The 115893-nt window shown below is 42.6% G+C and overlaps 3 protein-coding genes and 1 long non-coding RNA gene across 5 annotated transcripts; 2 read left to right on the top strand and 2 right to left on the bottom strand.

Moving 5' to 3' along the window:
* Positions 1-17551: 17551 nt before the first annotated feature.
* On the bottom strand, positions 17552-20226 carry RPL37 (ribosomal protein L37). Its single transcript, XM_082074707.1, has 4 exons — positions 20108-20226; positions 19277-19412; positions 18943-19027; positions 17552-17663 (listed from the first exon to the last, which is right to left on the bottom strand). Exons 1-4 carry the CDS (start codon positions 20108-20110, stop codon positions 17594-17596), a joined length of 294 nt encoding a protein of 97 aa, XP_081930833.1. The 5' UTR covers positions 20111-20226; the 3' UTR covers positions 17552-17593.
* A 105-nt stretch (positions 20227-20331) lies between these two features.
* Positions 20332-25046, top strand: LOC309451178. Of its 2 annotated transcripts, XR_014186197.1 has the most exons (5): positions 20332-20420; positions 22327-22669; positions 22782-22921; positions 23091-23293; positions 24840-25046. It is a non-coding gene; the product is annotated as an uncharacterized lncRNA (long non-coding RNA). The 2 variants fall into 2 exon arrangements; XR_014186198.1 differs by having other exon boundaries at positions 22327-22921.
* Positions 25047-34513: 9467 nt separating this feature from the next.
* C7 (complement C7) lies at positions 34514-57517 on the top strand. The gene is made up of 18 exons (XM_082074974.1): positions 34514-34663; positions 34957-35012; positions 35748-35823; positions 36753-36894; positions 37706-37847; positions 38663-38801; positions 39458-39592; positions 40936-41179; positions 41856-41969; positions 42396-42562; positions 42827-43055; positions 43595-43766; positions 44127-44214; positions 46515-46647; positions 47516-47707; positions 50059-50155; positions 54720-54904; positions 56900-57517. Exons 1-18 carry the CDS (start codon positions 34658-34660, stop codon positions 57085-57087), a joined length of 2505 nt encoding a protein of 834 aa, XP_081931100.1. The 5' UTR covers positions 34514-34657; the 3' UTR covers positions 57088-57517.
* A 13758-nt stretch (positions 57518-71275) lies between these two features.
* On the bottom strand, positions 71276-94210 carry C6 (complement C6; the record flags this gene model as incomplete). The annotated part of the gene is made up of 17 exons (XM_082074840.1): positions 71276-71928; positions 73855-74096; positions 75900-75987; positions 76506-76697; positions 77704-77836; positions 78243-78354; positions 79449-79620; positions 80780-81005; positions 81931-82097; positions 83068-83190; positions 83906-84146; positions 86024-86224; positions 88306-88444; positions 89893-90034; positions 90669-90813; positions 93119-93275; positions 94053-94210. The coding sequence occupies 17 exons, from the start codon at positions 94208-94210 to the stop codon at positions 71747-71749; spliced, it is 2820 nt and encodes a 939-aa protein (XP_081930966.1). The 3' UTR covers positions 71276-71746.
* Between the last annotated feature and the right edge of the window lie 21683 nt (positions 94211-115893).

The raw sequence follows: 115893 nt of genomic DNA, 5'->3' as shown, positions 1-115893 counted from the left end.
TCAGACTTTCAGCAGATTAACAGTAAGGTGAGAAGATCACTTGCCCAAAGCCTTATTTGCAGTGCACTGGCTTTCAGAAAGAAGTTCCAGCCTACATATGCCACTAATGTTAGGAAAATCTGAGCACTTGGGACATAATTTTCTACTTTCTGTTTATATGGTTGTTCCTTAAAAGCAGCTACACATCTAGGCACCGAAACACCTGGACGTTCTCAGCTTCTCTTTCACTGCCAGTTGTTTCCAAAATCATAGATGAAGGACCTCAATAAACCTTAGGCTGGGCACTCTTAATTCAGTGCTACCAACCATAGATGCTGCATGCTGTTGGTTCTTTGTAAGACTCTGCATTGCTTTAACGTAGACAGGGAATTTGAGAGAAGAGGCAAATTTGTTGATCTTGTGGAATTGAGAGAATTGGTACTCATGTGTGAAAGCAAACAAAATATTGGGAGGTTTCATATTGGGATGTGGCCAAAACTCATCAAGCATCCATTTAGCTTTACAACAATAGGTGGTAGTGGAATGTTGATGTGTTTTAAGTGACCATTTTTTTGATAATACCATAACCTCCTTTCAAACAGATGTGAGCTCTGCATCTGTTCTTGATTTTGCAAGAGCCTCAGCAAGCTGCAATCAGCCTGAGTTCAATGTTGCTGGGTACCCAGTGCCTAAGAGAGCATTATGCTCAGTGTGACTTTCAAAGGAGCTGAATGGTGTTTGCCCCAGAAGCTGCTGAAGCACTCTTTGACAGGCTCTGGAACTAAGCAGCACAGTGCCACAGAGATGTGGGTGCCCACATCATAACATCATGCTGCTTTGAGCCTGTAAGTCTTACCACCTGACTTGCTCTCAGTTTTCTGTCATGTCCATTCACTAATAAAGGGGGGTTCCAGGCCAAGCAGCTCTGTTGTGTACAAAGTGCTTGTATTTGCATATGTTTCACTCCCAAGGAACTGTTGTGGCTCTTTAACAAACTAATGAAAACAAAGATTGTCCTCATAAGGATCCTTTGGGCAAGAGGGACAACGGTGTCCCCCTTGAGCTTTTGTCTCAATTCTGGCTGTTTGGCTCTTGACACAGCCAACTATATCCAAAAGTGGATGCATTTGATGAAACAAGTGTTATTAATACTTTGTTACAGGGTAGTCCTCTTTAATACTTCATTTGTAAGATCTGTTGTACTGTCAGAAAGTTGTTGTGTCAGGAATAGAAGCTTTAGAGTTTCTAGTCCTAAGAAACAGAAGAATACCAAAATGACTGTTTCTGGGTTGTGTAGACATGTCTTAAAGCTCTCATGCCTGCAGATGATTGAAAGCAAGTCAACAAAATGACACATGGTCTAAATTGCTCTGAGGAATAAACATGCGTTAGCAGCAACCCCGCAAGGTGCGAGCGTGTGGTGCATTGACTCTGTGCTGACCTGCAGTAGATGCTGATTAAGTTCTGTCTGCCCAGCACTCTGTAAACTGAAGCACCTGACATCCACATGAGAACAGCTGGTGTTTCATTCTGAGCGGCTCCTCTGAGATGTTGTCACATCTTCTTGTTTCTCCCTGGCTTGTTGAGCTATTTGGTATCTAGGGTATTCCTACCCAGGTTCCTTATACTGTGACCTTGCAAGGTGATGCTTTTCAAACTAGACTTCTGATGTGTAAGGGGAGGAATATTTAATCAACTCTTGCAAGCAAAATTCAGGATGGAGCCCTGTGACAAATGCACTCGACCCCACCCCCGCAGCCAAACCAGCAGCAGTTTGGTTCCGGCTCCAAAGAAGCTCAAGGCCCGAGCTGCAGCCTTTCCTTCTAGGAAACCTTCAAGGAAGCAGAACGACACACCGAACACCAAGAAGTTGTGGGTGCAAGAAGTCTTGTGCAGACCTTGCCCTCTGCATGTGGTTTGACAATGAGCCGACCACTTTATTCCATAAATACGATGCCTGGGTGAGCCTGCTTTGAGCTCCCTCTGCTAAACAAGGTGGCTGTATGGCAATGGTCTTTTGCTACTCATAGGTCACTGGATGAGCTCAGTTTAAGTTTTATACTAGTCATTTGAGTATTTTGCTATGAATATAGATAAGTCACTTGAATTTGCTGTGCATCTATTATTTTCACTGCCAAATTTTGGACAAGTTATTTTTAGATTTATACAGTGTTTTGAGATCTCCACCTGAAGTGCAATTTATTGTTGTGAAACACCAAATTAATTTGAGCTGCATATGCACCTCCACAGAGAGAACAGGTTATTTGTGCCTTTACATGGAGGGGAATGGAGGCTAAAAGGCAGCCTAGTGCACACTTAAGTATAGAAGCATGCAAATACTGAATTTTACAGATGGATTTGGGTTTTTTTTGTGTATTATCATTGTGTTCTTGTTGAACTATATTGCCTTTCCTGTCAGGGTTATGACATGAGTGACAGTGTTAGGCTAACGTTTGAAATTTATGATCTTGAGGGTCTCTTCCAACCAAAATGATTCTATGATTCTATGATCATCACTATGGCAATGAGTTCCTTCATTTGGTCCCCATTGCTGCATACCTATTTGAAGACGGTGAACTGGAAACATGCCAATTGCTTGCTTTCTTTTAGCTGCTCTCTCCCACTTCTCTCCCCTGGAGAGCGACGAGAAGAGAAGCTGTTCTACTGACATCTGTTCTCTACATAAAGTGCAAAAATGGTCTTTCATTTACTTTGAGGGTTCTCACACAGTTTTAAGTACCTAGAATAGACCTGCGAGGAGCAGGGAGTTAGACTTAATGATCCTTATGGATCCCTTCCAACTTGAGGTGTGCTTTGAGTTTACACTATGATTTATCTTAAGAAAATGTATTTTAAATTCAATTAATCACTTAGAATGTGTCAGGTGATTTTTAATATACTGTCTGCTTCACTTTACTTAGTAGCTAAATTTGCCAAATCTTAAAACTGTGTGTTGTAAAGTTTGTTCACATTCACCAAACTTGTATCTACTTAATGAAAACCAAGTAGCTACAGGCCATCCTGTACACCTGCAAGATGAGGCCCATTTTGGACTTTGCTGAGCAGAAGACGTTTAGTTCAGCCAGAATAATGCTGTCACAGCCGCAGTAAGCAAGAAGCAGGAAGCAGGAGGAACCTACAGACATAAGAATATGTGCCGTGAAAACAAGTAAAGGCCTGACGGGAATGAATCCTGGTGGGAGGGGTGGGTGAGGGTGTAAAACCCCAGGGGCTCCTGTGCTTGGCTGGGACCCCTGCGAAGGCACACAACTCGAGCCAACCCGTCCCACCAGGTGGGATTAGAGATGAATTAACTCTGAACGCAACACACACCCCGTCTCACCAGGTAAGATAAGGTGTGAATCAAGTTAATTCTTGGTATTTCTGTGCGGTAATGCAAAGTGAATGACAGACAATCACTCCAGCGGTCAAATTCAATTATGAATTTACTAAAAGCACTTGGTAGAATACAAATTACAGCCAATAGTGACTTGGCAAAAGTATGTTATAATATCACAAAACTTATCAGTACATTGACAGCAAATGCCCTTCAAAAAACAGTGGATTGGCAACAACTAGTAACTACAATGCAAAACTTAACAAGACTTCAGCAGCAGAACTTAAAATGATGTTACTTATATATGTTCAAGAAAAAGGAAAAGAGAGAGAAAAAAGGAAAGCTAAGATATCAGAGAGGGAGAGAGAGAAAGATCACTGCTCCACATGTCGATCAGTCCCATGATGTCCTCTGGAAGATGGTGGAGGCATTGAAGATTTTGGTACATGCCACCACCTCATGTCACACACAAGGCTGTTTTATAACCCAGTTCACTTCCATGCGAGACAGGAGAGAGCGGTTTGTCTCTTCCCTATGTTCACTTTTGATGCTAATTAGGAAGACTCTTCTGGAAATGGGTCTGGGGTCTTCAAACTATGGGAAAGTTCACAGTACCAACCAGAAGTGAGTTGTTTTGCCCATCAGGGGTAGCTGTTGGTTCGTGATTTCTTCTGGTAATTGGTTGTCCAACAGATGGCTCATCTCTGTCATCCCAATTAGGCCATGAGGCCTTCACAGTAACACTGCTAATTGCCTCTGTCTTACAAGCTACAGCCACAGCCATCTATCTTTCCCTCCCAAAGTATCAAAAACTAAATGTTTAAGGCATAACATCATTCTTTGTTTTAATTGAGATGGGGGATTCCTTCAAGGTTGTCACACTAACCCTGCTGCTGTACGTCTCCATTAAATTATTTATTTCTACAGACTTTGTTGCCTGAGGGTTTGCTTTGAGCCAGCCAGCCAGCCACAGTCCAGGAGGTTCCTCCAGTGCATTGACGATAACTTCCTCATGCAGATGGTGGAGGAGCCGACTAGGAGAGGTGCACTGCTGGATCTCATCCTCACTAACAAGGAGGGTCTGGTTGAAGCAGTAAAGGTTGAGGGCTGCCTGGGTTGCAGTGACCACGAGATGGTGGAGTCCAGCAAGTAGAATTGCAACCCTGGAGTTTAGCAGGGCCTATTCAAGCAATTGCTGGGGGAAATCCCATGGGCAAGACAGCTTGAAGGAAAAGGGGCCCAAGATAGCTGGATTGCATTCAGAGATTGATTCTTCCACGCTCATGATCAGAGCATCCCCACACGTACGAAGTCAAGGAAGGGAGCCAGGAGGCCTGTGTGGTTGAATAGGGATCTGTTGGGTATGCTCAAGCAGAAGAGGAGAGTTTACAGGTCATGGAAGCAGGGGCTGGCCACTTGGGAGGAATATAAGGCTGCTGTTAGAGGATGTAGGAAGGCAGCTAGGATAGCCAAGGCCTCCTTAGAATTACAGCTGGTGAGAGGGGTCAAGGACAGCAAAAAGAACTTTTTCAAATACATAGCAGATAAAACTAATACCAGAGGCAATGTAGACCCACTGATAAATGGGGTGGGTGCCCTGGTGGCAGAAGATACAGAGAAGGCAGAATTACTGAATGCCTTCTTTGTCTCTGTCTACTCTGCCGGAGGCTGTCCTGGGGAGCCCTGTACCCTGAGACCCCGGATGAAGCCAGGTCAATGGAGGAGTTTGCTTTAGTCGATGAGGACTGGGTTAGGGAGCAATTAAATAGTCTGGACATCCATAAATCCATGGGTCCAGATGGGATGCATCCGCGGGTGCTGAGGGAGCTGGCTGAAGTCATTGCTAGACCGCTTTCCATCATCTTTGCCTGTTGCCTCTCAGTAGGCAGTGACGACCTGGTTCAGGAATAGCACGGCGACCACACCCCAGGTCGCTCGGTCCATCAGCACACAGACACCAATGTGGTGGACGGCAAATGGCGTTTATTAACAGATATCACAGCGTTATATACCTTAGGTTTACAACGCCACGTCCGTCTGCTTGCCTCACGTACTCCTACCTACCTAGGGAGGGGCTACTATCTTTCCGTATAGCGTGAGATCTTCCAGCCGCCAGACCCTAACTACCTACATTTCCCCCCTCCCTATGCAAAACTAAATTAGCCAAGAAATGTAACAGTCTTTAAAAATTTGTGCTTCTACCTTAGTGCAATATTTTTGTGAGTAAAGTGACTACAGTGAACGGTAAGGCACTATAAATTCGTTAGAACTAGGAGGTAAGAGTGTACAATACTGTGTAAGTAATCTTTAGAGGTAGACTAAATAATGCTAGCAGCAAGACACCATAGACTGGTGAAAACTAGAGAGTGACGGTTAGTAATGGATTGTAACTAGCGATAGCTAGGGATAACTGGGGATAACCCTAGGTAAATGCCTCCTTTTAAAGGAGTTGTTGGCGTTAAATTATCATGATGTTAAATCGCTCAAGTCGGCTTCTAACAAACGCTACAAGCTTATTTAGTATACAGGGTCCGAAGATTAGTGCTACTAGACCTACAATGACTGGCCCTGCTAAAGTAGATATAAGGGCTGTTAGCCATGGTGACTGGCCAAGCCATGACTCAAACCATCCCCATAGGGCTTCTCTATCTCTTTTCCTCTTTTCTAGACCCTCTCTAAGTTTGTAGCAACAAACCCCAGAATCAAGATCACACAGAAGTGTCGCAGCTTCCCTCCTTGGAAGCCGCTTCGCTGCTGTCTGGATTCTATCAGTGTGGAACTCTCGGGCCCAGATGGGATGCTCGCCGGCCTGTTGACTTCTCTGGTCACCGGGGTACACGGGCCACGAGGGCGTCCGATGATCCGGTCCTGAAGACAGAAACTCACAGTTTTCACTAGTTTTAGCCTGAAGATCCGGTTTAATGGACTTAAGTGGACACCAGGTTCGGGAGCGCCGCGCTCCACTTGGGGTTGGCATAATTGGGCCACCTCATATCCCAAGTGGGAGAGGGCTGTGCACGGCCCGACTGCCCTCTCCCCCTCCCGTTTCCCTGGGTCTTGGATCTGCATTCCCTGGCGAAATGTCCTTTCTTTCCGCAGGCCCAGCATGGCCCTCTAGATCGGTTTTGGTGTTGGGGGGGCGCTATTGATGAGTCCCCTAACTGAGGGCAATGTGCTGTGACGTGGCCCGACTGGCCACATTTAAAGCACACCATCATGTTGGTTACAAACAGCTGCCTGAGTTGGGGCTAGGTGTTCTTCTCTCATGACATGTTTGATCACGTCTGCGATACTGGACCCTGCTGGCAGTGATCGCAAAATACCTTTGGTTACCAAATTGCACTGCTGGCGTAGGCATTCTGCTGCGACTGGGCCTTTTGCCTCCGAGGGCAGCGTCGAGGAGTCGATCGCTGCCTGGAGGCGATCTACAAATTGCATGAAGCTCTTGCTTTCACTTTGTTTTATTGTTGACCATGGAGATGGCTTGGCAATAACTCTAGAGGCTGTGCGAATGGCCTCTCTGGCTGCACGTGTAGTTGCCATAACTTCTTCAGCCCGCAAACCCTGGGCCTGTAACTGGGGGGTCATCATTGCTGGATCCGAACCCATCAGCCGCCGCAGGTTAGAACCATGTAGCGGGTGGTCCGCCCCAGCTACCTGGGCCAGTTGCCTCGCACAGTTGTCCTCCCATTCTTGTTTAAAAACGATCATCCCTGCCCCTTCAAAGATCAGCCTACAGGTTTGTTTAATGTCATACGGGAGCATGTCGTCTCCCCCAAAAACGCCGTCTATGAGCGTAGAAACCAGGGCAGAATTAAGCCCTTTATTCGCGATGGCTTTAACTATCGCTTGTATATCCTTAGGGTTAATCGGTGTGTGAACCCTTTGTCCTCCGTCCGCCACCCGGACCGGGAACGCCAGTGCGGCCGATGGAGCCCAATCGGCACACGCCATCTTAATCTTTCTCCAATCCGTGAGAGGAATTTTTTCCTTTCGCGGTTCCGCTTCGTATCGGAAGGAGATATTTTTGCTTTTAATTCTGTTTATTCCCATTTCCTCCTCCGAATATGAATCGGTATCTGGACCGCAGTCGGAACTCGACTGAGCAGTCACTTCCATATCTGATCCGGAACCGGAACTAAACTGATCGGTTACTTCCGAGTTCCGGCCCCGCCCACTACCCTTATGGGCGGGCCGCTCTCTGCTCCGACCCCGCCCACTACGGGCGGGCCGTTCCCTCCCTCTGGGCTCGCCCCGCCTCCTGCTCGGGGAGGTGTCCGCCCCCCGATGGCGCCTCTCCAAGTAGACACCCCGATCGGCTCTCCGCCCCTTGTTCACGCCTCCACCCCCAAGGCTCAATGCTCTATTGTTCAGTTCCACGCGGTCGCTCGCACTTGCAGGGTCATTCTGCACATTCTCTGCCAGCACTATCTCCCCGTGCCCCCCAAGGACACCATTCCACCCAAGAATGCCATTCCCCCCAAGAAGTTCTTCATCCCTCTCCTCCCCCGTGCGCTGGGCGCCATCTTGGGGCGCATATGGCGGGGGTCTCGTCCCAACTCCCTCAGACTCTGTTTTCTCAGCAGCACGCCTGGCTTCCTCGACTAAACCACCCCAAAAAGATTTAACTCGCTCCTGCGTCTCATTTTCGCCTTCTCGCTGATCTTTGAGCTCAGCTGGATCGTCATTACCCGGAGAGTGCGAAGTCTGCATGGTTGCCCCGGGGGGGGTCACCCTCTCACAGACCTTTAGGTTTAGCAGGATCGTCACTATCTGGGGAGTGCGGGGTCTGCGTAGCCAAGGGGTGGCCAACAAACAAGCCTGTGCTGCCTTCCAGGTTTCCTGCGCTTGTCTAGCCTTCTGCAGAGCTTTTACAACTTTCCCCCACGACTTAAGATTTTTCCCACTACCCGAGGACATCATTTCGTCGGCAAGCGCTTTACACAGAATCACAGAATCACAGAATCACAGAATCACAGAATCACAGAATCGACTGGGTTGGAAAAGACCTCAGAGATCATCGAGTCCAACCCTTGGTCCAACTCTAGTCCATTTATTAGATCATGGCACTAAGTGCCATGTCCAATCTCAGTTTAAAAACCTCCAGGGACAGCGAGTCCACCACCTCCCTGGGCAGGCCATTCCAATGCCTGACCACTCTCTCTGTAAAGAATTTCTTTCTAATATCCAGCCTAAATTTCCCCTGGCAGAGTTTAAGCCCATGCCCCCTTGTCCTATTGCTGACTGCCTGGGAGAAGAGACCAACCCCCATCTGGCTATAACTTCCCTTCAGGTAGTTATAGAGAGTGATGAGGTCACCTCTAAGCCTCCTCTTCTCTAGACTAAACAACCCCAGCTCCCTCAGCCTCTCTCCATAGGTCTTATGCTCAAGACCCTTCACCAGTCTTGTTGCTCTTCTCTGGACTCGCTCCAGCACTTCGATGTCTTTCCTGAACTGAGGGGCCCAGAACTGAACACAATACTCCAGGTGTGGCCTCACCAATGCAGAGTACAGGGGAAGGATCACTTCCCTTGTCCTGCTGACCACGCTATTTTTGATACAGGACAGGATACCATTGGCCTTTTTGGCCACCTGGGCACGCTGACTTGTCCCACACCTCCGGGTGGAGAATTTCCACCGGCTGTTCGATAACCCCGATTTGCAAGAGCCTTGCAACTGTGAGAGTAAAATCTTTAGAAGGAGGACCTGGGTAACTATAGACCGGTCAGCCTCACCTCTGTCCCTGGGAAAGTAATGGAACAGCTTATCCTTGGTGCCATCTCCAGGCATATCAAGGATAAGAGGGTTATTAGGGGCAGTCAGCATGGCTTTACCAAGGTAAGTCATGCTTGACCAACCTCATAGCCTTTTATGAGAATGTAACAAGGTGGATGGATGATGGCAGAGCAGTGGATGTGGTCTATCTTGACTTCAGTAAAGCCTTTGACACAGTCTCCCACAGCATCCTCACAGCTAAGCTGAGGACGTGTGGTCTAGACAATAGAGTAGTGAGGTGGGTTGCAAACTGGCTTAAGGAGAGAAGCCAGAGAGTGGTAGTCTATGGTGCGGAGTCTAGTTGGAGGCCAGTATCTAGTGGAGTGCCTCAGGGGTCAGTACTGGGGCCAATACTGGGGCCAATATTATTCAATATTTTCATTAACGATTTGGACGAGGGAATAGAGTGTACTATCAGCAAGTTTGCTGATGACACCAAGCTGGGAGGAGTGGCTGACACGCCAGAAGGCTGTGCTGCCATCCAGCGGGACCTGGACAGGCTGGAGAGTTGGGCAGGGAATAACCTCATGAAATTTAACAAGGGAAAGTGTAGAGTATTGCACCTGGGTCGGAACAACCGCAGGTTCCAGTATAGGTTGGGAAATTACATATTAGAGAGCAGTGTAGGGGAAAGGGACCTGGGGTCCTGGTGGACAACAGGATGACCATGAGCCAGCACTGTGCCCTTGTGGCCAGGAAGGCCAACGGCATCCTGGGGTGTATTAGAAGGGGGGTGGTTAGTAGGTCGAGAGAGGTCCTCCTTCCCCTCTACTCCGCCCTGGTGAGACCACATCTGGAATATTGTGTCCAGTTCTGGGCCCCTCAGTTCAAGAAGGACTGGGAACTGCTGGAGAGGGTCCAGCGTAGGGCAACCAAGATGATTAAGGGAGTGGAGCACCTCCCTTATGAAGAAAGGCTGAGGGAGCTGGGTCTCTTTAGTTTGAAGAAGAGGAGACTGAGGGGTGAGCTTGTTAATGTTTATAAATATATAAAGGGTGAGTGCCACGAGGATGGAGCCAGGCTCTTCTCGGTGGCAAACGATAGGACAAGGGGTAATGGGATCAAGCTGGAACACAAGAGGTTCCACTTAAATTTGAGAAAAAACTTCTTCCCAGTGAGGGTGACAGACACTGGAACAGGCTGCCCAGGGAGGTTGTGGAGTCTCCTTCTCTGGAGACATTCAAAACCCGCCTGGACATGTTCCTGTGCGACCTCACCTAGGCGTTCCTGCTCCAGCAGGGGGATTGGACTAGATGATCTTTTGAGGTCCCTTCCAATCCCAAACATACTGTGATACTGTGAGAGACCTGGGATCCAGACTTGGAAGCAACCTGACACCAGACCCATAGAGGGGACGTAAGCAGGTTGAGATGCAGAATGATGAAACTTTGCAATCCTAGCCAAGTGACATGAAAAATTGGTGTGTACATATAATCCTTTGCTCACTGTCACTCCTGCCAACATAGTGTGAAGAGGTGTCTTAGATTCACCAAATTCCCGTGGCTGGATTTAAGGTAAGATAGCACTCAATATACACAAACAGACAGAAGCAGAAAATCTCATGACATGTGGGGCTTCTGCCTTGTGTTACTCAGGAGAGACAAGGAAGAGGTGTGGAGGGAGAGAAAGTGAGAGAGAGAGAGAGATCACCCGTGTGGGTTGCTGAGATGATGCAGCCACAGTTGACAGATGCATCCATAGTTCTTCTTCTTTCTTTTCTTCCCTCTTCTTTTGGGTCATTTATACTCTTTTTTTTTTTTTTTTTTTTTTTAGTGACCCTGTGTCAACATCTAATTGCAAGGCAACAATGAACTCTCCCTTCTCCCCTTTGCTCAGCCCCCCCTTCCCACTAAGGAAAGGCAATAGGAGTGCAAAGAGAAGCAAAGAGGGAGAGGACTTGCAAGTTGGAAAAAGTTAAAAATGTTTTACTAATGCTACTAATAAAATAGAGGAAATAATACAATATACAAAATGAATCTTGAATTCCCCAGCACAGCTCAGCACTTCTCCAGCAGCTGCAGGGCAGGCACTCAGAAGTCCTGGGTTGGATTCTGCAGCAGACTGGAACTGGATTCAGGGATGCAGGGTCTGTCACTAGGCTTCAGATCACAGGGGCGGCAGGCAGGGTCCTCCCAAGATGCCGGCCATCGTCGAAGAGAACAAGACCCTTGTGATCTGACACCTTTATATGATGTATGATGTTGGTGGGATGGAATACTTAGTTGGTCAGTTTTAGTCACCTGTTTACTTCACTTCTCCTTGCAAATATGCAACATGCATTCTTATCAGCAACCTTGCATTCCATTGCTATGTCTACCAAAACATGTAGCCAAATTCAGAAAAGTGCAGTTACCAAGAAGGACTTAGCTGAAAGGAAAAATCACTAAAAGAGAAACTGGTCTTGTTTTTAACAAAACCAGGACACCTGGCCCCTAGAATTACATATATGTATGTTTTAGGTGGGGCAAGTGTGAATTTCCACTGGTTTGTTGTGGATATGTACACACCAACTGGCATTCCAATGTACATTGTATTCATGTTCAAAATAACCACCTTCAGAGGGGGAATCCCACCACAGTACTGTAGTATGAGGAACTGGAACAGAGGTGACATTGTAGGACTTGAATTGTAGCTTTTGAATATTCAATCCACGTCCCACCACTTTTCTACAGCAGTCCCTCTTTCTATTCAAAAGAAGGGGATTCGGTTATTCCACACATGGTGTTCCCCCCTGTGCGACTGAGGTTTTCCAACTTGTTTTCTAATATTTTTGTAAGATTCAAACCAATCATTGTAAATTTAAATCCTTCTGCCACTGAGCTGGGGAGGGTAACACATATCCCCTGGTCCTTATGGTTGCAAATATGCTTGAACCCTCACATCAGTTCCCAGGTTAAGTTCAATACCTTCAATACACACTGGCAAAAAGTGTTAGTCCTATATAGCATATGAATATATATTTGTCCCACACCATTATTCTCTTGCAAGACAGAAGAGAGTTAATATACAAAAAAAATCACAAAACAGACTGAAATAACCATACTACTAAAAGTCAATATAAACTTATATTTTTTTTTATTTTAAACAAAGGGACTGGGTGCTGACCACTGGGTGCTGATCTGGTACTCTTTCCTGTGGGTATCGGTAGCTTTCCGTGCATAAATGTTCACTGGTGTCTTTAAAACATGGGCTACAGTGCCAGTGGTTAGTAGTTCTACAAGAACAGGTTGTCTGGCATAGTGGAGTGAGGCCACAGAGTCCTCATTCTCCTTCCTCCTTGGGAGAACAGAAGGGTCTTGGAGACAGTAAGCAGTAAACTGGGGACCACCACTGACCCAGGATCAACTGTTAACATGTTAGACTGCATCCCATAATCATGACACCCACCCTGGCTCATAAGGTTTAAGCATTTTTTTCAGGAGTCCAGTTATTCACTCAACAATCCCGTTAGCTTGGGGATACTAGGGAGTATGGAAAACCCATTGAACCCCGTCATTTTTGGCCCAGTCTTGAACCACCTGGGCAGTGCAATGGCTTCCGTTGTCTGACTGCAGTTTTAGAGTGGCCATGGGGGAAAGTAATCCATGTGTCCTCCTTATCATTTTCCATGAACCTTCTTAATTTGACCCATTGTCCATCCCCCAGCTCACTTACTGGAGAAAACACATCCAGTTTCCCGTCACAAGATCAATCAAGTGCTTTCCTTTTTCTTTTTCAGGCTTGAATGGGTTTTTCTATGGCTATAGTAAGCATACTGTGCATTAAATTCACCTGATTATATAACTTCAAATAATTTTCCCTTGCTCAATTTTCATCAGTTGTATTCAATTTCTAATTGTTTTCCTATTTTTTGTACACACATGTAAACTACATTTTTCCAGTGCTTTAACTGAACAATATATATTAGTCCCCCTATTTCAGAAATCCCAAGTAATGTTGCTCTTGTGATGGTAACCAATAAATAGCTATTAACAAGGAATTTGTACTTTTAAGAAGTAGATAAATATCTGACAGCTATTCCCTTGAGAAGTACAGAGCAGTTCACTGTTGTACTTCTTGACTTAAATGGGGTCAGATTTGTCACGAAATACAAGAGAATCACAAGAAATAATTTCACCCATTTGTCTTTAATAACATTCAAATGTTTGACTGTGGTTTTCCTACTTGAATACCTAAATAAGCACTTTAATTAAATATCTCAATTCATGTTTGTATTGCCTAATTGGCTCTTCTGGATAAAGCAGACAAATCCCAACACTTAAATTACTGGGTGCTAACAACAGTAAAATTACACAAATTTTTGAAGCCCAGTGATAAAAATTATTCAGCCTAATGTTAGGTCTTTGGTTATAAAAATCTTGTACATCCAGGCATAAATAATGTGATTTTCCTTTTGCATTACTTTTACTACACACTACAAAAGTCTTAACATCAAGTCTTTCAGATAATGAAATCAGTGGAGAGATCTGTCTCACACTGACCTGTTTCTCCCAGTGACCAACACGACTATCTCCAGCTTCCTGGAACCAGACGCTGACTAAATACTACGAGGAGGCGCTAGACTTCTCTAGAGCTCTTCCAGCTGGAACTTTTGCTAAGATGCTTCGTATTAGTGCTTCATTTTTCTGAGTTCATAAAAAATTTTGTCAAACTCCACCACTCTGGGTTCCAGATATTTTTTAAATCACTTAGTGACTGTTCTGTTGTCTGCAATGAGTATGGCTATAGTAATAATGCATAAAAACATGCTTCATCCTGCATAAGATGAATGATGGCTGTCTCTTTGGGATCAGCTCTTTGGGACTAGGGTGCTCCTCAGTTGTGGACAGTTTGTGAAGAATTGCCTTGAGTATCTTTTATTTCTATTATGTATATATTTACTAGTAGTGTATTAGTATTTTGTTATTTATTAAACGGTGTTTATCTCAATCAAAGTTTCTCCCTTTCCTTTCAGTTCTCTCCCCTATTGGGGGAGAAGTGGGGAAGGAGGTGTGGAGGAGTGAGGGGCTATTGTGGTTGCATTGCTAGTTTGGGTTAAACAATGACAGAGGCATGCTGCTGGGCGACAAATGCGGTAGGGCTTGTGCCTGTCCTGAGACCCCCAGAGGGAAATGCCTGCCCAGGACCAGAAAGCACACGGAGAGGCAGGATGCTTCCTGCATGGCATGTGGCCATCTTCTTCCTTGTCCCAAAATGACACAGGCAGCAGTTCTCACCCATGAGTCCCCAGACCAAGCTGAGGTTTGAGTCAGAAGAGGCTCCAGCTTATTCCCAAAGCTGCTTCAATGGCTCATGGCAGGCACATGGCAGACACTGGGGTGTTTTGTGCTGTGTCCCCAATCACCCTGCAAACTCCAGACCAGCTCAGCCCAAGGGGCATCCGGAACCGAACACAAAGACCCTTCTGGAGAAGGGAGTGTGTCCTGCGATGTCTCCCCAGGGCGTGTGTGGTGCAGCCGCCCTCAGCAAATGGACACCCAGGGCTCGGGGCTGGAGGCAGCCATGGGGTTTGATCCTCCCTGGGTAGAACAGGATCCCTGAGAGTCAGCCAGGTGCTGCCTGTGACCCTCTGTGGGGGGAAGAAGGGGAGCGCAGAGGGATGGCCAGCAGTGCTGGGGTGCAGGGAGAGCCCGTGGGACTTTGTGCTGCAGCCTCCCAGGGAGGCAGGAGGCGTTGTTGAGTGAACCCTCTGGTCGCATGTGCTTGGAGACGTCAGCCATGGCCGTAGTGACCCGATGGGACCCCGGGGAGACATGGGCGAGGGGTCGGTGACCGGAGTGAAACACGGTTGCTGAGCTGAAGGCAAGAGATGGCGCATGGAATGAACAGTGGCCTTGCAGTGACACCACGTATGCATTTGAGCACTGTGGGAGGTGATGGCCCATGGTGATTTGGCCAAGAGAAGGACGGTGATGTCCCTGAGCGATGGATGGTGACATCACCAAGAGATGGATTGTGACCACGCATCCCTCGCTGCTTGTATCCGGGTGCCGAGCATGACCCCGTCGGTTTTTGCCCGCACGCCAGCTGAGCGAGGTCGCGAGGTTGGAGTGTTCTGCGAGGCGGTTCCTGGTGCTGAGGTCGAGTTCGGGGAGTTCTTCAGTGCAACTCTCAGTGCGCGACCCCAGAGCCATCAGAGGTTTTTGCCCGGCCCTGGCTCGTGCAGGCAGCCGGGACACCCAGGCGGAGCGTTTGCAGCAGCAGAGGTGAGCTGAGAGGGGAAAGCTCACCCTGGGGAGCCAGGAGGCTCTCCTTCTTGAGGGCCCTGGGCGTTGCTTCCAGCCCTGCCCGGACCAGCGATGGACTGTGGCCTCTCTTCCTTTCCTAGCGTGACACCCGCTGCTGCAGCGCCAGCGAGAGGGAGCAGCGTGACATCCCCAGCTCCCCACAGCCCACCGCCGCACGTGGAGAGCATGGCCGCGGAGCTGGACACCCGCTGTCCAATCTGCCTGGACAGCTGGGAGGAGGCCAGCTACGTCCTGCCGTGCCTGCACCAGTTCTGCTACCCGTGCATCGTGCGGTGGGCTGAGACCAAGCCCGAGTGCCCCCTCTGCAAGAGGAGGGTGACCTCCATCTTGCACTCGGTGCGGGCGGACGACGACTATGAGGAGCGGGTCATCCCACCACGTGTACGATCGGTCGTCGTCCCATTGACCGGAGGGGCTCCCGGACAGCCAGCCGCCCACGGCCTCCACCAGCCTGCAGCAGCCCGGCCACCGGCTGTGGGGCCGCTGCCCAGGGCTCCCGTGGGCGTCTTCCACGCCTCCACCTGGGCGGCCATCTTCCGCGTCCACCCTGCTGTCCTCCAGCCCCTGCTGCCCTGGCTGCGCCAGGAGCTGGGGCAGCTCTTGGATGCCCAGGAGGCAGCAGCAGCAGAGAGACTCATCATGTCCAGCCTGCGCCGCTTCGGCCTCATCGAAGACTCTCTGGTGCGGGTGCTGCAGGCCTCCCTGGGCGGGCGCACGAGGAGCTTTGTCCAGCAGCTCGTCGACACCACCGTGCGCCTGTGCAGCGGGGAGGTCCGACGTCAGATGGGCCTGGAGGACACCCCTGCTGCTGGGGAGCAGGAGAGCAGCCCTGATCCTGCTCCGGGCCCTGCTGCCTCCCACGGGGAGTCTCCTGCCCCCAGCCCAGCTCTTCAGAGGAGAACTGACAGCCCCCGCAATGCTCCCTGTTCCACCCATGGGGAGCGAGAAGAGCTGCAGGAGGACCGCGAGGAGGCTGTGCCCGGGCCCTCCACTTCCAGCCAGGGCAGCCAACGCTCCCGTGGGAGGCCCCGGCGAGCCCCGAAGAGGAGGGTCGGCAGCTCTGAGGAGCCCTCCCAGCCCTGCAAAAAGCCGCCCCACCATCAGTGATACTGGGAGGGTGGCTCAGGGGCTGCCAAATCATGGCCAGACTGCAGCTGGGTCTTCAGGCGGGTCCCCATGAGACCCCAGCCCCCTGGACCTCTTTATTACACAATAAAATAGCCAGAAACCTGCAGAAAAGGTCTCAGGATAACTAACAATGCAGGTGGTGTTACTGTCCCCACCCGTGTTGCTTTCTCTCCCTTTTTCTGATGCATGATTCTTCTGCAGACACCAGATCCTGTGTCCACGTCCCTTTGCTGCCCCCACAAGCATTTTTCGCCCAGCTCCAGGCCTGTGACTGTGCTGCTGTTTCTAGCTTTGGGGTTGAGAACACTGCAAAAATTATAGGATCAGAGTCATAGGATTTGGGTTGCAAGGAACTTTCAAAGTCATCTAGTCCAGCCCTGCCGCAATCAGAAGTGACGTCTTGAACTACACCACTTTGCTCAGAGCCCTGTCCATGCTTCACATGTACTCCAAGTGACTTCTGTATCACACTACCTACCATTTAACACCCAGCATAGTTTACTCATTTTTTTTTGTGCATCAGCTTTCTGTATTGACATTCCCAGAACACTTGGGCAACTTCTCTCCCAGCTACAGCACACCTCCGGTCTGTCTGGCAGCGTGTGGGCTCCAGACTTGGCAGTTTGTGCCCAAGAAGCAATGACACAATGAATAAGACATACTTTCACAGGCCTTTCAGAGCAGTGAAAAATGGCAAAGACAGAACAACCCTCTTTAACTGTTCCCTCCCACAACAGCATGTAGAGCCATTCTTCATGTTATTATCTTTAAGATAATTTCTAACTCGCTATGCTAAGGCACAATGAAAACTCAGAGGCAAGGAGGGCAAGTTCATAGTGCCACTATTCCATTTCTCTTGCAGGCCAGTTATTTTGCTTAACACATACAAGCCTCTTTTTAAGTTTAGCGCAGATACAATGGTCCTTTTTCAAGGCAGAGGTGCTACCAATTGAAACGTCAGCTAAAGGATTGTTTTTAATTAATTGCTTCAATGCATACCATGAGGAAACCGTGTGTGTAAATATATGTATTTTCAGGAATCTTGAATTTCACTGGAGTAAAACACTTACGAAAGGTTACAGATTTTCTGGATAAGACCATTTATTTTAACAAATGGATGAGTCTTTACGATGAACTGGAGGCTGCAACAGCTGCTCTCTTGGGCTTTGGTGTTGTTCCCTCACGGAATCCATTCCTACAAGTAGAAATACAATTACCACTTATTGAAAGGACAATTCCTGCTCCATGTTATTTTCTGACGAGTAATGTTTAAGATCAAGTGCACCAGCTCCTTTGGGCTTATCTCAGTAATATAGTAAAATCACTACAGAGTTCTTGTGTTCATACATTTTCAGTAAGAAACATCAAGAAGTGTTTGGAGTAAGCAGTATGGCTTTCACTCTCTCTTGCTGAAGTAAATTTGACTTCTTCCAGCAGGAAGGTTTCAGTAACTGAGTGAAAACTGCCAGACTGCCTCAGATACAGCACACCTGCTGAAGGCACACCTTTATGCTCCTGCTAAGCAACTCAGTGTAAGTCAACTTCTTACAGAAATCCTCTATGCCTCCAACCAGAGATTAAGACAGGCATGACAAGAGAAGACTCAGCGACAAGCTCACATTTTGATGCCAGTAAAACCCAGGGGAAAGCAGGCTACAAATGCACACTACAGGGTGTTTTGTGGCCAGTGCTGGGAAAGACTGTTCACCAAAACAAACAGCTGAATGGATCCCTCAACTAGACTCAGGTCTGGGACTTAAAAGACTCCCACTTTTCACTATTAAATCAAATCTATGTTTTTACAAGATTCTTCAATTCCTTGGTATTTTCATCGAGCTTTCTTGTATATTAGGCCAGAAGCTGCAGAACTCAATTTTAGAACATGAAGGCCATACAAAAGAAATTCTTAATAAGTTTAATAGTAAAATACCCCTGCTATTATCTCTTAAGTACAACTCAAAGCTTTGTGGTAAGTTTTAAAAACCTGTAACTCAGAATATGTTATAGCTACTTACTGCTAACTGAGCTCCTAATAAAAGAATGACTACTGAAGCTATTCCATTTCTGATGTGGTTTTTTTGTGGGCAGAAAAGGATTGGAATGCATTTCAACACTTTTCTCTTACAAAAACTCAAACTTCAGTGCAAATGGCAATTTAATTGACTCACCAAGAAAAAAAAAGCAAGGAGTAATATAGAAAGTATTATTACAACAACCTGTGTTCTATACTAGCTATGTTTAATAGAAACGTCAGAGCTTGGTTTACAGCCTGTATATTAACAGCCAGTTATCCTCAAAGAAATACACAGCTGATTATATAAGGCATCATTTATTTCCTAATATATTTAGGAATAAAGATCATACCACATTAACTGTACTAAATAAATAAAAATATGAACTTTGAATGATTAATTTTGCAATTACATGATATCTATGCAGGATTTCACACAACACTAATTTGCAGTACATTATACCTGAATCGACGGTAGACCTTTTTCAGGTGCCTCATGCGACCAGTACCAGTGGTGTTGCGTCTCTTAGCCTTTGCACTCCAGTTATCTACAACATACAAATTATTGTTACTCATCTACACTAAATAACTAGGTTGCACATGAGTTTAGCACAATTATTCAATCTGACAGAAATAAAGTCTCAAATTAAGTGAATTATTACGCAGTAATACCGCATGTTAGCCAAATATAGTTAAATCAGCATTCATTCGAGACGCTCCAAAGAGCGCAAGATGACACAGTTGCAGAAAGAAACAGAAATTTTTAAACTCAGGTCAGTTAAAAGTTTGTTACTTACACTTTCTCTTGCGCTTAGCAGGGTAACCACATTTCCCACAGGTAGATTTCTGCAGGTGGTACGCCTTGGACCCACATCGACGACACAAGGTGTGCGTCTTGTTTCGTCGCTTACCAAATGACGATGTACCCTTCGTCTAGAAAGCATTTTAAGGCATGCCATGTTACAATTGCCAAAGAAGAGTAAGCTGCTCTAAAAACCATGCACAAACCTAAAAATTCCAATAAACATGCCAGAAGCAAACTAAACTCTGAAACACCAACTCAGTTTCGCCTATAGGTAACCCCCATTTTCAGAAATCGTGTGCTTGGCATCTCCCGTCGCCATTTCTCATCCTCCCACCGCCTTGTGCTGCGATAAAGCCACTGAGTGGTTCTCTCCAGCCTCTTTCCCATCTCACCCACACTCACCACTGACAAAGTACAAACGACTCTCTCGCGAAGAAAGGTTATCTCCTTCAGGCAGGCCTGCTGCACGCTCACAACAGGCTCTGGCCACCGAAGCCCCTCTTGTTACGTTACCCGCCTGGCCACCTCGGCCTCGGCGCCCACCAGGCACAGAGACCCCCAAGGAAACCCCTGAGGCGCCCGAGCGGCAGCGCGGCCCTGCGCCCCACTGCGGCCCCCCCGCCCCGGCACAGCAGCAGCGCCCGCCGCCAGGCCCTCAGGCCCCGGCCCCGCAGTGGCCGCCCCGCAGTGCCGTGCCGCCGCCAGGCCCGGCCGCAGCAGGTCAGGGGGCCGCCCGGCTCCTCAGACGCAGCTCGCGGCCCCACAGGGCCCGGCCTGGCGGCGGATGGCGGCGGATACTCCGCGCCCGCGCGCCAACACTCACCATCTTGCCAGGCCGCCAGCACCAAAGAGGCCGAGCCCCGCCCCGCTTCCGCTATGGTCCGGCCAGCACTTCCGGGGGTGCCACGGCAGCGTCCGGCCCCGCCCCGCCCCCTCCCCCCCTTTCGCCCGTCTCGGCTGTGGCGCGCCGCGGTCGCTCCGTCCCGGCCGGAGACCCGCGCCCTGGCTGAGACCCGCGGGTACCTGGGCTCTGGAAGCTCGGTTGTCCCCGGTGACACCTCCCCACAGCTGGTGTGTGCTGCTGTGTCTTGGCCTGCGGTGCGGCTGGCTCTGGAAATGGCGGCTGGGGGGTGTCTGTAGGTGTCTCTGGTAAAGATGATGGCTAATGCGCTGAGGCGGCCACGCTGGCACGTCGTGTTTGGCGCTGCTGCTCTGCAGAGCTGCCCACAGCTGCAGCGCGGGCTGCGGGGGCGAGTCCGGGCCCTGCTAGGCCCTCAGTGAGAATTATTTAAATGAATGAAATGGAGGGACAGGGTGCTCGTGGCTGTAACACGTACTTTAAACGTGAGCTGCTGTGAAAAACAGGCAGCTCCTCTTGTGCTTTCTGCTGCTCTGTGTCCTCCTCCTCCCCGCCCCCACACGCCACGGGGCAGCCCGAAGTGTCGCCATAGACGTTAACACAAAATAGTGTTTTTATCCAGAGGCAGCATTTAAATTCTTACATGCCAGCCTACCACGTGTTTTCGGTAGATTCTACACGCAATTTTATCTTAGAAGAGTGGATTTGGGTAAAATAACATGTACAGGGAGAAACTGAAGAAATTTGTCTTTATCTTATTTGGGAATATAATGGAACGTTGTCAAAGAGAGGAATTGTAAATACACTCAAGCAACTGCAGGTGTGTAGAAAAACACATTTATCACACTGTTTTTTGGCCTTGTGTGCTTGACAAGTAGAAGCTCTGTTTAGATAATACAGGCCAGTGAGAAACTCAAAACCACCTTATTGAATATGCTCGAGATTCTCACTTTTCAATGAGAGAAGTCAAAGCACAGTGGAAAACTGTGCCTGCTTGAATCCTTGAAATACAGGTGAAACCAGGAGCTTGTTAATCTAGCGAGGACTGAGGTCTGCAGTGCCTGCATTCTGGCTTCTGTGCCTCTGCCTGAGTGCTTGAGTGCATTTTCAGAGATCCCTGGTTAGTGAGTTAACAAAAATAAATTTACTCTTTGCATTTCATCTGCGGTTTGTGGGTGCTCCTGCGACCTGCCTGTGCTGGCTCACATGTCACGAGTTCAACACCCCGTCATCTTGAAGTCAGAAACTGATGATAAAGCCAGTTTATTTATCCTTGATTGTAGAAGTATATAACCTTGTCTAACAGCTTTTGATAAATGTATTTATCTGGCAGGCTAGATCTCACTCCTTACACTTCTGGTTTACTGACTAAAAATGCAGTTATTCCATAACACAGACAAATGTCTGGCCCTGCCACCAGCCAGCAAATGGTGAGGAGCCCTCCCACAATGGACAGTTGAACCCCTGTGACATAGAGCTTGCTGTCCAGAAGAACGCGTCATCCCATGGCACAACGTCCAAAGCAGTGAAACTGTGTCAAACTCTGGCATTTTCACTCCTGGACAAACCAGCCCTGTGCAGTTGTCTCAGTGTTAATTTATCCTCGCTTGTTTCCTGAATGTGGCCTCTCGCTGAATTCCTTTGGCACTTATTTATGTGCTGGGAGGCTGTTGACCTCTGCGAAGGTTGAGGGATGGGGCAAAAAGCCATTTTGCCTTTAGCTGCATTGTTTCCAGGCACATGAAGGTGTGACCCAGGATGTTCACTCAGATCTTTCTTTTTTGATTGTCAGTTTCTATCACCAGAATAACACTTAAGTGTTCACTTATATTCACTTTATCTCAGCTGAAAATCCATGCATGGAGTCCATCCATAGTCCCACTGTCATTAAAGGAGAGAGATAAATTGTTCCAAAGGCTAATTCATCCCATCTTACGTTAAGTGTCTAAAGTTTTGCCCTAACTGATTTAGTGAAACTATTTTTATAGCAATTCTGTCTTCCTTGCCAAAAATGAAAAGAGAAAACTCAGTGTCCTGTGGATGAAAAGCCATTCAGAAAAAAAATCCCAATTAACTCAAACAGTATGAATACATCCTATAGGCTAGACTAGGTAACATTTCTCCCAGCAACCTTGCTGTGTGTCTTTTAACTAGTGACTCCTTCCCTCCTCTTTTCTTGTTAGATCTCAATAATCTAGAAGATGCTGTGAAGACATTGGACAGATGCCATGGCAACAGCTTCTGAAGGAAGTATGTTGGTCTGGCTCCCTGCAAAGATAAGCCGCCAGAGGAATCATTCTTGTCCTTTGTGGGGTAAAAATAATCTTGTTCATTTACATGTCTTCAAACCTGTTGGGAAAGAAAGATTTTTGTCATGCAGTTGACTTTAGTATTGGGGAGACTTTTAGGGTAGGGGACGGACAGAACTGTGGCTGACCCAGGACCATCCCAGGAGCTCTTAACCTGTGTGCAGTTTGTGGATGAGGACAGAGTTCACCGCCAGCCTGCTTAAAACCACTGACTCTGGTACTGACCACAGCTGAGTGTCACCAGCCTAAATTCAACACTGAGTAGTTCGCTTTTCTTTGGTGCATTAAAGTAGCCCAGCTATCTAGAAGGCAACACCTCTGGATTTCAGGGTTTTCTTTTAGGTGTAGGAAAACAGAAGCCTGTGACTGCAGCTGGTGTACCATCACAGCTCCTGCACAGCACTTTTGGTCCAGCTGGGTCCAGTGACAGCAGATACTCTTTGTCATAACAGCAAACACTGCGATCCTGGTAAGTATCTAGATCAGGGTTTATTGAATACTATGGAGGTGAGTTCTTTTCTCTATCCCCTAGCATCATGTTCTGCAGCCCTTCCAGTCTGGTTGGGGTTGAAAAACTGAAGCAAAATGCAACACTGGACATACTTATTCATTTTTATTTCAAACCCTCTGGTGTACAGGCCCCTCTCCCTCAAGCTGATCCCACCCAAGGCCCATAGACCTACATGACCACCACACTCTGCCCTGGTAGCTTGCTGGAGAAGAGGAGAATCACCCACTTTCATCCAGTCTCTCCCACAACTAGAGCAGAGCAGCTTTATGGATTAATCCAGCTCAAGGACAGGGAGAACAAAACAAGGCTGGCTAGTCACTTGAGGGGAAGGTGAGTATGCGCACCAGATAACCTCAGTGGCACTTGTTTTGCATAGGCTTGGTGTCATACTGCTACTTAGCACCATCACCAGGGTCATCTGTGCAGCCATACGGTCCTTGATAGTGGGGTTTGCTCCAAAATAGAGTAGTTGTATTGGCTATATGAAAGTTGAACACTGCTGAAAACTTCTGTGTGGCATGTGCAGGACTGGTATCTGAGCAATTTCTGTCTCAGGAAGGCTGCAGGAGAACGGATGAATTCAAGGGCAACATTTTCATGAGGGTCAGTTTGGATGTCATTTGTTTCTGGGGCTGCAGGGGTGGACACCTCAGTTGGAATTATGGAGAAGAAACCACACTGAATATCTGTTACCAAGCAGCCACAAGAAACATAACTTTATTTGTATGGTATCCAGGTTCTTCAGTTTGAAAACAAAACTTTCATGTGTGAATTTGAACCAGAAACATTGGTCACCACGTGATGGCAGTATAATTCAACTAAAAGTTTTATTCTGGACAACTCAGTGAAAACGCTCTAAACAGCAACAGTAAATCAGGTTAATAAATTGAAAACAATATGATCTGTACAGTTCTTAAATCTCTATGACAATAACAGAAAATATCGGCAAACAGCAATGCTTATGAAAAAGGCTGTTGCATCCTTCTACAAGAGGCTTTCTACTTGTTTGAAATGGAAATAGAAGAAAATCAAACAGCTGCCACTAACTTATGAAATTGCTTGTTAAAATATAGTGTAAATGATTAAAAAAAAATCAAACCTCTTTGTATAACAAAGATTATGCAATGTGTATGAAATACATTTGATACTGTTGCTTCCTATAGCCAGTCCTGAATGGGAAGGAAAGAGTCCCTTTGTCACAACTCCATACTCTTTCCATGCATTGAGACATTCTCATAAAAAACAGCACAAAATATGACCTAGGATGTAGCACACTGAAATCAATGCCAGAGCTTAATAATAAAAATAAATTCTTCCAACACACACTAAAGAAAGTCTTGGAGTGTTTTTCTCAATACTGAGGTTCTTGTAGACAGTTGTCCTTTCTATTTATGATGGCATCAATAGGTTCATACTGATGATCACATAACCTCTCTTCTGCAATGCTCAGTGCTCATATGGTTAAGTTACATTAGAAAAGCAATACGTTTTTACCACCACTCATTAGCGCTGGACAGAGAGATCAGATAGTGTTCTCCAGACCACTGACAAGTGCTTAGAGGATGGCACTAATATTTGGTAGATCATGATTAAAGCATGACTACCGTCACAAATATAGCAGAAGCAAGAGCTCCCACTCACTTCTTCAGCTGTATTTAAACTCTACCTTAGGATGCCTGCAGGAATCCCAGGACCTTCTCCACCAGAAACCCCACTAAAATCTTTCTTCGTTGTTCCATGTAGCCAGGGGAACTGGGGCAGATATCTCTGTATGGCAGAGGTAGCTACCAGCCTGGAAAAAAACTGTGACACAGTGCAACAGCATAATTCAAAATTTAAGAATTTCCTTACATTTTGTTTTTATGCTTTTACTTAGACTACAGGGTGGTAGTGCATTGTTGCACCAAAGCAGTACATCTCAGGGGGTTTTGCTGGCTAGCCTGAACCTTGCAGAGGTGGCTGCCTGTCAGCTTGGACAGAAGACCAGAAGAGGTGCATAGGAGAGAGCCACAAGTTCCCTTACAATGTGACAGCCATTTTCTTCTCAGCTGTATAACAACTAAATATTCTTGTCTTGTTAGTATTGTTTTGATAACAAATAAGTTGTTTGATACTGTTGTCTTAAACCTTTGTTGCAATATTCATGCACAAATATATGCACACACAAGCCTAGAACAAAATTTTCACTGGAGATGCACAAAAAAGGATTCGAGCCACCAAAGTCCAGAATTGTAGTCTGCATTGCATTCTGGGGGAAAAGGCCCAGCTTCTAACCACTTTCCCCTTGCACTGCAGCAGAAGATATTTTACTTGGTCATGAGGAGAATTTTCGTACCAGTATAGGCTGCAAAGCAAATTTCCTTCAGATCATTCTGGAGTTTTGGGGAAGAGACTGGGTAAATGTTCGACTGAAATGGCTTAGGGGTAGCAGATCTTGAAGTGGTGAGGCAAGTAGGCTGGATGATCTTCTGAGGTTCCTCCCAGACGTACTTCTGTGATGCTGTGTGTTATTGTAAGAGGCTTCTTTCTAAGTATAAAGACATAACTGTATCTCTCATCTCCCTGGCTGTCATGTTCTAAGACAAATGCATTTCACCAATTTTATGCTTGGGAAAAAAGGTCCAATCTTCACGAGTTCTGCCTTCGAATTTTGTCTGATTTTCCCGTTATGGCAGTTGGCCAAATAAATGCTATGGCCTCTGCCTTACAAGCTTGCCTCGTGCTGATGAGTCTGCATTTTAAACATCCATCCTTCCCAAGGGTAATGTAGGTCTCTGACTTGTATTTTTTAGAATTATACTAAATCACAGTAAGCCCAAAAGATTGATTATCGACCAAAGTAAAATGAATGTCACCCAGTAATATGTGTATGTATGTGTGTATCTCTCTGTTCAGGTGCATTCAAATGAACTGTACACACTTAGCAGTACCAGCAATGCTTCCTTCCCTCCTTTTTTTATTTTATTTATTTTTTTAATATATATATATATTTTTTACTAAAAAAAATATCAAAAGCTTGTCTGATTCATAGCTAGACACAGCCTATATCTAAGCCCAGACATTATGGCTGAAATTTGCTAACTTGGAAGGTGACTGTCTAAACAGAACTAACAATGTCAATTCTTTTATACTTCCAAATGTTCTGGTATGAATGATACATGGGCGTACTCTTTGGAAAAGAAATAGAATTTCAACTGAATATGAAAAAAAAAAACCAACTTGCCTGCAGAAATGTTGAAGTCAATGTCTTTGCCAGAAGCTCAGGAAAGAAAGGCATCTTAAATTTAAAGTTAGATTCAAGCAGTTGGCTATCTTACCTTCTCAGTTTTCTCACTTTTTATGTGGAATTACACGCTAGCCTAGATATGTCTCCGCCGTCGCATTCCCTTCATATGTTACTCAGCTATGCTTCAAGTGCATATGTGAATGATTTTATCTTTAGTAAAATTATGTGAATGATTTTACTTCTCACCAACCATTCCTTAGAATGTGACTTGATGTTGTTCTTCTCCCGGAATACCTTTGGGTAGCTGGAGAAACGCACACGCATGCCTTATGGTGCCTGCTGTCTCCAAAGGTAAGCAATTAAATCAGTTTTTACCTGATCTATCCAGGTTTGCTACCTGTAAGTGTTAAAAGTGCTGGTGCAGAGTGTAGATGGTACAGTACATTTTCAAATTTTTAATGGATGTTGCAATTAGAGGCATCCAAGTGTGTGATTAAATACAAAGCTGTGCACAAAATGTGCATTAGGTTAATATAACTTGTCTGATTTTCTTTCAGAAATATGTATTTACTTGTCACAGATGTTTACTGTTTATACATTTCAAGTTTTATTTTAGATATAACATTCAGGGGAAAAATATGTATGTTTGCAGTAAAGTAGGTCAGAGAAGAAAACATTGGAGAAAACTGAGGCACTCATGTTTAATCTGAAAACCGATAAAATAAGCCTAATATATTATTTGTTATTTATTTACTTTATCTCACATTGCACTTCAGGCATCCTAAAGAATTTACATTTATCTTGCTCTGGGATTACCGCAAATGACTGCTTTCTCTGGTCACTCTGTCACTTCTCTAGAAATAAACACATAAGCTGACTTCAAAGTAGAAAAACCCATCACTTGTACAGCACTCTTCACCCTGTATGGAATTGCAAGATTTGCCTTTAATATTTGGATGTGAGACACGAACTGTAAGAAAAAAAGGCTTTGCAGTGAAACGAAGTGGACAAATGCAAGTTCTGTATTTATTGAAGATAAAGCCCATTTCCCCAGGTAAAATAAGTTTTCTTTCCTTCATCAAAATCAGTGTTGCAGTTTATTATTTTTGCCAGCTGATAACCTTCCCTAAGTACAAATGCTTTGCTAACAAAGGTCAGCTCAACTCTGCAGTTACAAATGTTATTTTATGTTTATTCTGAAATATATTTTCCCTGTATCAGGCACTTTCAGCTTTCCATTTACTGGAACTGAGGCATACTGTCTCCATCAGGGAATTCCCCTAACCTCCATGCACAATTTCCCTTTTACGCTATTTCACTTCAATAAAAATAGAGGACAAAACAGTGCCTGGCCTTGTTAGTGTGTGCAAAGAGGACACAGAAAATAAATCGAGTTGTTGAACTTTTTCTTATCTGATCACAACGTGGAGGTCACGATCCTGTGGCCACAAGGCCTGGATTAGACCAGCACATGCAGCACAGCCAGTCTTCTGGAGGGGGGCTGTGCACCATTCAGCAAGGCACAGGGAGATGCTGGTCCTGGTCTGCCTGCTGGGGCAGCAAATACGCAGAAAGATTTTCCAGAATGTCCAGCTAAGTAGCTCCCGTTGTTGTACTTGGAGCCTCTACACCGTAGCACCTTTCCGTCTCTGCCTTTGGATGGAGCAGGGCAGGCTGAGCTTTGCCAGCACTTGTGCTGACGGTGGAGAACATGCCAGAACTTATGATTTTAGGTTTGAGTTATCATGTTAAGTAGTAGTTGTTAACTAATTGCTGTAGATTAAAAATGTTTTTCAGTTGTGCTTGAACATATGTTAGGGAGAGATGTAGCCTAAAAAGTGACTGCTTGAGAAGGGAAAAATGCCAGAGGGAATCTAGTGCTATGAAAAGGTCACAGAACAAGTCTAAGTCTAAGTGACAAGTCTAAGCCTACTTATTCTGTCTTACTGTATTTTAACAGCAGAATAAAATGTGGTAACCCTTGAAGCATCAATATTGGTAATTAACTTTCTGTTGAGTCTCTCAACCATTTTACAAGTTTGTTATCGATTTCAGTCAAAACTGACCATCAGCCTTTCTTAAGGTACCTTTCTCATAGCTGATGTGTTTTTTATCTGGCAGTATTTCCCTGCTCTGGCTTCATTACTGCCTCCGAAGACACAATGTATAGTTGCCAATAAATGGGCAGAGATGCATGCCTCTCTTGTCATGAGCCCACACAAAGGAGCTAACAGGAAGCTTCCTCATTTGTTGCTATCACAAACCTTACATTTTACATTCTTTCCTTGGAATAATCAGTGTCATCTCTTTTTTTGATCATTCATAAAAATGTCAAAGCCATTTGCTAGCTTTAAAAAGTCTGGACATGGCTGTTTGCTGAATACCATTTCCTAGCTATTACTTGTTCTATAGAACCTCTGCCCCATATTAGAAGTACCACACCTTCATTTATTCTCTTTTATTCTCATGATTTCAACCAAATAAGCACAGAATGTGTTTACAGGCTAATTAAGAACAAGTGCCATCTCCAGAGATGCATACTGTTTCTGAGATACTTAGTGATATGGTCTCCATTACCAGATAAAAACATTTCCAGTTTAGGCAACTCCAAATCATTTTTTTCTATACTAATCAAAACTGATACATGCCAGTAATTGCATGGCTTGATAGGCAGAACTTGTCTAAGAGTTTTATATCTGCAAATAACAAAGCACATCATTAATACAGGCACAGAACGAGAGATGTATTCACCTACACACACACAAAAAAATAGATATGTATATAAAGGGAGTACTTTGACTATGTGTCAGTGCTGCTCCTTTGAACTGAACTCTAAGTACAGAGGGAGGCCAGAGTAACTCAAAAAGGACATCACAGAAATTATAAGGGCCTACAAGCTTGTTGTAGAAGAATAGCAAAAGTTGAACACAATTAAATTTCTCTGGAGCTCACGTGAATCTCTGCAACTATATCAGCTCTTTTTTGTTACTGGTATGTGTTTTCATTTATTTCCGTGTGATGGTTGTTGAATGCATAGCCAGCCCAGAATCAGGGAGGGCAGAAGTCAACACTATGTCATTTCTGTTTCTACACAATGTTGTCCATCTCCATTGTCTCTGTGAAAATTAGCAAAAGATTACTGTGTTTGTTGAGCTTTGGTTCCAGCAGAAATATATCTATCAAAGCTCCTTTTAGAAAGTTTCACAGTAGCAGTTAGGGTTAATTACTGACTTCTTGAGTAAGCTGACAAAATTTTAATGAATTTCAGATGGCCCTAAAAACATTGTAGTTCAAAAAGACATCCTAATCTGTTTCTTTGAAGTCCTGCCTTCATTTTCTTCACCTCTCCTTTATAAGAGAGGAATCTTTGTTCCAGTTCTTGAAAAGCATATTTAGGTTTTAATTTCAAAGTACTTGGAAATTTTCAGAGGATGGGTTTTTCAGGTGGATTTTGATGAAAGATTTTTGTTCAAAGTTTGCTGCTGGAAGCATCCAATGAGTTACAATAATAATTCTAAAATATATAATACACATACACCACTGATTCAGAAAGAAACAGAAATATGAAAGCATGGACAGGGTTGCTAATGGCTCATATTTGATGTTCTGTTCACTCTACAAAGAACAATCAGAAAGAAATGATATTTTGAAAAGCACCAAGACATCAGGCTAGAAGAGATCTTCTGGATCATCAGCTTGAGATACTGCTGTCTTGGGCAGTCATATAAGGCTGCTTATGAATTTATTAAACTGTAAGAATTAAATTAATAGTCAAACAATGTAGAAGAATGCAAGAAAAAAAACCAATAAAAATGTAAATCATCAGATATTTGTGAAAAATTGACCTTGCCTGTCTCTGAAGATCAATTGCCTGGAACATGCTCTGCAATCTCTATGTTATTTAACCTCTGATACACCCCTTCAAATACTATGTGTGGTTTTGTGTCACTATTAAAACAAATGCAATAATACTTCCACTTTAGCCTATTTCATGTGACTCTTCCGCTGTTAGCTTATTAGAAGTGCTAAAATCATGAGACGAGCTCTCTGGTTCGTGAAATTCACCTATTTTACATATAAATGTACCTCTCTGCTGCTGGGCAGGCATGTGGGAGCGTGTAGATCTGTTGTAGACACAGACCCTTTGCTTCTGCACACAGCTGGCAGGTGATCTCTCAGAAGAGCCCTGACTCCTGTGAGCAATGTGGGCTTGATTTTCAGTTGAGAAGGACTCAGAGTGCGGCCAAGCCTGCTCCCAGCCCTCAGTTATGAAGGCCGTTGAAAATCTCACTCAAATTTACTATCCATAGTTTGGTTGTGGTCATCTCCAAAGACAGATGGTCTGAACCTGACCAGTTTTTACAATGAGGATGGTGAAACACTGGAACAGGTTGCCCAGAGAGGTGGTAGATGCCTCATCCCTGAAAACATTCCAGGCCAGGCTGGATGGGGCTCTGAGCAACCTGATCTAGTTGAAGATGTCTCTGCCTATTGCAGGAGGGTCGGACTAGACCTTTGAAGGTCCCTTCAAACCCAAACAGTTCTACAATTCTACAGTTTTTCAGCCTGAAAGTGACATGTCTCAGGGAGGCAAATATCAGTAATGGTAGAAATGAAAAAGAAATATTCAGCTTCAGTGAATACCTAAATCAGGACTGTCTGGGAAATCAGTTAGTAGATAGGATGGTGAATTTGGATGCCACCATCCTGTCCAGGAACATTCTGTGAAGCAGTGAGCGGTGGGGTGGTCTGTATCTGCTAGCCTAGGATAAACAGCAACCAGAAGAGTTTGTGCAAGGTGGCGGTTCACTGACGCTTGAGCAGATGCAGTGGCTGTCTGCATATGCAAGCAGAAGGCTTTCCTGCTCCCCTCCCTCCTCTCACACTTCCCACCTATTTTCTCACCTCTCTCTTCTCCATGGCTGTATGTTTTTACCTTCTCCCTGGGTCTGTTGCCTACCAGACCTTCCTGGGAGAAGATCTAACTCACTAAACCAGCACAAAACCATCCAGATTTTTTTTTGTTGGATTTATTTTCTGTCATTGTAATAAATTTAACTGGCTCACACAGGGGACTGAAGTGTGTCCAAACCAGCACCAGATGTGCAGAAAGAACACACGATGGAAATTGGAGGTGAAAGCAGAGAAAGATGTGGATAAAACAGAATAGTAACTCACCATTTGGGGCAGTTTCAAGGTGCTAAATTTGTTCACCGTGTCTTGTGTCCTAAGATCAGAACCTAACTCTAAAGTAATAATTTGTTTGCCCAGTGTATGCACACAGGCTGAAATGTCTACGCTTTAGACAAGTCTGATTTATTACCTATATACTCCTAAAGCTCTCTGAATTTTGAATTATTCTAATGTGAGTTCTTTTCCTCCAACCCAGTTCACACAGATCAGAACTCTAACAGCCCTTGTTTGTTTGGCGTAGTTTCTGCAGCGTTAGGATTGCAGTATCTGAGGCAATATCCTTGTACAAGGTCCACTGAGAGAGAATCATTTGCATTACATTTAGCCCAGCATTAATGCTGTTTGACATACTTCATAGATGAACATCCCTAGGCATTGTCATTATTCCATGAAATGTGACAAATACATTAAAAAAACCTGGGCAATTTAAATTTTGTGATTTTTTTTTTTTGTCGTGTTTTGTTTTGTTTTGTTTTGTTTTTGAGACAGCGTTAACAAACAAAAACATTTCCAAAAACTCTCCAAGTCAATTTCACAACTTAAAACCATAATGACAAGATGTTCTTTCTCCACTCAGTTGTCGCTGGATCCTTGGCATTTGCAGCAGCCACAGAGCACAGACTGTTTTTAGGGCTGTAATACATAATGAACTTGGACAATGAAGACACAGGACTATTTAAAGCTTGGTAAACTATTGAGTAAACTTAGCATCAATCCTATAAAAAGCTGGAAGTCTACAGGGAAATGTCACTGATATAATTATATTCTGGCTGACCTTAGTGTGAAGTAGAATACAGACAATACCATTTCATGTTGTCTCCAGACCAGACAGGATATCATTTGCCCAGCAAGTGAAGCACTGCATTAATCATTCTTGTGCTGGAATTATCATTTGGCGCAAGACAAGAAATGCCTTTTTTTATGGCTAACCCGTTGTGTCTCTCAAACTACCCCTCTTTTATTCCTCTAAACCATTGTTTTTAAGCCTAAAGACAGTTTGTGTCTGAATAAAAAGTAGAAATGTTGAGCAATGACTTAAAGTTGCTATGATAAAACACATTTTTAACTCCAAAATGGTTAGTAAATTGTTGCCACTTTCACTAACAGGGAAAACCAGCCCCATCTTCTCTTTAAGTTACACTCTGTCCCTCAATACCATGCAGGCAGGAGAGGTAATTTGGGACCTCCCTCGATCAGGCCTTTTATTACAATTTATGTAATTGTAGAAGTGCCTGTCAGTCAGACTAGGACTGTGCTAGGTGCTGTGTAGTCCCTTATCACAAAATTGCAGTGTAGATTATGATGCACCTGCATATAGCCTTAAGTATAAATAACACAGAAAAACAGGAAACTATCTAAATGGTCCAGAGCCTATAGAAAAAAGTTACTATAAGTACCCTGTTAAATGAAACAAGAATCAACCATTCACAGTCCCACTGTTGTAGGGGAAACTGAACACCCATCCACTGCAAACCAGTAAAGTGCCACAGGACCTGTGCACTTGCAGTCCAGGAACAACCCAAGTCCAACCCTAAGCTCCGTCTCTTTTGCATCTTGTCAGTTCAGTCTTTTTGCTCTTGCTACTACTGAAGTCAGGATCAATAAAAAAGCAAGGTCCTATTTCCAAATGAAAGAACACAAAGTCTTTAGGCTGAGGTACCTGGAAATGTGTGCTAAAAGGACTATTATACAGCATCCACCAAAGCAACATTTTTGTCTTGCTGAAATGCTTCTTGCAATAAGATATTCCATCAATATAAACTCACAGACTTTCTTTGCTAGGAGTATTTGTCCTCTTTTATGTTTATTTGCATGTTTTGTTTGTGAGCAAATTAAGGTGTATCTTTACCTTGAGGATTATTATAGCTAATGATGTACTTACAGAAAGTGAATTGCTATCTAAGCCATTAAAACAGCTAACTACAACATCAAGATGTACGTCTGTAGAGATAAAACATTCTTCAGAGTTCCTGTATTCTGTGCCGGCTATTAAAGGGCTTAACTCTGTTTTAATAATTTCATTCATAGGCACATGACCACTGACAATGTTGCACAAATTGGTCATAAAACTTAATAGGAGTAGGAGGATTTCGATCAAAAGCAATAAAATATGTACAGAAGTGATGAAAGCATATGAATTACATTACCACAGAGATTCATAGTTACTAAACCTGAAAAGTCTCAGAGACAGGCTCTGTCTTAGCTCTGGGTTTGCTTACTTCAGAGTACATAGGCATCCCTCACATGGATGGGGTAATGTGATCCAAGATCTAGGCATCTTGCTTAAGGAAAGCAAACCATGCCAACAGAGTGCAGGGTTTGAAAGTCACTATGTAGTGATGCTGTGACATGAAGCATTTAATTTTCTGAGGACTGTGTCAGACTGTCTAAAATAGATTTAGTATCTGAGATGGGGTTATAAGATAGAGATGCTGCTTTTCCATGAGGGCTTCATGCAAGCTCCACTAGGATAAATTCAAGTGAATTTCCCCAGAAGTGGCATTTTATTGCTGTTACTGGAATGGATAAGCCCTGGAAAGTGAAAAAAGACAAAAGAAAAATTAAGAAGGCATGACAGGGTGAGGAAAAACTGAAGTGCTCTTACTTCTGCAAGAGCATCCCTATGAAAACCCAGCTATTGTGTCAGTGAAACTAAGGGCTGTGGTGATCTCGGGAAGCCTTTCACAGGCAGGACTATACCAAAATTGGCTAAAACTGGCATTTAGATCCGTAAACTGATTTCCAGTGCGACACCTGATACACAAAAACCAGAATAACTACAGAAGTGAAGACTGAAGATTGATTATAAAATTTAAACCTTAGCAACATCACCCTAATTCTGGAGTGGCTTTTCCTATTGAAGCTGGTGACTCAACTCTGGTCCAGTGTATATGACACCAAGACTGTCCTGGGACCTCTCAAAAGTCTTGTCCAGAGGAGAGAAGCTGTGGGAGAGAAGATACGGAAAAGATAAACATTTTTCCAGTAAGCGCTCCTCACAGCTTTGTGCCAGCGCTAGTCAGCACAGCCAAGCCTTGATTTATGTGTCTTAAAAACACTGAGCAGGTCCTAAAGCAGTCTGTGTCCCTGGAGAGGACTAGATGGGCTAATATAAAAATTCCTTGGCAATATTCAGCCTGTCTGGGGAAAGAAAAGCTGAATAGCAAGGCAGAGAGAGAAGAGATGTACAGTAGCAGACAGACTGACTGACTCCTTTGGCTGCTGAATTGAGTGGAAGTGCATTTTCTGCTGGATATCTGAGTATTTCATCTAACATGAAGGTAAGACAATTGCTTACTTAATTTTTACTGATGAAGTGAATATGGTGAGTGAAATGAAATATTAATTTATATGGAGAAATACTTAGCCGAAAATGTAATTGGGCAGTATTGCAAGAAAGGAAAAAGTAAAGAACAAGAGCTTGCACAACAAAGCTGAAGAAAGTCAGTATGATGCTGTCCTTTATTTCTTAAGCTGTCTAATGTAAAGATTGCAGAAAGTTGGAAAAGCTACATGAGCTAATGGAAAAAGCAGAAAAGCAGAGTAAGTTTGCTTTTGCTTCTGTTTTTTTCAGGTGCTGGGGATTTTTCTGTTGCTGGAAGTTTCAGGCTTCTTTCCCATTTTTTCCAGGTGAATATTTCTTTAGTAAGTTACTTGCTAAAAGCTAGGCATATATAATCTAATAGACAGCTTCTGGTGCATGGGACAGGGCTTGAAGGGGTTTTTGGATGTATTTGGTGGGAGAGAAGACACTGTTCAGTGTCAGCACTGCTGTCAGTGGTGACAGGAGTGAGGATATCGCGGCGTCCCTTACCTCTGCCTGGAGGAGTCAGATTTTGGGAGGAAAGCACAGGGCAGTGGTGTGAGACACAGCAGCTCACATCTGCCAAATGGGGCAGCTGACTCCAAGCCAGCCCTGATCCCAGGGGCAAGCTGCACTCCCTGTGCCTCGCAGGGGCACTCGGGCTGCTTGGGAGCTCTGCCCCACGCCATGGCACACACAGCCCTGGCAGCCCGCTGCCCACCTCTCAGCATGGTCTGGCCTCTCCCGCTTCACCGCTGAAGCTGGGCTTCAAAGCTGGTACAGGGTTGCACAAAGTCCTTGCTGGTCTTCAGACTAGGTCGATGTCTCATTTCTTCTGTTGTTCCATGACCAGAAAGCCCAAGCAGGAACTGCTTTCATTCCTACACATGACAAGCAAATCTCAATGGATTTAGAGGGGGCCTGATCACAGACCTTATTTTTATTGGAGGCCTATTTTGCTGTCTAGGAAAGTTTTGCACTAATACTCATGGATGGTGTTCCCTGATTACTATTATTATTATTATTATTTTTTTTAATGCAAAAAAATACTACCGATGCAGCCCATCCCGTCCAGTCCATTGCCGCTGGAATTCTTTTGGCCCTTGGTCCGAGTGCGATGGCTGTACTCAAAAACAGGTATAGATGGACATGCTTTTTCTACTCATGACTTCAAAAGAGTATGCTTTTTTTCCCTGTAGTTGAGGAGCCACTATATCTTTAAAATCACAAAGCAAGTGTCAGACAAAAGCCTCAGAAGAACAAGAAGGAGGAACAATAAAGAATTCAGAACGGAAATCCTCCAGTCTCCTTTTTGTTCCCTTTCAAAACTATGAAATTCATGTTATAAAATAATTTGAGCACTTTTCATTTTGGTGATAGTTCCAAAAAGCTCAACTGAACTGTTTGGTAAACTGAGACATTCCTCTGTTGATGCTGGTTTGTACCAATTCCATTGATTTTCCATTAGAGGAGTCAAGTCTCAAGGGAAGAAAACTTGGTTGCAAAATAGTATCTTAAATAAAAACAAACTGGTAATTTTTAAAGTGCAACTCTCTTGATGTGCAAGACACTTACTTCTTACCTGTGATTTTCTTTCTCATTTACTTTGATGTTGCATTGATTAGGAGAGAATAGTCAAAATTAAAGATGCACCATGAGACTGTCCTTATTCTTTTTAGAAGCACAAAGTAGCCCACTTAATGTTAGATTTTACCATCTTCCTTAAAAGCATCATTGACTTTGAATTTCATATTAAAAATATAAAATAAAACTGAAATTTGTCATCAGCTTTCTTTTGGTTTTAGTTATATATCTGAGATTTTTGAACAAACCAGCCAGGCTTATGGTTCTGTCTAAAGGCCTTATAGACAAAATAGTTGTCTTTCCATTAACTTGAGAGTGTTTTAACATATTGTGGTAATACCAAGTGGTGTTGTTCTCAGAAAAAATGGTGAATGTCTCATTTCCTTATAGCAGTAGGGTGGTAGCATGTATTGTCTTGACACCAGTAAACTAGTCCTGCTTTGCATTTGGATTTTATAAGGTCTCCCTTGATTTTTGTTCAGATTCGGAGACGGACGGTAGCAGTTTATGGCCAGTATGGGGGAAACCCCTGCTCTGGGGCTGCCTTTGAAACCAGACCGTGCACTCCCACAAGGGGCTGCCCAATAGAGGATGGCTGTGGTGATCGGTTCAGGTGTTTCTCAGGTACCATCCAAGATCTTTTTCCACTGTTTTCTGGTCATAAAGTTAAGAAGCTGACCTTGTTATCTTTGAAGTTCAGTAAATGGGTAATGGCTTTGCAAGACCCCTGACCTACACAGAAATTTGATTTAGCTGTATTTTTGCTTTTTTCAGCCTACTACAGGTTTTAATTTCATCTGAAGTGTTGCAAAGCTTTGCAGATAATACTCTGTAGCCCTGGTAGCCTTTCTAAGTTGTTCTGGTTTACTAATTTGCCCTAGAGTACAGTTTTTTCATTATGAGAAGGTAATGAAGGAGGCAACCTTAGATGCCATTGTTCAAACTCTTTTAGGCTATATCCAAACATCTTGGAAATCGCTCGGATCATGGAAACTGATGCTCCCTAAAACAGTGGTAGTATCCATCTGCTTCCATTACCGTCACAAAAAAAAGCACATTACCTCAGTAGGTAGACATTTTTCACAGAGGAATATGATAAACATGTTTTGGTGCTACCAGTGCGATAATCACAGTTAATCACAAATGGTAGGGTCAAAGCATGAAAGCTCAGAAAATAAATCCAGAAGTCAACTGTTTCATTAATATATCACAAACCTTGAATGGCTCTGATTCCCTCAAGTATGCTAAGCACTTTTTCTTTCTGTCTACATTTACTGTTGTTTCATAAGCCCTCCTGTGTGCAGACTCTTCATCATGTGAGTGGACAAGCTAATTAACGTAGTACATAAGTGGGACTTTTTATTTGGATTTAGATTGTTTATTTTCAAATGAACAAACTCTGCTCCTTTCTCCATGCACTTTTGTTCTGATTTAGGTCAGTGTATTAGCAGATCTCTTGTGTGCAACGGAGATCAGGATTGTGAGGAAGATGGTACAGATGAAGATCAATGTGAAGAGAAGACAACCGTATGCGATACTGATAAAACACCACCAAATTCAGAACTTACAGGAACAGGGTAATGTTCTGTGCTGGGCTCAGTAATACTGGTGCCAAACGCATTTACATTTTTGTTGTATTTACAAGCTCTGGCTCTACAAACAGACTCACTGGGCCTATGGGGAAACATGCCATGTTCAAAAGTGTTCAGCAGAACAGCCTGCACCATGTCAGTGGCTCAGTGCAGCCAGGATGCACGGGCCCCTTAATCTGAAGCACAGAATAAAGCTTTTTATCTTTCATTCCTGCCATTTAAAAACATATTTTAAGACGTGAAATGAAATGTCAACCAAAAAACCATAATCATCAGCATGGAAAAATGAGCCAAAATGCTCGTTCTTTTCGTTCATTGCTATTGCATTTAGTACAGTCGATCCATATGGATTTCTGTTTATATACCCTATCTGCAACCTAGCAAAATAACTATCCTAAGTTTCTTTAGCATAGTTGTATCACTTGGTGTGTGATATAATTCACATATAATACAAAAACATTTTGGAATGGATGCCCTGTTGTTTCAGTGTTGCATTAACTGCTGCAACATTAAAACACAATAAAATCAGTTATGATAGATATGAATGTCTTAATGTTAAGAGATATTGATATGTGTTCATTTTTGTTGACAAAGCAAGAGCAACATTTTCCTTTCTATATTTTAAAATGCCGTGTACAACAAAGTCTATGAATTGATATCCCCTTTTCTTGGGTAAATAAATTTATGATCTTAATCTGCAAATACAGCATTCAGTTATAATGGCTCTGTAATTTTCAGCTCCTGTAAAATAATTTGCTACCTCTCTGTCTTAATGATCTTCCATGTTTTTCTTCTCATAGCTTTGATGCCATTACTGGTGAGACTAGGGGAAGAGTCATTCATACAAAAAGCTTTGGAGGACAATGCAGAAGGGTCTTTAGCGGTGATGGGAGAGAATACTACAGGCTGAGTGAAAGCGTTCTTGCTTATACTTTCCAAGTACGTTTCCATTAAGCACAGCTTTATATTTAGAGTCATGATTCAGACTGGGAGAATAATGCACAGCTTGTAGGGCCTCTTGGCAGGTAGGTTTCCCTAAATGCAGCTGAGGAACACCTGTTCCCTTCATGAAGTCTCTTATTATTTTGAAATACAAACAGGTGTATATCTTGCTAAAATGGAAGGAAGAAAAATGTAATTCCTTGGATGTGATTTCTAATTCTCGCACAGTTAGACTGAATGTAAAGCCGTCTCTTTAGCATAAGTAGTGGCCTGATTCACCCTAAGAAATTTTACTTGCACAAGGCTTTGAGGTTCTTTGTGGTGCTTTGTGGCAATCTTCCAGAGATATGTTTTGTTTGAAGTCATTGCCTCAAAGATTTGGGTTGTCTCACACTTATAAAAAGCATAGCAAGCAGTCTTTAATGTAATTTACTTCATAAGTACTTAATATACCGCTGTATAAACTATATATACGTATATATGTGAGGATTTTCCAGTAGAGTGTGGTACTTTTTATGAAGTCTGAAATGGATTCAGCCTGAAAAACACATTGGATTTTTTGCTTCAGGAAGGACTTGCTCTACGCTATAAGTTACCATTTTTAACATCTTTCATGAGGCTCTTTATACAGAATTCTATCTTTCATTTTCTAGGTTAAAATTCAGAATGATTTCAGCTATGAGTTTTTCAACAGCAGCTGGTCTTATATTAAACACACAGAGAGGTATGAAAAATCAAACAGTGGACACCATTATTCACAGAATAAAAATCTGCAATACAGTCAAAAGGTGTGTATAAGTTGTCACTGTGGCTTAGTATTTTACATAAATATTTTCATCATTTTTCTTCCTGTGCTTTTATAGTGAGATGAAACTATTTATATTATCAAGATGTTTTTGGCACACAGCATAAAACATTAACAAAGAGATCACTGGTTCCATTATCAATTAATAAGCATTGGCTGCTGTTTTTTACTTTCTCAATTTTACCTCTTTATTAGTAATTTATTTATTTACTAGCTGTTTTCCTCCTTATTCGAGGAAGATAACCATTCACTTCTTCTCATAATTTATTGTCAGGCATTGGAACAGTCTGCCCAGGGAACTGGTGGAGTCATCATCCCTGAAGGGGTTCAAAAGATGTGGAGATGAGATTCTTAGGGTCATGGTTTAGTGGTGGACTTGGCAGTGTTGGGTTAATTATTGGACTTGATGATCTTAAAGGTCTTTTCCAACTAAAATGATTCTATGATTCTATTAATTTCTTCCAGTGATTTACTGCACTTTTTTTTTTTTTCTTATCACCTCTGTCAGCATCTTAGAGTGAAAAAAAATGAAATAGTTCTGTGGTTAAAGCTACTTTATTTTATAATGCAATTTCCACTACTAGAACTCCATTAAGATAAAGATCTGGTGTCTTAAACAGCCAGGAGGTCACAGTGCTTATGCCTTTGGCTTGTTTAAAAGGGAGCATTAGATAAATAATCTGATATAACTCTCAATTATGAAGCATTAATTCTATCTTATAGCAAATAAAATCAAGTCATGAATGTATACATTTTATGGCCCCCAAGCTGACAGAGAACAAACTCATTTTACCACACTAACAAGGAAGAATTTTGATCATAACAAAGTTCAAAAGCAACTTTGAGAGGGTGAGATGACCATTATTGTATAGGCATATAGGATTTTATAACTTAGCAGCAGCCTCAAAATCCCTGGAGCCCGTTACAAAGAAAGGCTTCTCTAGACAAAAAAGGGTAAAAAGGAGTCCTCTCTAGAGCCCCTGATTTGCTTTCAGACAAGGCTTGTTAACCTGCTGCTGTAAGGCTTTCAGTGTTGGAAACAACCAGTAGCTTTGAAGAGTGATATTTTTTTTTTTCTTATTTTCCTTACACTAGCTTTCAGGTACACAGGAGGAAAATAAATCACACAGCAATTGTAAGTGAAGGTCTAAAAGATGTTTCCTAACTTCAGGATGTTCTTTTGGCATTCACCAAGTTCTTTAGATGTGTCTGACAACTCTAGAAGAGCTGTTGTTTAGTAGATAATATAATGTGCATGTCATCTGGCTAGTGGAAACCACCCTGACAGTGACACGAAGCATGACTGACATATTTTCCTTCCTCCAGAGCAGGCAGCTGATGGTTGTTGAGAATAGTGTGGAAGTTGCTCAGTTTATTAACAACCGCCCAGACTTTCTCACTCTCGCAGAGCCCTTCTGGAAGGAACTGGCCAACCTTCCAACCGTCTATGAGTACAACGTCTACCGAAGACTTATTGAACATTTTGGGACTCATTTCTTACACTCAGGATCTCTAGGAGGACATTACAAAGTTATCTTTTATATGGATACTGACAAGATGAAAGCAGAAGGTAGAGTACTAGAGTATCTGTTAGAAGAAACAAAGTGAGTAAACAAATACAAACATTTCTTTGCCTGTTCTCCCTGCTGATATTTAAAATCAAATAAGAGGCTTTACTAGTCACCACATTCTCTTCATAGAGAAAATTTAAAAGGTTAGAAAAAGAGACCAAACCACAACATTTAGTTCGAGATCCACATCTGTGACCTGCAGTGCTCTGTGTGGCAAAAATTTGATGGTTGATTCAGGAGCTCATCAGGCTAAACTTGAATTCTACTGCCAATCTAAATCTCAAGTAGTGTTAAAGCTTAAAAGTTATTTGAAGATGTAGGTTGGGTAAAACTGTGTAAAGCAGAAAAAAATTACAAACAGAGCAAACACCAGAGTGACATGTATGATGGTACTCAGTGGGGAGCAGTGCTGTAGGACTAGCAATTGCTGAAAAAAGAGATGAAAGAAACAATAAGCTTTTTCCAGATACACATCCCACCTTTCAGCCTCCATCCACAGGCTTTAGCAGTGTATGGACCTTCCCACAGAACATGCTAGTTAGTTGCCTTCTAATTTAGGGATAATACTTCCTGCTTCTTTTCTTCCTAAAACACGTCTCAAGACAATGAGAAACTTGGAAATTAATCCAACGCACTTTCTGTGTACAGTATTTTTAATGGATTGATTATCTGCAGGTTTGAGCATAACAGACATGTATGAGTGCACCACATCAGGCTGGAATGCATTCATTGTGAAAAAGAAAAAAGTAAAGTGCTCCAAACTGGATGAACTGCTACAGACTTCTTCAGGTAAATGTTCAACAGTGACTTGTACAGTTGTCATGTCTCCATCTTTCCATCATCTCCTCCTAAATATCTGTCAAATTGAGGAGCAGGTGTTAATAGCTCTGTTGAACTTGATCTTAACATTCTGAACCCAGACACCAGGTGTCTAGTTTAAAAGGCCATCTAACCACCCATCAGTTATTACAAATGCTTTCCCAGTAACTAGTACCTTTCTGGACATCCTAAGTCATGGCTGCTAAGATACCTGCAAAAACAGATGCTTCCTATATATTATCCATATAGGAAATCTTGACCCAGGCACAGATGTTGATCTGCACCAAAGAGCCCTTTCACTGCTTGCTAGTATCGTTTTTGCATGTATTGTTTCTATTTCCGTTTGTAAATATAGCAACAATCGTGTTTTCTGTATCTCCCATCCTTAATCTACAGGAAGCAGTGGTAATAAGATTAAAGGAGACCCCTACATAGAAGGAGGAAGCCCAGGTGCTGTTGCAGGCCTTAGTTATCTAGAGCTGAATAATCCTGCTGGGAACAGTCAGAGATACTCCTTTTGGGCCAGATCAGTGACAGACTATCCCAGAGTAATTAAACAAAAGGTAAGGCTATTTTCCTGAAGCAGAGATGAGCAGATGGGATCACCTAAATGGGAGAAATGATTGAGCTACAGCTGGTGAATAATCAGGCTGTAGTCTGCAATTGCTTTGTTTTCAGATCACTTTATAAAAAAAGAAAATAAAAATTCACAGGAAGATTCCATGAAGCTAAAATGATCAGCTACATTTTACATGACAAAATGTGCTCATAAACTCTTATATCCCAATTATAACTATTTAATATAAATGTTTCTCTACTGTGTGTAGCTAACACCATTGTATGAGCTGGTAAAGGAAGTGCCCTGCTCCTCCGTCAAAAAGCATTACCTAAAACAAGCCATTGAAGAATATATGGCTGAAAATGATCCCTGCAAATGTCAGCCTTGCCAGAATGGTGGTGAGGCAGCTGTGGAAGGAACTCAGTGTGTGTGTTACTGCAAGCCTTACACCTTTGGAGCAGCTTGTGAGCTGGGAACTCTTGTGCAAGATCAGCCAGGTCAGCACAGTTTAAACTTGTGAGAGTTTGGAAGTGGCAGAGTGTGCTCTCCTGCTTCCAGAGTGTGTCTGTCCCAGTGCATAACCCGAGTTGGCTGCTTGGGTCAGATATCACTGCAGATATGCAGCATGCGGAGGGTTATCCTAAGCCTGAGTCTTTGCTTAACATGTCTGAGCAGCACTCAACCAAAACCTGGTTTTAATATTGTTAAAGGCAATTCACAATGCTAACCACTAAAAATGTGGCTTTCTAGAAATCAATATATGTAGTAAATGAATAGGTATCAATAACTTCATCAATTTTTACTCTTTAATTTTTCTGATAATTGATATTTGGTGAGTCTAAGAGAATACAAAAATAGCTAACTTACAGACTCCATGGAATTATACTTAAGTAAAAGATGAGTTTGAGTAAGATTAGATTGTTGCAACCTGGAATTCTTATTAAGGTCACAGTTTGGACCATCACTAGATTTTTTTCTCAGACAACAAAAAACCTGCTAAGAAGTTTAATGTGAAATATTCCCAAATTTTGCATAGGTGTTGTTGATGGACACTGGAGCTGCTGGTCTTCCTGGAGTCCTTGTTCAGGGGGAAGGAAATCAAGGACTCGAACCTGCAACAACCCCTCCCCGCGTGGGGGAGGGAAGGCCTGCATAGGTGAGCAGCATGAAAGCAGAACATGCGAAGATGAAGAGTTGCAGCATTTGCGGTAAGAAGAAACAGAAACCAAAACAGTTGGAGAACAACTGTAGGAAGGTTTAAAACATTTCTTTCAGAAGGGTGCCTAAGCTATTGAATTCAGGGAGACTATCACTTACTGAGCTTTCGTATTTAAGTTGAAACAAAATGAAATTCTGAAGCTGTGAATCTGATACAAGGTAAGAGTAGAAAATGGCGTAAAAGCCAGTAAACTTGACAGCATTCTATTTAGCATTCTCTCAGATAGCCTGGCACTGTGTAATAGTGATGTAAATGAGGCGCATAATAATCTTGAAAACTGAGAACAGTAGAATTTTTAAAGGAAGGGAGACTAAATTCAAACTAAATCGTACTTTTGTTTGCTTCATAGGTTGATTGAACCACACTGTTTTGATTTATCCATAAGTCCTACAGAATTCTGTTCACCTCCTCCTCTGTTGGAAAATGGATTTGTTCAAGTAAGTTATTTCTTGTACTCTCTTATAAGCAAGTTATTTCTAGTACTGTATTATCTGTCCTTTCTGTACCTGCAGTGTCTCTGTTACAGTTAATACAGATATTCACTTGCAAATACGTATTTACCGTGGTAAGCTTAGTATCAGAGTTACTGTATAGCAGGTCTCCCAGAATTTTTCCCCAGCTGAAGTTTACATGACATTAGCCAAGACTTCTTGCTAAAAATAAAATTTTAAAAAGTCTGAACCCTCAAACTGGAACAAAATATTTGCTTTTCTGGACCATGGTACCTACAGAGAAAAGTAATCTACTTGTCTTTTACCCTATACACATATTAAATATTTTGTCTGCCACATGAATTACATATTAAAGCACAAGAAACTAGAGAAAAAACAGCACAGAAAGTGAACTGTGGAAGAACCCCCAGCAAGTCTACAGCAAAAGTATAAACAGATTTTAGGAACCTTCACTCTACACTCTGTAACTTACCATCGCACTTTCTTGTTCCCTGGTGAAGCTATGATCTGGCAAAGTATTTGACTGACTGTAACTTGGGCCTATTAACAAGGGAGACTAAATCCCTCACTTGGAGGAATGAATTATGCCTTGTCTATGTTATGAGGCCATCTAGAGCATTTTTGCTCAACAAAGAGATAAAAGGATTAGTTCAAAATCCATTAATTGTCTGCACAACTGCAACCTGAGGCAAGGTCCAAAATTTTGTGGTCCCTCTTTTGCCAGTGATTTTTTTTTTTTTTTGGTAGTCAATTGTTGCCTCCCACATTGATATTTTTGGTTCACAAACTAAAGTTAAAACCCTGCAATTTGTGTAGTGCTCTCAAGTTTCATAAGACCGCTTGTTAGAACAGATTGGGATGTAAAACGAGAAAAAAAAAAACCAACATGTCCTCAAGCTCAGCCCTTCTGAGTGACCAAATCACACAGCGGATAACATGCCCTCTTAAACATGTGCAAAGCCATATACTCCCCACCAGTCCGCTTGGAAGGCTGTTCAGGAGCTAATGTTCCCCTCTTAATGCTTGATGGCAGACATATTTGAAGTCAGTTTGTCACTTGCAGGAGAGCACTGCTCCATCACTGATGTACCACTGCCAGACCCCTGTCAGAAGATACCTTCAGCAATAACCCTCACAGAATCACAGAATGTTAGGGATTGGAAGGAACCTCAAAAGATCATCTAGTCCAATCCCCCTGCTGGAGCAGGAACACCTAGATGAGGTTACAGAGGAAGGCATCCAGGCAGGTCTTGAATGCCTCCAGAGTAGGAGACACCACAACCTCCCTGGGCAGCCTGTTCCAGTGCTCTGTTACCCTCACTGAGAAGAAGTTTCTTCTCAGATTTAAGTGGAACCTTTTGTGTTCCAGTTTGTACCCATTACCCCTTGTCCTATCATTGGTTGTCACCAAGAAGAGCCTGGCTCCATCCTCGTGACACTCACCCTTTATATATCTGTAAACATTAATGAGGTCACCCCTCAGTCTCCTCTTCTCCAGGCTAAAGAGACCCAGCTCCCTCAGCCTTTCCTCATAAGGGAGATGCTCCACTCCCTTAATTATCTTTGTTGCTCTGTGCTGGACCCTCTCCAGCAGTTCCCTGTCCTTCTTGAACTGAGGGGCCCAGAACTAGACACAATATTCCAGGTGTGGTCTCATCAGGGCAGAGTAGATGGAAGGAGAACCTCTCTCAGCCTACTGACCACCCCTCTTCTAATACACCCCAGGATGCCATTGGCCTTCCTGGCCACAAGGACACCGTGCTGGCTCATGGTCACCCCGCTGTCCACCAGGACCCCCAGGTCCCTTTCCCCTACGCTGCTCTCTAATAGGTCATTCCCCAACTTATACTGGAACCTGGGGTTGTTCCTACCCAGGTGCAATACTCTACACTTGCCCTTGTTATATTTCATTAAATTTTTCCCTGCCCAACTCTCCAGCCCGTCCAGGTCTCTGGATGGCAGCACAGCCTTCTGGCGTGTCAGCCACTTCTCCCAGCTTGGTGTCATCAGCAAACTTCCTGATAGTACACTCTATTCCCTCATCCAAATCATTCAGATAGCCTGCATGTTCTGCATTCTACCAACTTAGTTACATCGTCTCCATTTTGATGACATTTATTGACTGCTGATAATCAGAGTTGCCCCAGTATTCCAGACACTCTCATCAATGACATTACCACTTCTCACTGTCCTCAGCTACTGCATGCCAGAATTAAAGGGAGTTCAATGCTGCTGGTGGTTCTTAGATTGTATATCCAAAATTTCAGCTGTTCCTTTTCTTTCAGAATGCTGAAAACTCATATCCTGTTGGGAAAAGCATTGTTTATGCTTGCAGACATGGATATTCCCTTGTTGGTGATCCTTTTGCTAAGTGTGGCAGTAATTTACAGTGGCAAATTGGAGACAGATATTGCAAGGGTATGTCTAAGTGATTCTTGTTTTAAAATGCAACTCCATTCCTGAATTACAGTGAAACATCTCTGAATGTCTGCTTTCCAGCTACAAAGGTGGACAAATACACACCTGTATTTTCCAGTTGCTAGACATAATTAGGTCTAAATTGACTTTTATTTTCAATGCAGATGCTGTAATATTGGAATAGAAATGTGTCCATGAAGTCTGGTTTTATGGAAGGCTAGAAGTGAGGGAGACTAAACTCCAGTCCAAGAATTACTTCTTGTGGAAACAAACTTGGCTGCTTAATTCAGTCCTGTGGCTATGTCCAAGAACCAGAAGGATGAGTCTATGGATAAAGCAAACTGAGGAAAAGGTCCAGTGGGCAACACTGGGAAAAAATAAAGTTCTCAAATAACCACCTTATGATAAGAACACTACTCCAGGGATCACTTTACATATTGGATGATCACCCCATTTAACTTTTTTCCCCTAATCCAGTCAGTAACCATTAGGGCGTTTGTTTATTTGTTTTGTTTGTTTTCCCCTGCCCCTTTTATTTGTGAGTCAACTTTGAGTGAGATAAGGGAATTTTCAGACCTGTAGTTTAACGCCATCCTTTCCTCCTTCCTAAGAACACAGAAGCCCTCTTCAAGCTAGGGCTGGACCTGCAGGCAGTAGGAGAACATATTGGCACCATGTCCTTGGTGTTGCATGTTTGGCTGGTGTGATGAGTTAATATCCTGTGCTAACATGATTGATATGATTCTACAGGAAAATCAGCTAAACTTACCATTCAATTTGTTAAGGAATGTAAGAGAAGTTAAAACATGTGACTGCTTTCTGCAATACACTGATTCGCTGTGGCTGTCTTGAATGCTTCAATTCTTAGAAACCGCTTGTCTCCTGCCTGTCCTGGAATGGAGTTTGCAAGTAGAGCCATGGAAACCTGTGTATGAGATTGGTGAGAGAATAACTCTGTCCTGTCCTCATGGCATGCACTTGGAAGGAGCACGCTCTATTTTGTGTGAGCCCAGCCTCAAGTGGTCTCCTGACATGAAGACTATCCAGTGCAAGATACCAGGTAAGACATTGCAGTCCTCCAGATGCAATGCAGGAGTTTCTTTCTTGGACAGACTAGATAGATATATTGCTGTAGATATGTTGTAGATAAGATATAGGCAACGCTTATATCTGATACAGTAATAGAGAGAAGCCATACTTACATCACCAGCAGGAAGCGCAGAAAACATGAGCATATGTTTTCTGTGGGCTGTTCAAAAAAGATGCCATAAGACATTTCTGCTGAGGTTTCCTTATGTCTTTTTGCTTACCACTCACCTATTTCTATCAAATATTGTCACTAAAAATACTTTGAGAGCTCACCTGGGATGTACACTGCTTATTCCGTCACCCAAGTATACTTCACTTTTCACCCATGTTGTGTAACACCATCACCATGTGAGCTGCACCTTAGAGATGTGGCTTTTCTATCTGGAAGCTGTTCAGTGCACCATGACCTCACATGGCAGAGAAGGACAAGGCTGGATTACTCCTTTTGTCATATGACTGTCACACAGCTAATATGGGCTACTGGCAAGAGCTGGCAGAGGGAGTTACAGGCTATAGCAGACAGCAGCTCTAAGTCACCTCTTCCAGCTGTAGAAGCCAGACAACACTTTCTTCTGTGCACTCCTGTGTTGCTGGTCAGTGACATACAGACATCCAAGCAGCTTGCTGCTTCAGGCCAGTCACATCCTCACTCGAGGTCCCAGACGTTCTCGTATCCCTGGGGAGACCCTTGCTTGGGGACAACAGTCACTACTGTAGAAGACCAGGCGTGTCTCCTACATTTCATGCCTGTCCTCTCTTTGTTGGCCAGCTGCTGCCTGAGGTTGCCTGACCTGAGAGAAGAGGCAGGTGACAGTCAGGCTTAGACCTCAAAAGGCAGCTGTCCTGTGAGATTCCCAGTGCAAAAGTTGTCTGCTGCTGTGTCATACCCATGTACTCTGGAACCATAAGGATTTCAGAAGGAGTAACATAGCTGTACCTGAACAGTTCACTGCTGATGAAGTGCTAAAGTGCCAGTGCTGAAGTACTGTTGCCAATTACTCCTTAGGCTGAGTGACCAATTTTCTTTTTTTTTTTTTGTTTGATCATGTTTTCAAATTCCAGTAATAATTAGAACCAATTTCAAATACTTCCATCTTTAGAAAAAGTTTGTACCTGGTTGTATGGGAGCATTACATCAGTACAAAAGTTTAAAGAAAGGCAAAACCAAAACCAAAACCAACTACAAAAAGGGACAACAATTACATTAGAATAATGATTATTAATAGAACAACAATGTAAAAAAGAGGCAAGGAATATGAAATAAGAGGCATAAAAATTAAGAAGATACGTATATCCAAGGTACAGCAGCAAACATACATTTGGATTTAGTCAGCAGTAGTGTCAGTGACAAACAACAATGCAACCAACAGCCCCAGTGGTGGAGATAATGCAGAGATTTTTGGTCGAAATTTCCCCCCTGCAAGGAGACTGGGTTATGCCTGTTATGCCTGCCGTCTGTATTGCAATACACTGCAACTCTTTTTTTTTTTTTTTTTTTTGTTCTCTGGCAATTTCTGTTGGTCTCTATAGGGAGATTTTTTAAACTTTTTATTCAAAGGCAATGATGTTCACAAATATTAAAGTTTCATGTTAAAGTAGGAAGTTACAGATACCTAATCTAAAACACAAATCAGGATAAAGCTCTCTCAGAAATTGTGTCTGTACAGATTTAGCAAAGTCTTGTCATTACTTGATCCAGAAATCTCCAGAGGAATGTTTAGCAAAGGCCTATTTCATTTTCAAGCTTGGAATACGACTCGGCACTCGAAGAACATTACATGTACAACCATAAAAATTCACCAAGAATCACTATTGCTTTTACTTTTAAAGTTAGTGCAGGTTGAGAGCTAAGGATGGAACTTGTAGTTTTCATTATCATAAGTGTATAAAGATATTCAGGTTCACATTTCTACATAGGAATTTGAAACCTTAGGTTCAAGAGTGAAGCCAGTAACTCTGAAACCTAATGATAAAGCTGTTGCTAGCTATGATTCAACACTGCTAAGTTTAGTAGAAACAAATGGCTACTGCAGAAATAAGATGAATGCTTAAGCTTGAACATCATACCTGTCTCCTTCCATCTGACACATGACCAGCGGATAAATTACTGACCAGTATCTTTGCAAAGTGTATCATATCTTTCTAATAGTATTGATTCCTTCCCTGCAGTAGATACTTTTACTGAACATGCAGGATGTGAATTTATGTCATGGTGTATGGTTCAGTGCCTTTTAAGATTAACTGATAAGATACTTTCAGAGACCTTTAACAGCCCTTGTACTTCTGACCCTTAATAGCACTGTCTGTGTTCTTTTACTTCAGTGCCCAGTGTGAAACCAGAAGTGACAGAGCCTAAATGTCAGCCCTGGGAAAAAGTGCATCAGTCGCAATGTGTGTGCAAAATGCCCTATGAGTGTGGGTAAGTTCGCGCTGAATTTGCAATGACTTTCTCACTTTATTCAAGACCAATTAAATTTTGTACATCTTCGGTCCATGACAGGTGAGAAAGCTTTACTCATGTGAGAAGGAGGCATTGTACTTTGTTTGCTTTACAGCTCAATCAATGTCCTGTTCATCACTCACCTGCCTTGTCAGAGCTGTCAGTGGGTTTTAGCGGTGACGAAATTTGGTTGGATGACAGAAGGTGAAGGGATAATTTCAGCTTCACTTGAGCTGTGAAATAGATGGAAAAAAATGAAATTATATTTTGAAGATTTAGAAGATTGAGGAAAAGTTAGAACTGAGGCCCCTGGGACATAAACCATCGAAGCAGTAAGCTAGTGAAATAAAGCAGAATTATTTTTCCTACTGAGAGACTGGAGAGTTATGAAAGGCACAAAAATCTAATGTCCCATTTACACAGCAGTTTGCACAGACCAGTCACATCACCTTTCCTGGCCTCATAATTTGCAGACCAGAATTTATTGTTTCCTGTTTGATCTAAGTCTATATTCTGCATTAAGCAATGCAAGAGAAATGTAAAGATATTAGTAACTCTCTCAGTTCTTTGCTAAACATGGAGGTAACAGAACCAAAACAGAGGCATAACAGGAAGATACCTGAGACCACCTGGCACTGATGGCCAGGTGTGCCAAAGAGCTCAGCACTCCGGCATCTGGGCTGGTTTTCATAGACTGGATGAAGTCTGCTGTAAAGCCATCACAATGAGTGTGAGCTCTGGATATGAAATCTAGCCAGGTTTATGTCACAGCAGGAGCTGAGCAGTTCGGAAATTGTAGGGTAACAGATCACGTTTGCCTTTTTCTCCTGTAGCAGGCAGAAGAAACTTTTAAGTCATCTCAAGTTATATCAAGGTAGCAGAACTTCTCAGTGGACTAAGTATGCTTTCCATCAGCCACATAGCTCAAGGGTGCCCTGCACAGTGACTCTGGTTCTAAGGCAAAATTAGCACACTTTGAACATCTCAAAATTAGATTTGCTGAGCTTAATTCAGATTTTGTACACCCCCGGGGCAGTTGCCTAGGATTTGAGGCCATTGTCTTGCATATGAAAATAAGTGCCAGGTTTGTAACAGCTCTGCTAAGACTCTATTCCTATCCTTAAACACCTGGTCCTACCATTTTTTTCCCAATACTCATTAAAGCAAGGCACAAACCCTCGTGTTGTTCATGGATGTATTGAGCTTAGTTGTATAGAAGACAAGGCAAGTCCACAATGCTAGGAAAGACCATCAGCAGAGTCACAATAACCTTGGAAGTTAAATGAATTACACTTAGTTAGGCGTTCAGGCATTCGTTATAATTAATCTACTACTTGCTTGTTTCTATTTTTAAAAATTATGTTCAAAATGGCAGGAAGATAGATAACAGTCATTTCTGTTCCCTGATGCCATCTTTTCACTCTGTCTGTTGAAATAACACATCTAATAATAGAAGGATAAATCATGAGCTGTCACAGCAGACTGATCTGCCAGCCTGTTAAGGCTGTAGGAGAAAGGCATGTAAGCACATCTTGGTCTTTCCTCAGAGATCAGAAGTAACCTGGCTTGCTTTGGCAGTGGCTTTCAGCAGCAGCCTCTGCTCAGAAGAGAGCTGTGAACAGCTCATGTGGGAATTCAGGAACACCATTGTTTCAAACCCATCCTACCTCCTTTCGGTTTCCAAGAGGCCAACAACAGAGACTTCCCAGGACAGCACAAGAACCCCACAAAGGCTCATGAAGGGTAATTTGTCCCTCATGATGTGGTGCCTTGGGCTGCATCTGTCCACACCTGTCAGAGCAAGGGAACGATCTTGGGCACCAGAGCTGCTGAACTGCTAAAGCAGCTTTGGCAGAGGCCAACTCCTGGATGATTCCTAGGCACAACACAGGAGTTACCAGGATCAGGGACCATTCCAATCTTTTGGGGACAAGTAGTTTAACAGCATGGACACTACCTCTTTCATATGAACTGGCCTTAGTGCAAGGAAGAGGTTGGAGTACAGTTAGTGTATTAATAGAGGTCAAACCTCAGCCTCCAGTAACTGAATACTATCTCCACAGTGAGACATGAGATTTTGTATTTTTTAAGTACTGTAACCTCTTTTTCTCCTCCACATTTATTTGCGTAGCATTTATGTGTCTCCTAAGAGTTGACCTGTGTTATATTAAAACTTGAATATAATTTTAAGGAGTTAAAATGATTTGCAGCATGCTGAATTTTTCACTTTTTACTTTCACTGGAAGTTGCCTGCCTCTTGTTGTGGGAGAAAGGGAGAGAAGTTGTTTGCTGACCTACACCTGCTATTTAATTTCTCACAATATGTGCTTTAGTAAAAGCTTGTTCTTACCCAAGCCTTCTCTTTCAGGTAAAAGGTATTGAATTCCTCACACTCACTTTACACAAGGACTCTTCCTTTCCTCTAATAATTTTTATTGCACTGCTGTGGTGCTTCTAGCCCTGTCTCAACCTTTCTCAGCAATGACTGCAAATTATTAATTTCTCTATGAGTACAGATTCTCCACGCTTTTTCTTATGTATCTGAACGTGTTGATTTCCACTGGCTTTCTTCCAGCTATAGCAAATACGTGAAGCACTCTCAGGACAGTTTGAGAGATTATACTATAGCTAGAGATTGGCAACATGGACCATGAGCTCCCTGGGTTGAACCTTCAGCAGCTGGTTAAATCAGCCTCCATCCCCGCCTTTGGGTGTTGTGAAAGTGGTGCAAAGCAGACAGAGCAGTGCGCTTGTGTCTGAACTTAATCTTTTCAGCTTCTTCAAACTGCCTTGTATACAAGTTTTTTGCCTTAAGACTCAGATATTGAGATTCATCACTCAGGCAAATAAAGAAGGCCTCTGAACAATTTTAGACATAATAAACAACTTAATTACAGATTAAAGGCTTCCCCTGGGTCACACTTTGTTCTTCCAAATTTAAGATAATATTTAAAGATAAAGTTTTCTTATACCTCTGTCTGTAAAAATAACTTTCAAATTATAAATCAGTGCACCACTAACTCACAGGCTGTGCAGCCAGACAAACAAACAATAGAATGCGGACAAATACACGGGCTTCCCTTGTCAACTGCTTGGTCTCGCGTATCCATTGGTGTGCTCACTTGTTGTGCCTTAGAATAAGCAAGTTAACTTCATTTTCTATGTTAACAAAAGAACATTCAGGAAAACTCAGGCAACAAACTTTGCTAAGGATTTAGTGGCTGGTATTTTGACCGAGCACACTAGTGAGGGAACCACTGCGGTTGAGGATGCTAACTTAAGCAGGAGAGGTAATACAGTTACTATTATTTGAAGACATTTTGGCTGCAAGTAGATGCAGTGAAGTTTTCAGGCTCAGCTGGTGAACTCTGTGCCAAATTTTAAATATCTTAAAGGTGCACTGTGTTACAGGTAGTTTAAACTTCTGTAAACCCAGCTCTTTTAAGAGGCTTCCACAACATCTCTCAAAGAATCAGTCTCAAAGCTTGGAGCAGGCACTTTTCCTCAGTGCTTTACTTATAGGTCTACCAAAACCCACTTCCTAGTTCCAAGGAAAAAAAAGGAAAAATTACTATAACACTTGGCCATCAAGCAAGATTTGAGCCAAGAATTTCTTACCACACCTTCCTTCTTCCAAATTCCTTTTCCCCACTCTGACAAACCACTTTCGCAGGGAGTTACCCTCCCCTTCAGGCAGCCTTGTGAAGCTCATTAGGGCCATTTGCCCATTCCTTGTTGGCCTCTCTTCCCCACAAAACAACTGTTTACCTGAGACTCACCGTCAGAACTGATCCATTAGACACTGAAAGTCTCTGTGGGAGGGTTTGTGAGCTCAAAATGAGGAACTGTGCTGAAAATGAGCCTTTGGTGCCATATTTCAAAGGCCTCCATCCCCTGGGAGCACATCTATGCTCTCTCATTCCCTGCACAGCACCTTACCTGTGGCTGTAACCAAGGGAGCACAGGCGTGCAGCAAACACTGTTTAAGGTTATCCAAGAATTGTTATTACCACTTCTACAAGCTAGTTTTTGTGAGTGCATATATCATTATATGTATACGAAATGTTTTCTGTGTATGTACTTAGGTACATGTGTAGCGTATTAGAGAATAATTCAGGTCTGGAGTATTTTTAACGGAAGTCTCGCTCTCACTGCTGCGCTCTGGCACCCTCAAAGTAAATAAGTTTTTCTTTATGTTCAAATGGAACCTCCTGTGCTTCAGCCTGTGCCTGTTGCCACTCATCCCATCTTTGGGAACCACTGAAAAGAGTCTGGCCCATCTTCTTGACACCCTCGAGATATTTATAAGCATTGAGAGGGGACAGATCCTGGCCCTGCTGAGGTACAGCAACCTGTAGACAAGAAAGGAGTCTGAATTATTCACATGTCTGTGTTTTGACTTCCCTTGCTGCACTCTTAGAATGCGTTTCAATTAATGGGAAAATTTGAACTGGACCCTGAATGTTTTCCAGTCCTTCAGCTCCTTTAAGAGATACCAAGATAAAGCATATTTAAATAGCATGATCTCTGCTTTCATTTTCAGTCCTTCCCTGGACACCTGTGCTACAGATCAAAGAACCAAGAGAAACATACCTTTAACTGTTTGCAAGATGCATGCTTTGGAGTGCATGGGCAGAAAATACTCTCTTACTAATGCAGAAAACTGCAAAATACCTCAGGGAGCTGATATATCATGTGGATCATGCCGTGCATGGGAAAAATGTGATGGTAAGAGATTCTTCACAATTGTAAGCAAAATTGTTTGTATGACCAAAATGAAATCTTTATCCCCATTTACTCATTAAGCATAGTCCTGGTATGGTGTCTGCAGACTCTCACAGGAGCACCAGGCACTGCTAAGCTCTTCAAACCATCAGCCCAGTGCTTCATGTCCAAAACCAGCAGGAAGCTCATGGGAAAAAAAAAAACAAACCCAGAGGATATCACAACAAAATGCACTATCTCCAGGAAAAACTTATTCCTAGTCCTTGTTAAGGGGTTTACCTGTTGGTTCCCTCAAAGTTTTGGGTTAAACCCTTTCCCTACTCTTTTTTCACAGTATCCACTTATTTTAAATTTCTGCACACAGTAACTGTGGCAGTCCTTACTGATGACAGGAATAGCTAATCCTTTTCTGAAATTTGTGGAGCAGTCTCCTCAGCAGTATCATGTGGCAAGGAATTGAATGTCTTATTCTATACTATCTAGGAAAGTCGCTTACTTTTGTTTGTACTTCACTGCATATTCCATTTTCTCATATTATGATGAAAGGTGAATGTCTCTTCCCTCAGAGGAAATAGTCCCAGTCTTTTGCAATCTGTCTGCAGTGCAAGTTTTCAAGTGCCCAGATATAACTTCCCTGAGTGTCCTACACTACATTGCATTTAATGGAGGGATGACAGAAATGGGAAGATAAAGAAGTAAATTAGATTTTTAGAAGTGCCCCAGATAGAGGCACAGTTATTGTTGTATTTTGAAAACAAAAAAAGATTACTTGATAGGAGTTAATCTGTTTTGTCTAACAGGGTTGAACAGACAGAAATAATAACAACAAAAAAAGATAATCAACACGGGCTGGAGCTTCAGCAGAGACAAACACAGGCCAAAAAAAACCCAAACAAACATACAATACCAAAACAAAGACAAAGTTATGAAAAATAGATTGCAGATGAGATCTACTTCTTATCTATTTAGCTGCTGTCACTGAAACAACTACACCTGTTTATTTGTAGGAGTAGATGCTTTAATCTTGGTGAAACAACCCATATGTAATTAAAGATGCTGGCTGTGTCTGCGTGATCAGTTTGTTGCTGTTCAAGAACAGATCTCTCATCTTACATGTTATGTTGACTCTGGAGCAGTAGATGCATGAACTGGTTCAAGCAGTAATATCAGAGAAATCTTTGAGAGCAATATCTCAAGCACCTTGAGCAAGCTTTACCCACAAGCACAATAACCTCTGATCAGAGGAAGCCTAATCAGAGCACCACTCGTTTCCACTTCTAGCTTTTCCACTGAACCTGAGTATCAGCTACTGTTACTTCTGGATAGGAAAAAAAATCATAGAATCACAGAATAGTTTGGATTGGAAGGGACCTTCAAAGCTCGTCTAGTCCAGCCTCCCTCCAATGAGCAGGGACATCTTTTACCTGATGAAGTTGCTCAGAGCCCCCTCCAGCCTGGCCTTGAAGGTCTCCAGGGATGGGGCATCTACAACCTCTCTGGGCAATGGTTCCAATGTTTCACTACTGTCATTATAAAACATCTTTTCCTTTTATCTAGCCTGAATCTTCCCACTTTAAAAACATTACCCCTTGTCCTATCGCAACAGGCCCTGCTAGAAAGACTAGATTATGGCTGGACTCGATGATCCTGAGGGTCTCTTCCAAATGAAATCATCCTATGAAAAAGTCTGTCCATATCTTTCTTACAGGCCCCTTTCAAATATTGAAAGGCCACAATAAGGTCTCCCCAGAGCCTTCTCTTCTCCAGGCTGAACAACCCCAGCTCTCTCAGCCTGTCCTCACAGGAGAGCTGTTCCAGCCCTCTGATCATTTTTGTGGTCCTCTCTGGACCCCCTCTAACAGGTGCATGTCTTTTGTTGTACTGAGCAGCCTGCAGAGAAATTGCCGTCAATCCTACAGTTTTGCTGGAAACATTTTAGTCTGCTTTTTGCTGAGTTGGATGCCATCCTGAGTGTTTTTCCTCTGTGTTTCTGCATAGCGCAATCCAACAGCTGTGTTTGTGATGAAGATGGGTCGTGTGATGAGGGAGGCATTCAGGTCTGTGCTGAAGTGAGCGGCTCTGCTGCCCGTCGGACCATGACCGAGTGCGACGCTGGGCGGCTCAGATGCCAGGGGGAGAGTCTCACCCTTGTCAGCATAAGGCCCTGCGATATACAGAGCAAATAATATATGTTACGGTTCATTTTGCCTGTTGCCATGGGATATGTCTAAATGTGTCAACTCTGGGGCAGGACACACTTCGAACCTTACTCTATCAAATGCAAGCTCTGCTGTCAAGTCCACTGCAGCTGATGAGGCTGTGTGCATCAGCTCTGGTCAGCTCTGAATCAGGGCCCAAGGCTCTTCCTCAGGCAGAGCTGCACTCACCACTACTGCCCACGACAGGGCTCCTTGCTGAGGCCCTGGATATAGCACTGCAAGTTTACTTCACATTTCCATCAGAATAAAAGAACGTTTCTGAGATGCAATTGCCAAAGTAGCATTTATAGTGATGGATCTCAGTGTCTCTGACATTGTAAACATGTTTTTCTTAAGGCCACACAAGTGTACTCATGCACTGAGTAGATTTAGATTAAAAAAAGAAAAAAAAAAAAAAGAATAGGCTCTGCAGAGTAAGAGGTATGATTCTTCTTTTTTAATAAAGTATCCTCTTCCTCCTGTGCTTGTTCAGTTGAGCAAACAATACATGCACCATTGAGCCTGTCATTGAGCCTGAAGCTCTTAAAGGTCAAAACAATGTGCATTAATAGTAAAGCCGGCTTAAAGTAATGAGAAGCCTTCTATGCTTCTTGTACACAGAACCACATAATGAAAAATCACCATTTTACATAGTCATAACTATCATCATGAGCTACATTTGTAACCACAGGTAATTCAGTTGTAATTGTCACATGCTTTTAAGTTTGTACCAAGACCAGTTTTCTTACAGACCATTGCACACGGTGGCCTTCCGCCACAGCAAAACTTTCTTGAAGGCAGCTATTAGGGAATGTATATCTTCACAGAAATGGAGACACTCTGCATGCAATCCTCTTGGAGATACCTTTGGACAATCTCCTAAGACTTCCTGAATAAAAGAGGTCTCTTTCACTCTTTCTTTACACAGCTAAGCATACTGTCTAGTGTAGTCAGGCAGGAACTTCTTTGCTGGCATATGATATACCTTGCAAGTCCATTCAGGTACCCGCTCTTGCAGTTCAGTCCCGTCTGACCATTCTCAGATGCAAATAGGACAAAAGATTGGAGAGCAGGTGGATGGTCAGCCAAGTGGAGCATTATCAGTAGGATGCCTGTATTCCTTCTATGTGACAGATTTTATTTCTTACTATCAATAAATACCTAACAGATAAAACGCCTCTGTTGGTTTTAATGTTTCTGCCTGTAGCATCCTCACATAAACCCTACCCTTAGCTGGAGAAGCTTTGCTTTCTGTGGTGCTGGCAATGAAGCTTAACCCAGAACAGGAGCAGCATGCTTTCCCTTGGAGACTCCTTGTCCTAGGTGCAGCTATGTTGGAGGGCAAGGTTGCCACTGCACTGACCGAAAGGCCCTCTTGACCTTTATATTCTCTGCTACTTAATGACACTTTTTTGGTTTTCAGTAATTTATAATATTTTTGCAGACAGCTTATATGTGAAAGCAGGTAGCATAAAAGCCAAATTAATTTCATCAGTTATTTGCTCTGAATGATTTGCTCAGGAGTAGCATGTTTGGAGAGCAGCTGAATGTTTACCCCTTGGTTACTGCCAGCTCTCTTGTCCCTAATTACTAGACTTTTTCTTGTGGCAGCTGGCACAACATGTGATTTGACCATTAACTCACTGTGTAGCAAAAGCTTCTGTAACTGCTAGAAGCAGAAGAAAATAATCTGGAAATTTCCTGATAGATAGCACAGAAATAATAGTGACTTGGTGATTCATGTCTTCAGACACAGGGAAATGTAGAAAACCAGAACAGGGCCTCAAGAAATGTTGAGAATTCCTGCTTAAGAAACAGTTCAAAAAATCAATAGTCTTGCTTGATAATCACATCAATATATCAGCAGGAACAGATCTCCACGGCCATAGAATAAATTAGTCTGCGATAAGAAAGAAAAAAATATTAATGAAGGCTACATTTCAAATGCTTCATCCAGTCCCTTATGTTTCACTGTTTACCTGACCCGTCTAATCTTTGCAGGGATCCTCTTTCTCTGCTTTTTCTTTGTGATTACCCACTCCATCTTTTCCCTTCTTACTTCTCAGCTCAGCCATCTCCTTCTTTGTAGATCGCTCAAAGACCCTTTTCTTCCCAGCCAACTGCCCATGGGAGTCTGGTGAGGCTCTGAGTCCCTTCCTGCTGTGACATCGCAGTGCTTTCCCTGCCTGACTTCTGCCACATGCTGTTTTCAGTCTCGCATTTGCCCAGGTCAGAAAGTACTTCTGTTCCATCATCCCTCCTGAAAACTTGAGGATATCTTACACATTTTAGAAGAGACATGATGCTTTTCTTTAAACAAACGAACAAACAAACCAGCTGACTGTCTAATGCTGCTTGGGAGGTGTCGAGGGTTTTGATTGTAGGGTGGCAATAAAACCATGGCAGATGTATTGTTAACACCCTCACCCACCACTTCCCCCTTTAGCCCCTCCCTCTCCCCCCTTCCCACTAAGGACAGGCGATTGGGAGGGAAAGAAAGAGAGAAGAGAGTTGGAAAAATTAAAAATAAGAAGAATAATAAGAATAGGGAAAATAATACAAAATATACAAAACCAATCTTGAAAGTCCCAGCAACTGCAGAGCCAGCACCTGAAATCCTGGATTGGACTCTGCAGCCAACCAGAGCTGGATTCAGTTTCTCACTAGACCTCAGTTCGCAGGGACAACTAGCAAGGTCCTCTCCTCGTGTTGGCCATAAGCAAAAGGAAAAGAAGGAAAGGGAGGAGATCCTTGTGATCTCCCACTTTTATATGAAGTATTCATGTGAATGGGATGTTATACTCAGTTGATCAGTTCCTTGGTCACCTGTTTCTCGTTGCCCCTCTCACGAGATATGAATCTCTCCTTATCAATAAGTTCGCATTCCATTGCTATGTTTACCAAAACACATATCTGGTTTTCCAGGAAAATGCAGCTAATATGAAGGCTTTAGCTGACAGGCAAATTCACTAAAAGAGAAACTTGTGTTTTAACAAAACCAGGATAAGAGGAAAGAAGAGGATGAGTAGGTAGACTTTTGTTCAAAGCAATGGGACTATGTATTGAAGGAAAAACGTGTTCATGGAGAACCAGTGGCTGGGAGGACAGATTGCTGTCCAATCATTCATTCATCCCAGTGGTGTGCACATCTGCTGGCCACACTTTGTCCCTATCAGTACAAAAAAATACCCAGTTACTGTGGTTCACCCCTTTACCATACTGTTGTTAAACTAACAAGCAACAGCAGGACATTTTCTCCTGGTAAGAATGCAAAGTCTAATGAATTAGCATCAGATGACAAGAACAGAGAGGGAACCATGGTTTCATGGAGTCAATCAGTTTAGCAAAATTAGCTGGCAGAGAGTGGTAAATCCTTTCATTCTACCTGAGCATTGGACAAATATTTGCCTCATCACCATGTATCAGAATACTTGGGAGCAATTTGAAATTAGATGATCTGTGTCTTGGGCAGCTGAACCATGAAGAGCAGAAATAGAGAGCTGCAAGACACTTCCATGGCAGAAACCAGGCTTTTACAAGAACTGGGCTCTTTTAAGCTACTGAGAGCCTCACTCTGCCTTGCTTCTGCATTTCCCAGTCTATGATGCTAGATCTAACGAGATCTGCAATGCATACATTTCCTAAGGGGGAGCACCTTAATGCTAATATTCATGCAGTATGGTACATTTCTGCCCCTGTTATCGATGAGATGAAGCTGTCCCAGAGATGTGTAAAAGGATCAACAGTTTCATATGTTGTATGAAAAAAAAAGGAGAAAATTGACAGAAAGCTGGTAAATTTTTGCAAGTGACATTCAACTAAGAAAACCCTGTAAGAAGCTTCTGAGAGAAAGAAAGGGAAATTGAGTGATGCTGTGGCAAATTAAATTTAACTCTTAGATAAGCTAAACTTCTTAACTATACTGATGAACCAGACTCATGGGGTCATTTGAGGCCAGTGACTTGGAAAACATGGTCAGAAACTGCTCAGTAAAAATGTTTGCGTGATGCAGAGCAGCAGTTACAAGGACAGAGTGGAGGGACCTTTCTAAAACAACTATGCTGAAAAAATTCCTCCTAGCTAACACTATTTAGTAAACAGTACCAGCCTTGGCTGCTTCCTGGCAATAAACTGGGCCCCTGAGCAGCACCACTGTCAAGACTAGTTTTTCTAGGAATTTATTTTTTATGTGTAGATTCTCTGATGAATAAGTCTGCACCGCATCCTGTCCCTTGGGGAAGATACAGGAGAGAACTTTCTCTACCTAGCTGCCTATAAAGGTAGTAAAGCTGCCTTGAAAGGTAGTAAAGAATCAATATCTTTGGCATGACTAACCTTCAGTTACGTGTTGTAAAAAATAGACAGCGGGTTCAAATACTATTGAAGAGACAACTCCTGCTCAAATGGCCCTGTGACAGGCTCCCTTTCTGAAAAAATGGCAAGCTGGAAAAGGAAGAACGAAATGAACCAGAAGCAAAGGTGGGAAGTATCCAGCGGGACTGGCACAGAGAAGTAGTGGTCCCACACTAAGCATAAGGCATGGAATATTTCCAAGCATAAGAGATGAGTATTAGCAGAAACTTAGGAAATAATAAAATTCTTCTGATGTACTTTTTCCTAATCTGGGAGAAACAAATCAACACCTGAAGAGTGACAAACATTTCATCTTCCTATACAGTAACGTGGTAGAAGCTTCCCAGCTTCCTCCCAGGTGCTAGCCTGTCTGCATTGAAAAGATTTGGGAACCATGTGCATCTGGAGACTAACTGAAGGAGAGCAAGTAATGTCCACCAACCTGTTGCTGTTAATAATGGTAATTGTCTAAGCTACCATTTGTAAATCCCTTTTTCACTGGAGATTATATATCTGGAGAGTGCTTCTCAGGGCTTTTTGAGTTCACCCTCTGGCACCCATGGGTATCCTCCACCTCTCAGGGTGGGAGACACCTACAGTGGAAGGCTGTGGTTCCCAAAGCACTCCCTGACCTGCTGCCCTGCACAGGAATCTCCCAGGTGACAGTGGATCAGCAGTTTAGCACACTGCCAAAAGCATACCTGCACACACACCCAAGCACGCCCATCAAGCCAGCAAGGAATGCAACCACTTCTTCATGGCGGGGCTCTGCATATTGTGTCAACCAAGAAAAACACATCACTAACCAAAATAGAAATATTTTGAAGAAGAAGAAAACTTGAAACATTAAAAAGCCAGTGTAAATAACATTTGCAAGTTATCTTATTCCCTGCCATTGAGAAATTTATTTTCTCTCACATTCTGTTAATGTCTTCTTTAGACAGCATTTGTCAAGTACACTTTTCCAATTCCACCTCTCTTCTCATAGGGCTTAACTTGCTGTTGTCTCTCACTTGCCAGTTCATAATCTGATGAAACATGCTCTCAGATTCATAACATCATTACAGATCAGCTCGATTTCCACCACACTGTGACTCTGCCACATTGCTCACTGTGACAAGCCACCATGGTAAGTAACAGCAGAGCCATTACTGTGTGTGACAGGAGGTGCAAGAATATAAACTGCTATTGGTTTCTTTCTCTCTCTATGGCAAAAGATAGGAATGTTGTCTCTGACCATCAGAAGGATGGTGCTGACACCCTGGATCTTCTGGTCAAACTCTGGAGACATATTAACTGCTCGGGGCTCAGCCATCAGGTCCTGCATGTGTTCCTCAGGCAGCTATTTTCATTTCTTGGGGTCAGGGGCCAATGGGCACAGTCCTGCCCCACAACAGGCAAGAGAAAACTATCAACTCACTTCAACATTTCTGCAAATGGATTTTTATTATACTCAGGCCTCTAGGAATGGTATTAAACGTGAATATACAAAATAATATTTAGGTAGATGGAAGCAGTGACAAACAGCTGCAAATGGTGCTTTTGAGCAAAGTGATAGTTTAATAGCTTCTGATAAAGCAAAGTCTGCTGCAAATCCTCTCCAAATAGGAAAATATGCCAAGGCTGGAATTTCTTGAGTGAGACTGAATTTATTTGGATCATCTCCCAGGACATATACATGCTGATATCCCCCTGAAAGCAGGATTGCTGTCTTTGTTTCAGTGCATACCATTGCTCCCAGCACACAAATACTGGATATTGTCTTTCTGCATGAAGATAGCACCAAAATGCAATTAGACCGCTTCTAATCCTTGGAACACTGGCTGAAGCGAGACCAAGAGATATTGTGACTCTCAGTGAGAAAATTTGGGGGCGTTATCTACAGAATAGCTAGAGTTTTATTATTTTCTTCTGTCTATATTGTTTCCTCAATCAGATTTTATGGAAGCTTATCAACAAAATGGCTTTCCAAGAAGGCCAAATCCTTGTAAGTCCCATGTGTGGCCTTAGGCTACACATATCTACTCTCCTAGCTCTTTAAACCATCTGGACACAAGTTAGCCTGATCTGGGGACCATGTAGCTGTGCTAGGGTAATACAGTGAGCTAATAAGCCCTAGGGAGATCAGGATGGATTAACTTGAGCACAGGACAGTGCTTTGAAACTTGATACAGCTTTTAGGCTGAGAAGAGGTGGAATAAATAGAGAGCCGAGGCCAGCAGTGCTAGCCACAACTGTGTCCAGCAAGGACTGACTGCTCGTGCTGTGCTGCTGCTGCACTCAAGATGCTTCTCAGTATTTACAAGTCTTGTTGACTTTAGACAGAGAGGATACATGTAATAAGGCTAAAAAGTAAGCTAAAAAGTCCTGACAATGAGTTTGCACAGAGGCAAGAAAAACTAAGTTTTTGTTAATGTCTCTCAGTTTTGCACACTCACATATGCAAGCTATTATGGCTGCAGCCTAAACGAGGACTGCAGTATCCATGGCTATGTCAGTGATGGGAGCATGTTATGGTGTTGGCCAGTGCTGAAGCATGTTCTGTCCCTTCAGTAAATGCATGTTTTTGCACATGTGTGCAGACACATACCCACACACACACCCAAGCACGCCCATCGAGCCAGCAAAGAATGCAACCATTACCCAGCTTTTTCTTGGCAGTGCTCTGCATATTGTGTCAACCAAGAAAAATTTCACATTTACAGGAAAACTTCGTTGCTGTTCTCACCCTGTTACACAGTAAATAAAAGCATTGCACAACAAATGTTGACACTGTAACTCTCAGAGGAATTTCACAGGCAAAACAACCATGTACTCACAGATGCTAGCAAAATAGCATGGGATTTCACATGTACTTATTCAAAAAATTATTCCCTAGTGACCTAAACCAAGGATATGAGATGATTACCACATATCATTTGATACATCAGGTATTGTACTGTGCAGAGAGCTTGTATTGTACTTAAGAGAGCTTGAAGGGGTATTGCTTGAGGTTTCAGCCAATACTGAAAAAAGAACTTAGTTTCTTAAAATTTCCCAGCCTCATTTAGAGATTCCAGATGACAGAAACACTACTGTCAAAGTTTAATTTATACTTCAAACACTGAAACATTTCTCTGGCTCTGAACAGTGACCCTTTGGACTATTGTCTTTCCCTAGTGCATACTAGAGAGTTTCAAAACAGATACAGGCATGTGAATAAAGTAAATCAAGTCTAGGAACTCTTAGGAAAGAGCAAACAACTAGTGCTTGTACCAGTAAATAAAACTGGACAGGACTCTTTTACAGTCCCAGAGGCAAAGGGGTATAGGTCAGCTCACATCCAGCCAGCTAACCCCCAGCCTCAGAAACAGTTATCTTGCTGGAAACAGTCCTTGGCCCTTTGAGTGGTTGAACTGGGCCCAAATGCTCTTCCTGGGAGGACTAGCTATCACAGAGCAAAACCATGTTAAATAATTCCACAGACAGGATAATCAGGTCGCCTTTCCTGAAGCCCATGGCCTAGTTATCTCTCATTTAGGCAGCACAGACACAACCAGGCTGCTCAACAGAGGACAGAAACAGCTGCAGTGTTATGGTGACTCCACTCTGCTGCTTCTGAGGACACAGGACTGAAAACGCTCCTCTCCAAAAATATCCTGAGTTTACAGGACCAACGAAATCTTAAGTGCAACTGCTTTATTAAGTGAATTCTGAAATAAATTCAGAAAATTAACCCATTTCTAAGGTCCAGCGCTAAAGCTCTATTTATTTTCTATATAATTTTTTATTACTAAGATGATTGCTGTTAATAACAGTAGCTCCCAAAATCATTTTATAAGAGAAATACTTACTTGTCAGACTCATCTCTGCCTTGCAAACCACTGCAAATCAAATCAGCAAGTCATTATATGCAGTAGAAAGCTTTGTAACCAGCAGCCACAAAACTTTTGTGATTCCAAGGACTGACCATCAAATTTTGAAAGCTTTGAAACTTTGAACTTTGAAAATGTGAGACCTAAATCAAGGCATTTGAAAGTTATACCTAATGCATTTCTCAGTGGTAGCAGGTGTCATACCTGCAGCGCTGTTTCCTTCCAGACCTCACTGATGACTTCAACTTTTCACTAGCCCAATTCATGTCAGTGCCGTGATTACAGGGGATCAGGACACAGAAAAGGGTGTTAATAGTCATCCAGACATTTTCAACCAAATACTGGCAGTGTGGCTTTATTCTCTTCTATTTTGTAACCTTGATGAGGACACACGTCTCCAGAGCTGTCACTATCAAAAGAGAAAAACTTAAAATGAGGCAGAAAAAATCCATAGTCCCTAAAATTTATAAAAGGCCAGTTCACTTATGCCTCCTGAAATTTAAAGCATTGAATCTGTCAACTTGACTGGTGTTTATCATGGTTTGTTGTCCCCGCTCCTGTTGCAGTCCTTGAATACATTTTTTTTGCATAAATAATTTTCTTGCCGCATGGCCCTGGTGAACCAAGATGACTATTTTTCTGTGAGGCAATCTAGCACTACCTGGTACATGTTCAGATTTGAAATCACATCACCCTGGCTGTACATATGGTTCACTTTTAATTGGCTATTTTAGAACAGCAGTTTCAGGACTTTTGGCTGATTTTAGCTTGTGCAGTAATGACTTCAGGGAATGGAAACACTAAACTTCCCCACATGCTCTTAACCATAGTCTTCCGGTGTAGTCACACAGATGCGTTGGGATCCAACCCACCTTGTCCAAAATTACAATTATCCCTCAAGCTCCCCTGAAAGGCAGCAGGAGATGGCAGCCAGCAAATGTTGCAGCTCCTGGGGAGAGCATCAATAGGCTCCAATGCAGTCAAGGCCTTCTTCAGTCTTGCACCCCCCCAGAGTGGCTGGTGGCATATCCAGTGACTCATTTCTGGAGAGAGACTGTGGCAATGGCACCTATGCCACCTGCTTGCTATAACCTGCATCACCCCGATTTGCATATGCATCATGAACACTAATTGTAGAAATTAGGAAAAAAAAAAAATCAAGTGTTTTCAACCAGTTATGGTTTATTCTGCTCCAAGTGTCAATTAACTCTAGCTGAGCTGATTTCCAGGAACAGATCTTCTAATTTCTGCTCTGCTGTTAGCTGCAGCCCTCTCTCTGGACTGGTAATCTCAAGCCACACATCAGCTGCTTTGCAGTGCTGCGTCAGAAAGCCTTCCTGAGATACAAGTAAACAGCAGATAATCAGCTTTATTTTCTCCTTGAGTGGTTTTTAACACACAGGTCACATTGACCAGGGCCTCAAGTTTCTGAGACAGCATTTGACAAGACCTGCTTGTTCATCAGGGCCCTGAAATTCCCAGTTGGTGCCCAGTTACTGCAGTCCCTTGTGTGTGATACATTTTGTGGTTGACTTATCTGAAAAGTAAGATATCACCATGGGAAAACTAAGGCTCTCCTCTCAGCCACACTATTTACACTATGCTCACAGGAGGATTTAATAAAACAGAAAGACACTTTTTATTATTTTAGAAAGATCTCAGCAGCAGAGAGCAGCAGAGGGAGAAACCCTCTGGTAACTGGGTTTTATGCCCAATAAAGAAAATATCATTAGAAGTTTGCACTTGCTGATGCAATTATGAGTCCCAGCTATATGCGCATTTCTTTGCCTTCCTGTCAGGGTGCCACAGCCTGCCCTCAGGGAGCCAGGCAGCCCCAGCCCTGGGCACCTCCCTGGGGACGGGGACAGGCCAGGGCCCAGCCATCACACTGGCCCGTGGGCAGGAATCTCAATCAAGGAGGTCCTTGGCCAGGCAGGGCAGTGTCTGCTGGCCTCGAGGGGCTGAAATGGAGTCTCAGGCCATGGACAGGGTCTGGGAGGCCTGCAGGAGGCTGGTCTGGGCCATAAGTGTGGCTGGTGGCCTCAGGCCCTGACTCTGGAGATAGATCTAAATGATTTTGTCACCTAAGGATGATGCTGGATGAAAGGCTGTGCTACTCTGCAGGCTATAGGAGCAACATCTTCCAAAGGCCTGTTTGTGTCAGGCTGAAGACCCCTGACTCTTGACTCATGGTGTAACAGGGCTCTAGGGAGAGGAGGTAAAAAAATATAAAGGGCAGCCAGGCTTCATCTAAAAAGCAACATTTTATGATCAAGTCCTTTCTGCTCTGGATATGGTTATTGCAAGAACTGAGGCCTGGAAGAACTGGGCCTCAGACTTCATTGGGTAATGAACAAGGTGCAAAGCACTAATCATCCCATGCCCAGTTTGCTGGTGGCTGGCTGTGTCTCATACAGACAAGCTCGTCTCTTCCACCCACATGTGAACAGCACTTGAAGGTTTCTAGCTCACAGAGCATACAACGGGAAGGTAGCACAGGCTCCTCCATTGGTGCTCAGCACTGTCTTGGGAGCCAGTCCCCAGTCTTGAGTTATCACAGTGCCGAGCCCCACAATGGCTGTGGTCCTTTGTGGATGGAGCCACTCATTCCTGAAAAGCAGCAATATGCTGATCTGGAAGGCTCTGATCTGGAAGACAAATAATTCAGTGCTGAAAATTGCAGCAGATCTGCCTCCAGGCAGATTTAGGTCATGACTCATCCAGCCTGGTTTTAGATGTCGAGCTAAGAAGACAGAAATCGTGTTCTCTAAGGTACTGTTTCTCTCCTCCACTTACTAAAAGGACAGCCAAAGATGATTAGCTTGGATACAGACATACACCTTGAGAGGCATCTCATTCCGAGTAACAAATGAAGGAAGATCAGCCTACCCCTCTGTGTTAGAAATCTTCACCCCTGCTCACATACGAACACAAAGAGGCTTTGGGGCCAGTTGAGAGACTCCTTATAGTAAAATTGCCACGTTTGAGCAGAGTGTTTGTTAAATCTAGTTAAGTTTTAGCTTATAACAATGTTATTTGTAGCATTTTTATCCCATAACACTGCACCAGCAGACCTGAGTCAGTTCTGTTACAATTAAATCTGAAACGTCCCTTTTGTGAGACAACTAGCCAAAGCATGCTGCTCGAGGATCTCTGGGTGAGCAGAAATATGACGGACCTCTTCCTTTAAATACATAAACCAAATACATTGAGCTGGATCTATCATGAATGCCACAAATTATGCTGCTGCTGGACATGCATCCCTTTTCTTCCTGGAGTTCAGTCCCATGAGTGAGTTGAACAACAGTGAACTCTGCAGGAACCCAGTGGGAAAAAACTAGCCAGGATGGCCTCTGGTTTATCACTCACTGGGAAAGTGGCACTAGCAAAAGCTCTGGTACCTATCTTCCACTGTGCTCGCTGCTTCTAGCAACTTTGCATTTGATAGTCACAGTCATATTTTGCACCCAATTCTTAAATTAAGAGCTGTTTACCTCTCACATAGCAGCTGAAATAAAGACATCAGGGCTCAGACATTTAATACCAGATGTTTTCTCTCATAGCTGTAACAGGAAACAGTAATTGTTATAACTAAGCAGTGGTTCATTGCCAAAAGTTTAGCAGTTAGTATTTAAACTTATATATCCACTGTATCTTTAAAACCTTGAAGCAATCTCTAGATTACAATTTTCTGAAGCTGCGTAAGGATAAACATCATAACAGTCACTATATATATATATGTATATATATATATATATTCAGTACTCTTCTATATTGGGTCACATTCTGCTTTCTACAAGTGCAATAACTAATTATACAGAAGCCCACAACAACAGCTGCTAATTGTCCAGCCATCGAATCATGCCTCGGCTGTCTCACTGCGGTAAGTGTATTCTATATACACTTCACATACTCTTGTGCTAGTGAGAAATTAGATATGCTGCGATGCTGCTTGGAACTTTACGTCAATGGAACGGCTCATTATATTCATTTTCAGTGAATATAATGTTCCTAATGTCCTCTCTGACGTTAGGAACAAATAGATGGGGTATTTTCTGTATGGTAGAGAAGCTGCATTACTGAGAAGGCTGTCCTTTGAGGACTGGTACAGCCTCTGTGACCCTGGTTACCCTGACAGATTCAGTTTGGGTTTTCTTCATCTTCCGCAGTTATAATTTATGACCCAAGGCAATGATCCATCAAGCCAGATAACATTTCTTGGAGCTTACAATGGCAAGACAGGGACAGCATTTCCTGCCACCAGTGAACAAGAAAACTCTATCATCACCTAATATAAGTTATCACAGTAGAAGCAGAGAGCTTATCCAAGAAAAATCGAGATGCTGCAGGAAACATTGGGGAGCTGCAGACTTTAATGTAAGGGTTGGGGTCCCCTGTGACAGAGCATAGTGGCAAACCCAAAGTCCTTGTGACTGCAGTCCTGACTCTACTGAAGCCAATAGCAAAACTCCCACTAGTTTCAGTGAGCTGAAGATTTGCCCTGGCTTCCGTTTATGGCTGAATCACAACTTTATTAGTCACTGAAAGACAATGTTCCACTCAGGAAAAAAAAAAAAAAAGTCCTCCTGTCAGAAACATTGGTAGACAGTCACACTAGAATCTGAGTCTTGTAATGAAAAGCTAGGATGAAATTTAGAGGGTCAGGAGAAAGAAGTCTTCGTTCTTGTTGAGGGTGCAGAAGGCATACACAGCCATTCTAAATGATTGTTCCTTCACAGAATGCCACCAGAAAGAAGAAATAATGGCACTAAAAAACAAACTGGGGACAACAAAATTTGCAACCTTCTCCTAGACCATCACCAGCATATTAGTATGGACAAAAGACCTATAGAACTACAAAGGCAAATGTATCTTGGATTTTTTTATAATTTTTACTACACATTTTAAGGAAGAAAATGTAATGCTTTATTGAATTTAGCAGCAGGATTAATTGCTTCTTTTCTTTGAGCTCCATCCAGTTGTGACTAGCTGCTGATTTATGGACCTTTGGCAATATCCCAGACATATGGGTCTGATACCTCCTTGGAGGGAAAATAACTGTTTCACATCCAGCTGGCTCCCAGCTCTCAGGTGACTCTGTCCAGCCCCTGGTAAGATGTAATGCAGGTTATTCACCAACCACCAGTGGACGCTTCTCATTTGTGGTTTTCTGTTTTTCCCCCCTGATTTTAAGTGTTCTGCTTAGTGCTGGTGAAATAAAGTGACTTTCAGCTTTCCCATTCTTGGAAGGCAGGTTTCTGATCCTCAGTTTTGTGAAAGTATAGTGCTGAAAGGAAAATTCTAATCGTAACTGCTCAGCAGCGACAATTTGCGACAAAGAAATGATGTGACAAGGAGAGCAAGAAGGTCCAAATACAAGAAGGGGCTAAACTGGCTGGAAACAGAAATACCAGAGGAATAGTGGCTCCTTGCAAGGGAGCAAATTTTCCTTTGGCAATGAGGTAAGAAACAGCCTTAGCACTGTCTTGTAGCTATCCTGGAAGGGGAACACTCAAAGCCCCAAGCTCAGTGGCACTCTTTGGGCAGTAGAGCTGGACTGGTGGATGGGCCCACTGTCTGAGGTGCCCTGTGCAACTTTTCTCAGGATTGGTGCTGGTGCAAGTGTATTTAGGGAACCTGCTTGTGGTGCAACTTTGCAAAGTCCTTGTAGAATCATGTAGTATTACAGTAGGACTCTGCCCAGTGCACTGCTCATTAACATTTTCTTTTATATTTAAGCACAATGTGTTTAATTCACCTCAAGGGGAACCATAACAATTCCCCAACAGTGTCTAAGGCACAAAACCAGCAAACCAACCCAGAAAGCAAACATTTATTCCCTTTAATTACTGTGATTTAAAATCTCATGGTTTTGAAGACTTCATTCAATCATCATATATTTATGGGTTTCAGCATTTTGTATTTCTTCCTGAATTTATACTGTGAGTACCCAGATAGGTAGCCTTCTTCATGACTCCATTAGGTGTCAAAGGGAATGTGCAATGATGCTGAAGTCTGCCTGCCTGGATGACACAGCCGTTACTCGGCCAGAGAGACGAGCAGGGTGCACAGCAGTCACAAGTGCAGGAACAGATCAACAAACAGCTGAGGAAAGGTAAAGTCTCATACAGCAGCAGGGGAGATCAGAGGCAGTGTTCCTCTTTCTCTGTTCCCATCTGCTCCCTTCCCTCCCTCTCCACACCCACGGTTAACAGCAGTGAGAGCAGCCCCTATACCCCACATCCCAGGTAATTTTCAGGCAAAAAAAAAAAAGCCCATTACCACCTTTCTCCCCAAAATATGCTAAGTGAGGTCCATTTTTGTTTTTCATCCTTTGTTTTTGATCTACTTGTCCTTTCATAACCAGCCAAGTTTTGCCCAGGGTGGCTCAGCCTGCGCAAGGTGGGATGATGGTTGTGGCTGCAGGGAGACCTGACAGGTTACATCAGGCAGCTCCCCTGTTCCAGCACCTCCAGTTTGATGCCAGCACACTTCATGGCTGCCAGTGCGCAAAGACTGACTGTCCTCCTCCTCCCTGTTGACTCCATACGGATGCAGTGAAGGTGGCCCTCTTCTTTGGAGCACTGGTAAGGCATCAGGCAGGAGCACTGGGTCTGTGTCTCTGGGAATGAATGTGTTGGAGTTTTATATGCAAATGGCATGACTAAAACCATATTTTATAGTTTGACAACATTTCAGAGTCCAACAGGGAAAAACACTATTGGAGGTTCATGAAACATTAATTACAGGAAGCCTATAGCACATATACTAGATGGCAAAATGTTAGGAAAAGAGACAAAAGCAGCTCTAAATATCTGTTTTTGCAGCAGTGATCCACACAGAAGTAGAAATTAAGCATCTAAATATTTTTATCCACTAGCTTTCCCTGACCTTTCTTCTAAACAAAAAGAAATTAAGTTGACTTTCTGTTCCCAATTATCCTTGCACACAATGTTGCCATGAAATGGAGTCTTAAGGTCCATATTGTGTCAGATCCTATTTCATTAAAGCTTCCTTTATGAATAAGCTACCTGCTGCTAGCCTGTGGTAAAGCTCGGTCCTGCCAGTTATTTCATTACCCATTTCTGATCTAATCAGATTCTGACTCTTTATATTCTTTCCCAGAAATTCCCTAGGCAGGAGACTAAGTTTCCGCCTTTCCTTTCTTAAAACATATGAAAAATATGTGTTTTCCTCTGTTTAGCTGATTTTACATGGTACTGCAGTATCTTCTGCCTCTATGTTCATACCAGCTACTCATTCCCAGGAAAATCAAAACTTCTATTTCCTAAATATTTGTGCATACTCATGAGAAAGAGGACCGTTGTGGAGATGGTGAGGAGGAAAGTCCAATTCAAATCTCTTTAGCACCACAATGAAAACTTATTTAATGTCTTTTTTCTCCCCTCTCTATCACTTTCCGTCAGTGAACAGGGCTCCTCTGTAGGCTTTTGAGAGAATAACTCTGAGGTTCTGGCACAGGATCCAGGTTTAAGCCACTTCCACAGTGGGAGCAGATTTAGCCTTCTTAGGGGCTCTGGAATAAATAAGCCCAATATTTTTTTAAATTATAGCAACCTTCCCAGGAACCCAAGGTGCCCAGATGGTCCATCACAGCATGTCACTCAAGGGGCACACCTGGTCATTCCTTCTGCTTCAGCCCCACAAGGAACAATATCTCGTGTGGTAATTTTGCAGCCACCTCTCTGAAATCCTGTGCTGCAGAAATCTTGCATCTTCAAAACAGGGTTTTAGGACTGCTGCACACTGTTGTTGCTCTATTTATCAAAAGTAGACAAGCTATGATAAAGATCATATTTGTCTCTGGAAGCAAGTGAAGCAATGAGCATGGCTGTCACTCAGACTTTTTTTGGCAAACGCTTGATGTGCACGGAGCCAGCCAGACATTTACAGGAAAACTCACTGCTCTTATCGCCAAGTTACACACCAAATAGCCAGGTTGCACAATAGTGTATTTAAAATAATCCTCTTAGAGATTTCACCAGCTTAGCTACTTCATTAAAACTCTTAATAAACACTGTTTCCGTATACAGGTATTTGCAAATTTTACCATTAAAATCCTATTAAGCCTGATAGCCCAGTCTTGCTTTTTAAGTAGTATCATGATTTAATTTAATAATTTAATTATACGCTATGGAAACTGTGGCCCAAATTAACTCCTGAAGTACAAACTAGTGGTTATAGTAGCCTCAGTGGGAATCGGCAATGACATTGCTAACCACATTTTTGTGACTGAAGATTCAAATGTTAATTTCCCTGAAAAGGTTCCCTTAATCTCCAAGTTCCTTTTGTGCCTTACTAAAGGGAAACAGCTACACAACCTTTGCTTAAGGGAAAAGGCACTTATCTAAGTGTAACACTTGCTAGGAGGACATGGGAATGACTACAATTCCACACACTTCTCATTGTAAATTGCTCAGGTGGACCACAATGCCTGTAAATCCTGTTCGTGGAGCAGTGAAAGAGTCAGCACATTTTATTTTTACATCAAAAGGTCTGGATAAATTGCCCTGTTCAGAAGTCATACCTGGACACTCCTCCCAGTCATAGCAGGTGTCATAGCCACAGGGCACTCTCTTCAAGCTATTTGTAGAGAGCTTTGCCCTTTCAATAGCCCAGGCTAGGTTGGAATCACCATGGCAAGGACCAGCATGCAGGAAATGAAATGACTGCTTTCCAAGACACATTTCAGCTGAATACTGACAACTAGGCTTTGTCACATTCTGTTCAGAAACGGCATCTAGCACACAGATGTCTTCTGAGTAGTGGCTGCCCAGAAGGAAAAAGAAAAATTATTTTAGTAGGCTGTGGAGCAAGTCCATGCTTCTAAACTCTCCACCAACATTGGATGAAACACATCGAAGCCATGGCCAGGCTGGATATATGACTAAAGACCTAAGGCTGTCCCAGCTGCTGCAGGACCTGGACCTGATACAGTCCAGGGCTATGAGATGTGGAAGGTTTGGTCCTGTCCAATAGACAGGAGGTGAAGAACATGTGCCTGCATGAGAAAACAGGTGGGGCTGTTATTCCACAAGGTGTGTGAAATTTCCACAGGCTCAGGGGTGGTTTGTCTGGGTTGATGCTGTCCTGCAGCTGTGTGTGTAAGTCTGCCTCTGGGGCACTGTTAGTTTGGGACCAATGGCAGGCAAACCCAACCATGCTGCTTGTAGTTTCTTTTTGTATTGCTCTTGGTTCCTGTGTGGGTTCTTTCTCAGCAAGTGCAAGAGTTTCCAAGCAGTGTCATTTTGTGGAGCTTAGTCATTTCCCAAAGAGGGGGAGCAATGCAGTTCACTTTGTGTTCTGGAGTTAAGCTTATAACTTTAGTCAATAAAACCTCTCTAGTTGTCAGAGGATTTAGCCTATGTGCTTTAGACAATGTCTATCCCCCTCTGGACATTCTCTGTCCAAGGAGAAAGAATATACCTGGTTATTTGGGTGTTAACATGAATGAGATGTATTCCATGCCAAGGGACTTGCCTGTGGTCACACAGGAGCCCTGTGGTGGAATGTGTGTTGATCTCAGCCCTATGACTGCCCAGCCCATATTCAATCTATGCTCTTCTTTCCTATTTCCAGCCCCACGCCACACCTCCACCCTAGCCAGTCATTTACTAAAAATTATCTAGGATAACCTGATACCTGTATTTCTAATTATTAGACTGTATTTTAAGGAATAATAGAACTCATAGTTCAGGAGAATATTAAGGTAGCAACCTTTAAAGATTAACCAACCTCGTAACCATAGAATCTTTATACTTAGTAGTCACACCCTATTCTTAAAATTGACATAGATTTATGACATATTATTTTAAAACAGGTGAATGAGAAGTAACTGAAAAACATGCAAAAGTTACTTAACATTGCTTGAACAGATGTCTTGTGTTAGAATAGGTGTGGAATATGTTAATGGTTGTCAAGAATTGCAATGAATATGTAATTTTCCTGTCAATATGGAAGCCATGTATGACCAACTTGTCAGCGGCAGACCTATGGAGTGACACCCCCAGTCCAGCCCCAGCACCGAATAAAGAAATACTACTTCTAAAACTCTAAAACATGGTTTTAAGGGTCCGTAACTTTGTCGATTTTATGGTATCAGACCCTCTATTCCCTTGAAGGCTTAATGGTCTCTGCAGGTCATCTTGTGTCATATTTTTATGTGACCTGGAGAATGAAACATAATGTGTATTTCACGGTGTGTTCATCTGAAAAAGGTGAATCTCAAACACAAGGACCATGACGCACTATAGCAAGGGGATGATAGTGAAAATACAGAAATTGGAGGAATAAAGAGTAGAAAAGGAGGACTTGGGATCTCCAGTGGCAGATGATAATGTAGGTTAGAAGGGAGCATCATGGCATGCCATGTAGTTAATGTCATTGTTCATTTATTTCATAGGCTATAAGTAGGGTTGTAATTTGGATATAGAGGCATAGCTGGCTAGTAGGTGAACAGAGGGCAGCCCTCCACTGCGGTTGTCTCTTATCACTCTTTCTGTTTTGTGTCACAATGATCTATCAGTGGAGAAACTTCAACTTTTCTTTTTCTAATTAAAGTACTTGACTTACCCACAATCTTCTGGAGACATACAAACACACTGAGATCCAACCTGCTTTTGTCCTGGATTGCAAACACCTCTAAGTTTAGTTTGCACATCTAAAACATAAGAGTGAGAGTTATTCTAAATAGTAACAAAGTCAACAGAAATATCTTATATTAGGGTCATAAAATCTGAAATAGATTTATTTCTGTTAATCTCATATTTCTCTATTCAAAAGCTGCCATGGTTGGGATTCCGCAAGTCCATATCAGTCTTTGCAGAAATCACTGGAAAATCATGAAGAGAAGCTGAAGTTTCAACAGCATGCATTCTCCTACTTTACTTTCATAAAGCCTTGTTAATACAGCTGGTGTTTGTTTTGTTTTTAATAAAACAGTTTCAGTAGCTAGGTCTCATAATTAACGTTTACAGTACATTGCACCCAAAAATTCCGAACTTAATGTACAAGCTTGGGGCTGAAACTATACAGCACTGTGGTAAGCACAAAGTAAAACCAAAACTGATGAACAGTTGCTGTATGTCTTAAAACCAGTCATCTGCCTCCTAGTTCTAGCTAGCTAAAATAAACTACCAGCAGCATAGAAACAGTAAAGTTATCTGCAGGCATACTGACCTTTTTCACATGTAATAGATCTCAAAATAGGAGGTGTCCAGGACAGGTCTTTCCCACAGGTATACTGTGTTTGACCAGTGACTATAAACCCAGCTCTGCAGCTCAGCTTCACAGTTTCACCAATGTTGTACTGTTGCTTAAATGGAGAAACTGTGACACTGTCAAATGTTGGTGGCCTGAGGCATACTGAGGCTGTAATAAACAAGAAAAAATAATCATTCTTGTTGTTTTTATGGTGTGTGGATATTTACAGCATGTCACAATGCTTCAGCTGAAGAGCAATAAAGACACTCAATAACACTGAATATTTGACTGACATTTAAAATGAATAAATATTTAACATAATTAAGTCTAGAAATTTTTGGTGCACTGTCATAGTCTTTAAAAATAATTTTCAATCAATGACTAATTAAGATGTGTTTCTAATCTATGCTAGTATGAGTAATCTAATTTTACAGTTTAAAAATAATAAGAATGGCATTAACAGCATATTTTGCTTTTTCTTCTGCAAATTAAGCTATTAATGAAATAATTAAAATTAATGGCAATAGAAAGCTCATGAGTATATTCAGGTAAATTTGTTTGATAAAAAGAACATTAAGTCAATGAAATCACACTGAGTTCTAGAAAGCTACCAGAGTGCCTCCTGTTAGCAAACCCAAGTCAGTTCTGATCCTTCATTCTTAGTTGGACTATAAATACTTCAAGGCATTGATTTATTGTGGGGATTTTAAAGGCAGCCTGGGGGAATTGGTGGTGGTTAGAGACACATTATCCATTTAATTAAAAAAAAATGTAGTAGACAAATTCCTCTAAGAATGCTTTCTTCAGCATTACTGCCATCAACTTAAAGGTATTTATATAAGTCTGGAAAGAAAAAATTAGTCCTTCTGTTAAAGGTACTTAAAACTAGACAAGAGAAGGACCTCACGGTATGCACCTGAGGTTTTTCTAAAGCATTCAATATTACAGTAATCTCACAAAGCACATAATAGTAACGCTTATGATTGAAAGAGGAATGATGCAGTGACTCAGCAGGTTTTTGCCATCTCTAGTGTGAATACATGAAATACCTTCTTCAGATGCTTTCTTTGCAGTTATCAGTATGGATTCTTTTGTTAAAACCTGCATGAAAATCTATCATGTGTCTTTTTCTTCCACTTCTGTTTTTTTGCTGGGCTAAATCAATTTTAGTTACCTTGACATTCAACGGGTTGCTGCGTCCAGGTTTGATCTGGCAGACACCGAAGGAATTGATAGCCACTGAGGACATGACCACTCACACAGACAATTTCGGCTTCTTCCCCTACAGCATACTGGTTCTTTTCGTTCTACAAAAAAAAGAAACAAAAAAGCCACACACCCAAATATGTGGTAATGAGACTGGACATTATCAAAAGAATGTAAGGTAATGAATGCTTACTTTTCCTACTCTGAACTATGAGTCATCCACTCACCTACATAATTATATGTTTGTCTAGCTACACTTACTGATGTCATGGTTACAAAACAAGGATTCAAGGACCACTGTTTGAAATTGATTTTACCTTGCCTTTGCTTCAGTTGCTGGTGGGCTTTGGTGGACTCAAGTCCCATAGCATGACACATATACAGCAACACGCTCACTAGCATAGTAGCTAGCTTGGCTATCAGGTATATGTAGCAAAGAAGCTGTAAAATTTCCCAGCTCTGCAACTACTACACTTTTCTTCTGTATCACTCATTTTTCATGCTCACCCTGATAAAGCCATTTTCTGGTGGGTCTGGCCTGGAGCATCCAGATTCAGGTTCACCAACCAAGACATCCTCTTCTTTCCTGGATTCATCATCGTTTATACAAGAAGCACCTCTGAAAAGTAAAGAATTGCTGGTAAGGATGTGACTTAAGCATTGGTGTCACCAAATCACACTGGCAGAATGTCAGGAGCTTTGGACAGAAATGCTGCAAGTGTGTCCTGCCCCACACCCTGTGGTGAACAAACTTTATCCTGTTAAAGAAACTATTATGGACATGAAAAGTTAAAGGTGTTGGTAGGAGGGAGATTGTGAGAACTCTAAAAAAGTGATAGATACAGGGCTACAATTTCTATCGACATAACTCATGAAATATTTTTTGTCAAGTAGGAAAAAGAGGCAAAGAACAGCAGAAAGAGGAAGTCTCTAAGGGGTCCATGTCATTTGCTTGGGTTTCAGACAGCATAGTCAAAACCTGCCTGTTGCCATCAGGCAATGGCTAAAGGAGGCTGGTCTCCGTAAGTATGAAGCTTTGTAGCCCATGGTGTTTAACTGGGATGAGTAACAAAAGACTGCAGAGTTCGTTGCTTTTAATCCTCTCCTACCCACTCCAGAATCCCCTCTCCAGTCATTACAACAGGGATGATGAAAATCCTGTTTTGGCTCTTGGTTAGAGTAGAAAAACTGAATCTATACAAAGCCTAACTCTTGAAGATGCAAGAAACTGAGTCAGTTTTGGGTTGGGGTTATGATTTTTAGTTGAAACCATGCAAAACTGGTACATGAGATATAAGCGGGAATATAAAAAGCTTGGTAGTTTCAGTGGAATTCTGACACTGAGTTCATAACTAATCCTCTAAGAGAAGAGAATGTGATATTAAAAAATGGAAAATGTGAACTCCCGTGAATGGAATCAGACAAGTTTTCTTTTGCTTTGGTCAAGAAGCCATGCAAAACAGCATAGGAGATCTATAGGCATACTTTAGCATGCAATTCATCAGCCATTTTCTAGGAATAAACAGTAAATAAATTCAAACTTGAAGCAAGCTGCAAGGATTTTTAGATGTGTCCTTCTCCTAGCCTCCACCACAGAAGTTCAGACAAGAGAGTTGTCTGCTATTTCTCCTTGATAGTCACAAGGCCACTCTGGAGGGCTCCATAACTGTGCCCCATTGAATATGGAGATCTTTTGGTCTACTATCTTATTACCTGTCTGTGAATACAGAGACATAACAGTCCTCCTCTTCTTCTCGTTCACCTTCACAGGGCTTGCCACCATTCATAGGGGAGGGATTATTACACTCACGGGTTCTTCTTGTTTTGAAGGAAGCATCACATGGACTCCATTCAGACCAGCAACCCCAGTGGCCATCTACAGCAACTGCATGAAATAGAAGAAATTGCATCTATTGGTAGATCTGTACAATACACAATATATCTCTTAAGGCCATATATGAGGCAGTAGATTTGTAATAGCCATTTTTAGAGACTTTAAAATTGTTACTGTTAAGAGAACAGATTGCCTTTGGAATATGAAGGTTTCCAAAGAAATAGTCAGCCAAATTCCAGCTGCCTCCTGAAAACTTAAAATATATCTTCCTTTCTAGTTTTGATGGCAAGTAATAATCAAATTCAGAAGCAGCTCATTTTCTACTTCTATTGCACATACAGATGTTTGAGTTTTCAGGGTGCAGACAACCTTTTCAAAGAGCTCAGTATTTAATAAATTATTAAATAAACCTGAACTCTAACACTGTGTCTAACCCCCAAATATACATTTCATGCAAACCTCTCTGGGGTATTTGTCTGTGCCACCATGAAGCATATACAAAATTTTTTATTTGCACACTGTTTTTTTTTTCTGCATGCAATACACATTCTACATTCATCTCTATCTGCCCATCTTCAGTTGTTTATTTCTTTCAAAATATTTCTTTATCAGATAATGAGACCTGTATCTGCCTAAGTGACTTTCCCTTCTGTCCTCTTTTGGTCCTGTAATATAAATATATGTAATAAAAAAGACAATACAGTAGGTGTCTTCTGTTTCCCATAGGTATGGCGCTAGTGCCTATTTCATTCAAAAACCCTTTTACATGAAATTATTCTTTAAATTCTTCAGAATTATGATTATGTTCCCTCTCCTTAAGACAACTGAGCTCTCCTTCCACATTGTAATCAATAATTTTTATCTCCATTATCCACTTAATCTTAAGCATAACAGACTTTAGAGAAAACTAAGGAATGGGTTTCTTAATTTTTGCATCAGTTATCTTTGATCTCAACTTCACCCTTATTGCTCAACAGTTCATTTTCTATTATCTTAATTATGTAGCTAAGGAATCTTTTACCAAGTCTTACAATTTTTTTTAAGCCATGCCTATTCAGTTTTATTTTTTAACTTTTAATATATTCTTATACTTTCTGACCATCACCATGTGGTAAGAAGTGCTATGGATTTAGTAAGGGAAGGATATGTCAGATTCATCTTTGACAAATAGATACCAGAAGGACCATCATGACAGTGTCACCCCGGATACCTGATTTGTAACCCGGAGCTCGCGTCTCGCAGTTTTTGCCGTAGGTGCCGGCCTGGCACAGGCAGAGGCACTCTGTCCCGGAAAGCACAGGTCTGCCATTGTTGGGGCACGGGGCACACCGGCAAGGATCAAATGTGCCCGCATATTCTCTCAGGGCTCTCCATAGGTTATGACGTTTGGTCACGGCACATGGCACATTCTTTACCAAATCCATGATGGGTGACACCTAGCAGACAGTTCAGTCAATAGTTACCTAGACACGGCAGGTCCTGCTGGGGACAGCTGCAGGGTTTTAAAGGGACTAGAGCCTACATATCACACTGGAGTCAGGCATATTGAAAGTTACGGATGCTTTAAAGGAGCGTGACAGTGCTATACATCTGTATTATCCTGTTTATATTGCTTTTATTTCCCCAGTTTATGGATCACTGAGCCAGTGGAAAACCAACCAAATAGGATACCATGTCTAAAAATTAAGGACGCCATGGATTATGTGGGGTTTGCTTACACCCGGTCCTCACCATGTGAAATATCCCTACCCTGCCTTCAGGAGCTCAGCAGCTGCAGCAGGGAAAAGATCACTACATACTGCATTCAGTCGGGTTTTGCTGCTTGCCGGCAGTGCTTTGCCACTGCTGCTGAGCAGCTGCTGGGCCATACGGGGAGCCAGGCAGCTCAGCACATTGACAATGGCGCTGACATGCCGCATCAAACAAGAGGACAGTGACACCAGGGGACTGCTGTTTTGTTTCAGATTATCTCTGTGCCATACCTTGTAAAGTAGGCCTAACAAGGGAAAAAACACAAGGAAAAAAAAGTCTTCCCAACATCATGCAATGCTTTTCTGCACAGTAACTAACCCCTGCCCATGCCTGAGCTCCTGGTGGTGCTGGAGTAATTCACTCACATTCCTCCATTTTACTCTCACTGTCCATGGTCAATGCAAACTTGGTGTGGCTTATAAAGCAAGATGTACAACAAATAGTTCTAATAAATTTTTTGTATGTTTATATTATGCCCATATGTATATACATCCTTATCACAGAGAGCATCACCCTGATTTAAAAGACAAAATACCTGCAGAGCTCTCTGAAGAGCTGCTAAGTGGTGAGTGCTTTATTATCTCAGTGTTTTTCTTGTTATTCTCTTACCTCAAAATCAATTACTACAGGGTTGTCCTTTGTTGACTCCAACCAGTTTGTGAAGACTGTGTGTCCTGGAAAAGCCCCCTTTTTCTCCCAAGCCAGAGCTGCTGCATACTCTGACCTGCCACCTTTTACCAGGGAGACTGACTGTTCAGCTGACTCCAAAATGGAACCTGAAAGGGAATTTCATCACAGTATTGTCAGATAAAGGCCTTCAAAGACAGTGGATATAACAACAGAGTTCTAAGAAAAGATGTAAGAGGAAATAAAAGACTATACTAAGATCAATTTATTTAAGGTACCCGTGGAAGAATGAACTCTAAGCTCAGAAAAACAATCCCTCCAATGACAGCAGCCAGTCATAATCTTCCAAATGAAAGTGTCTGAGACCTCAATCATGGAGATATTCAGAACTACACAAGACATCTGTGGAAAATGCAGGGGATACAGAGGCTCCACTAGAAGAACACACTGCAAGGAAGAATATTTAGTCCCAGCTGTAAACACCTGAGTAATGGTAATTAATCATAAAATGAGGACAAAACCATGGAGGTGATAGAATCCCTGGTTTTAGTGATGCAGAACATGACTCTTGCCATTCTTGCAGAAACTGCACCAACATTCTGCAGTTCCTCAGACACATTTCTGGCGTTGCCTGATGCCAGAAGCATCCTTGTCTCCTGCACCTAGATGCCTGCTTGGCATGAGGAAGATGGGAGGGGAAGGTCTGGTTACCGCTGCCCAAATCTCTCAATGAGTCTTGAGCAACACTTAAAGAGGATCAGGGACTCAGCCATGATCACACGCTTCTAGTTGTGCCCATTTGCCAGTTCAGCATGCCTGGCCCTGGACCCAGGGCCGTGGGGAGTACTTGTCAGATCCATAACAGACTGCAAGAACCAATGCCATGAGATTCCTAATGATGGTGCTCCAGAGCAGAGGAAGAACACTCCTACATCATAATCTCTTTTGCAAATAAAAGGGTGTTTCCAGTGGTTGTTTCAGAGACTGGTTTCTCTGACAGTGGTGGAAGAGCATCTGTAGTTCAACAAAGCTGGGAGGTCACCTAGGGAACCTGGCTGAAGAGAATATTATCTCCCAGGGTAAGTAACAGGACAGGGGCCCTATTCTCATTATGGTCACCTCCATGCTTCACAGTCATCCTGTTTGTGGTGCATCTGGTACTGACTTTCTTTTTCTTCCGGAAGAGCACACGCCTTGTTGTTTCTGTTCGGACACATTCTGTTGATTCATCCACTGCCAGACCTAGAAATACCGCAGAGCAGCAGCCTCATCACCATAACCATGTTACCTGATGGAACCGCACCCCCAGGCTCCCACATCAAGGTGATCCATCGCAGGTCTGTCTCCCTGCTCACTGGTTCCTTTCTGACCTCCACACCACACTTATACTCCTCACCCACTACTGCTTCCCCTGCTTCCCCAGGTACAAAGACCATAGGACTGAGTCATGCCCTTAGCTCCCATACCCATGCAAGTTCCCACAGTGACATTAAGGATCACAGCTTATAACCTTAGATTTCCACTTTTGTAGTATTGCCTTTTCATTTCAACAATTGGGCGGTCAGGGCATTAATTTTAGAGTGATTTCTAACCAATGCCAACAAATTTAATGACTGTGTCCCAGTTAAGCCTCTCAAACTTCACTCCCACGGTGTGCTGGGACACCTTTTCTTGATGACACCCACTTTTGATATGAAGGTCTTAAGAGGTTTTCTTAAACACAATAACGTTTACCAAGTGAGGAGCCTCTCTAACTTTTCAAATTAAGACTACGTTGAGCAAAAATTTATTCTTGTTCTATATTTAGGTGGTGTGAGTAATTTTTGGGTCTATGCAAGTCTAAAGGATATTTTTCTGTTAGTTGGAGAACTTACTTTGTGGTGTAAAGCCTGAAAATAAAAACAGTGAGAAGAAAAGCTGGTAAACAGATCATATTTTCTTGCTAAAGCTTACATACCCGAGTTCTTCAATTCCTCAGAGCTGTACTGGTAAAGAATGTCATAGGAACCACCCATCTTCCCAGAGGTGTAGTAATGAGTGCCAAAGTCGTCAAATATTCTGCTGTATAAAATGTAGTTGTACTCCAGGGGCAGGTGGTTAAGTGCTTTCAGAAAGACGTCTGAGAGCTGCAGATCTGACTGTTTCAGTGTGAAGTTTGCAACAGAAATGACTTTATGGACTCTAATAAAGTTGGAATTCTAGAAATAAAAAAAAGGTGACTCTTAGCACCCTCACGGGTAGTTACTTGCAGAAAGTAGAGGGACCAAGAGTACTGCAAGAACTCATTTATTGTGCACATCATGCTGCTTTCCAAGAGCCCTGTGCAGTTTGTGAGGACAATGCTCATTACTCTATTACACTGTGGGAGTATAAAGCATTCCAACAAAAATTAGGACTTCCTGAGCACCTACAAAACAGAAAGTAAAAATATTTCTGCCATAGCAAATATATCAACAATTGATAAGACAACTAAAATGTTCAGAGGAAAGTCTTCAGCTTATAACAATTCATGGACCATTTGCAAATAACCTAATGAGTGTGTATTTTAGATACTAACTCCTATGAAATATCATACTTTATCTGTCTGCTAAAAGTGAAACTACACCACAGGGATAAAGATCTCATTGGGTTCAAGTGTCAGGCTGTTAATGTGAGAGAAAAAAAAAGCAAAGAGAAAGGTCATAAAATGAAAACACCTCCTACATTCAGAAAAAAAAAAAGTTTTTGAAATAGCTTTTTTTTTTTTTTTTTTTTTTTTTGCAAGGCTCAAAGTGGTTTATGTGGGAATATAACTAAATAGAAGGGAGAAAAATAGATAAATAGAAACACTGAAAGGAAGGAGTTACAAAATGACAAGGGGAACTGATGACACCAGGTCAAAGCAAAAAGATCAAGAGCAAAAGGAGGGGCAGGAAACTGGAGCAAATGACCAACCTGCACACAGAAAAGAGTCATTATAAAACAATCTATAACTGATTTATACACCAGTTCTGCTGAATTTTGCTGTATAGGTTGACTCTACTCCACTTCTGTCTCCAGGCTCACTTGGCTTACAACTCATAAGGATGCCTCTAGACAGGGAGTTCTCCCAGCCAGGACTGAGCAACGTAACACATGAGATGGACCTCAGCTCTCTGCTCTGCACAGCACTGATCATTTCAGTGCTCTTACTCACACATTTTAAAATAAGCTAAGAATACTCAGCTTTCTGCTGCAGTGAGAATAAGAATGGAAGAAATAGGGTATGTAATGATTTCTAGATTGTACTCAGCTCCCAAAATACCCTGTCGTAACATAATTTTCAGGATTTTCAGGTGGTTTAACTTTTGATCCACAATTTTCAGCTGTGCCAACTAACATTGCATTATGACCCATAAAATTACAGGCTATTTCAGGAAATACTGATTCTAAAACCTTAGTTGGATAAAAAGCTAAAAATAAATTTATTCTTGACATACATCTCACATTTGCATTTTCTGCTAGCAAAAGTAATCTAAGTGCTTTTATTATTAGCAGTCTACCTTACAGTTGTCAAACCCAGTGATTTCTATGTTAAATCCATAAAGCACACACTGAAAACTGGATTCTAAAGTCTCCAGTCATTTCTGGGCATGTGTTTATTCGTAGTGTGAATCCTGGTGTTGGTAGCAAGCTTAACCCCTCAGTACCAGGTATTAATATGAAATATTAGTGGATCAGGGATAATTATTCCCAAATAAATCCTGGTCTAAATCAGGCATGAGTAGTCAAGTTCAGTTTTGTTATACAAACTACTTCATTGGCAAAAATCAGCCAAACACAAGCTGAACTGGACTGCTTTTTAAAGTGGAATAAGGCTATGATTTCCGTATTAAAAATAGAAAAGCATGTGGTGCTACAGAAGGCATATTACAACCAGGAATGTCCTGTATGTAGTATCAGAGTAGAAACTTTTTTTATGGGTAGTTCTAGTGTTTTTTGAAAAGAAGTGTAATTTCAATGCCTTGATAAAGAAAGTAGCCTTTGGTAACTCAGTTCTGAAATGAGCAGATGTAAATTGAATGAAAGGAAGAAATTGAAGTCAAGATTCAATCACCTTTTCATATGAGGCTTCAATGGCTTTCTTGAAGGAGGAAGATGATGTGACTTTAACCCGTGTCTTTCTTGAAAACAAAAACGGGATACCAGAAGATCTTCTACCACTATGAGTGGATGAACTACTTCCATGAGCACTATCACTGAGGGGAGTTAAATCATTGTAGAAATCTGATGTTACATCATCCTCTTCATCTATTACCTGGAGATTCAGTAAAGCAAAATGCATTTGCCCAAATAATAATCTGGAACAGAAACCTATTAATCAATGAATTCTTGATATTTTTGAGGCAGAAGCATGCCTTATTATTTGAGATATGTCAGTAAGCTAAAAAAATGTCCTTAGCACAAAAGATGAGGCCAAGAAAGGTTAACAGATAAGAAGAATACAAGATAAGAAGCAGACTTACTAATAGGTATTTATACAAGGGAAGAAAACAAAAACCAAAATGAACAAACAAACAAAAACCACCAAAAACAACAAACAAACCAACCAAACCAAAACAACCAACAAATAAACCCAAACAAACAAACCCCATAAGCAAACAAAAAACAAGCACACAACACTTTCTTCTAAAATTCCCCAACTCCATGCCCCAAAGCTCAAGAATAATTTCAACAAATGTTTCAACTCAACTTTTCGAAGTCTTTTAGACCTTAATGCTATGTTCACTCTATGACTAAGTGCCAGTCCCATGGCTTCTATATCATACAAAGCAAAGAGCTTGATGTCTCCTTAATTCCCAGCTAGAGGAATGAACTGGTTTCCAGAGGGGAGTCTTAGAATACATTTGCAGTGTGAGCAGCCGTACTGCATGAAGGACTAAGGGTAGGTGGAAAGAAACTGGGAACAACCCTGTCTGATCAAGTCAGTAAACCTCAGTGATGCTGTTGTGTAAAACACCAAGACAATTTTAGCATCAGCTCAGAAATGACTGATTTCCCAAATCTTGGGCAAAACCCTGTGGGTGTTTGAAAGATTCAATTTTTCCTCCTCTCTAGACTTGTTTAATAGGGCCACTAAGGACCTTGGGAGGTAAGGCGGTCCATTCCCCCAGTCCACTTTCATTCTCCAAGAAGTCACATGCTTTTGCATGAAAGAACACTGGTGTTCCAAGGAGAAAGCCTGATCCAGTGACCCTTCTATAGCAAAGGCTGCAGTATATCTTAAAATATACAGATGCACTCTCAAAGGTGACATTCACAAACCCTTAACAGTTATGCAAATAGACATCAGTAAATTAGTAAACTACGCAACTTTAAAGTGACCTGGATAAATCAAGGCTTTTTTGTTCCCCATTGAGTATTTCCGCATACAGTAATTTTTCATCATTATTAATGAAACCTATATGTCATGGCCAATTCAGTTACAGTTTCCATGGAACATATTAGGGTGTCCTTTGTTCAGTTGCTCCTGTTAAAGTAATGCTAAAAACTCACAGCACTTGTGGCAAAAATTGTCAGTTCAGATTTCATCTATTAGTTGAGCTATTTTTACACCCTGTATTCCTTCCTTCCCAATACAGTATCTATTGGCTTCAGACAGAGACTGCTGGTATGTGGACAACCAAATGTTGTGCCCCAAACATGGCATTAAAAGTATTTTTCTAAATATCAGTGTCTAAAAGTCTAAAATATCAGGTCTAAAAAAATCAGTGATTCCCAGATTTTTTATAAGACACAAGCCTGGTACATTTTGTCCTTGGCCTGTCCTGCAAGACTCCTCCATAGACTATGTACTTCTTGTTCTCCTGCCTCCTAGACTCAACGCCTCCCTCCTCTCTTTGCTGCTCATCGGAGGGCTGGACAGGAACCGGCAGGACTGAGGGACTAAAATGGCTCGGGGTGGAATTATGTCCCGAGGCTACAGATGACTAGAGGGAAGCTGGAGTTAGGGCAGCTCTTGGTGCTGTGAAGATACAGCACTGATACTGAAATGAGCTTTGGACTTGAACAAACCCCTGGCCAGAGTATGTCAGGCTTAAGAGCAAGGCCCTTGGTACGAAGTAAGAACAAAGAAATGGCCACGACCATGAGGAAGCTGGAGAGAAGCACCAGTCCATCATATTGACTCTGACATGCAGCAACTGAACACAGACGGGAACAGTGTGAGTAGAGCCACTCAAATGATGAATATATCCCATTTCCACATGTCACCCGTTCGGGCCTCACCAGGTTGGGAAATCTTGTCCTAAAACACACATTACTACCTAAAACTTGAGCACATAACTTGATTGTGATTACAGCAAGGGTTTTTCAACTAGAGTTGCTGCTTCAGAGTACCTGAAAGCTGACAGCCTCCAGGTTTGCAGGAACACGATACGATTTCCTTGTGTCGTTGCGCTTTACTGTTGTGCATTGTCCTCCATTGAATGAGTTGCCAAGGACTTCCCCTCGGCTCTCTCCTGCCAGAATGTGAAATCTAAGAAAAAAATATTTGCAGAGATTAAACAATCACAGAAAGACACATAGACTTGAAACATTTAGTGATACATAGCTGCCTTGAAGATTTTGTAGGGTTGAAGGAAATGGTATGAACATCTGGGATATGTTACTGCTTTGAAAGAAGTTCCTCTACCAGAACTTCTCATTCACACTGAATCAAACTGAAAATACTGTAGTAACAAACCTGTTTCCTACTTTCCAGCAGTGCCTAACCCTCTACAAAACCCCAATGTTGCATGAGACTGTAACTCTTAAGCAGAGAAACACCTAAAAATGGCCAAGGAAAATGGACAAGCAGTTCTCCATTTCTACCATAAGTGATGTTACCACAGTGCACTGAGTTCAAAATTCAGTTCAAAAATGCAAGACCACATGGAACAGGCATCCCATGTTTAGGTTTTACATTGCACAATTTGGTAGTCTGGAAAACATTATGGTTGGTATCGTGTGAGATTTATCACAGTGGGTAAGTCCTAGCCTGAGGGTTTAGGTGCATTTTTATAATTTGTTGTTAATTTTGATTTCATAGAATCATAGAATCATTTTGGTTGGAAGATACCCTTAAGATCATCCGGTTAAACCATAACCTCACTCTAGCACTAAACCATGTCCGTAAGAACCTCATCTATATGTCTTTTAAACATCTCCAGACATGGTGACTCCACCACTTCCCTGAGCAGCCTGTTCCACTGCTTCACAACTCTTTCCATGAGGAAGTATTTCCTAATATCCAAACTAAACCTCCTCTGGTGCAACTTGAGGACATTTCATCTTGTTCTGTCACTTACTACTTGTGAGAAGAGACCAACACCCTCTATGCTATAATCTCCTTTCAGGTAGTTGTAGACAGTGATAAGATCTCACCCCAGCCTCCTTTTCTCCAGGCTGAACAGCCCCAGTTCCCTTGGCTACTCCTCATTAGAGTTGTGCTCCAGACCCTTCAACAGCTTCATTGCCCTTCTCTGAACTATATCCAGCACTTCTATGTCTTTCCTGTAATGAGGGGCCCAAAATCAAACACAAGATTCCAGGTGGGGCCTCACCAGCACCAAGTACAGTGGCACCATCTCTTCTGTAGTCCTGATGGCCACACTATTCCTGATACAAGCCAGGATGCTGTTGGCCTTTTTGGCCACCTGGGCACACTGCTGGCTCATGTTCAGCCACTGCCATTCAACACCCCCAGATCCCTCTCTGCCAGGCAGCTTTCCAGACACTCTTCCCCAAGCATGTAGCGCTGCCTGGGGTTGTTGTGACCCAGCACTTGACCTTGTCAAACCTCATACAGTTGGCCTCAGCCCAGCAATTTGAGAGATTGTATGTTTTAATGGGACACTGTCACATGCCAATTAGGGATTATTTTGTTTGTGTCAATTTGTGAGACAACCATCTCAAGTTTATGAAAAATAAGCAAAACTGGCTTACCCACTGGCTATTAACTGCACACCTGGGAGGCTCTCATACTTTCTGTTACAAATGGTCCTTTTCTTCCCACAATTTCTTTCATCAGAATTGTCCCCACAGTCATTTTCTCCATTACATTCCAATTTTTTTGCAATACAGCGACCTAGACCAGAGAAAAAGCAGCATCAAGAAACATTATGCAAAGATTCATCACATCTGAATGCAGAAAAGGGCAGTCTTTTTCCCTGGTAAAGGTGTGAAATTTCTGTAGGAATTATCAGCAAGGCAGCATAACGCCTTCAATTTTACAATAAGAAATGCTTGTTTCAGTTTTGCCAGTTTTGCCTTGCTTTGAATTTCTGAAGGCTTAATTCAAGGTTTAACAAAAAGATATGTGGATAAAGTTATTTTGAGGCTAATCAGGTATATTTAAACTGAAGCAAACAAGAAATACCCACAAATTTAATAAAAACAGTGCAAGTTCATATTCAGATAAATTCTATGGATATGTTTATACATGAAAAATCTGTGCAAAGAAACATTATTTGAACAGTGCTACTGTCTAGCTATCATGGTCATCTCAGGCTAGAGATTGCACTTGAATTGCTTTCAGTTACAGAAGAAACCATAAACATAAGCTGGTACTAATACATATGAAGTCTTTAAGCAGACTTTTCCATGGAATTTGTGCATGGAATATGCAAGATCTGGATCATTTGGATCTTTTGTTTTGTCTCAGTGCCTAATCTTTTGACTATCTAATAATGCATCAGTCATGCAATGAAGATTATCATTACCAGTTTCACACTGAAATTTATTCTTGCAATCAACTTCCACTATGTTGCAGAGCTTGGTTGGGAAGCATGGACGGGAATCCACCAGAGGCTCAGTACAGGCCTGACCCCCAAACTGGGATGGTCGCAAGAGTGTCCGGACACGAAACTGAAAGGCAGAGGAGGTAAAACCAGGGTTGTTTGTGTGATCTGTTTTTGTAGCTAAGTGCCTCCCAAGTCAGAGTCATGTGCCTTAGTGCTGCTGAAGCTTTACCAAAACCAGAGCCCCGAAGGAAATAGTCTGTTATTTTTGTTGTTGCATCCTACCATGCCATCAACCCAGGTAGCACAGACAGGTAACTGAAATCCAAGAGCCTCAATAGCCCTGACAGAACATACATGATTAAATATTTGACAACCTGGGCTACACCACAGGAGGAATCAAAAGTTCAGTCTGTGGATCTTCAGTTTTAAATGTACAGTAAGAACTGGTGTGTGAACAAGATTATGGAGAATTTCCTGTTCTTTGTCACCTCTGTTGGAATAGAAAAGCTCTCTCAGTGGCATGTACTCCCACCCTAAACCAGCTTGTTTGTTTCCCATGCAAGGGGCATCTTGTCTGAGGAGCACTGGATGACTGGACAGGACAAAAATGTTTTTCTAAAAGTTTCTGTTACTCAAGAAGATCTGGAAGCAATATCTGCAGCTCACTGGGTTTTTTTTTCCCAAGTCAGTACCCTCCACACAGCATAACAAAGCTGAAGCCTGCTAGACAAATCACTTCAGATACGTTTTCCACTCCCCTTCAAGGGTCTGCTGGTGAGACCTGCCTGCATGTGACTGAAATGTTCCTTCTCTGTCCCCACAGTATAAGCACAATTTCTGTTATTTCTGTTATTTCCCTTCCTATAGACAGACCTTGGAGTCAAACAATGCAGGAGAATGTCTAGTAAAAATCAGTAACCAAGTCACTGTGGAGGGAGAGTGTGAAGAGTCACATCAGAACATCCAAAAGCTTTTGAACTCAAGATAACCCTTCCTTGTACTTGGATTTGGGATCCATAACACTCACTACATTATTTGTGTGAGCTTTCACCTCTTCCTCCCTCCCCCTCACTGCAAGCTTGCTTGCACTAGTCTTCAAACTTACCTTGCAAGTCACGTCCTCCATTCTGATGGCTGTTCAAATTTATAAAGGTCACAAGCAGTGATCTTTATAGCTTGGAGGAAAAAATGGATCACAGTCCACAAAAGCACCTTTTGCTTGAAGCAGCAAATATGTTGCATCAATATTTAAAGTTAATAAAAGTGAACAATGCTTCTATATATGTGGGTAAGAAACTCAGCCATTTAAGAGAATATTGATTACAAAAAATAAAAATCAGTTTAATTGAGAGCAATGCCCCCTTTCAGCTCTTGCAGTTTGTTGACTGTCTCCCACTCTTTCAGAGTTTGTCCCTGCTCTGCTCTCATACTCTCTATCCCAGTCGCAGGATGGTTCACATGTCATGCCCAGCTTTGCCATCCTGAATTTGCATCAGAAAGTTATATATGTATGTAAAGTTGTACTTATGATATCTAACACATTTTCTAAGATTAGCTTTCAGGCATGGATTTCTGAAGCTGAGCAGAACATTCAGAGGAGAGCTGTAGGCTGTGTCTGCACAGAAAATCAGAGCTGCTATCATGGTCAGACTCAAAGCTCAGACCCACCAGCCACATAACTACCCCAATTAATCTGTTCTCCCCTCCACTCCCTACAACATTACATTTGGCAGGGCTTGGAGTCTTTAGGGCAAATTTACTTGAACTAGCCCTTTCACTTCTTCCATCTCTGCCATCTCACCCCCAAGTCTACCATCAGTCAACAGACAAGCCCAAGAGGAAAAACCAACATCCTGGGGCTTTTTTTCCGCAGATATTAAGCACATCCACCTGATGTTTTTGCAGGCTATAAAGGTTGTGTGAATGGTACTCTGGATTTCTTAATGGCAATTTCAAACTGATCCTGACCATCAGTGTAAGATATAACCTGAATATTTCTAGCCAGTGCTAGTTAGGATTTGCTAGTTAACTCTTTTTAACAGATTATTTGATCCTATTTTTCTTGTCTTTAGAACATACAGAAAGCTATAGATAAGCTAAAGATTCTGTGACTATTTCCTCCTTAAACAGACATGTAAACTCTACAGCTTAATTCATCTTTTTCAGGAAAACTCATATTTAATTGTGACAATGGGACTTTTGAGGTCCTCATAAATGGATTTATGCTACAAAATCACCCCTTTCTGTTTTGATCTGCTGTTTTAACTTGTTCTCTCCATCTTCTACTGTTATCATGCATAACCAATTTCCCTTGCTAACTTAAATTGTCATTTGGCAGATCGATTGTCATGAAACTGAATACCTGAAACAAAGAAATCTCTTAAGCAGAATTTCTTGCATTTAATCCATATAATACATTTTCTACCTACTTGTTTTTTAACGCATGGGTCACATTCTGACCAAGGGCCAAAGTCTCCAAGCTGACAGTTGATAGGACATGTTTGCTGGTTACATACACGTAATTCCTGCTTTGTGCACAGCTGGTCGCAGAAGTTTTGGCTGTAATATTCATCCATTCTTATTTGCCTAAAAAATTGAACAAGTTATGCTAGGAAGGAAGCATAGACAGATTGTAGATGTTCTGTAACTGTAGGTGAATGCTGATAAAGAAAATTATTTGAACCAAATGAAAAAAACTTGAGAGATAATAGGTAGTTGCAGAGTGTTCATTTAAAAAAAAAATCCCAATATCCCTTAAATTTATGGAGCAAGAAACTTCTGTTTGATTCATGTAACTTGAAATGTCCCAGAGAATAGCCGTGAAAAGAGCCAGGAAGAAAAGAAGGGATTTCTCACAATTTTGGGTTATACCACTGAATTATATTTAATTTGATGCTGTCGAATCTTTATTTGAGTTTATTTATTGTAATAAACTTAAACACAGGATGAGGAACCTGCTATAAGCTTGCCACGCTGGAGCTCACCCCTCCCATGGCATTGCCCTGCACGGGGCAGAGCTCCCCGAGGAGGTGCTGAGCCCTGGCTGCTCATGGGGCTGGTGCTCCGTGCACGCTGCTGTCCAGGCTGTCCTAGCACCTGGCTATTTTCTCCTTGCTTACGTGTATTGGCAGATACAGGTTTGTTTAGAAGCACCATAACGCTCTATATACATAATTTTGTAATTATCAATCTTGCAATTAAAATATAATCTGTTCATCTGGTAAACACTTGGATATTACTTTTTTTTTTCTTTCCCTCAGAATATAATGGAAACTGCAGCTTCAGATACAGTTTCACCTGCCCAGAAGTGGTGTTTTCTCAGGGAATAAATAGAAACACAGTAGTGAGATAGTTTGGTCCTACCTGTGCCTGGTCTGTGTGCCGTAATTGCAGGTTTGTGAACAGGCAGACCATGACCCCCATGGGTAACGTTCACAGTAACACCCCTCGCTGCTCCAAATGTCCAGGCTCAGCAGGATCAGCTGCATTAACATAGTCTTGTCCATAGTGAAGGTGTCCATCTACAGCACATGGACTCGTAACAAAAGCTCAAGTAACTATCACTAGCAGTTGTGCCTTTATCCTTAGAGAGACATCTCATTTGCACAGTCTGTAAGTCTGCTCAGAATACAAAGTTGCTAAACAGTGTACCTAGAAAGGGCCAGAAATGCATGACACACAGTTATCAATAATTTACAGAATACTTTAAGGACTGGAAGTCACAATGGCTTTTTTTGCCACTTATTTATCAGGAGTGCTAATCATGACTGTGCATTATTTCCATTTAAGAAGTGGCTTATAAATAATTTTGAATGTGAGGAAGAAAGGCCTGATATTGCTGTTCATTGCTTAGAAGTATTCTCAAAAATGTTTTCTAGGAATAAGAATAAAACCACGAGACAGTTCTTCCTATAAAACACATAAAACAACAAACAGGACCTTAAGAGTAAGCAGCCCCATCTATTACCACTAATCAATTCATTTCACATGCCTATAGCTCGCCTTTACAGAAGTGTTTTGCTGCAGTGAATCCTTCCCTCAGCTTTTTGTTGTACTTAGTTTTGACTAGCCTGTCTAAATCACAAACCATCACTATTCAAAGCTCATCAGAATTTTCTACCAACAGCAGAAGACAGAACTGCTAGTCTATTTCTCACTCCAGCGGTCAATCAAAATTTATTTGATGAGGCAGAAGGTTATAGACAGTCTTTGGGAAATAGTAACGGTTAGTAAACTTGAAAAATATTTTCCAGACAAACTATTTATGCACTGAAAAATGCAAAAGATTTTCCTCCCTCATTGCGAGGTTGAAACAGCACTAAAGTTGATAGGCTGTTACAGTAGAACATCATCATTTTGATTTGCCTCAAAAAAGCCAAAACCCAATATGAGGTTTTAAAAGCAAAATATTTATCATAAGACAATACTAAAAATATTTCATTTTGTGAAGTCTGAAATGCAATGTGCAATCATTTTCCATTTCAGGTTTTTAGCAACATATGCTGTTATGATTTTTATACCTTGCTGAGAAAATGAAATTGCATCAAGTCAAAACATCACTTCCTCCTTTAGTAAAGAAAGGCAGTAAATCTTCACATAGCTGCCATACTGAGAACTCAGAGCTCTTTTAACACAATAACTCATCAATGAACAAGGCTTGCAGAGAGATTTAAGTATAATCAAAACCACAAGTACAGTAAAACAGAACACAGATAAATCAGTAGCCTTGCCAATGAACCAAGAGGAAATCAGGTATCACATCTTTTTCCTTACCTGAGTTCTTGCCTCTTTGCACTAATGGTGCTGGTTTAGAAAAAGAGATGAAGCCCTATGGAAGTCCCACAGTCACTTTGTTCATTCCTTCACTGCATTGTACATAGAAAAACATTGTTTGTTCTCATCTGTGAGCAAAATTCCTACCAATCAATACATCAGAAGCATCTCAACAGCCATATAAATGTAAGCACATGGGAGAATAATTCAACCATTTAAAGAAAAAAAAAATCACACACACATATGACTTTCCCATATGTCTTCCAACCTGTGTGCATTGAAACCAACCAAACAGCTTCCTTATTAACTAATTCTAGGACCATTGCCTGCAAAGTTTGTCAGCTTTGCAGACTGGTGTGACCTTGGTGTGGTTGCTACAGCCTCTTAAATGAAAGGTTGGAGGTTTTGTTTGATTTGGTTACTCGTTAATGAAGACAGGTCTGATCTAGTGGCAGGAATATCCAGAACTCAACGGCCTCACCACCAACACCCTGAGACAGACATGTTCTAGAGAATTGTGGAAGGACAGCTCTTGGTACAAATATAAGCTGCCCAGCATGAATTGAGAGGAATAATTTGCATTAGGCCATAAGTGTTCAATGCACTGCAATCTCATTGTGCTGCTTAGTAGAGTTGCACAGCCTCTCTGCTCTCAGTTTGAAGGCAGAAGAGTGAGAATCTGGCAAACTGGTACATTCTCATAATTTGTTATTGGTTTCACTAAGAAACAGGAGACAGACTCCAGGCCAGGGCAAAATACCTGCCTCGTGCTGCACCCTCTCTTGGGAGAAAAAGTGGGGCTCCCGAAAGTGAAAATCCAAAGGCATTTGAGGTTATTTACAGCTCTTTACCTTTTACCTGCCATGGTGAACTCTGGGCATGCAATGATGCTCAGTGAAGTGCATCCAGAGGCTGAGAGCCACAGAGTGCCTCTGCCCTGCAACAAGGGCACGACCCCAAGACTGAGGTGACAGGGCAAGAATTAAAATGCAAAACAAGAGAATAAACCCATGCAAAACAGACACAGCAATGACAAGCAGAAACCAAGGAAGAAGTTTGCCATAAAAAATAATTGAAGTCTGGAACAAAACCCAAACCTCTCATCCAGAGGGCAATGCTGCATTGAATCCCCATTCACTCCAGCAGACTGGCAGAAACATTTCAAGATGTCAGAGTCTGCAAAATATATTTCCTAATTTGTTGGGACCCAAGGACATATATTTATTTGAAAAAGAAAAGAAACTCAGATCTTCCTGAACAGCTTCATTTTCTACTTGCCTTTGCAGGTTCTGTTTTGTTTTTTTTCTTTTGCTTTAGTTCTGAGTTTGGCCAAGGAAGTGTTGCTAGACAACTCGAGGACACAATTAGTAAACTGATGTTCTGCCAGCTCCTTATTATATTGTGTGAAGTTGTCATAACAAATCAAAATAGTCATCACTCTGGCTCCATGGTTGCTGCTGGGTGGGATTTGTAAAATTCAGTGAAAAATACTGTCTTCCACCTTCCAGAGCATATCCTGACCCTCAGCACTTACAGTTCACTGAGGGCAGACCCTTCAGCCTCTCCAGACCCAGTGGGACCTCAAACAGGAGATGCCTGGCTTCTCCCAGTCTTACAGAAACAAACCATAGCTGTGAGCTGCAAATCAGTGTAACAGTATAATGCAAATGGCTAAAAGCGTGTATCTGAGAAACTACTTTTACACTTGTTCTTAACATGAAAAACTATTACAAGGAAAGGGCAGTTCACACAGTCTACAAGCAGTATGTGCCATTCATGATCAGAGAACAAGCTAGCAGATAAACACCACAGTCAGCATTAATGAAAATGTTAGATGAAGACTGACACTGGTAGACTTTATGCTTAAGTCAGGGCTTGAAGACAGTCTAAGTACATCCATGGTGAATTCTTAGATGGGGGTTCATGTGAACTTAACTCAGTTGCCTGAGGCTGATGTATCACAGCAGCAAAGAGCACTGCTTGGGCTAACTCACATTTCGGCAAAGCTGCATGCAACTGCTGATGTGCCTCAAAAGGCTGTCAGCTCACAGATGGTCTGAACCAGGATCACAAAGATGGCACTCACGTAACCAAAGTAACTAGAGAAAGGAGCTTTTCCCAAGTGTGGCAGCTCATCTCATGACACTGCAAGATGGCTCTGCATTTGTTTTCCTCAGTTTCTCACAGGCTGTGTCTATAGAGTGATCTCTTCCTCTTCTGCCCTGGTTGGAGATCAGCACTTGCATATGTGCATCCTTCTTTTATAACATAGGATGTGTTAGGGCATCTGAACAGCATGTGATATCTAGTTCTGACACTCCATTTCGTGGTCACTTTCAGTCCTCACAGTCAGCTACTCAGAAGGTTTCCTCATGACCTTTTAAAAGCATGAGAAATCAAATAAGTCTCTTTAGGGAAATAAGCACTTGAAAATTTGGTCAGCAATATGGCAAGCAATGGCTTCTGCAAACAACTGTGCCTTCTGAGAAAGAGTTGCACATGGAAAGCCTGACATAGCCTGTCAGAGTTCAAGGAGCATCTGGATGATGCTCCTAGTAATATGGTTGTTTTAGGTAGTCCTGTAAGGACTAGGGAGTTGGACTTGATATTCCTTATGGGTCCAGTCCTACTAGAGATTCTCCGTCATTCTACAGAAAAGCATGAGCACCAAAAGATGCTCTCCGTCTGGAAGGCAGTCCTGCAGGGCTTCACACCCATGTGATGCTGTGCTTTACTAAGTCTCTGGTCTCAAGCACTGGTGCAGTATTTCCCAAAGGCCGAAGCACTATCACTGGAATCAAACTGGGAGCAATCAGGAGAGAGGTCAGTGTATAGATGCATGTCATTTTATAACACTCAGACTTTGGGCATGTCTATGCACATATCCATGGTCCTAATTTGACTATTTCTACAAGGGATATTTCTGCCATAAAACAAACATAACATTTTTTATCTCTGCTGCAATGCATTTATAAAAGGACATTTTTCAAAGAATGAAGAAATGTTATCTTAAAGGGAGCAAAGAAATCCAAGGGGTATTCTGCCTGAGATTGTAGCATTTCTATCCGGGTTTCACAAGGTCACGTCTCATCTATTTCATCCAATATTTAATTCCTCCTCATCAGAAAAACCTTATCCTCCCAAGTCAACCTCTAACCCTGATCTGAGAGAAGCCTATGTTCTCACCCCAAAGCTCTGCTCAGGATAGAAACTCTAGAACTGTAAAGCGGAAAGAGTAGAAGGAAGGGGGAAAACACTACGTTTTCTGAGAGATAAACAAAACAAAAGTCAAACAGCTCTTCAGTTTAAGTCACATCTCTTGGTGCTTTCCAGATCCCCTAGGTGCAGAGACAGGGAAGACTATTCATCCTGCCCCATAAAGTTCACAACGGTGGACTGTTACCATCTACCTACAGTCCTTGGATGATGACTAGAAAGAGTTTACTGAAATGTACCCCTCATCTCACAGACCTTGCAGATATGGCTTCAGCCATCTGCTCTCTGACAAAGTCGGGAGCTTCAGGAGCACAAACTGATACTATTCACTAGACTTTTTTTCCCACCTCAAAGTCTTCATGAAAACAAAGTACAAGAGAAATCTATCATCCCTGTGTGGCAGATTAAAATTTAGTATCAGGCTGGACGTGGAGGAAAATACACTTTGCACTTAATTCAATAATCCACTGAAGTATTTCTCCTCTTCTTTAAACTTTTATCACCCTATATGCCTCCCATAAGAAGACATATTGAAAGAAAAAATCAAGACACCTTTAAGCACGAAAGACCATCTGAGTGGCTTCAATGATGAGCTGTTTTGACATATCCTGTGGCAATTAGAAAAGTGAACCATAAAATATTTTCTCTGTCTGTCACTGGGCCACCTGATGACAAGGGTGACACTGCCCCGGCACGGCATGGCGGTGGTGAGCAGCCGTGCCTGCAGCCAGGCACACCAGGAAACCCGCACCCCTGCTGCCTCCCTGGCTGCCACCGCTGGTCTGAAGGAGGTGTGGGATCAACGAGCAGAGGAAGAGGCTGTGGGAAGAGGGGGTTGTATCAGCACAGAGGATGCTGTGAAACAGCAGCACCTGCAGAGAAAAACAATTTCTGTTCAACGATTGTGTTAGTGGGTTCAGATTTTATGCTGTGGGATTTGAAAGCACTGAGTTGAGGCTGCCCTGTTGGGCTGCTTTGTCGGACAGTCAAGTATTCCCTTTCTTCTTGCTGCCCCTTAACCTTGATTAACAAGCTGGAAGTATTTGGTGCATCAGCAGTAGCCCAGGACTCAGGACTTCATTGTGGTTGCGGTCAGCACCAAGGTCACTCTGGGGCAGCAGCAAGCGAACCCAGCCACTGCTTCTGAAGACATGTACAGTTGCCTTTTCTCCATATCAGGCACAGTTCGGGGTGTTTAGCTCTGAAAAGCACTTTAACCATTTGCATCACCAGGAAGACCCAACACGAGCCTTATTCTCTGAGCCTCAGCCCTGCTTTCTGTGAGGTGTTTGTATCCTATAGTTGAGCAGGTATTCTAGACAAAAGATGGGAGAAAATACGTGTATTTTTGCAGCAGTCCTTGATGTAGGTGACTGCATTGTGAATACCTATGAGCATACCTGGAGTTCAGAAGGCAGAGGCTTGTACCAGAGCTGACTTCCCATATTTACTAAGGCAACTTCTTCCCATCAGCAGCAAGGGAGCCAGGATGCACGTCGTCTGCTAGCAGGCTTTGGAAACTCCCGGAGAACCAATTCTCGAAAGCTGACCTAAGTCATGGAAAGTACATGGGGAAAAGGTTTTGTTCCAGGCCACTGGAAATACTCTTTGTCACTGCAGGAGCCATCTGTTGTACTGGGATTTCCTGTGCTGGGAGTGAAGGCTTAGTATTATGCATAGATAAGACAAACACTAGAAATCGAAATTTTCCTTTACAAGTTCCACAGACTGATTTCAATTTGCTTCCAGTCAGTTTGCTAGCAGGTCTCAACTTCCTACAAGAGATAACATGGTGCTGAAAATGCTGAATGCAGGACGATGATATCCTGTCTGATAGTAAAAGGGAGAGAAAAAGCTTCAAAAGGAACAGTGTGAAGCAGTAAGGATCCCTGATAATCAACAGTACTTGCAATAAAAAAAAAAAAAAAGGTTTGATAATCATCAATCAGATCATCTGGTAACCACCTTGTTTGATTAAACCATCAGCCAAAAGCCAGCCACAGGGAAGAGGTGAAGGGAACCGAGTGGATCCCTCATCACTACTCCTAGCAATTTCAAAGGTATATACACATTTTATATGCTTTTATATATTACATACATGTAATTATAATATAACAGATCTGGATGTATAGATTGCACCAGCTTCTCCTTTTGTTTTTTCATTTGCCTGTGTAGATGTAAATCCCAGCATGTGCTGGAGAAGTCCGAAGGCTTTATGTGGTTGACACAATGAGGATTTACAGTGCAAGGCTTTGTCTATCAGCTCAGGCTCAGAGTAACTCCTGTGCCATGGCTGGCAGCAGATGGAGGGCAGAAGAGACTCTTCTTAGCCTACCTACCATTGCCCATGGCTGTGGGGTTTCACCTTCTCTCAGATATTTCTCAAGTTGGCAAAGTTCAGCCCAGGAGAGAGGCAAGAGCTGATGCCAGTTTGGCACTCGTCAAAGTCAATTTGGCCAATACTTTGTCCCCAGCCTGGCACATTTATGGGAAAAGAGCCATAGAGCCCAGCACAGGAATGACCACCCTACTGCAAACTGCACCCCTTGCTGCTGGAAACAGATCCCAGGGATGGGTTTGAGAGCAGAAATATTCTCTGTGTGTGTGTGGCTGGCTTTCTGTCTGATACAGAATGAGAAAAGAAACAAGAAACAATCTTATTTAGGCAAGTTTATGTAGCATATTAATGCTAAGGAGAGAAATGAACAAAACCTAGGAAGGAAAAAGGATTTTCTTCAGTGCTCTGTATATTTTTCATATCATAAAGACTTTGTGCTACATGAAAGCACAGTCCTGCAAGTACTGATACTTCTGGATGACTTTATATCCCCAAACAGGCTTTTTGAGTGACTTAAATTTAAAGCAATTAACATGTGGAATTGCCAAATCATTAGCAAAATTCCTTTATTTTTTCTGCATGCAAACTTCAACACTAGGGAGCACCAACAGACAAAGTTTTTTAGCTTTTATGTATTGAAAGACAAGGGTTTTCTATATGGAAATCAAACTACAAACATAAAATACAGAATGCACTTAACACTGACAAAATAAATATTTTAAATTGCGATTTTTTTAAAAACAGCCCACTGAGAAAATATATGAATCAGGAGTAATGAGGCAAGAGATTTTAATTTACTTGATCCGTAGGCAAGGTCTGTAAATTGATATCAATCAAGAGCTCTGCTGGTCCATCTCTGCAAATCATGGATTATTTTTTTCCAAGTTCCTGTATGATTGGTAACTTTATTGTGGTTAAAAAAGCTAAACTCCAGCACAGAAGGAGTCTTTCTCCACCAGATATGAACCTTCTAGGTCAAATCCAAAGTACATTTTATCTGAGAAAACAAACACTTGGGTTTTTTCCATGGCAGATCAGTATCAGGGGTTCCTGACAGTGTTTGTCAGTGACTCAGAGGCAAACAGAGAAAATTCAGAGCTGTAGCTCATATCCCAGTCTACACAACAGAACTGACTGACCAGAGATAGTCGCTAACAACTCACCCCGCATGTCTTCCATTCCTCGTCATCTTGCCAGAAGCAGAACTGTGTGCCCTCCTTAGCCTCTCTTTCTGCCTGAGTTGGACACAAAACATCAGCATTACTGTCACGTCTGTGCAGAGTGAGGTGACATTAAGGACGATGTCACACCATGCTGTGAAACTCTCTGGCTGTTCTGGTCTTAGCTGTGTGCCACATCATCCAGGTTCCACAGGGATGTTCAGGACCCTCAGGACATTTAAATGAAAGCAAGGCTCAAGTTAACACAACCTCAACTCCTAAATGTCTTTGTGGATATAGACCAATGTGCATAATAAACTGATCATTAACACTAGATTTCATATCTCATCTTCTGCTTCTGGCACTAGAAGACGGGATTACCCTTGATTATTCAGTGACTCAGAAGCCATACAGGTTGCAGCTCTTCCCAGTCTTTGTTTTAGCCATCAACCAGGATGTGCACTCATGACAGTGAGAATTTGGAAAGCTGCCCTCCCATACATCACACCAATACCCTCAAAACAGAGGAGGTTTGACTGGAGACCAGCTTACAGTCACTGCTCACCAGGGACTCTCCTCCATGGCTGGAGCTATGTCTACAAGAAAATTCTCCAAGCAAATATGCACATGCCATAGCTGTCAAAAGACACAAGATGCAAAGCCCTACACACAGCTCTGATGCAGTGGATGATGGCACATTGAGCCCTTTTACAAAAACTCTTATGGTTATTGTGTACAAACTAAACTGCATTCATCTAGCCTGCCATGATATCCCAGTTCCTGTTGGATTAAGGATTTTCCCTTCCCCAATGGCATGTTATTTCATATTTTGTTGTTCCCAATAGTCATATCAGTGAAGTAAATGTGCTCTAAATATCAAGAGATGTAACTAAATTCAGTAGGAAAACTCCAGTTCACTTGTGCATTGCAATAACAGTTAAGGTGACATTCCTGACTATGCACAGAGGGATGGTTTCTGCTCCTTGGTGCTCCTGGGACAGCCCAGGACACCGCGCCCCAGCTCAGGCACTGTGTGTTTGAAGGTAATAGGGACGGAGGCAGAAATGGGTCAGCTGAGATAAAATTCAACCGACGTTTGATGGGGGGCAGAGGTGCGCGAACAGGGCCTAGAGCTGTGAGGTGTCCCAAGGTTTGTGCTGCAACTCTGCTGTACTTTGACCTGTGGTATTTCTGTGCGAACCTAAAAATCAAACTATGGATCTTGTCAGCTGAGATACAAATTTTCAAAAACAGTGTTCATGGACACTGTCAGTCTGTAAAGTTCTTCTAACTAGCTGGTACATACACAGCCGAGATTCTTTGACTCTCCATTGCAGGGCAACGCTGACTGCTAAAGAGCTGAAGATCAGCCTCAGCTTTGCACAAAGCCCTGCTGTATCTGACAAGAATGCTTGCCCTGCAGGGTCCCTGAGGTAGCAAACCCAGCTTCAGCAAACCAGGGAATGAACAGCAAGGTGCACATGAAGGCAAGCTTACCTCTGCTCATTTGGACTCATGTCCTGAAATATCCATGTATCCATTAACACACCTGCTTGCAGTGAAGCTGAGCATCAGCTACCAGCACCTGCTAACAGTCAGTCTTCTCCAAAGGAGGTGTTGGATGAATCATACTGCATCTTTCGAAGGACACAGACTCTCCTTGCTTGCAACCATCCCAGTAGGAAACAGGGAGATGGGCTCAGCCCAGCCTTGCAGAAGCCTCTGTCTTGCCCAGGCCACCCTGTGTCCTCATCCCAGCAGAGGCAGAAGCTGGCCTTGGATGCAGACAATGCTCAGACACACCAGGTGCAGCAGGACCGTACTTTTTTTCCCAGGATCCAGCACTGCTGAACCTTCATTTCAGGAAAGGTGTAGGAGAACACAAGGCAGCCCTGACCTGAAGCTAAGGAACTCTGTCATGACTGCATTGCTATAAACAGTTTCAACACCATTTAGCTCAGCTGAGATATTTTTGTTTCATGCTAGTGCAAGTGGGAAATGTCAAACTTTAATGTGCTTGCAGTGATCGACAGGCTCATGAGGTGAACCAAAGATATCCCACTATCTATCTAAGACAGCTTTTAAAACTGAGCTTAGAGTAGTCAATCCTTCTTTAGAGACTTAATGAGTTTAACGATCATCCCAGTAGGCCAATACTTATTTTGCAGAAATAAACCCAGAGGATAGAGAGTGAATTCATGTAGGTTTCAGCCCCTTAAGCCAGCCCCACTGAAGACAAAAGATGATTCATGGTCTACCTGTTCTGCATACAAACAGGAGACCCGAGGCACTTCTATAATTATGCATGTGCCCTCCTTTGGAAGCAGTGGCTATTTTATACCACGGCCAAATAAAGGAAATGCGAGAGGCATCTGTGCTTTGTTTATAGCTCCATTAGCCTTTCTTGAACTGTAAATTACTTGGCAGTGTCTGAGACAAAAGGGAAAGACAGGGCTGGATGCCAGAGGAAAAGTTTGAAATTCACAGCTAATTCAAGTCTTTCAGATTTTACTGCCTAAAGTTACAGTCCCTTTGAATAGTTACCCCATAATTATAAAACTCACTAGTGGAATTTGATACCTTTAGTACATGTTTAATTGTTGAACAGACTACTGTAAAATATACTTTTTATACATAAGAGCTTGATGCCATTTCAGGTAGGACCATTTTCCATGGCTGTCTTCACCCTTGTCTCCTTCTTGTTCTTCATCAGGCAGTAAATAGAAAACAGAATAGACAAATAGGTTTGAGCTCTGCCTAGCACACTTGAAATTTTCAGTGGGATGGGTTAGGCACAATAAATTGTACTTTTCTCCTGTTTCCACCCCTGGGTTTAACCACAATGACAATACTAAGAGAACTTAAAGGCTCAGCCTGCAAGGGCCAGTATCAGGAAGCGTAGTGCCATAATGGCATCTGGAGCATTATCAGTAGCACAGTTGTGATTACATTAATTGCCTTTAATTACACTCTGTGACCTGAAACAAGCTGCTTCCGAGAAACATGACACACTACCAATCGGGATGAATTTAGAAAGTGACTTGAACAAGTATATGGTTAGACCTTTCTAAACACAGCAATAGCTGGAATGACAGATGGGTTCATGCATATTTGTGTGCTTGTTTTACAGGTCACCCACAACACAAGTAGAGGAGCAAGCAGCAGATCTTTCTTCATATAGGAAACCCTATACAAATTATTCCCATAAAAAGGGCAAATCTGGAAATGGTGCTTTGCCTTCCTTTTCCTGGGACGAAACATAAGCTCTGTCTTATTCCGTTAGTGTCTCTACTCCTATAGGAAGGCTTTAGAGGCAACAGGTTACACCACAGTTCCTGCTGGATGGTAACATCTTTGCCATGGGCATGAGAGTCATAAGTTACCACAGCTTTCCACAATTCCTGAAAGGAATTTTGTCTCAAATACAGCTCTGTCCCCTTTTCAATGACGGTTCTGCAAACATGAATAAACATTTACAGGCATGCATTTTTGGGGTGAGGCAATTCTGTCTAATTCTGGACAGAATTTACTAGTGAAAACCAAAATTCAGTGGAGGAGTTGCATTAGCAAGTCATGGTCTCAGCTCTTCATTCAAGCCTTGTGATGGACTTAAACTCCCTGTCCAGCATCCTACCAGCAGAGCTGGGAGCTGTGGCTGTAGATTTATCTAATGATGCTTTTCAGGAGCACATGTGCCTCTGTGGCAGGCAGACAGGCTCACAAGCTGGTTCTGCCGACAGAGCCGAGATGACTGTTTCTCTGTCACTCCCCATATCCTACAGTGGGATTGAGTTGGTGGTGGTGTTGCCATGCCATCTTTGCATCGCTCCCCTGCAATTATTGGAGCTGTGATCTTCTCCGTGACTTAGAATGTTTTATTCATGATCCATTTATGGTAAGACAAAGCACAGGGGACTGATGATACTGAAACTCCTTTGCATGCTAATGGCTAGGTTTTCGGCTGTGGGTCTCTAATTCTCATGCCTTATGCTGGCATTTGTGTGTCTGAAGGAGAGTTGCATGCCAGACTTGCTGTATGTGCATTTACCTGCTTGTGACCTGCATGCAGAGTGCAGCTGGCTGTGCAAATTCTATGTGTGTGCCTCTGTATCCAAGCATAACTGTGTGTGAACACCTGCATGAAGATGGGAGAAAAATTGTAAGCTATGTCATCTGGCCTAGGCAGTCATTCTACCAGACACCCTCATTCTCACTCTTCCCAGTGAGCTCCTTCAGAGGGTGTGTTGAGACCCTCAGACTGACCCAATGTCCAGCTCAGCTGCATCTGGCAACCTTAGTCTCCTGAGCTTCACAATAAATCCTCCTATATCCAGAAGAATAAAGGTGGATCATCCATTATGACTACATGATCTACTCAGACTGCTAAGTCCTCTGTAGCAGATGTCGGTGGAAGCCCGCACAGCTAGACTGATGAAGAGGGAAAAGCAACTCCTCCCTTGCTCCCCACTGGGGATGTCCACACCGTCACAGGCTGTCCCTTCCCCCGGCCAAGGTGTTGCTAGGTCCTTAGAGACTCAACTTGAGTTTATGAGCTCCAGCTTTACCTGTATTAACACATATTGAGGCATTCAAGAGGTGGATCCAGCAGGTCATACTGTGATGTTGTTGTAAGTTTGCCTGTCATGCTTTGGAATTGTCTTAAAAATGTACTGTAGAGAGCATATCTGCATATTTACCCGTCAAAGAACCTGGCGGCTATGTGCAATGGTCAACAAATAAAACTGCCAACTGACAGCTCTACCAGGGTCCACATGATCCTTATGACCTCCTATGTTGCAAGCAGGAGGAGAATAAAAGAACTTCAAATTCCCTAAGCCAACATTTATAAGTAACAGATTTGGCTTTCAAATACCTTTTAAAACCAGCAAAATCACTCTGGAAAGCAGCAGTGAGTCTATGACTCCCTCAACTGTCTTTGAAAATCCCAGTCTAACTTCTTGCTCCTGTTCCCACTGAAGTAATTAAATTCATGAAATTTCAGATAGGGCAGCAGAGGGAACCATAGTCCAAACAACCAAACACAAGGTTAGGAACTAGAAATTACAACACCCAGTCCCATGCCTTCTTTTCTATGGATTATGCCAAGTCATTTGCTTTTCTTGGCCTTTTGTTCATCTATTTTTAGACTCAGGGGTTTATTCACCTATTTAAAAAAATAGATTTGTTCACCTCTAAATCCACTACACAATCTTCAAGTCATTAATTTTCTTGGATAAAGACATTGCTGACAATCAGCTCTGCTTCTCATCACACATTGCAGCACAGCTGAGTGCAGCCTGAACTTCCCTTTCTGCTCCCTGCCAGCAGCACAAAGTCACACTGGAGAGAGACAACAGTGCTGTGCAGAGGGGAGGAAAAGTACCAGAAGGATTTTTGTTCTGTACTTGTGAGCCACAAGGATGCAGGATGCAAGAAGGCTACTGATGTAGGAAGCTGGTGAAGATGCAAGCCCACACTGCCTTCTGGGATTTAACTCTGGAAAGATGACCCATGACTAACACATCACGCTTAGGTCCCTGGTGCACCGGCATTGCTAACTGCAGGCATTTTGAGGCTTGCTTTCCTACCCACAATTTATCCACTAAATCCTCCTGTTCTCAGTGCTTGGGCACAAACAGCCCTGGCTCCCAGCTTCTGTATACATTGCCAGTACACGACCACCCCAGCTGTGATCCTCATCTTTACTTGTCCAGTTTACAGAAATTACTTGCTGCCACTGTTCTCCACTGGTCCCATTCTCTCCATTCATCCCATCCATCCATTCATCCATCCATCCATCCATCCATCCATCCATCCATCCATCCATCCATCTATCCCTACATCCACTCATCCACCCTATGTGCACAGAGGCTTGGCAGCACTCCAGGCTGCCCTGGTTATGGTTTCTCTGCCACAGGCTGCTCCAGACTGCCAATGTATCCCTCCCCACTGAGGCATCACAAGCTGCTTCACAGCCAGCTAGATGGTGACTGGAGTTCTGGTGACTATGAAAGGAATATTCCAAGATCACAGCTTTGGCTGTACAATTTCCCACTTCAGCATCTGAAGTCAGTCTTGGTGAAAGAACCTGGAATGAGTTAAACACTTAGCTTAGCAACAGCATATTGCAGTTGCCATACCACTGTACATTACATGAACACTTGCTTAACACCACCTTTACCCTATAAAGATACTCATAATGAGAGGTTTTTCAGCACTGTAAATGATGGTGGTCCTTGTGAAGAAAGCTGACTGTACCACTGCAGTAATTTAGCCCAAGGGAACCTGTAAAAACAAATTAAGCAACATATATCAGAGATTTGCCTTCTTTTTTTTCCTATTCACCTGAGCCAAGAAGGTCATGCAAAATATCTTTCATTTCATTAAAGGCAATTTAGGTCATTAATGTCCAGCTGACACTGTAGTGTTAATTCTGCTTTGCAAAGGTGAGAAAATGGCCAGTGAACCTGAATTTTTTAAGCCGCATAGAAACAGCATGGTGCAATTACAATGCTACAGCCATGGTTATCTTCATCTCTAGGTATAAACAGGCTATTCCTGCAGTTAAAAATTAGAAAAGGTCAAACTTAAAGCAAGGTCATAAGCACAGCATTGGTAAGAACAGTAAAGGACTCTTGCTTTTGAAATTCTTTTGGTATTTCATGATCATAGTGGCTGGAGCTTTTTAAAATTGAAAAAAAAAAAAGAGCAAGTCAGGTGGGAAGCTTCACTTAGATGAAATGTCAGAGACTCAATGAGTGTAACAGAAGGTGAGTATGCTGAGAAGGGATTAGTGCAGTGACTAGAGCTGGAAGTTTGGAGAAGAAGATGGTGGCAAAGAGGACCATGTTCTCTTATGATCAAGCTCATAGAGGGATTATAATTGTTTTTGGACAAGATATCTGAATTAAAAAATTAGGGGTTTGGTATCACCACATCAACTCAGATTCTTTTTTCTTATGAAGGAGTAAGGGGAGATTCAGCTTCACTGGCAGGAATATGGTTTTGTTGTTTTGATGATCATAAAGGTCCTGTGGAAGAATTAGAACAGTTGAGGAAAATAAGGATCTGTTGCCTAAAAAAAAATTAATTACCCAGAGTGTGGACTATCTAATTAGACATGATCCAGCTGATGTCTCATAGCAGCTGTGCCTAAAGACTTTCAATTTCTAGAATCCTCACAATCTGACTAAAATGAAAGACGGTGTGAGCCAGAGGCAGCTTTTAGGGTTACTAAATTAAATAAAGACGAATAGAACTGAAACTGTATATGGTGGATTTGTAGGACACATTCAGCTACAGGTGAAACAAGGGAACAGTGCTGTGCAACAGGGAACTTGTGCTGAATGCTCTTCCAAGAGAAATTGTGACTTAGTTAATACAAATGTTGCCTCATGTATATGTGCATGTATGTGTTTATTATAGCTAGCTTGCTGGTTTTTGCTTAGCACAAGGCAAGACTGCTGAAGAGGTGTTACTTAAATATTGATTTAATTTTTTAAATATCACTTCAAGCCTAATTGCACTGTTCATTTGATAATTTACAAACATGAGCAACAACTGACCTTTTTCAAGTCCTCGGGGATAACCATGAAAACTGGATTTGTATTAATTAATCCACAGCAGAACCTTCGTATCTTCATTCAGGTGAATGATTTGCAGCTGCACCATCAACTCTTGCAAGCGGAAGCAAACACTGCCATTTAATGATTTAATGTATTCAGTGCTAAATTCGGGCTAACCTAACCTGAGACTGCATGGATCAGAGTTGCAGTAAGAATTACTGTGGTTTATAACTCATGACAATATAACTTTTAGGTCACAACACCGCTGAATCAAGCAGCAGAGCCTTACAAAGCAAGTCATACGACCCTTAACAGTGGCTGGCATTGGAAATAATATACTGCACACTCACAGAGCAACAGTTATGGACTTCAGGACAAAACAAGCACGTCTTACGTTACATGTGGTTGGCTCCTTAATGCAGGGTTTTATAGGTTGCTAAGCCACTGTAAAGCACTCATCTTGATTTAAATCTTGAATTGTTCAAAGTAGCACACAAACACATTTCAATGTTTGGCTGGTGGCACTGAGGTAAATTGTCCCCACAGCCTCACAGCTGCCCACATTGCACATTCACTGTTTGTTTTCCAACAGCCCATTTTCTCCTGATTTGGTCCTTGAGCAACAGTGTGAAAAGAATTACCGGAGACTGATGCAACCCAGATCCTCTAAGCCCTATCAAACTTCAATATATTTAGGTTTCAGAAGGACATTTTTTGGGAAGGGAGGGAATGGGGAAATAGGGGATACTGTCCTGAAAAGTGGATGTTGTCTTGTCTCCCTACTCACCAAAAATGTCCATGCTATAGTCTTGGTAGTCCTTCTGAGTTTGAAAACAGAAGGACCAGTAGAGGTGCCTGGGAATACCATAGTGCACAACTAACAACTTCAATATTCCTGTAAAAGCCTCAATACCAGGACAAGGTTCTTTGTATGGGATTTGCTGGTCAGTCTGTGTGGCAATATTTTGCACTCTTGATAATTCCAAAGCTCTTTAAAGAGCTTTAAACTAGATTTTAAGGGGGAAAGGGATAAAACTAGACTTCCTAGAAATAAACCTGAGAATAACACACCAATGTTTGAAGAATGGTGAGCTAGCAAAGTCCTTTGGTGTGCCATCTCAGTGGAGGTAGGGGATCAAGATCCATGGGACAGCAAAGAGCCAAGTGTTGATGTCTTAGAAACCATGAAAGCACCCAAGACCATTCATGTAGGAATCAGGACTTCTCCTCCAAAAGAGATTATGGGATCAATAGCCCAGCTGAAATGCACCTACACCAATGGACACAGCATGAGCAACGAACAAGAAGAGCTGGAAGCCACTGTGCAGAGGTAAAACAATGACAGTTACAATCACAGAAACATGATGGGGTGACTCACACAATTAGAGTGTTGCAATTGATGGCTACAAGCTCCTCAGCGGGGATAGGAAAGGAAGCAGAGGACGTGGGGTAGCCCTATAGGTTAGGGAGTGCTTTGACCTCCTACAGCTGGACAATAGAGATGAAAGGGTTGCCTGTTTGTAGTTAAGAGCCAAGGGAAAGGCCAACAAGACAGCTATCCTGGTGGGAGTCTGTTATACATCAGCCAAGCAGGATGAAAAGGTAGAAGAAATATTCTAGAAGCAGCTGGGAAAAGTCACACAATCTCTAGCCCTTGTTCTCATGGAGAACTTCAACCTACCAGATGTCTGCTGGAAATAAAACACAGCAGAGAGGAAATGGTCTAGGAAGTTTCTGGAGTGTACAGAAGAGAAGTTCCTGACACAGCTGGTCAGTGAGCCAACTAGGGAAACCACCTGTTGTTTGTGAACAGAGAAGGACTTTATGGGGGGGCTTGTTGGAGGCCATCTTGGGCAAAGTGATCAGGAAATGGTAGTTTTCAGTTCTCACAGAAGTAAAGAGGGCAGTCAGCAGAACTGTTACCTTGGACTTCTGGAGGGCAGACTTTGGCCCGTTTAGGAACATGGTTGACTCAGTCCCTTGGGAGATAGCTCTGAAGGACAAAGGAGTCTAAGAAGGCTGGTCATTCTTCAAGAAGGAACTCTGAAAGGCGCAGGAGCAGGCTGTCCCCTGTGCCAAAAGATGAGTCAGTAAGGAAGAAGACAAGCCTGGGTTAACAGAGAGCTTCAGCTGGAAGTCAGGAAAAAAATGACCTTTGGAAGAAGGGGCAGGCCACCTGGGAGCACTACAAGGTTGTCATGAGGTTATGCATGGAGAAAGTTAGAAGAACCAAAGCCCTACTAGAACTGAATCTGGCAACTGCTGTAAAAGAAAAGAAAAATGTTTTTATAAATAGATTAGCAACAGAAGGAGGGCTAAGGAGAATCTCTGTCCTTTATTGGATGCAGAAAGAAACATAGCGACAGAGGATGAGGGAAAGGCTGAGGTACTAAATGACTTCCTTACCTCAGTCTTTAACAGTAAGACCAGTTGTGCCCCAGGTAACCAGCCCCCCTGAACCTGAAGAAACAGACAGTGAGCAGAATGAAGCCCTAAAAATCCAAAAAGCAATGGTCAGTGTCCTGCTGTACCACTTAGACATGCACAAGTTTATGGGACCAGATGGGATCCACCCAAGGGTATTGAGGGAGATGGTGGAGGTGCTCACCAAGCCCCTTTCCAGCATTCATCAGCAGTCCTGGCTAAATGGGGAGATCCCAGTTGACTGGCAGTTGGCAAATGTGACACCCGTCTACAAGAAGGGCTGGAAGGAGGATCTGGGGAACTACAGACCTGTCAGTCTGATCTCGGAGCTGGGCAAGATTATAGAGCAAATTATCCTGAGTGCCATCACATGGCACAGCCAAGTGATCAGGCTCAGTCAGCATGGGTTTATGAAAGGCAGGTCCTGCTTGATCAATCTGATTTCCTTCTATGACAAGGTGACTTGCTGAATGGATGAGGGAAAGTCTGCGGATATTGTGTACCTAGACCTCAGTAAAGCCTTTGACACCATATCCCACAACATTCTCCCAGAGAAGCTGGCAGCTCATGGCCTGGATGAGTGTACTCCTTGATGAATAAAGAACTGGCTGGATGGCTGGGCCCAAATAATGTGTTGAATGGAGTCAAATCCAGTTGGCAAACAGTCACAAGTGGTGTTCCCCAGGGCTCAGTACAGGGGCCAGTTCTGTTTAGTGTCTTTATCCACAACATGGATGAGGGCATTGAATGCACCTTTAGTGCGTTTGCAGATGACACGAAGTTGAGTGGAAGTGTTGATCTGCTCAAGGGTATGAAGGCTCTGCGGAGGAATCTGGACCAGCTGGATTGATGGGTTGAGGCCAGTTGTTTGTGCTTCAACAAGCCCAAGTGCCAGGTCTTGCACTTGAGTCACAATAACCCCATGGAAGTCTACAGGTTTAGGAAAAAGTGGCTGGAAAGATGCCTGGTGGAAAAGGATTTGGGGATAATGGTCGATAGCCGACTGAACATGAGCCCGCAGTGTCCCCAAGTGGCCAAGAAGGTCAACACCGTCCTGGTTTGTATCAGGAACAGTGTGGCCAGCAGGACAAAAGAATTGGTGGTGCCGCTGTACTCAGCACTGGTGAGGCCCCACCATGAATCCTGTGCTCAGTTTTGGGCCCCTTACTACAAGAAAGATGAGGTAGTGGAGAGAGTTTAGGGAAAGACAACAGAGCTGGTGAAGGATCTGGAGCACAAGTCTGATGAGGAGTGGCTGAGGAAACTGGAGCTGTTCAGCCTGGAGAAAGGAAGCTCAGGGGAGTTTTTATTGCTTTCTAAAGCTACCTGAAAGGAGGTTGTAGCACGGAGGGTGTTGGTCTCTTCTCCCAAGTAGTGATAGATGGGGTGAGAGGAAATGGCCTCAAGTTGCATGAGAGGAGGTTTAGATTGGATATTAGGAACAATTTCTTAACCAGGTTGCCCAGGGAAGTGGTAGAGTCACCATCCCTGGAGGTGTTTAAAAGACATATAGATCTGGTGCTTAGGGACATGTTTTAGTGGTGGACTTGGCAGTGTTATGTTAATGGTTGGACGTGATGATCTTACAGTTCTTTTCCAACCTGAACAATTGCATGCTTCTATGTTTCTCTGATTCCCAGGGGGCTGGATTCAGTGTGACTGAATATTAAGGAGAGACGAACATAGAGGAGAGACAGGCAATAAGCTGGTATATATATCTGCTCCTTCAGTAACTGCAACGGGACAACACAGATTCATAATAACCAAGAATTGGTTCCTTAAATCCAGAGACTTATCCAAGCCCCAGCTCTTGTCTGAAGAAGAAGCTCATTTCAGAGTCCTATGTCTCATTAATTTCCTGCAAATTCTTATTTCTTTCTCTTCCTTCCTTCCTTCCTTCCTTCCTTCCTTCCTTCCTTCCTTCCTTCCTTCCTTCCTTCCTTCCTTCCTTCCTTCCTTCCTTCCTTCCTCCCTTCCTTCCTCCCTTCCTTCCTCCCTTCCTTCCTCCCTTCCTTCCTCCCTTCCTTCCTCCCTTCCTCCCTTCCTTCCTTCCTCCCTTCCTCCCTTCCTCCCTTCCTCCCTTCCTCCCTTCCTCCCTTCCTCCCTTCCTCCCTTCCTCCCTTCCTCCCTTCCTCCCTTCCTCCCTTCCTTCCTCCCTTCCTCCCTTCCTCCCTTCCTCCCTTCCTCCCTTCCTCCCTTCCTCCCTTCCTTCCTTCCTCCCTCCCTTCCTTCCTCCCTTCCTTCCTTCCTCCCTTCCTTCCTTCCTCCCTTCCTTCCCTTCCTTCCCTTCCTTCCCTTCCTTCCCTTCCTTCCCTTCCTTCCCTTCCTTCCCTTCCTTTCCTTCCTTCCCTTCCTTCCCTTCCTTCCCTTCCTTCCTTTCCTTCCTTTCCTTCCTTCCTTTCTTTCCTTCCTTTCCTTCCTTTCTTTCCTTTCTTTCCTTTCTTTCTTTCCTTTCTTCTTTCATCAATATGCAAATACACTCAGAATTCCATAGTTCATCACCTTCAAAGCAATGGCATAAATGTAGCTTGCAGACAGTGTTTTAAATAAAGTATTATGTCTGCCATCTGGACACACAGCTGCAACACAGAGGCACCTGGACGTGCTACGGATCCCTGCGTATATTCTGACATTTATATTCTGACATGTCTGGGAACTATCAGGGAGTTGTTACCTATACAGAGAGTCAGCTGCACCTTTAAAGGAAAACTTTGAGATATAGCAAAGAAATGGATCAGCTGTTCCCTTCTATCATAAAAATGCAATTAACAGGATTCCAGCTAACATAGCTTAGATACAACAGTCAGATGGATTAAGAAAATGCTGTTGTTTAAGAACAGCTTGAAGATACAGAAGCTGGCAGTCGTATTGTAGTTTAAAAGGGAATCCTTTGTGACATGATATAGCAGAGATTGCCTTCTCCACTGATCGGGAAGGCTGTTTCTGCTCACCCATGGGCAGCTGGGCACATGCTGGACCTGAAGCCTCTTACCATCACCGTTGCCAACTGCTTGCAAAATCGACAGAGAGGCTTTCATACACAAAGCTTTACACTTCTGCCAAGTGAATATGAAGAGCTAACAAATTAGACCTCCAGTATCTTACCCTCCCTTTGTAGAGGTATAAATGTCAGGCAAGTTCCAGGGTAGTGTTCATGAGGACCTGCCTGGGGCTGGAGCCCAAGGCTCCTGCACTGCAGAAGTATTTGGCTAACATGATAGAGGTTAGCAATTTTGTGTTGAAAAAACTGTATGTTTCAGGAAACAAACTTCAAAAGGGAGAAAAAGTTTTGAAAAAAGAAAACAACCCCCCAAAAAACAAAGAAAACAAAAGCAAGCCCACAGGCAAGCTTCTAAAATATAAAAACACAGGACAATTCCTCTTTAGGGGATGTCCTCTGTCTCCACTTTCAGTGCATGCTCACAGATAAGTGTTCACGCATACAAATGTGTGATGTTTAGAGGGCAGAATGACTCTTTCTGTTTTTCTCAGAGGATAAAAAAATATAGATTTACTGACAAATCTTTGTAAACACAATTTGGCTCAGCTCTTTTACATGGTTTCTCAAAAAAATTGATGAAGTTCTTGCAACTCAGTATCATAAATTCTCATTATGTCAAAATAGCACTCAGATCATTAATGCTACAATATTTAACACTTGCTTTGAAGTAGGAGAGAACATGTGCAGACCTGCAATTAAATCCAATTTACATATTTAAAAAAACTAT

This window comes from Streptopelia decaocto (assembly GCF_964273445.1).
Source record: "Streptopelia decaocto genome assembly, chromosome: Z".
Classification (NCBI taxonomy): Eukaryota; Metazoa; Chordata; class Aves; order Columbiformes; family Columbidae; genus Streptopelia; species Streptopelia decaocto.
This window is presented reverse-complemented; position numbering and strand designations above follow the sequence as displayed.

Coding starts and splice junctions, on each gene's coding strand:
- C7 (XM_082074974.1), top strand. Junction 47,708..50,058: donor TATCCAGTGCAAGATACCAG/GTAAGACATTGC, acceptor CTTTTACTTCAG/TGCCCAGTGTGAAACCAGAA. Junction 50,156..54,719: donor AAAATGCCCTATGAGTGTGG/GTAAGTTCGCGC, acceptor TTTCATTTTCAG/TCCTTCCCTGGACACCTGTG.
- RPL37 (XM_082074707.1), bottom strand. Junction 19,028..19,276: donor TGCTAAGCGCAAGAGAAAGT/GTAAGTAACAAA, acceptor TGTATGTTGTAG/ATAACTGGAGTGCAAAGGCT. Junction 17,664..18,942: donor AAGGTCTACCGTCGATTCAG/GTATAATGTACT, acceptor TTCTACTTGTAG/GAATGGATTCCGTGAGGGAA.